This window comes from Mustelus asterias, chromosome 8 (genome assembly GCF_964213995.1).
Source record: "Mustelus asterias chromosome 8, sMusAst1.hap1.1, whole genome shotgun sequence".
NCBI classification, from domain to species: domain Eukaryota; kingdom Metazoa; phylum Chordata; class Chondrichthyes; order Carcharhiniformes; family Triakidae; genus Mustelus; species Mustelus asterias.
The window spans coordinates 116,707,203-116,831,502 of NC_135808.1; the positions used below are offsets into that span (position 1 = coordinate 116,707,203).

Genomic DNA, 124,300 nt, shown 5'->3' on the forward strand with positions numbered 1-124,300 from the left:
CCAACCTTCTGTCGATCAGGCAATGAGATGTATTTTGCTGCTTCTGCTGATGGATTCTCATCTTCCAACAGGCTGATTGTAGCAAGGTGATAATTTTGGCGTTTCCATTGCATTCCTTCTTTGGATAAGCTTTGAAGAATGTCATTTGTGTGATCACACTTTCCACTGCCAGGTTTATACGAATATGTACTCATTCCCTCCCTAGCCAAGTCAAGTGTTGGCTGCAAAGGATATATCGTAAGATACCTTATTGATAAAACTGCATCAGAATTATCAGAATTCTGAACGCTTTTACTGTTGATTTGTTTGTCGATAGGACTGCCCCTTACATAACTGCCAATTTCATTTTTCTTATATGTTGCACTGCCACCTCTGACTTTGTTCAACATCCTTGAATGAGCACTTTTTTTACATACTGTTCCTTTGACTCGGAATGGATTTTCTTTCCAGCTAGTCTTCTCTTCACTGCAGGCTTCCAAACATTTATTTTTCCTTTCAATTCTTGAATAGTTGGGTGGTATCCTGTTCAATTTGTGCATAAGTTGTTTTGTTGTCGGCAATTCACAAACCTGGCCAGGTTTTTTACAGGAATTGTTGTTGCAATGCTCACCACACTCCAACATCGCTAACCTTGACTGAATGACTTGCGCCTGATCTTTCAGTACCTGATCTTTCAAATGATTGCCAGGTAGCCCATAGCTTGGCATGGATAAGACATGCTTTGCACACTTGGTGTTGGAACCGGTTGCATTTTGAATATTACTGTTTTGCTGTCCATTTGAATGTTTTCCTATTGACAGTGCAGATGTGCAAGCCCCGGATAATGATTCGGTTGTATTCGGAGAATCAGATGTGCATCCTCCGGATAATGATTCGGTTGTATTCGGAGAATCAGATGTGCATCCTCCGGATAATGATTCGGTTGTATTCGGAGAATCAGATGTGCATCCTCTGGATAATGATTCGGTTGTATTCGGAGAATCAGATGTGCAAGCCCCGGATAATGATTCGGTTGTATTCGGAGAATTATTAACCTTGTCCAGATCTTTGGCTGCAACTTGCTGCAAAGGAGAACTCTCACCTTCTGGGATACTCAACTGCTCTGCATTCTTACACGATGTAAGTCCTTTATTGGAACCAGGAGTAGGATTTAACAAGTGTGATGAAATAATAATTGTTTCCTCATCGAGGTTTTTGCATTTCAAATGGACACGTGGTTGACATAGTTGCAGTTGGCAATAACCTAAACAGGAAACAAATATTATATAAATGTAGGAAAATTAATATTTTATCTTTAAGGAGGCAAAACATCCCCTGACACTTCACAGGGAACAAGACGCAAAAGTCTGAGATGACGCATGAACCGACTCAAGAACAGCTTCTTCTCTGCTGCCATCAGACTTTTGAATGGACTTACCTGGCATTAAGTTGACCTTTCTCTACACCTTAGAGTCTGTGACACTACATTCTGCACTCTCTCCTTTTCTTCTCCCCTATGTACTCTATGAACGGTATACTTTGTAGAAGAAACAACACTTTTCATTGCATACTAATACATGTGACAATGTTAAATCAAATCAAATCAAAAGGAGAAACATATATCAAACTGTGATTAAATAAATTGAAAGGCGACCAAAAGAAAGTACTTTGAAATGTGCAAAGGCAGTTTTGAAGGATCGATAGGTCTATGGGGGGATTTATAAGCAAACAACTGCAATTAAGATTTTTCTCGGGATGTGTATGGAATCATTCCAGGTTGTCAAATGCAGGGCAAGTAGAGGTCGATTGCAGGGCAAGATATTTTCAGAGGAGTTTGGGTGAATCGGATGAAGGTTAGTAAAGAAAGTCTTGGATAAAACAAATCTGAAGGTTCTGATGCCGATGGAGGTGGACTCCTTGCTATTAGACAGTAAAAGTGGCATGGTGTCACAGTGGTTAGCACTGCTGCCTCACAGCGCCAGGGACCTTGGTTCAATTCCCGGCTTGGGTTACTGTCTGTGAGGAGTCTCCCTGTGTCTGCGTGGGTTTCCTCCGGGTGCTCCGGTTTCCTCCCACAGTCCAAAAGCAGTGCAGGTTAGGTGCATTAGCCATGCTGAATTCTCCCTCAGTGTACCCGAACAGTTGCCGGAGGGTGGCAACTAGGGGATTTTCACAGTCACTTCATTGCAGTGTTAATGTAAGCCTACTTGTGACACTAATAAATTAAAATAAACTTTAAACAGTTCCACAAGCACTGGCAGCCTCCAATGTCTTGCACTAGTTCCCCTCATTCAAGTGTGAATCTTGGCAGTCAGTGTTGTCAGGTGTTCTGACAGGAGGGGAGGTGGCATCAAACCCAATCCTCTCCCCACCGGTGGCCACGCATAAGGATTACCAGCAAGTGTTCAAGACCAGGAATCCTGGCTATTTTCCAATCTCAAAGTTGGAGCATTGAGGTGAATTGTAGAGCTCCTGCTGTGAAGCCCTCCTACTGTCACCCTTCTTGAATCCAGCTAAATGCAGGCTGATTCGAGATCAAAGTTAGGACTTTCCTGGTTTACATTGTGCAGCTACCTACAAGATAAAAATCACCGAGCTCTTGGGAAAGATTATAATTACTGTAATTATGAAAGACTCCCTGTGAGTCATGTAAGTTATTGCTATTCCCAAATAACCTTCAGGTTGTTTTCTATTAGCCGTGACTCTCATTGGGTGCAGCTGTAAGATCTTCATTTAGAAATAAACAGTTTGATTCAAGTTGCACAAGCATTCTTTGGAAATGCACAAAATTTGATATTCAAGACCAGGGCTGGGATTGATTTTCACATATCTTAACAGATATAAACTGCATTAATCAACAGGAATAGTCAAGAATGCCTCTTTTTAGAGTATCTATGTGAATGCAAAAATATGAAACTTATTTTTTAATATTGATCAATTATAAAAATGTAAACTATGCCCTCTGATTTTACTAATAAAGCTAACAATCTCTTTGAATAGGAACGAATGTCAAAACATTAGGTAGGACAATGGGGCCCACTTTTTGTATGAATCGTTAGTTACATTAGTGAATTTGATATACATGGGTTAGAAATAGCTTGATTCATTTCCAACACGTCAGTCAGTTTTTCAACTAAATTGAATTAAAAGTCGCCAACAGTCCTGCCCTTTCTAATAACGTTACATTGTGGTTGGAGACATTGACAGCAGTTCAGCAATCATCAAACTCAGCTGAAGGATCTGTCTTTTTCATTGGTCCCTATTTCATTTTGACATATTGCTGCACAGTGAATTTAGACAATCTTGTCAGAGTCCTGAAGTTACTAAACTTAAGGTCAGACTAAAGACAAACATGAAAGTATATACACCTCTGTGTGGAATCCAGTTCCAATCTATTATGTTTTAGGTGGAGACAAAACATGAAGCAGTGCCCATTTCAAGCTGTTTTCTAAATTGATCCTAGCCTGAGGCACAATCTCAGGTGAAAGGGACGATCCTTTGAAACAGAGATGAGGAGGAATTTCTTCAGCCAGAGAGTGGTGAATCTGTGGAACTCTTTGCCGCAGAAGGCTGTGAAAGTCAGGTCATTGAGTGTCTTTAAGATAGAGATAGATAGGTTCTTGATTAATAAGGGGATTATGGGTTATGGGGAAAAGGCAGGAGAATGGGGATGAGTAAAATATCAGCCATGATTGAATGGCAGAGCAGACTCGATGGGCCGAATGGCCTAATTCTACTTCTATGCCTTATGGTCTTATGGTCTATGGTCTAATTCAACGCACAATGGAAATTTAATACAGTCAAAGCGGTAAGCTAATGGAATTCAAACCAAAGTTCTCTAAACTTTGAAAGGAAAGGTGAGAGTTAAGAAACGGAAGATGGAACTTTCACATATCCAGAAGCAGTTCACAGATGTTCACACTGCTAGCCTCAGCACTTTGTAAACTTCAACTCACCTGCGTCTTGTCCCACACCAAGTCCGACTCACCTCTCTCCAGAATTGCTGTTGACTACTTGTGCTCCCACTCTTCAAATGCTTCCAATTAGAGTCATAGAGGTTTGTGGCCATGGAAACAGGCCCTTTGGCCCAACTTGTCCATGCCACCCAGTTTTTATCACTAAGTTAGCCCCAAGTGCCCATGTTTGGCCCATATCCCTCCATACCCATCTTACCCATGTAACTGTCTAAATGTTTTTTAAAAGACAAAATTGTACCCACCTCTACTACTGCCTCAGGCATCTCGTTCCAGACACTCATCACCCTCTGAGTGAAAAAATTGCCCATCTGGACCCTTTTGTATCTTTCCCTTATTTCTCACCTTTTGTATCTTTCCCCTATTTCTCACCTTCTCACAGTTTGCCTACCGCCGTAACATGTCCACAGCAGACGCCATTTCCCTGGCCCTGCACTCAACCCTGGAACACCTCGATTACAAGGGCACCTATGTCAGACTCCTATTTATTGACTACAGCTCAGCCTTCAACACTATTATTCCCACGAAACTCATCTCCAAACTCCATGGCCTGGGCCTCAGCACCTCCCTCTGCGACTGGATCCTGAACTTTCTAACTCACAAACCACAATCAGTAAGGATTGGCAACAACACCTCCTCCACGATCGTCCTCAACACCCGTGCCCCACAAGGCTGCGTTCTCAGCCCCCTACTCTCCTCCTTATACACCGATGACTTGCGGCCAAATTCCCCTCCAATTCGATTTTCAAGTTTGCTGAAGACATCACCGTAGGGGGGGTCGGATCTCAAACAATGACGAGTCAGAGTACAAGAATGAGATAGAGAATCTGGTGAACTGGTGTGGCAACAATAATCTCTTCCTCAATGTCAACAAAACGAAGGAGATTGTCATCGACTTCAGGAAGCGTAAAGAAGAACATGCCCCTGTCTACATCAATGGGGATGAAGTAGAAAGGGTCGAGAGCTGCAAGTTTTTAGGTGTCCAGATCACCAACAACCTGTCCTGGTCCCCCCCATGCTGACACTATAGTTAAGAAAACTCACCAACGCTTCTACTTTCTCAGAAGACTAAGGAAATTTGGCATGTCAGCTACGACTCTCACCAACTTTCTGGTTGTATCACAGTTGGTATGGGGCTTCTGCTCTGCCCAAGACCGCAAGGATCTACAAAAGATCATGAATGTAGCCCAATCCATCACGCAAACCAGCCTCCCATCCATTGACTCTGTCTACACTTCCCGCTGCCTCGGCAAAGCACCCAGCATAATTAAGGACCCCATGCACCCCGGACATTCTCTTTTCCACCTTCTTCCTTCGGGAAAAAATACAAAAGTCTGAGGTCACATACCAACCGACTCAAGAACAGCTTCTTCCCTGCTGCTGTCAGACTTTTGAATGGACTTACCTCACATTAAGTTGACCTTTCTCTACACCCTAGCTATGACTGTAACGCTACATTCTGCAATCTCTCGTTTCCTTCTCTATGAACAGTATGTTTTGTCTCTATAACGTGCAAGAAACAATACTTCACTGTATGATAATGTGACAATAATAAATCAAATCAAATCAAATCAAATCACCTTCCTGCTTAAGTTCCTTGTTGGCCTTTCCCCTTCCTATCATCACAACCCGAACCAAATCTATAGCCCCTATTAAATTCCATCTTTTTGTAACACTGGTCCCTTGTCCATCCTTCACAGACTTTCCCCCCTTCCATCACCGGCAGCCTTTAGCTAGTTAGAGCCTACACTGGAAATCTAGGGAGTTATGTACAATTTTGTTGTAATAGGACGATTTAACCACTGAAAATGTATCTGCTGCTCAACAATTAACAAAAGAACTAACTATAAAATTCCCTTATTAATCTTTGCTGTACCACCAAGACCACTAGTAAGATTGCTGATTCAGTGGTCAGGATCCTTTAACTAAAGAGGCATGATAAGGTGATTCTCTCGATTACTGGGGTTCAATTTGCAGGTACAGCAAATTGCCTTCGAAGCCAGATTCCAGCAAATCTGAAACCAGCGGGGAGGTGGTGGCTTAGTGGTATTGTTGCTGGACTAGTAATTCAGAGACCCAGGGTAATGCTCTGGGGATCCAGGTTCAAATCCCACCATGGCAGATGGTGAGCTTTGAATTCAATAAGAATCTGGGATTAAAAGTCCAATGATGACAATGAAACCATTGTCAATTGTCATAAAAACCCATCCGGTTCACTTGATATTAACTGGTTTCTGTGGCTATGACTCATCTTTCATTCTCTCACCCTGCAGTGTAAATATCTCCCACTTTCTATGCCTTTTAGCTTTGACAAAGGGTCATCTGGACTCGAAACGTCAGCTCTTTTCTCTCCCTACAGATGCTGCCAGACCTGTGAGACTTTCCAGCATTTTCTCTTTTGGTCTCATCTGGTTCACTAATGTCCTTTAAGGAAGGAAATCTGCCATCTTTACCCAGTCTGGCCTACATGTGACTCCAGACCCACAGCAATGTGGTTGGCCTTTAAATGCCCTCAGGGATGGGCAATAAATGCTTGCCCAGCCAGCAATACCCACATCCCATGAACGAATAGGGCAGCATGATGACATAGTGGCGAGCACTGCTGCCTCACAACGCCAGGTTTGATTCCCGGCTTGGGTCACTGTCTGCGTGGAGTTTGCACATTCTCCCCGTGTCTGCGTGGGTTTCCTCCTGGTGCTCCGGTTTCCTCCCACAGTCCAAAAGATGTGCGGATTAGGTGGATTGGCCATGCTAAATTGCCCCTTACTGTCAGGGGCACTAGCTAGGGTAAATGCATGGGGTTACGGGGATAGGGCCTGGGTGGGATTGTGATCGGTGCAGACCCGATGGGCCAAATGGCCTCCTTCTGCACTGTAGGATTCTATGAACATTTAAAAAAATCAAAGCATAATGTTTTGTTTGTAAACTCCAATCTGAGGAGACAGGAAAAAATGGCTCCCTTCATTAAACAATACATTGGGAAATATTACACAAAGGTCAAAAGGTAAAATATAAATAAAAGAATGAGAGAGGAGCAGAACTGGAAACAAGGAAAGATGGAATATTGAAAATAATTTGTTTAATTTTTAATATTTTGTTTATTCACATTTTTTCTAAAATATGATTGATATTAAGGTGACAGAGAAACAATTTTGTTTCACAGTGTGGAAGTTGAGAATTTTTTTGAAAGAAATCGGTTGAGCCACAAACGTTGTCATCTCACTCCTGGCAGTCAAATGGTTAATTATTGCAAAGGGTTTGCAAACTGCTTTGCTACTTTGCTTCATTAAATCTCACTGCTGGTGATGGTGGGACCTTGGCAACAATGATTTGTTAGACAGGTTTCCCGACTTTCAGTCAGGACACACACAGGAGTTTTATGAGATGGTAAAGCTGGAGTGGGGGGTGGGGCGGGGGGGGGGGGGAGGAGAGAGAGAGAGAGAGAGCATGGATTAGATGTCGTCACAAGGTCAGTTGCCCTCAACCCGAGGCAAAGCTGATAGCATTTCGCATGCAGTCCCAGACTGACAGAGGAGAGACAGAAGGTCATTTTAACTACTTTCCAATGAAAATGTCATGCCAACTATCCAAAAATTCCACGCTTTTTACACCAGACAATAGACTCGAAATGGGGTGGGAGATGTTGAACCCGAGATTGCTGGCAGGCCTTGGAAAATTCAAGCACCCCCGGGTGCAATGATTCTTTTCCGCTCACGCACCATAACATAGGACTAAGTACTGACAGTAACAGGACAACAGAAAATCCTGGCTAAATGGTGCAGCATGGTGGCATAGTGGTTAGCACTGCTGCTTCACAGCACCAAGGACCGGGGTTCGATTCCCGGCTTGGGTCACTGTCTGTGTGGAGTTTGCACGTTCCCCCTGTGTCTGCGTGGGTTTGCTCCTGTTTCATTCCACAGTCTGAAAGACATGCTGGTTAGGTGTATTGGCCATGCTAAATTCTCCCTCAGTGTACCTGAGTCGCCGGAGTGTGGCGACTAGGGGATTTTCACAGTAACTTCATTGCAGTGTTAATGGAAATCTACTTGTGACGCTAATAAAAAAATAAATAGATCTTCACATAAACTGTCACCTTGGCTCAACTGGCATTACTCCCCTCTCAATCAGGTGTTTACTGGGTTGAAGTCATGTCTCCAAGGACTTAAGCATCTATTCCAGGAACCTATCTCAGTGTAGGATTGAGGATGTGCTGTATTTTTGGAGATTGTGACCTCAATATTAACAGTCTTTCCCCAAACATTCCATCACCCAAAACGTGCGGGAGAGGGATTTTCCGGTTTTGGGATGTGAGAGGCTGGAAAATCCCACCCCTGGAGTGAAACATTTTGTCCTCACATAAATGCCAAAATAGCCAATAGTTGGGGTCTAGTCTAACTTCATAATATACCTTGGGGTTTTTGATCAGTACCGTCACAAAGCCATGAAGATGACTAGTCCTCTGCCTCGGTTAAACTCGGTTTGTTCTCACTGGAACGATGAAGGTTGAGGGGGCGACCTGATAGAGGTTTACAAGGTTATGAATGGCATGGACAGTGTGGATAGTCAGATGCTCTTTCCTAGGGCAGAAAAGTCAAGTACCAGGAGACATAGGGTTAAGGTGCATGGGGAAAAGTTTAGAGGAGATGTGCAAGGCAAGTTTTTTTACATAGAGGGTGGTGAATGTCTGGAATGCGCTGCCCGGGGAGATGGTGGGAGCGGGTATGATAGCGGCATCTAGATGAATACATGAATAGGATGGGAATGGAAGGATATGGACTCCGTAAGTGCATACGGTTTTAGTTTAGGCAGGCATCATGATTGGTGCAGGCTTGGAGGGCCGAAGGGCCTGTTCCTGTGCTGTACTGTTCTTTGTTGTTCTTCTAATCATTGGTTGATGCTGTTCCCAAGCTTCCTGCTGCTGGTCTCTCCTCCTGCCCATTGGCCATGTGGTCCAGTTGGTGGGTGGGAAAGTCATTCATAGAGGATAAAGGGATCTCATCGTCAAGTTTGGCAACATCTCAGTGCCCTCAGACTGCCAGGTTTTTCAGACATTCTACATCCTCTCCTTCCTCCACATAAAGAATTCAGGCTCACTGGCTTTCAGATAAGATGCTAAACCAAGGACTCTCTTTATACGCGGAATAGAAGTCAACACCATGGGGCTGGATTTTACAGCCTAGCTTGTCCTGAGACCTTCCCATGCTCCGCCCCTCGTCCACTCCAATTCCCGTGGCAGCCGAGCCGGTAAAAATCCGGCCCATTTGTTACCAATGTAAACTGAGAAAAGTCAAACAGAGAGATATACACCTCAAGAAGCACCAACAAAGAACAGATTAACTGTTGATTCTCAAAGCACACATTGCTTCATTCATATCTTAAAATCTGTTCTTGGGATGTAGCGACACTGGCAAAGCCACATTGAGTGTCAGAGTTTCTTACCCAGCCCCCCTCCCCCACCCTGTCCCTGTAACCGCACACATTTAGCATGGCTAATCCATCTAACCTACACTAAGGGGCAATTTAGCAATAAAGATCATAAAATATAGAGCAGAATTCGGCCATTTGGCCCATTGAGTCTGCTCCATCATTCAATTATGGTTGATAAGTTTCTCAATCTCATTCTCCCACCTTTCCCCCGTAACCCTTGATCCCTTTACCAATCAAGAACCTATCTATCACTGTCTTGAATATACTCAAGGATCTGGCCTCCAGAGCCTTCTGTGGCAATGAATTCCATAGATTCATCACCTTCTGGCTGAAGAAATTCCTCCCCACTTTGGTTCTAAAGGGACATCCCTTTACTCTGAGGCTGTGCCCTCGGATGCTAGTCTCTCCTACTAATGGAAACATCTTCCCCGCATCCACTCTATCCAGGCCTTTCATTATTCTGTAAGTTTCAATGGGATTCCCCCTCATCCTTCTAAACTCCATCGAGTACAGACCCAGAGTCCTCAGACACTCCTCGTACGTCAAGCTTTTCCTCTCCAATTCATCTAACCTTCACATCTTGGGACACCAAGGGGCAATTTAGCATGGCCGATTCACCTAACCTGCACATCTTTGTTATTGAGCTGCTTGAGTGGTGAATTCAAAAAGGTACAAAAACTAGCATCAGGGCACTTTATCTGAATGCTTGTAGCATTCGAAACAAGGTAAATGAGTTGACGGCACAAATCAGTGTGAACGATATGATTTGGTGGCCATTACAGAGACATGGTTGCAGGATGGTCACGACTGGGAGTTAAATATCCAGGGGTATCAGACTGTTCGGAGGGACTGACAGGAAGGTAAGGGAGGTGGTGTAGCTCTGATATTTAAGGATCAGGGCGGTAGTGAGAGATGATATAGGTTCTATGGAAAAAATGGTTGAATCCATTTGGGTGGAAATTAGAAATAGTAAGGAGAAAAAGTCACTGATAGGCGTAGTCTAGAGGCCACCAAATAATCACATAATGGTGGGGCGAGAAATAAACAAAGAAATAACTGATGCATATAAAAATGGTACAGCAGTTATCATGGGGGATTTTAATCTACATATCAATTGATCAAACCAGATCAGTCAAGGCAGCCTTGAGGAGTTCATAGAATGTATCCGCGATAGCTTCCTTGAACAGTATGTAATGGAACCGACAAGGGAGCAAGCTATCCTAGATCTGGTCTTGTGTAATGAGACAGGAATAATTAATGATCTTGCAGTTAGGGATCCTCTCGGAAGAAGCGATCACAGTATGGTTGAATTTAAAATACAGATGGAGCGTGAGAAGGTAAAATCTAATACCAGTGTCTTGTGCTTGAACAAAGGAAACTACAAAGGGATGAGGGAGCATTGGCTAAGGTAGACTGGGAGCAAAAACTTTATGGTGGGACAACTGAGGAACAGTGGAGGACTTTCAAAGTGATCTTTCACAGTGCTCAGCAAAAGTATATACCAGTGATAAGGAAAGACTGTAGAAAAAGAGATGAAGAGCCATGGATATCGAAGGAAATAAAGGAGGGTATCAAATTGAAAGAAAAGGCATACAAAGTGGCAAAGATTAGTGGGAAACTAGAGGATTGGGAATTCTTTAAAGGTCAGCAGAAAGCCACGAAAAAAGCAATAAAGAAAAGTAAGATGGATTATGAGAGTAAACTAGCTCAGAATATAAAAACAGATAGCAAAAGTTTCGACAAATATATAAAATGAAAAAGAGTGGCTAAAGTAAACATTGGTCCTTTAGAGGATGAGAAGGGGGATGTAATAACTGGAAATGAGAAAATGGCTGAGGCTTTGAACAGGTATTTTGTGTCGGTCTTCACAGTGGAAGACACAAATAATATGCCAAAAATTGATGACAGGAAGGCTATGGCAGGTAAGAACCTAGAAACTATCATTATCACGAAAGAGGTAGCGTTGGGCAAGCTAATGGTGCTAAAGGTAGACAAGTCTCCTGGTCCTGATGGAATGCATCCCAGGGTACTAAAAGAGATGGTGCGAGAAATAACAAATGCACTAGTGGTAATTTACCAAAATGTGCTGGACTCTGGGTGGTTCCCGCAGATTGGAAAACAGCAAACGTGACGCCACTGTTTAAAAAAGAAGGTAGACAAAAGGCGGGTATCTATAGACCGGTTAGTTTAACTGCTGTAGTAGGGAAAATGCTTGAATCTATCATCAAGGAAGAAATAACAAGACATCTGGATATAAATTGTCCCATTGGTAAGACGCAGCATGGGTTGATGAAGGGAGGGTTATGTTTGACTAATTTGGTGGAATTCTTTGAGAACATTACATATGCAGTGGACAATGGGGAACCTGTGGATGTGGTGTATCTGGATTTCCAGAACGCATTTGACAAGGTGCCGCACCAAAGACTGCTACATAAGATAAAGGTGCACAGTGTTACGGGTAATGTATTAGCATGGATAGAGGATTGGCTAACTAACAGAAAGCAAAGAGTGGGGGTAAATGGGTGTTTTTTTGGTTGACGATCAGTGACTAGTGAGTGGTGTGCCTCAGGGATCAGTGTTGGGACCGCAATTGTTTACAATTTACATAGATGATTTGGAGTTGGGGACCAAGTGTAGTATGTCAAAATTCACAGATGACACTAAAATGAGTGGCAGAGCAAAGTGTGCAGAGGATGCTGAAAGTCTGCAAAGGGATATAGATAATCTAAGTGAGTGGGCGAGGGTCTGGCAGATGGAGTACAATGTTGATAAATGTGAGGTCATCCATTTTGGTGGGAATAACAGCAAAATGGACTATTATTTAAATGGTAAAAAATTGCAGCATGCTGCTGTGCAGAGGGACCTGGGTGTCCTTGTGCAAGAATCACAAGGAGTTGGTTTTCTGGTGCAGCAGGTAATTAAGAAGGCAAATGGAATTTTGTCCTTCATTACGAGAGGGGTAGAGTTTAAAAACAGCGAGGTTATGTTGCAGCTGTATAAGGTGCTGGTGAGGCCACACCTGGAGTACTGTGTACAGTTTTGGTCTCCTTACTTGAGAAAGGATATACTGGCACTGGAGCGGGTGTAGGGGAGATTCACCAGGTTGATTCCGGAGTTGAGAGGGTTGGCTTATGAGGAGAGACTGAGTAGACTGAGGCTATACTCATTGGAATTCAGAAGAATGAGGAGAGATCTTCTAGAAACATATAAGATTATGAAAGGAATAGATAAGATAGAAGCAAGGAAGTTGTTCCCACTGGCAGGTGAAACTAGAACTTGGGGGCATGGCCTCAAAAAAAGGGGAAGCAGATTTAGGACTGAGTTGAGGAGGAACTTCTTCACACAAAGAGTTGTGAATCTGTGGAATTCCCTGCCCAGTGAAGCAGTTGAGGCTACCTCATTGAATGTTTTTAAGGCAAGGATCGATAAATTTTTGAACAGTAAAGGAATTAAGGGTTATGGGGAGTGGGCGGGTAAGTGGAGCTGAGTCCGATAAAAGATCAGCCATGATCTTATTGAATGGTGGAGCAGGCTTGAGGGGCCAGATGGCCGACTCCTGCTCCTCGTTCTTATGTTCTAATTCTTATGGCTCCACCCAGCCAAGTGAAGAAAAGAACAATCCAGCATTTACAAAGCACATTTCACAACCTCACAATGTCCCTCGGATAGTCAAAGCAATGTTTGCCTGCATAATAACAGTGATAGTAACCAAGAACACAAGATTCCAGCAGGAATTAGTATCTGTAGGGCAACCAATCGGATTACTTACTTTTAACTAGCTATTAACACACAACGGCATATTATTTCAGACAAGAATCTACCTCCTGCATGTAACACAACAATTAGACAAGTGTTTCCTTGGTGCTTGTATTGGCAGCTGAGCCAAACAGAAAACATTTGCTGCCTATGATTAGCAGATATAATTCCACTTCATCAACACCAGTGACAAGTAAAACAGTTGATAAAGTGATGCTGATGGGTTGGCCAAATGCTGCCCTTCTGCATCCTCTCCTATCCAGGGGCTTCTGCTGTTGGAAAGGGTAAAGAAGTTCAGCCAAAGCTAATATGATTTAGAAATCAGACTGGCAATTGTTTTCTTCTCATTGGCAGAGCAAAGCCAGCAGTTCTGAACAGACCCATAACTACACCATAGCTCATGCCACTTTAGTACATCTCTGAGAGAAATTAATTTTTAAAAAGCAAAAGATGTAATTTTGCCCACTCTGTAGGGTCATCACCTATTACTCAAATGGAAGCGCTCACATACCAGATGCATATTTCCAATCTTATTTACTTCTCGGGGAACAATGGGGGAAATCTTACCAAAAAGAAATAGGCAGAATGTTGATTCTGGAGAGAAAACTGGCACATTAGAGAAACATGATGTTTTTTTCTTCAGATCTTACAAGACTCTGCCTAAAAAGGTCAAGGGGGTGTGTTTCACACCATCATACAGGGGGGCTGGGCCTCAACACGCCAGCAAAGCCCAGCTGCACTCTGATTGGGGTGCCATCTTTAAAGGGTGCACCAATCATAACAAGAATAAACCTCCCTCCCCACACAATCCACCACGGTGGTCTCAGGGACAACCCACCACACCCCGATTGCAGTTGGCACTTCCTCCCCCTCCCCTCCACCGACTTCCTCTCGATCATTGGCCCCTTCTCCCTCCCTCCCCGCCTTGTCCATAGTTGGGCTCGGCACACAACCTCCTCCCCACCCACTCCCCCCCCCCACCCCTCAAAATGGCCATCACCAGCATGCTCTCCTCCTCTATCCGCTTCCAGCCCACAACCAAATCCGAATGAATCCCTCCAACTTCCCCCATGAGGCTTCACTGGGGCCCACTCCTTGGCACAGGTTGGCACTGCGGGGAATCCTGGACAGACTGCTCGCTAATGACATGCCAATGTATTAAAATTAGTTTTCTGCAGTCCCGCAGCGTGTTTCATGCCACTCCACCGGCAAGGGGGCTGGAAGACCGGAATTCGGATGCTCGCTGACGCAAATCGCGCTATCCAGATTTTGAGGACACGCCACTATTCCTGCAGACGGAGAGTGGGGGCTCAAAATAGCCCCCAAATTTCATGGCAATGTTGAAATGACTCCCATTGGAGCCTGTGCTTCTGTGCCACATAAAGATCCTGAGAGGGCCTGACAGAGTGAAAGAATGCTCCCCTTTCCGAGAGGGACCAAAGCTAAGGGACACATTTTAAAAATAAGGGGTTCTCCATTTAAGATAGAGATGAGGAGAATTTATTTTTCTCTCAGAGGGTTATAAGCCTGTGGATCTCTCTTCAATTCAGAGTAGCAGAGGTGGGGGCCATTGAGTATTTTAAAGGCAGAGAGACCAACAAGGGAATCAAAGGGTACTGGGGATAGAGGGGATAGTGGCATTGAGATCACAATCAGACCAACAATTATCTTACTGAGTAGCGGAGCAGGCTCAAAGGGCCAAATGTCATATTCCTGCTCCCAATTCGTATGTTCATAAAAATTTCAAAAACTGTGTAGTAATCCAGTTGATCCAAAGATGACTGTAACCCCTAATATCTAACAAAAACCTATCGATCATAGCTCAGGATAGATAGTCCTAGCCTCAACATAATTGGAGAGGGCACAGTAACTTGAAATTTCCATGAGCCTTTTTGTGAAGAAGTGATTCCTGGCATGGTCTAGCTTGAATTTTAAATATGTCCCTTTGGTCTGGACTCCCCTATCAAAGAAAATCGTTTATCATTACCTACCTTATCAACCTACCACTGATTGCATTAAACACCTTGATTAGACTGTCCCTTAATCAATGCAAGTCAGTGCAATCTGGCCTCCTTATTTAACACTTTTAGCCCCAATGTCATTCTGATGAGTTTGTTCTGCATCCCATCCAAGGTCAATATATTCGTGCCAAGGTGCAGCATCCACACTGAGCGTAGTACGCAAAATAGAGCCTTAACTAGAGTTTGGTACAGCTCAAACATAACAGCCACCCTTTCTATCCCTGTTTGCTTTGTTTGATCTCCTTAACAGTAACAAGCAGTAGGGCATGAAGGAATATTAGGGAAGAATTTTCCGAAGAATGCTATCATTCAATCACCCCTCACAGAGAATCCATACCCATCTATTAGAGGATTAACTCTAATTGAGGCATTTGAACCCTGCTGCCAAAACAAATCACCTCGTAGATGAAATTTAAAGGGTAAACACACCAGGCTGATTTTCAGGTCGTAATCCAATCAAAACTGGCTAAGAATTCTTGTACAAATGGCCAAAATAGTACAAAACAACTTGTATTTTTCTAACATCTCTCACATCCTCAAAATATTTCAAAATGCTTCACAGTCAATGAAATACTTTTGAAAGGAGGTCACTGTTGTTTTGTTGGTGGCCATTATCCACACAGCAAGGTCACATTCAAGTAAGTGACCAGTTCATTGGTTCTGATGGTGTGGGGTTGAGAAATCACTGCTGGCCTGTCATGAAGAGAACTCCAGGGCTCCACATTGGACAGAGTCATGGGGCCAAATTATATGGGGCGCTGGATTCCCCACTACCTCCAGCTAAAACGATAGGGAAGAGCCTGCCATGGGGAGCAACAGCTGCCCCTGAGGCTATCGCAAGCCTCACCTCGGAGAGCTGACAGGCAATTAGAGGCCGGTACCTCTCCACTACCAACAACTCCAATGGTTTTGGTGGCCATTTCCAATACTACATACTGTGGGTGGCATGGTGGCACAGTCGTTAGCACTGCTGCCTCATAGCACCAGGGCCCAGGTTCAATTCCGGCCTTGGATGACTGTCTGTGTGACGTTTGCACATTCTCCTTGTGTCTGTGTGGGTTTCCTCCGGGTGCTCTGGTTTCCTCCCACAGTCCAAAGATGCATGGGTTAGGTTGATTGGCCATGATAAATTGCCCCTTAGTATCAGGTGGATTAGCAGGGTAAATATGTGGGGTTGTGGGGATAGGGCCTGGGTTGGATTGTTGTCGGTATGGAGGCCAAATGGTCTCCTTCTGCATTGTAGGGATTCTATGATTTTATGATACACTCATGGCTCAAGAAGGCGAGTGGCCTTGACAGGTCCCAGTGACGAACGTGGGAGGGGGAGGCAGGGGGAAACTTGGGGGTAGTTCCTTCGTAACTCCCAGGGGCCCATTAAGAAGGGACATCCTGCCCCCAAACACTAGCAGCCCATGCAAGGAGACTTGCCAGGCTGGGTACTTGAAGTAGGCCTCTACTGTCGCTGTGATTGGAGGTGGGGGGTGTTGAGGCTCTTAAGTGAATATTAATTGTCCACTTAAGTGACTCAATTGGCTCACTGGTGGGCCGGCCACCCGATGCCATCTCCACCGCTGGTATAATTGTGCTAGGAACAGGGGGACGGAGGGTGGGTAGGAGGCAGGCCCTGGATTTGATGTGCCCCCCTGTCTTCAAACCCACCAACTGGAGTGTGTATAATCCAGCCCACGGGATCTCTTCCATCCACATAAGCAATTAGGTAGCACCTCTGTAATATCACCATATCTGGCGATGCTGCACTTCTTCAATGCTGAAGTGTCAACTAGATTGTGTGCTCAAGTATTAGAGTGGAGCTTGAAATGATAACCTTAGGACCCAGAGAGAAGAGTGAGTCAAGTTGATAAAATACAACAGAATTTCCAGGTCAACTCATTTCCAAGATATCTCTCATACAGAGTTGGACATTCTCCAGGAGGTTGCCACATGGTGGGGCCAAAAATGTTATACAGTTGGAATGAAAAAAGGGATCAGGGGACACGGGGAAAGGGTGGGGAGATGGATTTGAGACCAGGGAGAGATCAGCCATGATCTGATTGAATGGTGGAACAGGCTCCAAGGGCTGAAGTTGCTTACGTCTGCTCCTAATTTCTATGTTCTGGTGACACGAAAATGCAGAATATTCAATCCTACCTTCATCATTGGCATAGTCATTCACTTCCCATCGATTGTAAGAGATAGGTTTGATGTCCCACCTGTAGAAAAATATTTAAAGTAAAGTGATCAATGGTAACAAAACGTAAAAAGGGCTGCTGATTTATTATCAGCCAATTATGGCCGGAATTCTCCCATCCTGCTCGCCACTGGAATTTTAGCGGGTGGGTTGCGGAGAATGTGGAACACCATTGAATGTCGGGCGGGAATTTCCGGCTTTTAGAGCAACGCAGCCAGAGAATTCTGCCCTATGTGTTACTAGTAGGGATCAACTTTAACCTGCCACCTTTAAAGGAGAGTGTGGCTTATAGCACAGGATTCAGAATTTTACCAGGTGATTGGTGACAGGATGGTAGGCTGGACGGGCTGCAACATAGTGGGGAAAGCTCTCAGCAGGGAACAGGCCCGACAACTTTCTGCCATCATGCCATTTTGCCAGCAGCCAGAAAGATAGTAGACAGTCCGTCTGCCAGGAACCCAAATGAGCCAATTAAGTTATTTATTTATTTATTAGTGTCACAAATAAGCTTACATCAACACTGTAATTAAGTTACTGTGACTGTGAAACTGCCACACACCGGCACCTGTTCGGGGAACACTGAGGGAGAATTTAGCATGGCCAATGCACCTAATCAGCACGTCTTTCGGACTTTGGGAGGAAACCGGAGCACCCGGAGGAAACCCATGCAGACTCGGGGAGAACATGCAGACCCCGCACAGACAGTGACCCAAGCAGGGAATCGAACCCGGGTCCCTGGCACTGTGAGGCAGAACAAAGCACTGTTATATCCACTGTTAGCAGCAGTGCTAGCCACTGTGCCACCATGCTGCCTGTGTGCCATTGTGCCGCCGTGCCCACTCATGGGAAGTGGTCAATTAAGGACCGCTTCCCACTTCACCAGGCATTTTCTACACATCGGGTAGGCCCAATGTAGTGTGCAGAAACCACCCAGTGAAACCTAACAAACTCCCAGTGGGCCCCTACATTTTGGGCATTCCAGGCAGAAACAGCCACCTCCACGGCAACACCACCACCGGTCCATCAATATAACGCCCCTCTCCCACATTTACCAGTGCCCGGCTGTCTGGTCCTGGAGCATCAATAACCCACTTACCCATCTTCAAAGGTGCCCAGAAATTTTACAACTGCTGTCTCAGCAACGGCCACCATTAACGGTGATTAGGTTGCGTCTGCCTTTTGATTGGGATGGCAGTTCTTGGAAACGGGATTTCTGCATTTAATTGGGACAAAGGCCCAGAGCAATGACTCTTAATTGGCCTTTGCAATGAATAGGCCTTCAAGTCCTGCTGCATGTCTACTGCTTTCAGCTCGGTGGCAGGTGTATTGGTTTCCTGCCTCAGTCCAAAGATGTGCAGGTTTGGTAGATTAGCCATGCTAAATTGCCCTATAGCGTCCCAAGAAGTGTTGGTAAATGTTACGGGGATAAGGCAGGGGATGGGCCTGGGTAAGGTGCTCTTTCAGAGAGTCGGTGCAGACTCGACGGCCCAAATGGCCTCCTTCTGCACTGTAAGAATTCTATAAGATTATATTGGAATTCTATGGAAAGAGGAGATGACCTGATTGAGATGTTTAATATTCAGAATGGGTTAGATAGAGGAGACGTGGAGGGAAAGGGTGGAACTTTACCATCCTCTTGGCAACAGGCCTGGAGGAGATAAAATTGCAGGGTACATGTTGGGGCGGAACGCCAATGTCTTCATACTGCCAGGAAATCCGGAATTCTCGGGCAGTGGGCTCGGGATGGCACAGGATGCCAGAAATTGAGGTTGCTAAGCCGTCAATTGACAGCAAGTTGAAGTGGATTTAAATTTTTTTCCCTGGAGTGCACAGGTTCCATGGCATATCAGTTAGCCATGAGGTGAGAGCTCAGTGGCATCAAGTATTGTTGCATCGCCAAACAGGCAGGCTGAGGTTCAGATCAGCAAAGGATTGCAGAGTGTGACCCCATATCGGAGGGCATGAAAGGGTCACTTCCAGATCCACAACATCTAATTCAGGAAGCATTCAGAGTTTAAGAGGAGAGGAGAAGGGTGGAAAAGAGACAGTGATAGGTCCAGTCACATGGATCCTCACAAGAGTATGAAGAGGCACAGACAAGGAGGGTAACATAGCATCATGACTGCCAGCTGATGTTCACAAAGTGTGCAATCCAGCTGAAAAGGTTTTGAGAGGTTTAGCTTGGTTGAGGTGCCAGAACACCAAAGTCTCTGAACACCGTATCTCTCCAGGCAGATTGTAGCAAACTAGTGTGGCTACTGGGGGAGGAATTGGTGTCGATGGGAAGTGATGGTTACTCATTGCCTGTGGCAATGAGGGCTCAACTTTTACACCTCAGTCTTGTACCAAGGATCATCAGGAGACATCTGTGGGACCACCCCGTCAACCAATTACTGCATCATACAGTGACAAGGTACCATATGGTAGGTTGTTGAATACAGGAGTTGGGACGTCTTGTTGAAGTTATACAAGACATTGGTAAGGCCACACTTGAAGTATTGTGTACAGTTCTGATCACCTTATTATAGAAAGGATATTATTAAAGTAGAAAGAGTGCAGTAAAGATTTACTAGGATGCTACCGGGACTTGATGGTTTGAGTTATAAGGAGAGGCTGGATAGACTGGGACCTTTTTTCTCTGGCATGTAGGAGGCTTAGAGGTGACCTTATAGAGGTCTAGAAAATAATGAAGGGCTTAGACAAGGTAGATAGTCAACATCTTTTCCTGAAGATAGAGGAATCTAAAACTAGAGGGCATAAGTTTAAGGTGAGAGGAGAGAGATACAAAAGGGATCAGAGGGGCAATTTTTTCACACAAAGGGTGGTGAATGTCTGGAACGGGCTGCCAGAGGTAGTTGTAGAGGTGGGTATAATTTTGTCTTTTAAAAAGCATTTAGACAGTTACATGGGTAAGATGGGTATAGATAGATATGGGCCAAACACAGGCAATTGGGACTAACTTAGTGGTAGAAACTAGGCGGCATGGACAAGTTGGGCTGAAGGGTCTATTTCCATGGTGTTTCCATGCAAGTCAGCACGGTAGCACAGTGGTTAGCACTGTTGTTTCACAGCGCCAAGGACTTGGGTTCGATTCCCGGCTTGGGCCACTGTCTGTGTGGAGTTTGCATGTTCTCCCCGCATCTGCATGGGTTTCCTCCAGGTGCTCTGGTTTCCTCCCACATTCTGAAAGACACGCTGGTTAGATGCATTGACCCGAACAGATGCCAGACTGTGGCGACTCGGGGAATTTCACAGTAACTTCATTTTAATGTAAGCCTTACTTGTGACTAATAAATAAACTTCATTACTTTTATTATTAAACCTCTATGGCTCTATGCCTGGAGATATTTGGGGGAACTCCTACCATATGGGCCGATGGGCCGAATGGCCTCCTTCTGCACTGTAGGGTTTCTATGATTTCTATGATATGCCCATCCAGGGTCTGACATATCATGCTTATCTTCACAACCTGACATTCCTGAGGGGGAGCACTCAGGAGCACCCAGGAGCACTCCCCGTCACAATGGATGTCTCAGCACTCGACACCAGCATCCCCCACAACAATGGCTTTGCTGCAACTGCCTCAGTACTCAACGCTGACAACTGCCAATCTCCACTTGCAAAAATCTCACTAACTGTCCTGGCTGGAGACAATACACATCTCTTTAATCTGTGCTTAACCCTCTCTCCACTCACATTGTCTGTACCTTTAAGACTTGATTACCTGTAAAGACTCGTGTTCCAACCATTATTTTGTAAATTGAGTTTGTGTCTTTATATGCCCTGTTTGTGAACAGAACTCCCACTTACCTGATGAAGGAGCAGCACTCCGAAAGCTAGTGGCTTGTGCTACCAAATAAACCTGTTGGACTTTAACCTGGTGTTGTGAGACTTCTTACTATGTTTACCCCAGTCCAACGCCGTCATCTCCACATCATTCCTGAGGGGAGCAGTGTTGGAGAATGATGACCACATTTGGAGAAGGGTCAAGACCAAGTAACCAATGGAAACACACCTGTGGGTCTGATGTCAATAGTCATTGACATGCTTGCCAGAGAGATACATGACTCATTCATAAGGATACATTTCTCCCAAAAGGCCATTAAAATCCCTGGAGACAATTTAGTCTTCTCCCTGAGGTCATCTCGATGGCCTTTCATTAGACACCATTACCATCTCAGTGATCACATTGTTACAACATCAGCCTCATTTTGGACACATCTATTCAAACCTTCCATCTCGAGACCTCAACATCTGCTGTATAAGTGAACAAATGAACCACTGTAGGATGCATCACAAGATCCTTAAATTTGCACAAACTTGGGGGATATATGTAAATGTTGTCAAGTGATCAGACACCATGCTCCCCTGGTACCCACAGTTAATTTAGAGGCAGGCTGCTGTTCAATGCTGCTGGGATGCATGAGATGGGCACAGAGATGGCACTTGGCTGCCTGAGCCAGGGAAATTCACAGCTGTCTGCATCTGCGCAGGGGCTGCCTCTGTCATCAAGGTTGCATGCAGTGTTCATGCCATCATTAAGCATCTACCAAGAAATCAAAGCATGCCTTGAAATGAGTTCTGGAAAGCCTCAGGCAGTTACTCCTTGACCTTTAAGGGCCACCTGCCCTTTCCTGCTAAGATGAAATGGTTATATGTCTTGCAACAAGTTCAGGCACCTCAGGCCATTTTGCCTACCCATCACTCAACACAACCCGTGGATAAGACAATACTTTGGAGATTGAGGTGTGACTCCTGCAACTACTGTATGGTTTGCTACATTTGGCTCTCCATTGGTTACCATGAGGATAGCCACTCTCTTAATGGTGCTTAAACGCCAGAGACATTGTACCACTCATGGCATGGAGTCCTCCATCGTACAGCATGGCAGCACACAGACTCTGGTATTTCTGGCAGATGTCCACAGGTTTTATGGTGCTCCAGCTAATGTTGCTTCGTTGATGATCCAAAGGTTCACCTTTTGTGCAAAGCTGAGAATTGCTATACTCATCCTCAGCCCTCTGATGGGGAATAGCCATTGCTGTCACTACCTCCGTTACCTGCTCATGCATGTCTATGCTCAGCTCACCAGCTGATGCCACTTGCACTGTAGTGATGATCTGTCCAAGGCCATGCCCTCTACTCATTTCTCCATGACTTGTGGTCTTGCGCTTTCATCTTTGCTTATAATGACCACCCATTCATTGTAAAGTGAGTAATATGACCAGAATAAGATCACACGAAGTGGTTTTCTGTTGCCATCCCCTTGAGTGCTGAAATGGATAGTAAGTCCACTTCCTGAAAGATTGTTCATCTTTAAGTAGCTATTGTCCCTTAAGAATTCAGTCATCATCATCAAAATTCACTAGTTCCCCTGTTGGCCATGGCTCATAACCCTGAGCAAGGCACCTTTACCTGGATCTGTTTGAAGTGCAACTCAATGGCCTATCGACGTGAGAATATCTGCACTGGTGCAGGGTGCATTAGAATGATGTGACGCTCTCTCCTCAGATGGTGGGTCCTTCGCTGAGGTCTCTGTTAAACCAAAGCATTTGGCTTGCCCTCATCTACTATTGGGGCAGATAAGAATGATGTTCACATATAGCATTTTCAGCCAACTTCTGCTGTCTGTCCTTGACCTGGTGCTCCCTATGATCATCAAAGGCCATAGGTCAGAAAATTTGATGCCTGCATCCATCAGATTGCTCACTCTCTATGGGCTCCACACTCACCTTGCCCTTGGTAACAACCCAAGCTATATCCATCGTCTCTTCCATTAGCAGTAGATACCTCCAGTTCTCCATTCCCTAATATTTTGAGCACGCTTCTTTTGCAAGCATGTACATACAGTGATTCTTCTTGTCTCAAAGCCCAGCTGCACTCATCAGTCTATACCCAGTTCCTTGTCCAGGAACGTGCTATTGGGAGGTCTGCTGCAAGTAACCCTTTAATCCTGGCAACATAGTGATCGCCTTTTGATTGACTGTGGGTCTTCAGTGTGAGTCAAAATTTAACCAGGCCTTTGCCAATGGACTGGAAGGCAAGTAGGTTGGCAAAAATGGCATAGGAAGGTGAATAGTTGAGGGTCTACCCAACATCTTCCTGTTACCATGTCAGTTTGCCATCAGCAAGAAAGTTAGCAAGGATGCCACCCACTGGGAGCCCAATAGAACCACCTGTGTCCAAATAAGATGTCCCACCTCTGTGGGCATTTGTCTGAGCAAGTTTGGGAGAGTGGGTACGATGGCAGGTCAGGCTACGTACGGATAACCATTCAGTTAAATACAAGAGCTATTGGGGGTGAGGAGTGGGGGCTCCTTTTTGGGCCACCCAATTAACAGCTGAGGTATCCACGTACCTTGGCAACAATGGTAGGTGCCATGGCAATGCCGTCACCTATACTTTACGACCCCCTCCAATCATCAGAGCCTGTCTGTCTGACCCTGCTGACCTCCAATCCCATTTATCCCTCTTCAAATGAGGCACCCTTGGTAACCACCTTCTTCCGTCAGAAAAGAGATACAAAAGTCTGAGGTCACGTTACCAACCGACTCAAGAACAGCTTCTTCCCTGCTTTTGAATGGACCTACCTTGCATTTAGTTGATCTTTCTCTACACCCTAGCTATGATTGTAACACTACATTCAGCACTCTCTCGTTTCCTTCTCTATGAATGATATGCTTTGTCTGTATAGCGCGCAAGAAACAATACTTTTCACTATGTTAATACATGTAACAATAATAAATCAAATCAAATCAAATCAACCCTCTTCACACACTGCAATCTTAGCGATGGCCACCGATTGCTAACAGCAGTGTTGCTGAACTGCTGACTCTCTGGGCTGGCAACACATGGGAGATGGGCTGCTTTACTTATTCGGGATGGGAGCACTGCTCGTGGTCACATTATTTCGCCACTTCTGCGAATATACCTCCTGGGTCCCACTTTCAGTTGAAGAGTAGTCTTTTGGACCCACAGGCAGGATTACAATCATTGTGGAAAGAATTCAGCCCTGCATCTCACTGTGGGTGCTGATCCCTTTTCATGCCTAAAGCATGGATAAGCCATCTATCTGGCTTCACATCTCATGGGCACTATGCAGGATTGCAGGTTTGCTATTATGAATGCCATTCACCTTGCCAGGTTATAGCTGAAATGCTTCCAGCACTGCAGGCATGTTTGTGCAACAACCTCGGAGCTATGGACTTCCGCAGCCACCCCAGCCATGCCTTCTTTATGAGGCTCGCTGGCCTCCTCCTCCCATATACTAGGAAGAACACTTCTCTCTCTCTGTACCCTTGCTGCCTGCAGGAACATCTCCAGGGCAGTGTCACTAAATATCGCAACCAGCCTTACTCTGACTCCAATCATTGCTGCACAGCTTTCATGAACAGCACCCCTTCCAATGCTCTCTATAATTGTGTTCAGCCTGTCCAATGAATCCCTCCAATGCAGAAAGACGTCATTTGGCCCATTGAGTGTGCACCAACTCGCCCAAAGTGCATTGCACCTAGGCCCTCCCCTCCACCTTATCCCTGTAATCCCACACATTTACCATGGCTAATCCACCCAATCCCTTGACACTAATGGGCAATTTAGCATGGCCAATCAACCTCACCCGCACAGCTTAGAGTATGTGAGGAAACCGGAGCACCCAGAAGAAACCTACGCAGACACGGGGAGAATGTGCAAATTCCACACAGACAGTCACCCGAGGCTGGAATTGAACCTGGGTCCCGTATTTCAATAAAGTGCCACCCTTTGGACAGAACTTCCTGCCACCTTCCAGCTGTAATTGGCTGCAAATAGGAAAAACCCCACGGATGTCCTGCCACCTTTACAATCCGATTGGACCTCAGCTCTGGAACTTCTTCCCAATTGGGAAAAGTCTGCCCATTGTTTCCACTTATGAGAGAATCCAACAAAATATCTATAATATAATCCAATAAAAATATATACTGTATAAACATCCAACAAAATATAGAACATAATAATATAATGCAATACGATATAGAATGTGAGAGAATCTAATAAAATATCATCCAATATAACATGTAATATGTGGGAACTTGTTGGCAGAAATACACAATAGTTACTAAGCCAATCTAATAAGGATGATAATTCCTGTATCCAAAGAGTGGTTAAAATGTGCATAAGTGGTTGAAGGAAGTAATTAAAATGTTTTCCAAAGGAAACTAGGTGAGTAAATGGATAGAAAAAGGACTGGAAAAATATGCTGAAAAGCTGATGTGAGGTAGATGAGGAGGAGGCTCATAGATGCTGACTAGTTGGGCCGAATGGTCAGTTTCTGTGCTGTACATTGCAAATGTAGTTATATGAAAATTTTTACACTTTCCTCTCGAATATTTAAGCCAGAAATCTACATTTCAACCATGGAAGTTCTATTTTAGTTCATTTCTGGTGTACAAACTAAATTCCACTTTGTGTGCTTTCTACGGAAGTTCCGAAGGAGCTGAATTGGACCCATGTGGTCTAAGTGGTCACTCTCCATCAGAGAAAACTATTGGAATCACATTTTCACAAATGGTATCCAGATCCCATTTTTTTTCTATTCATTCTTGAGACACGGGCACCGCTGGCTGGTCAGCATTTATCGCCCATCCCTAGTCACCCTTGTTCAAAGGGCAGTTGAGAGTCAACCACATTGCTGTGGCTCTGGAGTCACACGGAGACCAGACCAGATAAGGATGGCAGATTTCCAACAATGGACAATGATTTCATGGCCATCAGTAGATCACCAGGTATTTTTCATTGAATTCAAATTCCACCATCTGCCGTGGCGGGATTCGAACACAGGTCCCCAGAACATTAGTTGAGTTTCTGGATTAATAGCCTAGCGATATTACCACTAGGCTATCTAATCTACACTGTTAATGTTTATGATTAAATTACCATACACTTTTAGAACTTTTAGTGGATAACTGGGTTAATTATTCAACAATTTTACTCACGTTGATAATCGTCATTATTTCGTTAAAGTCTGATTCTCTTTTCAACTGTTGCTGTAAATGTGCTTGTTTGCAAACCCCTGGATATCTACTGCAATGGAGATAACACATTCCTAATAAAAGTGATTTGCACCTTGGCATCAATACGCCTATGAACTAAGATGGGACGCTCGCTAACTCACTCAGTACAAGCCAAATAAACCGCTTACAAAATTCTGTCAGTGACAATCAATGGCTTCACACCCAGTTTTACACTGCAGTTTGAGGAGCCAAGCTAGACCAGTATTACAAAAAGAAAGCTTGTATATGTTAATATGTGTTTGGGGGTGAAACAAACCTCAGCCAACAATTCAAAATGACTAACCCTGTCTACTTGTCACTGTTCAAATCTATAAACCAGTAAATAGCTCACTCCAGCTCAGCCTCAGTTACCAGTTGCTCCTGCCCCATAGTGAAAGCAGAGTCCCAGTACCTGCGAGTTCTGGTCTTCCCATTCACTTGCTGCCGATTCGCCCTCATTGCGCCCCTCTCGTCTCCTAAAACCTGATCTGACGGATGTGGGTGCACTGCGGGGTTTTTCGTTTTGCCGTGTTTCCTGTTACCCGGTTGAATGGGGAATTACAAGAGGGAGTAACCACAGACTTTTCTTGCTGCCCTTCCACCAACCGCGCTGATTGACGGCAGGTAGAAGTGCTACTCACCTATTTAAGTAGTGGGTCTCTCTGGGTTGGGGAGGGACAGGGCCAGTGTTGAAAGTAGATTGACATTAAATTTGTATTTACTTTAGAAAAATCAAATTAGCTTGAGACAAACTTCCTGGAGCGAATCTCACTTAATCCATAGTGTTACCCCACCCCGGGACCCATTTTCTACTCACAAAGAGTATTAATAATTGGCACATAATTTTGGGGGCATAGTGTGCCCTGTTAGACTTTTCCCCTTGGTGTTCAGGTAAGATCATGTCTGCATTTGTAAATTACTGGACGTGCGGGGGTGTGGCGATGAAGAGTGAGACCAACATTGCAACCATTGTGCCAAAGATAATAAAAATGAAAACATATAGTCTAAAATTCTCCGAGAACAATTTACTAACTGGAGGAACAGTTAGTGACAATTTCACCTGTTCTCTTTTCAGGTCTCCCAGGTTTAGTGAGATTGCAGGAACTTAAATCCTGTCAGTAAAAGGGGTGCTACACCACGAATTACAAGCCCAAACTTTTAGCACATGTTGAATATGTTCTTAAAGCACACATCCAACAATTCCCTGAAACCAAGAGGGAGACTGACCATGAGCTCCTGATTTGCAAATGGATTGGCACCAATCATCCAACCATTTGAGAAAATGCTGGAAAATCTCAGCAGGTCTGGCAGCATCTATAAGGAGAGAAAAGAGCTGACATTTCGAGTCCAGATCACCCTTTGTCAAAGCTTTGTCAGCTTTGACAAAGGGTCATCTGGACTCGAAATGTCTGCTCTTTTCTCTCCTTATAGATGCTGCCAGACCTGCTGAGATTTTCCAGCATTTTCTCTTTTGACTTCAGATTCCAGCATCCACAGTAATTTGCTTTTATCCAACCATTTGATTTTGATTTGATTTATTATTGTCACATGTCTTGGGATATAGCGAAAAGTATTGTTTCTTGAGCGCTATACAGACAAAGCATACTGTTCATAGAATACATAGGGGAGAAGGTAAGGAGGGGGTGCAGAATGTAGTGTTACAGTCATAGCTAGGGTTTTGAGAAAGATCAACCTCATATAAGGTTTCAAAAGTCTGATGGCAGCAGGGAAGAAGCTGTTCTTGAGTTGGTTGGTATGGGATCTCAGACTTTTGTATCTTATTCCCAACAGAAGAAGGTGGAAGAGAGTAGTGGGGTGTGTGGGGTCCTTGATTATGCTGGCTGCTTTTCTGAGGTAGTAGAAGTGTAGATGGAGTCAATGGATGGGAGGCTGGTTTACGTGATAGACTGGGCTTTACTCATGACCCTTTGTAGTTTCTTGCGGTCTTGGGCAGAGCAGCAGCAATACCAAGCTGTGATACAACTAGAGATGATGCTTTCTATGGTACATTGTAAAAATTGGTGAGAGTCATAACAGACAAGCTGAATTTCCTTTGCCTCCTGAGAAATTAGAGACATTGATGGGCTTTCTTAACTACAGCGTCAGTGTGGAAGGACCAGGACAGGTTGTTGGTGATCTGCACACCTAGAAACTTGAAGTTCTTGACCATTTCCAGTTCATTCTTGTTGGTGTGGACAGGGGCATGTCCTCCACTTCGCTTCCTGAAGTCGATGGTTATCTCCTTCGTTTTACTGACATTGAGGGAGAGATTATTGTCATTGGACCATGTTGTCGGTAAAATAATACCTCTGAGACTGTGAGTGAGTCAAAGTACAGTGGCTTTATTGCAAAAGCTTTTGGCAGAAGTCCAGTTCCTAAAGCGGTTCACCAGACTTCTCCCCGAACACAAATAAGAGTAGATTTTTATACATCCCAGTTCCCGCCCCGAGTGACGTCCGCAGTTCTCCAAGATGTCTGTCATGGTTCGTCCTCCATCATGTAGTTATTGCTGCCGCAGCGGTTTTGTCCTTTGCGTAGTCCGTGTAATCGTAGCTGTCTCAAGCGACTGTCTCTGTTCTGTTCCTCTATTGTCGCAATATTATTCCTCTTTAGTGATTAGCCGTTATCGCACCTCGACACCTGTGGTTTGTTTAGCCAGCATACAAGGTTAAAGCTTGCACAAACAAGTTAACTGGCATACAAGGTTACAGGGGTGCACAAATCTTTAAGTATTACAAAGTTCATTAACCCGTTCCCTTCTTCAGACCATAATTTGTGACAATTCCATCTTTCTTCTTCACCACATATTGCTGAACTTCTTAGACTTTAGTAACAGTATGCACCTTTAACATACCATTATAGTGCCTACCAATTTCTGACTCAATATAAACACCAGAGAACTTCAGCTGAGGAGGCTCCTCTCCCTCCCCCACTGTGATTAACAGGACCTTCAACTACATCTGACCCATTTCCCACACTTCTGCCCTCACTCATTCCTGTCTTTCCCAGGATCATGATAAGGTTCCCCTTATCCTCACTGCCTTCGTTGTCAAAGGATATCCCCCACTATATCCGCCAACTCCAGCACGATGCCACCACCAAACACATCTTCTCCTCGTCACCCCTGTCAGTGGACTATTCCCTCCCGGTCCACTCCTCCATCATTCCCAACACCCAGTGCCGGATTTAGACTTAGTGAGGCCCTAAGCTATATAAAGCTTGGAGGCCCCTTGTTAAAAAGTTACACCAAAAAGTCTCACAAAGGTGCGTACCAAAACAGGACCTTGGGTCGCCACAAAAAAATTGAAAACATAATTATGCCTTTTAATTATTTAATAGCAAGGTATTTAAAGTGAAAAATACAAATTATTTTCAAATGAATGCATTTACTGATTACATATTTATCATTTGGCTGGCTTGATCTCTCTCATAGATTTTGGTAATTTTGGTAATTTTTTGAGTTGCTCTTCAAGCTGGTGCTATCTTTTTCTTTTCTGGTATCCGCTCTTAAATGTTCTCTTCATTGTAAACCTTCTGAAATTTTGTGAGGCCCCTGCGGATTGTGAGGCCCTAAGCTGTAGCTTTTTTAGGTTATGCTTAAATCCGACACTGCCAACACCTCATCTTTTTCCTACAGCACCTACCCATGCAATTGCAGGAAGTGTAACAGTCACCCCCCCTACCTCCTCCCTCCAAGACCATCCAAGACCCCCAAACATTCCTTGCAGGTGAAGCAGTGATTCACTTGCACTTCTTTCAATTTAGTCTACTGTACTTACTGCTCATAATGCAGTCTCCGCTGCAGTGGGGAGACCAAAAGCAGGCTGGGTGATCACTTTGCATAACACCATTGCTCAATCTGCAAGCATGACTCCAACCTTCCTGTCGCTTGCCATTCGGATTCACCATCTTTCTGTCGTGCTCACACTTCTGGCCTCAGCCTGTTACAACGTTCCAGTGAAGTCCAATGCAAGCTGCAGGAACAGCACCTCATCTTCCAGTTAGACACTTGACAGCCTTCTGAACTCAAAATGGAGCCTCAACAACGTCAGACCATGAACTCTAGCCTCCAATTTAAATTTAATTCCCCACTTCCTCCCAGAAATGCCAGGCTATATCTTGTTGTCTTAATTTTGCTTTCAGACAACGCTGACCCTTTTTCTGTCATTAACACATTCTGCTACTTTGCTTCCAGACAGTGCCGGCCTTTATTCTGCTACTGACACCTACTCTGAACCAAAGTTTTAATCCTTACTATCGTTACCACACGCCTTGTCTTGTGCTCCATGACATCTTTGTCTTTTAATCAGTTCTGCCCTCTAAACTATGCCCAACTTTCTACCTTGCTCCAACAAAAACAGCATCGGTGGAGGGAGAATAGAGTAAGAAGTCTCACAACACCAGGTTAAACACCAGGCGGGATGGGAAAATTCCCCCCGAAATGTTAACTCTGTTTTTCTCTCCACAGATGCTGACAGGCGTGCTGAGTTTTTCCAACATTTTATATTCTTATTTCAATTTAACTCAGCCTGATTAGGGAATTCAGAAGAAATCACTGTTCAGAAGGGGTTAACTGTATGGCAAAGCCTTCAAGTTTCGACTGTAATATGTGTTTAAACCTGCTTAGGGAATGATGGTATGGTCAGTGATCCATGCAAGTGCAGTAACAATAACCAGAAGGGTGTGATGACATCTATTTGAAGGGTTTTTTCTATTATTTGGAGCACATAGAATATTGTTCACTTTAGTCTTTTCCCATAGTTTTCTGAGCACAAAGTCAACCTTAAATATAGTCCATGGATTTTATTTTTTTAAACATATTTTCAAATTTATTTTTAATAATGTAAAGAACTCGCAGAATAAAACAGAAAATGTCAGAAACGCTCAGTAGTTTGTGCAGAATCTGTGGAAAGAGAAATAGGTTTCAGATTTGATGAGCTTTCTCATCATAACCAAAAGATGTACAGAGATGAATAGCTTTTAAGCAGGTTAGTCTATATTCTCCGCCAGTTCTGACGAAAGGTCAGCAACCTGGGGTGGCACGGTGGTACATGTGCGGGTTAGGTGCATTGACCATGCTAAATTGCCTCTTAGTATCCTGGGATGCATAGGTTAGAGGGATTAGCAGGGTAAATATGTGGGGTTGCAGGGATAGGGCTTGGATGGGATTGTTGTCGGTGCAGACTAGTTGGGCTGAATGGCCTCCTTCTGCATTGTAGGGTTTCTATGATTCTATGATTCTAACCTGAAACAGTAATGCTTCTCTCTCTGCGGATGCTGCCTGATCAGATGGGTGCTTGCAGCCTTTTCTGTTTTTATTTCAGATTTCTGGCATCCACAGTAATTTGTTTATGCTAAAGAGCTTGATTTGTGGTGTACAGGCAGAGACGTTTAGAGAGGAGGTTCCAGAAAGTAGGATCCCACAACCACGGGCGAGGCCAGCTCCCCGATATTGCATCTTACTTATCCTCTAATGTGCTGTGTGCCATTACCAAACCTAGCTTCATGGGAATTTGCAAAATTCATGTAACTCGCCCAATAGTAAGATGTTCCCTGTACTCATAGCCTACAGTACAAGTGGTGCTGCCAGGGCAGTGCGGGGGATTGACTAATGAGTTATGGTTTCCTTAAACGCTATCTATTTCCTTAAAATGCTGCTGTGCCAACAGTTTGTTCAGGTGAATATCAAGAAAGGCAACAATGAGGGGAAAAGGCTGGATTGCACCTCTTGAGCCTACTTAGTTAAAAGTGAGGGAGATGATGGCATAGTGCTATTGTCATTGGACTAGTAGTAATCCAGAGACCCAGGGTAATGCTCTGGGAGAGCAGGTTCGAATCGCAGCACAGCAGATGGTGAAATTTGGATTCAGTAAAAATCTGGAATGACAAGTCTAATGGTGATCATGAATCATAGAATCCTACAGTGTAGAAGGAGGCCATTCAGCCCATCGAGTCTGCACCAACAACAATCCCACTCAGGCCCTATCCCATAACCCAATGCATTTACCCTGCAAATCCCCCTGACACTAAGGGGCAATTTAGCATGGCCAATCCACCTAACCCACACATCTTTGGACTGTGGAAGGAAACCGGAGCACCCGGAGGAAACCCACACAGACACGGGGAGAACGTGCAAACTCCACACAGACAGTGGCCCAAGCCAGGAATCGAACCTGGGTCCCTGGTGCTGTGAGGCAGCAGTGCTAACCACTGTGCCACCATGCCACCCCATTGTGGATTGCTGTAAAAACTCATCTGGTTCGCAAGTGTTCTTTAGGGAAGGAAGTCTGCCATCCTTACCAGCGTGGTCGCAATGTGGTTGACTCTTAACTGCCCTATGAAATGGCCGAGCAATCAACTCATTTTAAGGGCAATTCAGGATGGGCAACAAATGCTAGCCTTGCCAGTGACACCCACATCCTATGGAAGAATGAAGTCTAACTTGATGAGCTCCGACCCATCAGTAGCCAAAGCTTTGGAGATCTAGATCAGCCTTCACTCGTTCAAATATTAAAATGTTTTAGCGTGTGCATATATGCTGCCTCTCAGGTACATCTTCACAATTATTAGAGGAAACACGGAGTACTGTTTCAGAAAATGGAATGACCAGGGTAAGAAATATCGAGGACAAGTGCTCCACAATCCTTCAGGCAAATAAAAGTGAATCAACTGAAGTTCTGTTGCATCACAAAATCTGATTGTGGTTAAAGCTATTTAAAAGCTGTATAAATAAAAGTGCGTGGATGGAGTGGCAGCCCGTGGACAGTAGTGAATATACTGTGTGTTTTCATTCTAATCTCCACATGTACGGAAGATGGGTTTTGCATTGCCTAGTTCAGGCACTAAAATGGAAAAGTCATCCAGAAAGCCTGGCCTAAGACTCCATAGGGATAATGTTAACTTTGGACAGTGATACAAAATGTGCACCATCAAACTGACTAAACATTATGACGCTAACCCTTAACTCCTGAATAGCTGAGAGCTATTATTAAGATTATGAAACTAGATTTCCAGGACTGTATTTAGAACATAGAACATAGAACAGTACAGCACAGAACAGGCCCTTCGGCCCACGATGTTGTGCCGAGCTTTATCTGAAACCAAGATCAAGCTATCCCACTCCCTATCATCCTGGTGTGCTCCATGTGCCTATCCAATAACCGCTTAAATGTTCCTAAAGTGTCTGACTCCACGATCACTGCAGGCAGTCCATTCCACACCCCAGCCACTCTCTGCGTAAAGAACCTACCTCTGATATCCTTCCTGTATCTCCCACCACGAACCCTATAGTTATGCCCCCTTGTAATAGCTCCATCCACCCGAGGAAATAGTCTTTGAACGTTCACTCTATCTATCCCCTTCATCATTTTATAAACCTCTATTAAGTCTCCTCTCAGCCTCCTCCGCTCCAGAGAGAACAGCCCTAGCTCCCTCAACCTTTCCTCATAAGACCTACCCTCCAAACCAGGCAGCATCCTGGTAAATCTCCTCTGCACTCTTTCCAGCGCTTCCACATCCTTCTTATAGTGAGGTGACCAGAACTGCACACAATATTCCAAATGTGGTCTCACCAAGGTCCTGTACAGTTGCAGCATAACCCCACGGCTCTTAAACTCCAACCCCCTGTTAATAAAAGCTAACATACTATAGGCCTTCTTCACAGCTCTATCCACTTGAGTGGCAACCTTTAGAGATCTGTGGATATGGACCCCAAGATCTCTCTGTTCCTCCACAGTCTTCAGAACCCTACCTTTGACCCTGTAATCCACATTTAAATTAGTCCTACCAAAATGAATCACATCACATTTATCAGGGTTAAACTCCATTTGCCATTTTTCAGCCCAACTTTGCATCCTATCTATGTCTCTTTGCAGCCTACAACAGCCCTCCAAGTCATCCACTACTCCACCAATCTTGGTGTCATCAGCAAATTTATTGATCCACCCTTCAGCCCCCTCCTCTAAGTCATTAATAAAAATCACAAAGAGCAGAGGACCAAGCACTGATCCCTGCGGCACTCCGCTAGCAACCTGCCTCCAATCCGAAAATTTTCCATCTACCACCACCCGCTGTCTTCGATCAGACAGCCAGTTACCTATCCAATCGGCCAACTTTCCCTCTATCCCACACCTCCTCACTTTCATCATAAGCCGACCATGGGGGACCTTATCAAACGCCTTACTAAAATCCATGTATATGACATCAACTGCCCTACCTTCATCAACACACTTAGTTACCTCCTCAAAAAATTCTATCAAATTTGTGAGGCACGACTTGCCCTTCACGAATCCGTGCTGACTATCCCGGATTAATCCGCATCTTTCTAAATGGTCGTAAATCCCATCTCTAAGGACCTTTTCCATCAATTTACCAACCACCGAAGTAAGACTAACCGGTCTATAATTACCAGGGTCATTTCTATTCCCTTTCTTAAACAGAGGAACAACATTCGCCATTCTCCAGTCCTCTGGCACCATCCCCGTGGACAGCGAGGACCCAAAGATCAAAGCCAAAGGCTCTGCAATCTCATCCCTTGCCTCCCAAAGAATCCTAGGATACATTTCATCAGGCCCAGGGAACTTATCGACCTTCAGTTTATTCAAAACCGCCAGGACATCCTCCCTCCGAACATCTATTTGCTCCAGCCTATTAGCCTGTAACACCTTCTCTTCCTCAAAAACATGGCCCCTCTCCTTGGTGAACACTGAAGAAAAGTATTCATTCATCACCTCGCCTATCTCTACTGACTCCATACACAAGTTCCCACTATTGTCCTTGACCGGCCCTAACCTCACCCTGATCATTCTTTTATTCCTCACATAAGAGTAAAAAGCCTTGGGGTTTTCCTTGATCCGACCCGCCAAGGACTTCTCGTGTCCCCTCCTAGCTCTCCTAAGCCCCTTTTTCAGCTCATTCCTTGCTAACTTGTAACCCTCAATCGAGCCATCTGAACCTTGTTTCCTCATCCCTACATTAGCTTCCCTCTTCCTTTTCACAAGACATTCCACCTCTTTCGTGAACCATGGTTCCCTCACTTGGCCATTTCCTCCCTGCCTGACAGGGACATACCTATCAAGGACACCCAGTATTTGTTCCTTGAAAAAGTTCCACTTTTCATTAGTTCCTTTCTCTGACAGTTTCTGTTCCCAACTTATGCCCCCTAATTCTTGCCTAATCGCATCATAATTACCTCTCCCCCAATTGTAAACCTTGCCCTGCCATATGGCCCTATCCCTCTCCATTGCAATAACAAAAGACACCGAATTGTGGTCACTATCTCCAAAGTGCTCTCCCACAACCAAATCTAACACTTGGCCCGGTTCATTTCCCAGTACCAAATCCAATGTGGCCTCACCTCTTGTCGGCCTATCCACATATTGTGTCAGGAAACCCTTCTGCACACACTGCACAAAAACTGCCCCATCCGAACTATTTGACCTACAAAGGTTCCAATCAATATTTGGAAAGTTAAAGTCCCCCATGACAACTACCCTGTGACCCCCACACATATCCATAATCTGCTTAGCAATTTCTTCCTGAACATCTCTATCACTATTTGGCGGCCTATAGTAAACTCCTAACAACGTGACCGCTCCTTTCCTATTTCTAACCTCAGCCCATATTACCTCAGTGTGCAGATCCCCCTCGAAGTGCCTTTCTGCAGCCGTTAAACTATCCTTGATTAACAATGCCACTCCTCCACCTCTTTTATCAGCTTCCCTACACTTAGTGAAACATCTATACCCCGGAACGTCCAACAACCATTCCTGTCCTTGTTCTACCCACGTCTCCGTAATGGCCACAACATCGTAGTCCTCCGGTTAAATCATTTTATCATTTCAAATCATTTTGATTAGAGTCGACAGATACTGTGGCACAGTGATTAGCACTGCCTCCTCACGGCGCCAGGGACCTGGATTCAATTTCAGCCTTGGGTGACTGTCTGTGTGGAGTTTGCACATTCTCCCCGTGTCTGCATGGGTTTCCTCTAGGTGCTCTGGTTTCCTCCCACAGTCCAAAGATGTGCAGGTTAGGTTGATTAGCCATGCCTCTTAGTGCCAGGGGGATTAGCAGGGTAAATACAGTGTTATAGGGCCTGGATGGGATTGTTGTCAGTGCAGGCTCAATGGGCCAAATGGCTTTCTTCTGCACTGTAGGGATTCTATGATGCACGCTAAAAGAAGTAGATACAGAGTCAATTTACAACACTACAACTATTAAGTTTTCCAATAGAGTTAAGAGGTTTCCACTTGTTGGGGAGTTATAAATATAACTCACTAATAAATCCAATAAGGCATTCAGGCGAAATTGAGAGTGATGAGAATATGGAAATCACCACAAGAATGTTGAGGCAAATTGCGTAGGTTATTTATAAGAAAGCTAGATATGTCTGGGGGAAAATGGAATACAAGGAGATGTTGATAAGGGCAGGCAAAGCAAAGTGGAAGGAGGCTGATGTGGAACATAAATAGCAACATAAACATATGAGACCAAATAGCCCGTTTGTCTGGTGTAAGATTTGATGTAATGTTTGTTGGGTAAGAATAATGATCAAAAACAGATAAATGGAAATGAGGTACAGATGAACTGTGATCAGCAGAGCAGCTTTGAGTGTTGAAGGGCCTACTCCAGTTCCTATTGACTGGTGTTACGGTCCCAATTGGTGTTATAACTGGATGGAAAGATCCCAGAATGGAACCCTGGCTAAAAAGACTGTTTACCTCTTGTGCAAAACATGGAGGAAGAGAGTCGCAGGATCATTAATTAGTTTTAATAGCAAGCAAAAAAAATTAAAAATAAAAAGTTGGACTGAGAAACAATATACCTTTATCTCCCCCAGTCAAGATAAAGATAAAAGCAAAATACTGCAGGTGCTGGAATCTGAAACAAAAACAGAAAATGCTGGAAAGTCTCAGCAGGTCTAGCAGCATCTTTGAGGGGAGAATGGAGCCAATGTTTCAAGTCGAGATGACCCTTATGTTGGCTCTATTCTCACTCCACAGATGCTGTCAGACTTGCTGAGATTTTCCAGAATTTTCTGTTTTTGTAGTCAAGATAAAGAAATCCTGAAGAGGGAGTTGAAAATCCTGGATGCTGGAATTCTTTTTTAAAAGTGGAGCAGAAGCTTTGTTTAAAAGAGTCATTTGGAAAACCTGGACTGGAATTTGGAATGCGAATTGCTGATGGAAAGCAGTGTTGTGAAAGAAAACTTTAAAGCGTGTTTTTTGGGAGTCAAGTTTGGAGACTTTCATGTGACAATTATCTGGAGGGATTCTGAGGAGAAATCCACAGACCATAACTTGGCTTCAGAGTGGAGTGTGTGTTTTGACACAGCCAATCTGTGTGTTTAAAGGGACTTTGTGTTACTGAGACTATTGTAGATTTAGTGAGAAATCTCACAACACCAGGCTAAAGTCCAACAGGTTTATTTGCAGTCACGGATTTTTGGAGTCCTGCTGAAAGCTCGTGACTCCAAATAAACCTGTTGTGAGACTAATAAATGTGCCCACCCCAGTCCAACGCCGGCACCTCATTGTAGATTTAGATAGTGTAATGTCTGTGTTAACCTTAAAGTCAGTGTGCATTTATGAACATTATCTTTATCTTGACTGGGGGAGATAAAGGTATATTGTTTCTTAGTCCAACTTTTTATGTTTAATTTTTTTTGCATCTGCAGTATTTTGCTTTTATCTTTATCTTGACTGTTGTACAAACTGTTCACAATTGCTTTAATAATTGATTCCCAGAATCTATGGAAATGTCATAAACTTTTGATTTACCTCTGAAGTCTGCTTTTGCACATTAACTCAGGTTAGTGCAACTGTCTCTTTCTCTCATAGCACTTTGTCTCCTTTCTCTTGAATTTCCCTCTGATTAATATCTTGGTCTCTGTTCTCCTAACTTCAGTCTTCTCAAGACATTCTCTCTGTCCCAATTTCCTGGTTATCAGGGCTGTATCTGTTTTTTTGGGGGGGAAGTTTGCCTCTTTCCAGCTGCCTTGTCCTGTCCTGCTTCTCTTGGCAGAGTTGAGAGATGTTCACTCCATGGTCCTGTTTCCAACAGTCCTGGCTTCCAGTTAAACTATGACCAAAAGGTCTTCCTATCTTAAAAAGCCCCCAGTTGCTAAGCAACAACTGTTAGTTCTGCCAGCTTCTGTTTATTCTTCAAATTGTAAACCTCTCAAAGCACAATAGAAGCACAGTTTGAATTGAACCAACCCCCACACATACAAACACCTTTGTCCAGCATGAATCTAACTGTAGGCTTTACCCTTCCCTACACGGAAACAATAAATTAAACCGACTTAAAACTCTTCCGTATTTCTAATGTTTTTCAATACAAATATAAATCCTTTAAAACTGCCATTGTTTTGCTAACACTGGGTCATTTCATGCAGTAATGGGCTCCTTCAACTCATAACTGATTTTTAAAAACCTACAGTTTTAGCTGTGTTGAAATGTCTTTAGGTATTGAGAAAGCAGGCTGAGTCATCAAAATTTATCCTAATTTGAAACCCAATGTAGGAAAGCTCAGTGTAATAATTTTGAGTAAGTCCAATTTCTTACATGTGATTCCTGGTGTTTGGAGGACTGCAAATCCAAGAATTTACAGGTAAATCAGCAACAACAACCTATATTTATATGGCGCCTTCAGTATAATAAAACATCCTAAGATTGTCACAGGGCATTATAAAACAAAGTATGACACTGAGCCAAGTGAGATGTTAAGTCAAATGGTTAAAATCTAGATTAAAGAGGTAGATTTAAGAAGTGCCTCAAAGGATGAAAGCAAGGTAATAAAGCTTTTTGTATCCATTCATGGGACATGGGCATTGCTGGTGAGTTGCACAATGGCACAGTGATTAGCACTGCTGCCTCACAGCTCCTGGGACCTGGGTTCGATTCCCAGCTTGGGTCACTGTCTGTGTGGAGTTTGCACGTTCTCCTCGTGTCTGCGTGGGTTTCCTCCAGGTGCTCCAGTTTCCTCCCACAGTCCAAAGATGTGCGGGTTAAGTTGATTGGCCATGATAAATTCCTCCTTAGTGTCTTGGGATGCGTAGGTTAAAGGGATTAGTGAGGTAAATATGTGGGGTTACGGGGATAGGGCCTTGGTGGGATTGTTGTCAGTGCAGATTCGATGGGCTGAATAGCCTCCTTCTGCACTGTAGGGTTTCTATGATTTATTGCCCATCCCTAGTTGCCCTTGTTCAGAAGACAGCTGAGAGTCAACCACATTGCTGTGGCTCTGGAGTCACATGTAGGCCAGACCAGCTAAGGATGGCAGATTTCCTTCCCTAAAGGACATTAGTGAACCAGATGGTTTCATGGTCATCAGGAGATTCTTAATCCCTGATATTGTTTTTATTGAAATCAAATTCCACCATCTGCCGTGGCGGGATTCGAACCCGGTTCCCCAGAACATTCGCTTGATAGTCTAGCGCTAATACCACTAGGCCATCACCACCCCTTGAAGTGAAGGGTATCGGGAGAAAATTCTAAAGCTTACGAACCAGCCAACTAAAGGTGTGGCCAAATCAAATTACATGGAATTGCAAGATCATTACTGTGTTTTGGAAATGGAATTTCTGATGATGTCTCTTTTTGTCTTGAAAACAATAAATTTGTAGGTCTGACACGGTGTAATTCAAGCAATGTTATGTGCTATTTTAAAATCAATGTTGTGTCTATCCTTCCAACTCACTAACATTCTCGCTTAGAATGATGTTTTCCCCATAAATCAACTGCTCAAACTAATTCAAGCATTCATTAACTTACATTTTTCCATTTTGTCCATATAAAATCCACATCCCATAACCATTTTTGTGCATTTCTTGATCACTTTACGGGCTATTTCTTGAGCCATGCCTTGTATTTCAGTGAAAGTTTAGCACTTTTATTCTCAGTAATTGCAAATGTTTCTGGACAACAGCAAAGTTCTGTCGAATTGACATTTTAAAAACGTTGGTGGACTTTTTAATTACGATTTTCTTCAAACTTTTAACATTCGGAAATTGGATTGTGTGCTGCTTTTGTTCCAGACAACCGCTGACTCATTCACATAAATAAGCCCATGGGACAAATGATGTGCAAGTACTAACCAATATAATTCATTACCAGAAAACAGCTATGTCGTGACTGTTTCCATCCATCGGTCATAAAAAGCAAAGTGACACGGAGATAAACCATGGATTTGTATGCGCAATCAAAAAAGAAAACCTGAACAAGTAAAGACAAAAATAAGCTTAATTTTCCTCCATCAAATTGATGGTTTCAATATACTTTGAACAATATTGAGAATTTGTACTTTAAATCCCTAGTCACACTGGAATACATTGTGGAATACATTGTGCCAGCATTGATCGAAAATTGCAAGCCTCGGTACGTGTGTAAAACTTCCAAGACAACAATAAAAATGAGTTGCCATAGCAACAAGGAACAAAAATCTGCACTCACATGTGCTATGCCCCTTAAGTTGCTGGAGCTTAGCCTTGGTATCTAATTGACTGCAGCATAGTTTATGGTAATTATTGCTCTTAGAATTTACACTATTGAGATTTTTTATCCAGATTTCTTTAAATAATGTTTTAATTATATTTGACTTCTAACATAAGCCTTCTTTATAACACAGCTATTGTCATGTTACGCAGCAGGATAATCTGTTTACCAGTGTAACTCTGTAGCTAACCCCTGGAAGAAGGTCAGGACAGCGGGATTGTACATTTCTCTGCCCAAAAGAGAAAATGCTGGAAAATCTCAACAGGTCTGGCAGGATCTGTAAGAGGGGAAAAGAGCTGACGTTTCGAGTCCAGGTGACACTTTGTCAAAGCTAAAAGGCATAGATGGTGGGAAATATTTATACTGCAGGGTGAGGGAATGAAAGATGAGGCATAGCCACAGAAAGGAGGGGAAAAGCTGTTAATAGCAGTCCATAGAGAGAATGAAAGGTGTGAATGGCCAAACAGCCGAGGAGCTGAAATCAGAGGGTAAGCTGTGACAGATAAAGACGTGGCATGGTGGGGGGGAGGGGGCGGTGGGGGGGAGATAAAATTGAGAAAAAGGGGGAATGGGAAAGCAAAGAAGATAAAAAGGTAAGGAAAGGGGGGATAAAATAGGGGAAAAGAGTGGGGGGAAATAAAAATAAAGAAAAACAGTAAAGAAATAAAAGGTAGAGAACAGTTAAAAATTAAATGAAATGGAAACAAAGGGGTTGAGGTGGGGTGGGGTTAATCATCTGAAGTTGTCGAATTCAATGTTGAGACTGGAAGGCTCTGTACATTTCTCTGTGAACTGTTTTTATTCAATTCTTCATGTCCATCTGCCATATTTGAGCCCTTTATTCACCTCAGCTTTTTTCTACCCTGCTCACTTCTCTTTAAAAAAATTGCAGTACTACCAATCCCTCAAACCCCACTGCATGTCTATCACTGGGATGTTCTCTCCATGTTTCTTCTTCATTCTCTTATAAGCCATTCGTCACCCTCAGTGATTTCAATCTTCATCTCATCTCTTCTTGATCTCTCTCCTCTGAATCCCATCCAGGCGAAACTTCTCCTTCCATACAAACTCTCTTCTTCATATTCACAGCTACCTCTCCTGTGCCCTTTAGTCCCACAGTCTCAATCACTGACAGGGTCATCATGACATCTTCCTTAATTTGTTTACAATTCACATTCAATCCCTTTGCACTCATCCCTGAAAATAACCTTTCGCCAAGTTCCTTACAACTGCACCATGAAACTCCTATCTTTCTTTTGCCTTCCATTCATGTTATTTACTTATTAATTTTCTCAGCCATTCTATCACTTTCACTCTTGATGCCTTTCTCACGAGTAAAACTTCTACTCTCTTCATCCCAGCCATTTGCCCTTGTAAGTTAACTATTGTCTTCAGCTCCTGTAACAAACTCAGTACCTTTGTCATTGGTTCCTCCCCCTCCCCAGCCACTGTCCCAAGCTGAACCTAATTGCTTTCAGGCTTAGGACTCCAGTTAACCATGAGCCCAGTTTCGGACCCCCACTGTTGTCCTTTACAAAGATGCCTCCTCTTATCTCTCTCTGTTCAGCCTCTGACCCCATCTCAACAGATCTGCTGTTGCAACTCCTATCCTTGCTCCTATCACCTCCACACTTGAGTCTTCCTGTGCTCTTCTGGATGGTCCCCATCTTCCATCATCTGTTCCCCATCCAAAAGTCTTTCACCTGTATCCTGTGCCCATTACCAAGCACCCTTGCTCTGGCTGATTTACATCCGAGTCTTAGTTCATAGAACTTTAGAATTCCTATAGTGCAGAAGGAGGGCAGTCAGCCCATCGAGCCTGCACCGACAACATTCCTACCCAGGTCCTATCCCGTAACCCCATGTAGTTACCCTGCTAATCTCCCTAACACTAATGGGGAATATAGCATGGCCAATCAACCTAACCAGCACATCTTTGGACTGTGGGAGGAAACCGGAGCACCCAGAGGAAACCCATGCAGACACGGGGAGAATGTGCAAACTCCACACAGACAGTCACCCGAGGCTGGAACTGAACCTGTGAGGCAGCAGTGCTAGCCACTGTGCCACCACTTAGTTGCCCAATGTTTCAAATTTAAAGGCCATTAAATCACTTCATCACTTTAGTTTTGTCTATCTCTGTTATGTATCCAGCTCTGCAATCCCTCTACTCCAGTTTTATTCCTGAGACTCTGGCATCTTGTATGTGCACCATAGGTAGCCATGCCTTCAGCTGCCTGAATACTACGCTCAGAAAATCCTTGCTTAAACCACACCACCTTTCCATCTCCCTCTCCTCATTTAGTCCAAAAGACATGCAGGTTAGGTGCATTGGCCATGCTAAATTCTCCCTCAATGTACCCGAACAGAATGCCAAAGTGTGGCGACCAGGGGATTTTCACAGCAACTTCATTGCAGTATTAATGTAAGTCTACTTGTGACGCTAACAAAATAAACTTTATAAACTCTAAACTTAATACCCTACTTAAAACATGCAACTTTAAACAACTTTTGCCTCTACATCCATTTCTGTTCTATTTACACCTCAGTAGGGCACATTGGGCTATTTTCCTTATTGATGGAGTTATACAAAGGCAAGTTGTTTTCTTTGAAATGAATTAAATCAGACACAATTCTACTTCATTTGTTCAACATCTTGCCATGATTGCATATCTGAATCTGAGACTCAAGAGGCTCATAGCACCTTGGATGATTGTGAAAATATTGGGACTTTAACATCATAACTGGGACAAATGAAATTTTAGTGAATTGGCAATAGCTTTTGCAGATTTCTACACGCTGGGATGTAACTTGTTATATCATGAAAATAATGGAAAATTTAAATGGGAAATATAAATGTTTCCCTCAATGAAGATAATATAAGACTTGGTGGTCTGGAAAAATTAAGAGTGATTGATGAGAAAAAAAGTTTATTTATTAGTGTCACAAGTAGGCTTACACTGCAATGAAGTTACTATGAAAATCTCCTGTCGCTACATTTTGGTGCCTGTTCGGGTACACGGAGGGAGAATTTAGCACGGCCAATACACCTAACCAGCACGGCTTTCAGACTGTGGGAGGAAACCGGAGCACCCGGAGGAAACCCACGCAGACACCGGGAGACTCCGCACAGTCAGTGACCCAGGTCGGGAATCGAACCCAACTTCCTGGCGCTGTGAGGCAGCAGTGCTAACCATTGTGCCACCCTAAAAGGCAGCACATGAGATGAAACTTCAAAAAATGAGGCAGATATCACACACACCATTGCAGACTATTTGTTCTGTTTTATGAAGAGTGGAGTTGCCATGTTAAATCAATCAGTTTAGTATGATTGTTGAAGGAAATCCTCATGAACTTGTATAAGTAAATGCAAATTAAATATTAATACTTAGCAAGGTTTTAAATTCTGACTAGTAACATTAAAATAAACTTTGTTGGTTTCCTTATGGGGTGTCCAGAGGCAAATGGTTTTTTAAAGTTTGTAAATGACATCTTAAAATAAGCAATATATAAAAAAAACTTGTATGTCACATTCTTTATTGCTGGTCATATTAATAACATTTAACAATTACCAACCCCCATAATCTTATATTGATCGTGACAAGTAATGAACAGGCCACTATAATGCATGGAATAAGTACTCACTTAAAAGTGCCATCAAATCTTGGTGTTGCAGAGCTGTGATCAATAAAGTTAACAGACTGCTGAACTACATTGCAAAATCAGCGTCCAGAAGGGCATTATGCCAAGGGTGTAGCGCTCTGGGCAGGCTGCAATCAGTGCTACTCTCTGAAGCATAAAGGAAAGGTTGATGCCTTGACATTAGTGCAAAGGCCTCATCATTGACTCTCATGGCTGAAGAACTGGGTTATGTGCAAATAAAACTCAGATTCTTCAGCCTTAAAAAGAGCAATGAGAGGGCACTTTACTGGGATTTCTAAGGTCCAAGATAGAATAGAAGAACATAATTCTAAGTGGTATTGCATTAACGTATGACAAGGAGGCAATGATACCATCATGTAAAAGGGCAGGTTCAGGTCGAATGTTGGGAAGCACTACATCCAAAGAAAAACTGAATCTGGACTTGTCTCTTTGATAATGTATTGGAGGTATCGCTTCTCGGCCTTTTGGCTAAGATAAGTGTAGTTATGCGGATGCTGCACTTGGTAGTGGCCATTGGGTTGCATTTAAGCTTCATTTTCATATGAAGCAATTTTTAAAAGCGGTATCTCGGCCTTTTGGCTAAGATGCAAATGAGATCAAGCCTTGGGGGGGGGGGGGGGCGGGGGGAGACGTTTGCCTACTCCAATCAGCTTGGTTCATGTAGATCAGGCCCAAGACAGGGTAGAGGATTGCATGCCCTGTCTTGTCAGCCTGGATCGGAAATGTCTCAACTTGTTGGGACTCTGAATTGAACTTGATTTGATTGAATTAGAAAAGTATATTAAAAAAAATTGGAGGTCTAACTTTTGATATTGTTCAAGAGGCAATGGACTTCATTCAAAAAGCAGTTGGATGCGCCATAATGGTATGGCCACAGTTATGTTTGGAAGGCTGAACTAAGTGTGATAAATGATCTCCCTAATCTATATTTATCTTTGTGTGATCTTATAACTTTCAAAAACAAAACCTACAGTTCCTGAAATTTCCTTGGGCGTGCTGGTAGAGCAAAGGTTAATTTCTAATCAGTAATTCTGCTGGATTTTAAAATCATGCTTTGAGCTAGGAACAAGTAGTATAAAGTCATTATTTATGCAGCAATATATAAACCTCATCACTGCGTTCAAGGTGTTTGAGGAGAAAACACCATTTTCACAAAAATACTTTCTTCAAAGAGACATTGGGTTAAAATGCTTGTACGATTTACAAAGTGTTCTATTCCCAGTTCTGAATCCAATTGTTTGTGAATAGCCCTTTATTTCTACATAGTGCGTGGGAGTTCTGTCCTGCCAGTCGAACATTTCAATTGCAGATGGTGTCAGTGAAGTGCAGCAGAAGAACATGTAAATAACAATTTGCATATTCATATTGTAGCACAAGGAATCATTAGCATCTGAGTGGGGGGGGGAGGTGGGGGAACATTGTCAGATTACAAGCAATTGCTTGGTGATACAGAACTGGAACATTGCTAAAAAGAGACATGGTGCTAAAGCTTTCTGACTTGAAATCTTCCGAATGTATCACAGCTTGGTATGGCTCCTGCTCTGTCCAAGACCACACGAAACTACAAAGATTTATTATTGTCACAGGTATTAGTATGCAGTGAAAAAGTATTATTTCTTGCATGCTATACAGACAAAGCATATCGTTTATAGAGGAGGGCAGAATGTAGTGTTACAGTCATAGCTAGGGTGAAAGGGTTGTGAACGAAGGCTAGTCCAGAAAAGCTGATAAGCAGAGCTGAGTGGGTGAGTTGGATAGCCTAAACGGTGGTTTTCTAAATTTCCATACTCTGCAAAAATTAACAGTGAGCATGCTTTAGACACATTCATTGTGGTTTCATAGTGTTCTTACTACGGGCGACACTGTGGTACAGTAGTTAGCACTGCTGCCTCACAGCTCCAGAGACCTGGGTTCGATTTCCGGCTTGGGTCATTGTGTGGAGTTTGCGCCCTCTCCTCGTGGGTTTCCTCCGGGTGCTCTGGTTTCCTCCCAGTCCAAAGGTGTGCGGGTTAGGTGCATTGACCATGCTAAATTGCCCCTTAGTGTCCCAGGATGTGTAGGTTAGAGGGATTAGCGGGGTTAATATGTTGGGTTGCAGGAATAGGGCCTGGGTGGGATTGTTGTCGGTGCGGACTCAATGGGCTGAATGGCCTTCTTCTGCACTGTAGGGTTTCTATCAATTATTCAGTATCAAAGTGCTAACTTTGACAGGAAAACTGGTGATAATGAAGTGGCCGCTCCCTTTACATCCAACTTTGCTTTCCACGTCCGCCATGAAACCGATTTGAAAAACCAGCTTGCTTGAACCACTGCAGTCCACGTGATGCAGGCACACCCAGTTTGTTAGAGATTGCAGCCCATGTGTATACAACCATGGTGTTGTTAGGAAGAAAGTTCAAGGGTTTGGACCCAGTGTGGCAAAGGGACGGTGATATAGCTCCAAGTCATGGTGTGGTGTGTGGCTTGGAGGGGAACTTACAGGACGTGTTTATTGCAAGGGGAATGAAATATGAATGTGAGGAAGCTTTAATGCAGCTGAAAAGGTTCTTGGTGAGATCACATTTAGGATACAGTTTAGGTCTCCTAATTTGAAAAAAGGATACAATGTTAGAAACAACTCAAAAGGTTCACTTGACTCATTCCTGGGATGAAGAAAGATTGAACAAGTTTGGTCTATACCCATTGGAGTTTAAAAGAATGAGGAGTGATCTTATGAGAGGCTGTCCTTACCTAGTAACCATTTGACCCTTTAAGCTTGCCCCACAATGCGAAAAGATCATGGCTGATCTAGTTCTGCTCTCAACTCCACTTTCCTGTCGAACCCCCCCCCACTCAACGTGGTGGCACAGTGGCATACAATCAGGAGGGAATTGCCCTGGCTGCCCTCAATATCAATTCTGGATCCCATGAAGTCGCATGGAATCAGGTCAAACATGGATAAGGAAACTGCCAGCTGATTATCACATACTGCCTCCCTCTCTCCCTGACCTGCCAATGAATCATGTTAAACAACACTTGGAGAAAGCAGTTGCAAGGGCACAGAATGTACTCTGGGAGGGGACTCAATGTCCATCATCAAGAGTGGCTTGGTTGTATCACTACTAACTGAACTAGCCAAATCCAAAGGGACATAAATGCTAGACTGGGTCTGCAGCAGGTGGGGAAGGAACCAACGAGAGAGAAAAAACATACTTGACCTCATCCTACCCAGTCTACCTGCTGCAGATCCATTTGTGCTTGACAGTCCTGTCTTCACAGATTCCCTGCAGTGCAGAAGGAGGCCATTCGGCCCATCAAGTCCGCACCGACTACAATCCCACCCAGGCCCTATTCCCGTAACCCCACGTATTCACCCTGCCAATCCCCCTGATATTAGTGTCAATTTAGCACGGCCAAACCACCTAACCCGCACATCTCTGGACTGTGGGAGGAAACCAGAGCACCTGGAAGAAACCCACGCAGACATGGGGAGAACGTGCAAACTCCACACAGACAGTGACCCAAGCCAGGAATTGAACCCGGATCCCTGGAGCTGTGAGGCAGCAGTGCTAACCACTGTGCCACCGTACTGTCCATAATGGACACCCACCATCGTTTGTGCGGCATTACCACCATGCTAAATGGAATAGACTTTGAACAGACTTAGCAGCTCAATCCATGAGGCTATGTGGGCCATCAGCAGTAGAACTGTACTCAGTTACAATCTGTAACCTTATGGACGGATATACCTTATGGTCCTGTATCTCCCTCCATTCCACCAAGGGATCAATCCTGGTTCAACAAAGAGTGCAGGAGGGCACATTAGGAGTTAAAAGAAATTTCTTCACTCATAGGTTTGTAAATCCTTGAACTCCCCCACCCCAGAGCGTTATGGATACTCCATCTTTGGGTTTATTTAATGATGGGATAGACAGGTTTTGGGGTCTCAATGAATCAATGGAGTGGTCAGGAAAGTGGAGTTGAAGTCCAAGATTATGTTGAATGGCAGAGTAGACTCAAAGGGCCATATGGTCCACTCCTGCTCAGTTCTTATGTCATTGATTAGTGAAATAATTCAGAGCAACATGATACTAGTTTGATTGTTATAGATCTTTATTTTTCAATTACTGTTTCTCCACATTATAAATGGCATTCTCATGCAATGCCTACATTTTCAAACAAGCATTTAACAGAATTCAATACTGTACATTAAGGTAAATACATTCAAATTGAGTCATGCATATTACTAATCAGGAAAGTGTTTTATTCGAAACCTAGCATCCATTAACTTTACTTGGAAGAAAACAAGTTTATAAATTACATTTAAAGTAGTTCACTTTCACTTACTGGTTTCCAACAAAATATCAAATTAGACAGTAAGTTTAGGTTTAATATTTTGAAATTGTGATTGTACTTTTTGTTAACAAGCATTTAAAAATCCCATACTTAAATTTAAGAGAGCAAAGTTACTTTGTCGAAAAATAATTTGAACACTATTTTTAAAAATTGGTTTATTTCCAGCAATCAGCAATAAAAATACGAAACCTTTCTCTGCAATTCAAAAGAACAGTAAATTTTTGGTGCTCATTTGGTCCAGTATGTCAGTTAAGTACATTTTGTTTTAGCCCACGATATTTTAAAATACTCCTGGAAATTACAGACCTAAGTGCTTTATGCACAGAACCTGGTCGAAGAAATGCTGCTTGTGGATGCACGTCAAATTTCCATGATGTGCTTAATCACAATGTTCTTTAAAAGCCAAATACCACATTTCTTTCATCAATGGCTTAGTTATTGAGGATTAAGTAAACATGCACTTTTATCACCAAATAATGCATGTTATTACCCTCAAAAAGGCACAAGCTATCAAGGAAAAGAGTAGAAATAATAGTGATAATATACAACAATTTTAAGAACCCCAGATATTTAGTTTCTAAAAGTAACATTTGCATAAAAGAATGTATAATGCAAAAAATTATGGATTTTACACAAATGGGCTGTAGCTCTTAGATACAAGGCAATACACTCTTACCAGTTGAATACACTGACACATTAAAATAAATTGTGGGTGGAATTGGTCTTTGGCGTTCGCAGAAAATGCAAGTTAAGTCAATGGAAAAGAAACTGGGTGGGTGTAAAACATACATGAGAGAAGAATTATACGGCCCTTCAAATCTGCCCTGCCATTTGATAAAATCATGGCTTCTAAGCCACCTTTCTGCCTGATCCCCTTACAACCCAAAACGATGTCTCAGCCATGAACACACACATCAAATGGCATTCACAGCCCTCTGCAATAGAATTCTAAAGATTCACATTCTCCAACTTAGTGAAGAATTTCCTCCCATCTCAGTCTGAAACGACTGACCCATTATTCTGACTCTATGCTCCCTAGTTCCAGACTCTCCAGCCTGCTGCTGATCAATTAATGGCTGTTTTGCATGACTGCCAGAGCCCAATTTCGATCCAAATGTGTCTTCATTTCAAATAAAGCAGCAAAAATAAGAAAAATATATTCAGTGGAACAATTTATTGGCATGTTACTGCACTGATGTGACGCCACACTGTTGGCACCCAAAACGTCCAACAGAATTCCCCAACCAGGGGGAAGATGGGAAGAGAAAAGGAATGTTCTTTTATAAAATTGTTATTCTAATAAGACACGATTTATTTAAGGCAGTTATTTCGTTTAAGTAAACATCCTTTCATTTGTGATAAACGATTATTTCAGAAACATTCATTTGCATTCATAGCTGATTTTTGCAAAGGCATCAACTTAAACATTACCTGAAGTTTAAAATTGGATAATTCTATTGGTCTGCTTTTTCTTTGGATCGCAGTGTTCAAGTCATCAAAATAATTAACAAATGCAAAAAGGGTAAATAAAGTTGTTCCATCAAAAGGTTTAAAAAGATTAAAGAGTCCAGTATTTTTCCTTAAATGCACATACGCACGTTCGAGTAATACTTATAAGCAGCGGCTTAGCTGAGTTCCAGATTTGTTTCTATGTGTTTTCTTTAGCATCCTTGTCTGCTTTAATCTCAGTCTGTTGAGAGGCCAGGAAAGATTCCCATGTAGCTAGGCACTAAAACACAAAAGCAATCTGTTTAAAAATATAGAATTAATAGCCTCAAAGAAAAATTATAGATGCCAGCAACCTGAAAGAAAATCAACAAATGCTGCCATCAGCTCGGTTAAGGACTATGGAGACACCATAGTGGGATAGCGTTTCAGGTGTGTGGACCCTAAATCATCACTCGCAAAGTGATCGCATCTGAAATGTAAACTGACCCATTCTCTCCACAGACCCTAACTGACCTATAGAATCTAAGATTAATCAGTTATCAGATCCACTGTAAAAAAAAAAATCATACTTTAAAAGTAGGAAAGATGCTGTTACATTAAACCAGTTTTACATATACTCAGACGAGAAGTCAATATAAATCCAGTCCTGAAATCAAGCAGGATTGGAGAGCGCAATATTTAAATGCTCATTCCTATTTTTAAATCATACATTTCACCTTCATTTATATATTCCCATTATTATAGATGCATTCAATGGAAAGTTACATCAACTCCATAATAATGATGTTGATAAGATGTGAAGCAAGATGGGAGTGGACTCATGGATCATAAATGCCAGCAGAGACCAGTCAGCTGAATCATACTTTTCTCTGCTTCATAATCTGTTTAAAGGTAGAAACTGCCACAATGAAGTGGCAGTGCCATAATTACACCCTTCCACCAATGGTGACATTACACCACCTCCACTTGAACTCACTTCTATTCCCTTCTCTCTTAAACCCACTTCTTTGACCAACCATTTGATCACCCTTCATTACCTCACACGTCGTGGCTCAGCCAGCTTATCTTTATGCTCACTCTTTCAAAGTACCTTGAGAGATGTTTTTATGTTAAATGCATTACATAAATGGAAGTTGGTACTGTATGTTTTATGTAGCACTTTAAGATGAAGAACCAGAGAAAAGCACACAATAAGTAAACAATGATTCTCTTTCCTATGAACTTAGTTGCTTCTCCAGAACTACGATGGCGATATTTATTGAACTTAGGTGTTTCAGGACTTTTATTCAATAATGAACAAAAAAATGACGACAACTTGTATATAAAAGACAAAGAGGAGAATTTTGCTATTCCCAATCAAACTTCACTATTAATCATCAAAACTACTATATAGTATATATCCAGGCACTACAGCGCATAGGATTTATCTAAAAATGTAATAATTAAACCCTCAAAACAACTGCATTTTCATTCTTCTTGGGAAACTATTTTCTATCACTTTTTGTCAATGAAATATAATTTGTACTTAAATTTTTTAAGGTCAGTGTATTGCTCTTTATGTAATTGTTAGAAAGCTTCGGGTTAATGCTCTTTTGTAATATAAATATCAGATCTTACTTTGCTGCTATCCTGAATTCCAAACCTATAGTCACCGCCATCAGAAGCATCGCAAGTGACCCACTGTCATGTCCAAGTCAGAACCTTGCTCATTCTAATTTTAAACTTTTCTCTTACTGCACAATTTTTCATGACATTAGACATCTTCTAGAGTGCAATTTAATGCGTTTAAAAATGTTCACCTTGAATTCTAATTATGGCCTGCAGCTAATGACATTTGCTGAAGTTTGCTTGATATTTGCTCGAACATTTGATTACTGCAATGATTGCTGTAAGATTTCCAATCTTTGACAGAAAATGGAATGCTGCACAACCACTTTAATTGTATTGAACATAGAACATAGAAAGCCACAGCACAAACAGGCCCTTCGGCCCACAAGTTGCGCCGATCACATCCCCACCTCTAGGCCTATCTATAGCCCTCAATCCCATTAAATCCCATGTACTCATCCAGAAGTCTCTTAAAAGACCCCAACGAGTTTGCCTCCACCACCACCGACGTCAGCCGATTCCACTCACCCACCACCCTCTGAGTGAAAAACTTACCCCTGACATCTCCTCTGTACCTACCCCCCAGCACCTTAAACCTGTGTCCTCTCGTAGCAACCATTTCAGCCCTTGGAAATAGCCTCTGAGAGTCTACCCTATCCAGACCTCTCAACATCTTGTAAACCTCTATCAGGTCACCTCTCATCCTTCGTCTCTCCAGGGAGAAGAGACCAAGCTCCCTCAACCTATCCTCATAAGGCATGCCCCCCAATCCAGGCAACATCCTTGTAAATCTCCTCTGCACCCTTTCAATGGCTTCAACATCTTTCCTGTAATGAGGTGACCAGAACTGCGCGCAGTACTCCAAGTGGGGTCTAACCAGGGTCCTATAAAGCTGCAGCATTATCTCCCAACTCCTAAACTCAATCCCTCGATTAATGAAGGCCAGTACGCCGTACGCCTTCTTGACCGCATCCTCCACCTGCGAGGCCGATTTAAGAGTCCTATGGACCCGGACCCCAAGGTCCTTCTGATCCTCTACACTGCTAAGAATGGTACCCTTCATATTATACTGCTGCTTCATCCCATTGGATCTACCAAAATGGATCACCACACACTTATCCGGGTTGAAGTCCATCTGCCACTTCTCCGCCCAGTCTTGCATTCTATCTATGTCTCGCTGCAACTTCTGACATCCCTCCAAACTATCCACAACACCACCTACCTTGGTGTCGTCAGCAAACTTACCAACCCATCCCTCCACTTCCTCATCCAGGTCATTTATGAAAATGACAAACAGCAAGGGTCCCAGAACAGATCCCTGGGGCACTCCACTGGTCACTGACCTCCATGCAGAGAAAGACCCCTCCACAGCCACTCTCTGCCTTCTGCAGGCAAGCCAGTTCTGGATCCACAAGGCAACAGCCCCTTGGATCCCATGCCCTCTCACTTTCTCAAGAAGTGAGAGGGCATGAGCACAGCTAATTCCTCTCAATCTTTAGGAGGCTGTCCTAATTCAGCATTCAGTGAGCACCCAACCTGAACTAAGGGGCGAAGGAGGGCTAGAATATCTGGTGCATCTGTAACTCCTGAAACTAACAGCAAGTTAAAGCCATGGTGTTTTTGAGGGGGAAAAACATGTATGTTCTAACAAGTAGAATATGCTAATTGTTGATGCCATAATAATATAACAGTAACAGTGCTGACGTCCTTGGATTAGGACTTGAACCCAGTGTTCCAGCTCCGGACAGCCATCGCTAACAAATGCAAACAGTAACAGCCACGAACAAACAACTTCATGATCACAGCTGTACAATTGGTGTTTTAGGAATTGGGTTGGGGGGGGGGGGGGTCCCATTTGAAAGTGCAGAGTACCCATCCCACTTGAATGTAATGATGCATTCACAGTTGAAAAAGTCAATCTACAAAACCTGGCAGTGGATGAGAAAAAAAAGTTGCCAGCCTGGAAAAAATCTGCCAAGTCAAGGCTGTCCAACATTTGCTATACAAAACAGACGAGCAAAGTATGGACGACAGAGCATTTACTCTACACCAACTGGCTGATTAGATTAATTCTATAAATCTTTCATAACTTCATAAATATGCCTATGGTATAGCACAGCAAACATGATAGTTACCAGTTAAGATTGGAACTGATATTGATATTGTCATTTGTCAGCTATAGCTGTCTGGAGCTGGAACACTGGGTTCAAGTCCTAATCCAAGGACGTCAGCACAAAGTCTAAGTTGCCACTCTAATGCAGTGCTGAGGCAATAATGTTGAGATGTTAAAGCAAGGCCCCAGATCTACTCTCAGGTGGACGAAAAAGACCCTGTGGCTTTCAAAGAACAGCAGCAGAGTTATCCTTTGTTTCCTGGTAAATTGTTATCCCTCAACCAACACAAACAGATTATCTGGTCACTTATCACAGTACTGTCATTGTGGACAAATAGGCAGTCATATTTCCCAAATTTTAAAGTGACGATGTTTCAGAAGTATTTAGTTGCCGATAAAATGTTTTGGGACACCTGGAGGTTGTGGAAGGTGCTGTAGAAATGAAATTTGAAGTTTTAAAGGTCAGCCCAGAGATCAATCCAGAAAATCTAGGTGAATGACTGTTTGATTTACTTGCATGTGTTGAAATGCAGAATGGACACAAGGGTATCAGTGAAGATTGTTTCAAACTTCCAGTTAGTACCTCAGCACTATTCCATGTGCTGAATGCCCCAAATGAAAGTAGGGGACAAACCGGAATGGGAGGACAGCTGTGTAATATGCAGCCCTCAAGTTACTTAAAAATGGCCATTCAAAACCACGGAGGTTGAGAATGCACAGGGAGTGAGAGATGGTGAAATAGCGATGGAGGCACTGCCTCCTCGGGGCTACATATGCAGCATTCAAAATAAGGGTAGGTCAGTGGATAGAACTACTCAGTTCTCCACTGCATCTAAACATCATTTCAAAACAATCCAACATAACAGGCAGTGCAAGTTCCAGCTTACACTATTACTGTCAAGCAATGAGTAATGCACTACTAAGGCTAGAAACATGATCAACATACTAAGCAATGGGAAAATAAATACTTCCAATAAAATTTAGGACCGATCTAAACACCATCAACTGTAGGAGGACTGGAATTTTGATTCCATTACACGTGTGCACATCATTATTACTTCTAAGGTCTCAAAGAGTCTTCAAAGTGGTTGTGGACAAAACCTGCTCAACAACAGCCACCACCCCCCCTCCCACAATCACCCTCACTCTGTAGTCACATCAATTTTCAAGCATTAAAATGGGGTCAGGTAGGCAGGATGTAACAAGTGAAGTGCCATAGCATAATGCTCATGTTTCATTAAAAAAACTCCATGCATACGTAACAGTAAAAATATATTTTGGGGGCATTTTTCTCTTGATTTATTTATTATTCTTCACTCATTACCAAACTGTATTTTGCCAGTTCTAAGGAGAAGAATCTGAATGTAAAAGTTTCTTACCCTTTCAAAATAATTAATATTATTTTCAGCTGCATTTTGGAAAGCAGATTGCAAGTCATTCCGCATGTTGATAGACCACCTTTCCCAATCCGCTTTCAAATCGCTATTGGCACATTCTACTTTATCCTCAAGTTGCCCAATATCCGCCTGAAGCTAAAATAAAGTTAGTCACATTAATATGCAAGTTAATGTTAGCAAATGCTAAACAAAAGTGCAGGAACATGAATTATTAGTGAATAGATAGGTGATGACCAGAATCGAGATGTTCTGATACTGTTCATCAAGGTTTCAGGTGTTCAAAAATACACTTAAAAATGATGTAATATTTAGCGCTACAAAAATACACAGAACTAGGTGTGGCCAAACGGCCACCTAAAATGGTGATTTACAGAGCACGCTGGGATAATTGGACAAGCACTGAAACAGCAGACTGCAGCTTAAAAGACAGATAAACAGGCTGCAACTCGGATGACTGAATAAACAGGAAATAGGCCATCCCAAAGACAATGGACATTTTCTGGTCAAATCCATTACCTTAACCCCTTATTTGGGAGGGAGGTATGTGACCGACGTGCCTCCAGCACTTACAGGCATGGCCGTTGGGTACCAAATAAACTTGTTGGACTTTAACTTGGTGTTGTTGTGTACACACCCAGAGATTGGTGTGGCAGCACCTGATTGGACTGTTATCGGTCAGGATGATCAAGTCCTGATCGATTGATTGACAAGAATCAGGAGACCGCCCTAAAAGGACACAAAAACCAAGGAGGGATAAAAGGTGCTGTACAACAGAAGAAGCTCTCTCTCTCTGACCCCACGAACGAGCTACAACACCGGTGACCATTGCCAGCGACAACACAACACAGGAGAGCCACCACAACCGAGAAGGAAGGAAGACCAGACCAAAGGACCAGACTACGCAGAGGACGACCGAGACCAGCGCACAGATAAAAGCCAATATCTACTTGGGTACCTCACGCAAAGTCAAGTCAAGGTCTTGTATTGGACTTGAACTCTCGTATTTTCTGTAAAGATAACTTATTGTTGGTTGGGTGGGTGATTATTGATTGTGTGTCTTAAATAAATATTGATTGAACTAACCCGACGTCTACGCACAGTTATTTATCCACCGTATAAGGGCTAAAACCAGTGGCGGATTAACCATTAGGCTGAGTAGGCTTAAGCCTAGGGGCCCGGAAGGGAGGGGGGGCCCCCAGAGCAAAAAAAAATTGGTTTAACCCTTTTAAGGGTGAATTAAGGACGACTTTGACTTGGCCTTTGTGGAAGAGCGCGTCCACTTTCAGAAGTACATTCAAGGACAATCCGATGATGATGTCACTGTCACTGGGATGTATCGAGCTCTGGCAAGAGATCGACAGCACGAGGTGTATCCAAATACATACATTTGCTTTAGAATTTATCTGTCCTTAATGATCACTAACTGTTCAGGTGAGCGTTCATTTTCGGCACTGAAGAGGATCAAAATCTATTTGCGCTCAACAACGAGCGATGAGAAACTTAGTCATCTGGCACTCATGCACATTGAATCAGACATGCTTCGATCTGTTGATTTACATGCTGTTATTGACACTTTTGTAAACCAAAAAACACGGAAGCTTTTTAAAGTACAAATGTAAAGAAAATGAAAAATAAATGAATAGAAGGGCTGTAATTGATTCATATAACTTTATGATAGTATACATGGGTGGCGCGGTAGCACAGTGGTTAGCACTGCTGCTTCACAGCTCCAGGAACCTGGGCTCGATTCCCTGCTTGGGTCACTGTCTGTGTGGAGTTTGCTCATTCTCCTCGTGTCTGCGTGGGTTTCCTCCCACAGTCCAAAGATGTGCGAGTTAGGTTGATTGGCCGTGCTAAAATTGCCCTTAGTGTTCTGGGATGCTTAGGTTAGAGGGATTAGTGGGTAAATATGTAGGGATATGGGGGTAGGGCCTGGGTGGGATTGTGGTCGGTGCAGACCCGATGGGCCGAATGGCCTCTTTCTGTGCTGTAGGGTTTCTAAGATTCTTCTAAGATGTAGTACATTATACATAGTACAACGATATAAGTTATCGAACGTCACTTTATTCTATTCAAAGAAGGGTGGGGCAGGGACAAGGTCAGGGGGCCTTACTAAAGCTCAGCCTCGGGGTCCGGGTGGTAGTTAATCCGCCACTGGTTAAAACAGACTGTGCGGCAGGCACAACATACGCAAGAACTTCTTTCCAGAAGTGTCGGCTGTTTGTAAGGCAGTATGTTGTGAACCTACAATATATTCCCCAAAATTTACTAATTGAATTACACAAAGGGAGGACAATAGTGATCAACTCAGAAATTAATAAAATCACATATACATTCATGTGTTTGCCTTTATGCCCATCACGTGCGCAACAGCTGCAGTAAACTGAAAATGACATGTTCGTTATTGTTGCCTGACAGAATGGCTATAATTAAATCGGCTCAGCAAATCAATGACCAAAAGAGAAAATGCTGGAAAATCTCAGCAGGTCTGGCATCATCTGCAAGGAGAAAAGAGCTGACATTTCAAGTCCAGATGACCCCTTGTCAAAGCTAAAAGGCATAGAAAGTGGGAGATATTTATACTGCAGGGTGAGGGAATGAAAGATGAGTCATAGCCACAAAAACCAGGGGAAAAGGCGGCTAATGGCAGTGCATAGAGAGAATAAAGGGGGTGAATAGCCAAATGGCAGCGAATCTAAAATCAGAGGGTAAGCTGTGACAGATGAAGGTGTGTGTGTGTGCGTGTGGGGGGGGGGGGGGGGGGGGGGGAGGAGAGAAGGGGAAACAAAGGGGGAGAAAAGGTAAGGAAAGGGGGATAAGTGGGTGGCACAGTGGTTAGCACTGCTGCTTCACAGCGCCAGGGACCCGGGTTCGATTCCCAGCTTGGGTCATTGCCTGTGTGGAGTTTGCATGTTCTCTGTGTCTGCGCAGGTTTCCTCCAGGTGCTCTGGCTTCCTCCCAGTCTGAAAGACGTGCCGATTAGGTGCATAAACCCAAACAGGCGCCGAAGTGTGACGACTAGGGGAATTTCACAGTAACGTCATTGCAGTGTTAATGAAAGCCTTACTTGTGACTAATAAATAAATACTTTACTTTAAAGTAGGGGGAAAGAGTGGGGGAGGAAAGAAGAAAGAAAGACAATAAAGAAATAAAAGGTAGGGAACAGTAAAAAATTAAATAAAAATGAAAACAAAGGGGTCGAGGTGGGGTAGAGCTAATATCTGAAGTTGTTGAATTCGATGTTGAGACCGGAAGGATGTAAAGTGCCTAACTGGAAGATAAAATGCTGTTCCTCCAGTTTGCGAATCAATGTGAGCAAATCAATGAAATTCTTCTCATAACTAAGAAATCTCAAGACAAGGTGAATTTAACATATTTAGAATATATTTTTGTACTTAGCAAATATACAAAATTAATTTGTCCCCTACCAATAATTTTTTGACTGCTTTATTAGAGACATTCAAAATGTCACCAGTTAAGTTTTGAAGCATACTCCATATGCATTCAAGAGCAGGAATCAACAATCTTCCAAGGTTCCCCTGTCATTTCCTCCAACTTGTTCTGCTAGGAATTTTGGCAAACTCAAAGTCAGATGAATCGGAATCCATTTCTAAAGTCTGTTTCATATGTTGACATTTTAACTTGACTCAGTAAATCCAAATGCCAAAGTTCTACCAAGACTTCCATGCTACTCCCACTAATACAAATGACCAGATTGATAGTACATAGCTTTATGTAAATACATGAATGTGCTTCTTGACTCCAATTATTAATGTGTCTTTCAGGAAAAAAGACCCCAACTAAACCAATGGGTAATTAAAATATAGAAGGTAACTCTCCCTTGTTCCAGGCGACACAAAGCTAATTTCAGTGGTTATCGCTTGGTGCAATATTCCTTTTGAAACTAAGATGATAGCGATTTGAAGCATAGTAATATATGTGCTTTTAGCAAATACTGCTGTCTTTAATTTCTGTAGTAAGAGTTTTAACAACACCAGGTTAAAGTCCAACAGGTTTATTTGGTAGCAAATGCCATTAGCTTTCGCAGCGCTGCTCCTTCGTCAGATGAAGTGGAAATCTGCTCTCAAACAGGGCACAGAGACACAAAATCAAGTTACAGAATACTGATTAGAATGCGAATCTCTACAGCCAACCAGGTCTATAATTTCTGTAAGCAGCCCAAGTGCCTTGCCAAAACAATGGTTCAGATGTAAGCCGTCAGAAACTTGTCAATTTAAGCGCAAATTGTTAAACTTATATTGAGATTGAACAATTGAATAAAAATATCAGATCCACTTTCCACAGGCTTGGTCTGCCTTATCCGATTGAAGTTCTCCAAATGCAAAGTTCTCTCCTATCTAATTTCACTATCCAAACTCATATGACTTGGAGAAGGCTCACAATAGTGCAAGTGTGCTCATTCCGCCTCTAGTATGTACTTCATGCCACACTGGTTAAGTGATATCTGAAACAAACATTATGCCCATTGTCTATGTAAACTGTGGGGCCTGAGGCAAAGGGCAGGGAAGGTGGTTGCTGCTGATGCTGGTGACTAATGTCTATTTCAGGATCTGTTCAAACACCGCAACACAGCAAAGTGCCATGCATACTGAAATCAGTTTTCCCAGGGAAACAGCAGCTAAACCAACAGATGTTTCAATGCCCTGCTGATTTCAAAGTCTTGCACATCTCCTTCAGGTAAATTGCATGTATTGCTTGTGAGCATGGCCTCTTGCGTAGCAGTGGATTTGACGATTAGGACCACTCAAGATGTGATTTTGCTAAAAAGTGAAAAGGAGGACCCAGATCAAACATGCATGGTACCAATTGTGTAATTTAGACTATATTAAGTTTTTCAGGTTCTGTATTTTTACCTCAAATCACTGACACTCTCATTTTATTACTCAATAGATGCACACATGCTGGACCCATTATACTTTGCAACCAACTCCCATTGCGAGCAAAGATCCAAAATGGCAGGTTGGTGTGGGAATGGAAATGGGCCTTTTAACATTTTTATTATTTTTTTCATGGGATGTGGGAGACATTGGTTGGGCCAGCATTTGTTGCCCATCCCTAACTTCCCTTGATGTGGAGATGCCGGTGTTGGACTGAGGTGGGCACAGATTCATTCACCTGATGAAGGAGCAGCGCTCTGAAAGCTCGTGATTCCAAATAAACCTGTTTGACTTTAACCTGGTGTTGTGAGACTTATTAATTTCCCTTGAAGTGAGTGGCTAGCTAGGCCATTTAAGATTTAACCACATTTGGAGTCACATGCAGGCCAAACCGGGTAAGGACAACAGATCTCCTTCCCTGAAGGACATTAGCATTTATGACAATCAACTATGGTTTCATGGTCATCATTAGACTTTTAATTCCAGATTTGAATTCAAATGTCACCATCTGTCATGGTGGAATTTGAACCCGAGTCCTTAGAGTACTGCCAGTCCAGCGACAATACCACTATGCCAATGCCTCCCCACAGTCATTATTAGGCTTTTTCATGATCATCTTTGGGCTTTTATTTAATTCAAATTTCACTATCTGCTGTGGTGGGATTTAAATCCAGGTCCCCAGAGCATTACCCCAAGTTACTAGTCCAGTGACAACACCACTATGTGCCCCCCCCCCGCCCCCCCCAAAGCACTGATCATAATCAGCAATCAATTTTAGACATTGACTTGTATTAGAATGAACTGAAAGCACTAGAGATGTGTAATTAGGAAAAAGATTCTATGCACAGATCAGTCAGCATCAAAAACAACGAAGATAGGATTCCTATCAGCCACAACATCCGTCTCTGAATCAGAGTACTTTTGAATTAATTAGTTAATTAATCAGTTATTTTGGAATTAATTACTAAATTTCATTGAAACACTTATAAAAAGATGTTAAAGTAACAAGTTTCTTACATAAGATAGGAAATTGAGGGATATGGACCGAGTAAGAGCAGAAGGTTTTTTTTAGTTTAGTTAGTGCATCATGATTAGCACGGGCGTGGAGGGTTAAAGGACCTGGTTCTGTGCTGTATTTTTCTTTGTTCTTCGTATAAATTGGCGAAGCAATCATTTTATTCTTGACTGCTAGATACTAATGGTACAATAGTGCATGACAAAGGAGGGACAACATTTACCACCCAATCTCACTTGTGATTACATTTTGATTGGGGTACTGAAATAGGAAGCTCGGCTACCTGACCTGCTAGAAACAGGCTGGCATTTCGTTAGAACTCAAATATTGGGTTTCCAGTATGACATTAAGAACCTGGTGCAATTTCAAAATATTTTGAAATGGGCAGTGTACACACATCATACACACTGGTACTTGATACTAAGCAATCTAACCAGTGATCCTCAAGCGGCTGCTGCAGACCACAAAGAAATCATTTCAAAAAGCTTGTATGTGATTTTTATGGAGTCAGGTACAGTAAATACTACTGGCAGCTCACCAATTATGCCCATTGCCAACATTAGCGATTACTAAATCTTCAAAAGTACAGTACTTTTGAGACACTGAGGTTGTCAAAGATCTTATGTAATCACAATTCTTTTTATATTTCAATAATATTAACCAAGGCTCCTTTGAAAACATTTTTTAAACCTGCAACCCCTTCCCATCCAGAAGGATAAGGGCAACTTGGGAACAGCACAGCCTGCAAGTTCCCCAAGTACTCACTATCAAAATTTGGAACCATATACCTATTCCTTCACTGTTGCTGTGTCAAAATCTTGCAAACCGCCCTAATGGCTCTGTGGGTGCACCAACACCATATGAATGCCTGCAATTCAAGAAGGCAGCTCATTACAAATTCTCATGAGCAATTAGGGATTGGCAATAAATGCTGGCCTTGCAAATGATACGCATCCCAACAACTAGTAACAAAATGAAAATGTTTCCAGGTCTCTGGAAACTTCTGTTAAGCAAGCCACAAGCTCACTCCACTGCCTCCCATCCAACAGATGTGGTCACATGATCATGTACCAGACCATTCACGTGAACAAGATCAGACAATAGAGCTAATCATGTAATCCATTTTAATGTGGGCTAACTATGTTCAAATACACAATATACTGCAGTTAAAATATGCACAGATGCACAGGACAGGGGTGGTGTGGCAAAATAATGTTGAAACAGGTTATGAAATCTGCATACATTTAGCTACAGAGCTCAGTCATTCCATCCTTTGGGGATGCAGCCCACCAAACATTTGTGTTCCCAAGGAAGAAAGGAAACATCTGAGAGCAGTCACCTTTGTTTGTCTCCCAGCATTGAATGAAAACAGCATTTTGCAGAGAGAGAGAGAGAGACCAACCCATCTCTCCAGCATGCATGGTATGTGGCAGGAAACCTGCTTTTATTTAATAAAAAATGGGAATACAGTTACTAAAGCTGCAGCTCCCACTTTTAACAGAGTGTGCTATAATAATTTTACCTTACTGCATTACAAAAATATAAACCAGTGTAACAGTCTTGGAATCAAAGCGTTCCTGTACTTGGGCAGGCAAAATTCCATTACAATATTTGGTATTTTGGTTAGAGTGCCATCTATTGATGATTAGCAATATTGGACAGTAGCGTTCTCACAAAACTGTCAATCAGAAAGCACCCACACCCATGCATCTTATTAAATAACTCGCAGGTGGGCATGCATTTATACAGCTCCTTCCACAAGCACAGGATGTTCTAAAGCACTTCTCAGCCAATGAATTACTCTTGATATACAGTCACTGTTGTAACGGAGAAAATGCAGCAACCAACCTGCAAACTCCCACAAATAGCAGTGTGATAGTGACCAGATAATGTTTTGAATGTTAACTGAGGGATAATTGCTGGTCAGGACACCATGGATAACTTTCCTTCTCAAAATAGTATCATGGGATCCTTTATGTCTACCCGAGGTGGTAGTCAGCATCTCAGTTAAACATCTCACCCAGGAGATAGCTCCTCTGACAGCAGTACTCCCTCCCTGTACTGCAGTGCAGTGTGAGCCTTGATTTTTAAGTTCAAGTCCAGATGTGATAATTGAACCGACAACCTTCAAAGGGAAGTAGCAAGAATTCTACCAAGTGAGCAAATACTGACACACAGCAGTTCACTGGCAATAGGGCAAATGAATGTTGGTTAAGGGTCATTTTAAAATATTTAATTTACACATTAAGAATAAAATTAAAACTAATTGGTTCACATGCAGGTGAGAAGAATTCAATTATCGAAGTATAAGCATTAAATTCTTGAAATAGATGTAAAATAAAAGCTGTGAAACTGGTTTGGTAAGGAAGAGCTTTCAGTAAGTATAGAAATAGGGCAAAATACAAGCACATGAACCAGACAAAGCAAACAACATAAAATTTTATGTGCTGTTAAGATTTTGACAATAGTATAATATGTCTATGGGTTTTGTATAGGGTGGACTAATGTTCATGAACTTTTAAGTTAGCTGCTTTTAAAATGGTCAGACAGAATTTCTGTTAGACAATTAACAGTCAATGTAATTGGGAAACAGGAAAGTAATTGTGAGAAGCTACACTTGATGAATTTATGGTTCCAATGGTGCCACCAGGTCTGAATACAAGGGCTTTTCAGCTTTGATGGAATATTTAACGTCATTGAACTTATGACACCTTGTATTTAAACAAATCATGCATTGATCTGTACCAGTAGGAAACCTTTGTTTCCTGATGTGATGATAGGAAGTGGTTTTTATCTGTTGATTTTAATAGCTTTATTGTAGGGTTTGGTTAAAATATATTGACAAAGAGAATGTGACCTTGTTTTTGACTGGTATCAAAAAGAAACCCGTCATTTATTTGTAATGGAATGTAATCTGCTTGGTCTGAGGAAGTAAGTGATTGAGCTGTGACCCTTAAAGCAAGGGTTGCAAAGGTGGGATGACACGAGATGATTTGCATTGTAACCCAATAGAAGGGTGATTTGGACCATTCCCAAAAAAGGAAGTGAAGCGAGGTGTGGAGATAAAAGTTGAATTTGTATTCTTGTTGGCACAGCTTTTACTATCACTTCAATGGTATATTTCTCCTGAGACTTGGTTCATCATTACTTCTGAGACTGAATGGACTTTGGTTGTTCTGTCGGCATTCAAGAATCCTGGCCCCTTGAGGATAGAATATCCAGGCTGCCCTCACTGCTTAAGTATATTTACATTTTACTGAAAGAAATTCTGCTTAATTCATAAATATTAGTCATTTTCACCCTTGTAGGTCAAACACAATGGAAGACCCTAGTATTAGAAATTAAAAATTCAGGACCTTCTTAATTAGAAGAGTTTTATACCTCAAAATCCTGAAACAGTGCACAGATCAAGTAAACACCAAGAGAAACAACTATAGCTCACAAGCTGAACTCGATTTTCTTATATCTCTGTTTCTAATAAAACAATTTTGAAGCACTACTTTTTGTTGTAAAGCATTTTGCAAATTTCACAAAAATGGCATGCATTTTGCAATCAGCAGCAAAGTTCTTTGTGGGCTACTGGAACAGAGACTAGCTGAAATCTGGCATTGAATTCAGCACACGCATTCTGCATAGAACCTGTGAGAGGGATAAGAAACATCGAGGCTCTTCAACCAGATTGAAGAATCCTCATAGACACAAAGCAATCTAGAAAATATAAGCAGGAAAGCAAACTGAAGATTATGAAATATAGAATTGAGATAGAGAGAGATAAGATAGAAAAGGAAAAAGGTTTTTAAAAAAATCTCCAACACAAATTAACTTCTAAAGAAATGAGACTCCACACTTGTAAAATTAAAGATACAAGGCCAAATGGGTGGTTTGGCAATCAAGGATGCTTACGCCATTAAAAATTCACTAATTCCTGAATGAAATTAAGAATGGTGGGTAGTACTGCAACTTCACACCACTGCATTTCAGTGCTGAGTCCATTGGCAAGGATTGTTGCAACGCACCCGATGGAGCAGCAATATATCACTGACAACAACTTCCACATTGTGTTTAACTGCGTATGTGTACTATAGAAGCTGCAGTCTGATTTACTCCACCGTTATTAACAATACAAATAATTAATTAACAATAAATAATGTACAACCAAGAGCAGTTGACAAGGATGATACATCACTTTGGGGGCTTTGTACAAATTTGCAATCCTAACTAGGGCTCAGAGCCAGTGACAACTCAATCCAGTCCAGCCTCATCACCAGACACAGGCTCCTGGCATCATCTGAACCTGAAGGAAGTCACATCCAATTAAAGTTTCCACTTTTACTTTGAGTGTTATTAATTTCAGAGTGCAAAATCCCACTCGGAGGTGCAGTTTGTTGAGGATTCCACGCTATCATCCCATACTGAAATCACTTGCAAATGGTTTTTCCCAGGCCTGCAAGGAATCTGGACTGACAATCAGCATCAGAAAGAACAAAGTTATGGGCCAGGATGTAGAGATTCCACCTTCCATCAGCATCGATAACCTCTCTCTGGATACTGTCGACAGCTTCACTTAGCTTGGATCAATAATTACCAGCAACCTGTACTTTGGTGTTGAAAGCAGCTCCAGAATTGCCAAGATCACAGTTGTCACGGCATAGCTGAGGTGGCGAGTGTGGGCCAATAGCAAACTCACCAAAAATACAAAGTTCTGCAACGACTACACTCGTGTTCTTAGCACCTTCCACTACAGTAGCAAAGATGGACAACTTGCACCAAGAAAAGCAGCTCAACAGCCTCAGATGCACATTGGGCATCTCCTGGTGAACAGAATGCTGTGCTATATATGAAAGCACATCAGCATGTAGGGAATCCAGCACCTTATTTTTTCTCAAATCAGCAGCGACTCTGTTGTCTGGGTCAAGTGTGTCAAATGGACAATGGCTGGGCTGCTTTCCCGAGGAAATGCTCTATGGTGAGCAGCACGATATCTGTGATACACAGTTATCTGTAGGTGAATCCTCACGTTGAATATGAGTCAGTGAATGGGGAGTACCAGCAGTCAGGACGGGGAAGGAAAAAGAAAACAAAAGAATCGACCAGATGGCAGAAAAGAGAGCCCGCTGAAAAGAAGAAAATGGACCTAAGGCCAACGCTATTCATCTGTGCTGGTTGTGGAAGAGATTGGCACTCTCAAATCAGCCTCTACAGCCACATCAACCTCTACAGCCACAACAGACAATGTTCAATCCAGAAGTCACATACGCTAGGCCACAGTCCATCATCTTTCTGGGTGGACAGGTATTGATACTACCACTTGTTCATCATACCCTACTCTAATCCACTAAATAAACAGTGTCATGTTGTAAGGTTTTGTATGCAATCATGTGTTGAACAGAGGCTGATCCACAATATTATTTCCCCTGTAATTGAGATGTAACATTTTTAATTTAAAGACAGGTTTTGTGATTTCCCTTCTGAAAAGGTTCTCCCTTCAACAATTTATTTGAAACATATGGGTGAGCATTTCTGTGGGTGATAATTAGATAAGTAGGGTGCCTAAAGAGACATTACAAATCCTTTTCTCGCATAATGGGCATGACATTGCATTTAAGGTTTCTTATGTGATAAATAATGAATTTAACAAGGGGCTGTGACACATATGGGAAGTAAGCTCATTCAGATTCAATAGGATTTAAAATTTAGATCATGTAGTCTATTTAAAATCCGCAATCACTTTTAATTACTGGAGTCATGCGTGGTACCAGTACATTAAAAACAAATTTAAGGTTAAAAAATATTTGAGGTGCCAGGTGATTTAGTTTATTTATTGCAGTTTTTCAGATACAGCAATCTGTTCACATAGGTTGGGATTTTACCATTGTGTTGTGCCCGTTTACAGGCGCGACGCGGTCGTAAAGAAGGGCATAAAGCGATCAGCACCGGTTTTTGTGACCAGCACCATTTTACGGCAATAGGATTTCACGCACGGTCAGCCTCTCGCTGGAAATGGGAGAGAGGCAGGTTAATTTATTGAAATTTATTTAAATAAGCATTTCATTGTCATTAGCGAGCCTGGCGCTCAATCGTCCAGGTTTGCCTGCCTTTATGACCTCTCCGGGAATAGGTTCTTGCCGGCGAGGAACATACATGCTCCCCATTGGCCTCACTGGTGGAACCGGAGGCCATTGAGGCCCCCCAGGGAGGTCGAGGACAAGGGGGAAGATGCCGCTTGGGCAATGCCAGACTGGCAGTGCCAGGAAGCCCACTGCCACTCTGCAGCGATCGGTGGGGGAGGGAGGGGGTCCGCAATTGGTCTGGGCGGCAGGTTGGTAGAGGCTGCATCTACAGCTGTGGATCCTGCAATTGTTGGGGGGTAAGCTGCTGCAGGCAGCCTGCACTAGCAGGGGCCTGACAGCTCTCTCTTTTCTGTCAGACCCCTGCTACTGCTAATGCGCATGTGCACCATCAGAGGCCTACACATGCGCACTACCTCCCTCTGTAGGCTTTCAGGTGCATTGAGCCCACCCACAGGCTTCTGCCGCAAGCAACAGGCTCACTCAGAATTTTGCAGCCATAGTGCATCTGGGGGGGGCGCTAAAACACACCCACAAAACAGATTCACTTTGCAAGGAGTAACAGGAATACAGAGTACTGGGCTAATGGTAAGATACTTGGTAGTGTGGATGAACAGAGGGATCTGGGTGTCCATGTGCATAGATCCCTGAAAGTTAGCACCCAGGTTGATAGGGTTGTCAAGAAGGCGTACAGTGCGTTAGCTTTTATTGGAAGAGGGATTGAGTTTCGGAGCCAGGAGGTCATGCTGCAACTGCTACAAAACTCTGGTGTGGCCACATTTGGAGTATTGCGTACAGTTCTGGTCGCCGCATTATAGGAAAGATGTGGAAGTGTTGGAAAGGGTGCAGAGGAGATTTACCAGGATGTTGCCTGGTATGGTGGGAAAATCGTATGAGGAAAGGCTGAGGGGCTTGAGGTTGTTTTCGTTAGAGAGAAGAAGGTTAAGAGGTGACTTAATAGAGGCATACAAGATGATCAGAGGATTAGATAGGGTGGACAGTGAGAGCATTTTTCCTCGGATGGTGATGGCTAGCACAAGGGGACATAGCTTTAAATTGAGGGGTGAGAGATATAAGACAGATGTTAGAGGTAGGTTCTTTACTCATAGTAAGGGGGTGGAATGCCCTGCCTGCAGCAATAGTGGACTCATCAACATTAAGAGCATTCAAATGGTTATTGGATAAACATATGGATGATATTGGAATAGTGTAGATTAGGGGGGCTTTAGATTGGTTCCATTGGTCGGCGCAACATCGAGGGCCGAAGGGCCTGTACTGCGCTGTAATGTTCTATGTTCTAGATCTGGAACTCTCCCAGTTCCACGCCCGCCCAGCTTTCAGACTAAAAATGGTAAAATACCGCCCATAATGTTTTTGTTCTCTTACTTCAGATTAACCAGACAGAAAAGTGTTCTAAACTGCTCTCACTGTGAACCTTACAGTAATTCGATGCCCGATAACTACAACACCATTGATTCGCTGCAGCGTATTTAGTTCAAAATGCCTAGGAAAATACAGATGAACTCACCTGCTCAATAGTGAGTTTTATGGTGTATATTGCCAATCTCAACATACAAGAAGATACATAACCTTGAACCTCTCCCTCAATATGTTTACCTTTAACTTTTTAAAACAAACTTTTGACTCAGAAATGTTGGATTGAGTTGTTACTTCACCTGGGGCTTTTGTGAAATAGCATGATTCTGTTGAAGTCAAATCAGAATTTTGTTTTTAGTTTCGTGAACAGATGTAGCTTGGCTGGCAAAGACATAATTTGTCTATCCCTAATTGCTGTTGAAATGGTAGTGATGGGCTGCGTTCTTAATACAACTGAGTGTCTTACTAGGCCATTTCATAGAGTCAACCACGGTGCTGAAAGACAGGACATACAGGACAGACCAGACAAGGACAGCTGATTTCCTTCTCTAAAGGACATTAAGTGAGCCAGGTGCTTTATTTTCAAATGACAATCCAGCAGTTTCAGCGTCATCAAAACTGCTGATAGATTTTTAACCTAGATTTATTTAATTAATTGAATTGCTGCTGTGGTAGAATATGAACTTGAGTCTCTGGATTATTAGTTCAGCAACATAACACTATCCTACCATACCCCCATTTCATAATGAGGGACTTGGGAATGGTTTGAATTTCTATTTAGCACTTAGGATATGAGAGTACACAGCAAAACTTATTCAAAATTGACTCCACAATTGAATTTGATCTTTCAAGAAGGTTTGTACAAATCAATACCAATACCATTTTTTGTTGTGGAGATACTGCTATTGTCAATGGAGCAACCATTCAGGTTTTCTTCATGTGCTAGTTTTTTTTTTGCAGGAGGAGGGAGTGGGAAAGAGTGCAAACGTTTTTCACAATATCTTAAATTTCAATCTCTCTCCATAACTAGTGAGCTTTAAAAAAGAACGAGCAGATTATAACTTTTGCATTTACCCCACACAATATTTAATGAACAGAAAGACAACGCAAAATCCAGTTTCAAGAATTCATTAATACATTCAACTTTCAAGATTGGAGCTGTCAAATTTAGTCAGGAAAACAGTTCCTGCATGGGTTAAGTATGACTCAGCTTGTAGTTTTGTTAAGCACGTACAGTAGTGGCTTTAAAAATATCTTAGCCGAAATAGATTAATGTTCAAAAGGCAGCATAAATATTTGAAGTAGATAATTAGGTACTGAAAAGTTTCTCATGTAAGATGGATGTGGCAGTTTTAAAAAGTTGGAAACATGTTTTCATCGAAATTGAGCAACAAATACAAAAGCATACATTTTCAGATCATCTGCACTAGACACATACAACGATCTGCTATTTTGTGTCAGTTTTTTCTGACAGGAAGTTATAAGAGTCAAGCTTTATGTCCTTGGAGCTTCTGCACTTCAGCATCACATGGCACAATGTTCTTGACCTTACAAACATTATTGGCCCTGAGCTTCCAGGAATGCCATAAATTGCAGCTCCATGCCACAATCACGTACATGCGCACTTTGAACTTATTCCAAAATTTCCTTGAAAAGGAATTTGCATATATCACAGTCACGTGCAATGGCAAATCAGGGACCTCAGCAGCGCAGCAAATGGCTTCCTCTCTTTCATTAACGAAGCAGATTGTGGCAAGACCTGAGCCATGAATTCTGAATTTCAAATCCATTCGATAATTGAATTTGATCACTTTAGTATCTGACTACGTACACATTCAGTTGCTATATTCAGCTCTCCAGAAACATTTTTCTACATTACAGGTTTATGCTTTTATAATATTTTAAAAAGATTACATTAGTAATTCAAGCTGCTTAAAAAGACTCTGATTAAACAACAAGAGGGAGGAAAAGATTGTACCTTGTTTTGTTGGTTTCTTGATGGTGGGAAGGAGACAAAAAGGTACAAGGGGAGGCAATGGCAAAAAGGTACAAAGGGAGGGAATAGTGGTATTATTGCTAGACTACTAGTCCAGAAACTCAACTAATGTTCTGGGGACAGGAGTTCGAATCCCAACATGGCAGATGGTGGAATTTGAATTCAATAAAAAAAATCTGGAATTAAGGATCTACTAATGAAACCATTGTCGATTGTTGGAAAAACCCATCTGGTTCACTAATGTCCTTTAGGGAAGGAAATCTGCTGTTCTTACCTGGTCTGGCCTACATGTGACTAGAGAGCCACAGCAATGTGGTTGACTCTCAACTGCCCTCCAAGGGTAACTAGGGATGAGGAAGCCCGCGACGCCCATGTCCCACGATTGAATAGTAAAAAGAATTATGGGGCTTATGTTCCATATGCTCAGGGCACCTGAAATACTAAGTACCATACTGGGTGAAATGACATTTAGACATACCTGGAGCCCCTCCTTGACCAAACATCAGGTACCTTTCACATAATAATGTGTCATAACACCTGAAGGATTTCTCTCCAGAATTTGTCAGAGACTGAACCTGCTCTGGCAATGTTCTGCTGACATCAATAATGTTTGAATTGTAAAAGAAAAATTGTATATTCTAACAAAATCAGCCCGTCGTTGACACAAACAGAATGCCGTTGTCTCAAAGTAAAGCAATGGAATGCAGGTTGACTGCAGTATTTATTACTTACCTCCTCAATTTCATGATCAATCTTCTGCTGTTTCTGTTGTTTCATTTCCACTGTGTTTTTACCCAAGAAGGCACCGATCGTAAGGCTTAGATCAGAGTGTTCCAGCTGATAACAGTGGATGTAATACATTTTAATAGAAAATTGGAACATAGTTAACATTTGATTTTGGCACAAATTTGGATTAATCAATTACATATCCAATCTAAAAAAAATAACAGAAAAAAATCATGTTTTATACTCACCATTTCTCTATCAGCTTTCTTACTGGTTAAGGCATCAACTCTTAATTCATAATTTGCCTGAATGAGGTCTCTTCTCTTCAAAACAGACTGAGGAAAAAAGTGCTAGTCTACATAACTACATTTAAAATGCTGTATTATGGATACAGAAAGTTTTTAACTAGGTTCAGTAACATGTGGTTCACACATTGATAGTTCATAGTTTTATTCTACTCCTTCACATTTTGAGCTGCATTAAGAATCTAAAAAGATTAACTGCCAATACATCTAGTATCTTAATTACTTTTAAGGGTCAAAAGCTTAAGTGGCATGTACTTTCCAGGTTGTACATCCTGCACCAGAGTCTTGAGTCATAGTTTTACAGCACTAAAAAGAGACCCTTTGGCCCCTTGCATCTGTGCTAGCCATCAAGCACCTATCTACCTCGTTGAATATTTTAAAGGCAAAGATAGATAGATTTTTGAACAGTAAAGGAATTAAGTGTTTACGGTGAGCTGAGTAAGTGTAAGTGGAGCTGAGTCCATGAAAAGATCAGCCATAATCGTATTGAGTGGTGGAGCAGGCTCAAGGGGCCATATGGTATACTCCTGCTCCTAGTTCTTATGTTCTACCCCACCACTCTTTCAGGCAGTGAGTGCCAGATTCCCACCACTTCTGGGTGAAAAAGATTTACCTCAAATCCCCTATAAATCTCCTGCCCCTTACCTTAAATCTATGCTCCCTGGTTATTGACCCTCTACTAAAGGGGAAAGGTTCCTTCCTATCTAACCATGCCCCTCAATTTGGCCCCCCCTTAGACTTCTCTGCTCTAAGGAAAACAACCCCAACCTAATTAGTCACTCTTCACAGCTGAAATGCTCCAGCCCAGGCAACATCCTGGTGAATCTCCTCTGCCCTACCATTGCGCTTTCAGGGAATATACCTTCACTGTGCCCAAAGCATTTCTTTTTTGAAGGTAGCCCATTGCACAGTTACAGTTTTTCCCTCCAACCTTTCATTGTCTATCCTTGCCTCTTTGAAGTCAGCTCTCCCCCAGTTAATTTTTCTTCCTCTGTATTGCCCATTTTCTACCATCATCCTAAACCGTACGACACAATGATCACTGCCTAGTGACTGTAATTTCATACACATCAAGTTGATAGATATGATGCAAGGTATAAATTCTTAGAAAGCGGGATATAATACATTGTGTAATTGTACAAAATATACAGTCCAATAGCCTACAAATGCATTGAAGTAAATGCTTATGGAATTATGAAGTATTAGATTTTAAATTTTAATGTCACAGGCACAAACAGATAGAGGAAGAGGGCTCATAACCAAGGATCTGTACAGAAATGAACTCCAAATATGGCACACTAGTACAATGGTTGACAAACCCTAAAAACAACAAACATTTGATGGAAGTGTTCATAAGGTCAATCACTGACCAATGTACTGAACACCTCCAAAATATCCAGGGCCTGATAATCTTCATTCCAGAGTACTTAAGGAAGCGGCCTTGGAAATAGTAGAGCCACTGGTGGTAATTGTCCAAAATTCTTTGGACACTGCTCTGGTCCCTACAGATTGGTGGGTAGCTAATGCAAGCCCGCTGTTCAAAAAGGGAGGTAGAGAGAAAACAGGGAATTATAAACCAGCGAGCCCAATGTCAGTACTGGGGAAGTTGCTAGAGTCCATTATTGAGGATTTCATAGCTCAGCATTTGGAAAGCAGTGGTATAAATCAGACAAAGTCAACATGGATTTACAAAGGGGAAATCATGCTTAACGAATCTAATGGAATTCTTTGAGGATGTAACTAGTAGGGTTGACCAGGAAGAACAGGTGGGTGTGGTTTATTTAAAGTTTCAGAAGGCTTTCAACAAAGTCTCACATAGCAGAATACTATGTAAAGTTAAAGTGCATGGAATTATGGGTAATGTCTTGAGATGAATCAAAAGTTGGTGAGCAGATAGGAAGCAAAGAGTTGGCAAAAGTGGGTATTTTTCTGATTGGCAGGCAGTGGCCAGTGGGATGCTGCAGGGATCTGTGCTAGGAGCCTAACTGTTCATATTATATATTAATAATTTGGAAGAGGGAACTAAATGTATTATTCCCAAATTTGCAGATAAAACAAAGTTGGGTGGGAGGGCGAGCGGTGAGGATGCAGAAATTCTTCAGTGTGATTTAGACAGACTGAGTGAATGGCAGATGCAAGATAATGTGAATAAATGTGAGGTTATCCACTTTGGTAGCAAAAATAGGAATGGGTGTAAATTGAGAGAGATGGATACTCAGCAAGACCTTGGTGTCGTCGTGCATCAGTCGCTGAAAGTAAGTGTGCAGGTACAAGTGTGAGGAGAAATTTCTTCACCCAGAGAGTGGTGCATCTGTGGCATTCACTCCCACAGAATGTAATTGAGGCCAAAACATTGCGTGATATCAAGAAGAAATTAGACATTGCTCTTGGGGCGAAAGGAGTCAAGGAATATGGATGGGGAAGGCAGGATCAGGGTAGTGATTTTGATGACCAGCCATGATCAAAATGAATGGTGGAGCAGGCTCAAAGGGTTGAGTGGCCTACTCCTGCTTCGATGGAACACAAAATAACACATTACAACAGCTTTCTTCATTATTTTAAGAGTATTATTGACATATTGCTTAGTTGTTTAGATAAACGCACCGGAACATAATTTTTCCTCCTATATTTTTAATAGGAAATTAGGATTTGTACATTTCTAACCACAAATTAGATAAGTTAATGGAATAGGTATTTGTTATAAGTTAGGAAAAAGTTAGAAAATTTAAATTAACATATCATAGAATCCCTACAGTGCAGAAGGAGGCCATTCGGCCCATCGAGTCTGCACTGACCACAATCCCACCCAGGACCTATCCACATAACCCCACATATTTACCCTGCTAATCTCCCTGACACTAAGGGGCAATTTATCATGGCCAATCCACCTAACCTGCACGTCTTTGGACTGTGGGAGGAAACTGGAGCACCCGGAGAAAATCCACGCAGGCACAGGGAGAACGTGCAGACTCCACACAGACAGTGACCCAAACCAGGAATTAAACCCGTGTCCCTGGCACTGTGAGGCAGTAGTGCTAACCACTGCGCTGCCGTGCCACCCCCGGATATCAATCCGTACAGCTTTAAAATATGGAACTCGTGTCATATCTTGTATAATCATTTTTCCATAACATTTCTGCACTAGGCGTTAAGATGCAAAATTCAAAAAGCATAAATCCCAGTACTTTGTTAAATTATTTTTTATGGCAAAATTTGAATTATTATAGATGCCAATGCAATAAAATTTACTTAAAAAAAAATCCTAAAATAGATCGTTCTCAGCTCATCCTATTCAAACGAACTAACATGCAACTGGCAGAAGGAAATTGAGTCGCTAACCGTATTGTGGGTGTACTATCACCACAAGGACTGCAGCTGTTGAATAAGGTAGTCAATTATCATTCTGTCAAGGCAACTAGGGACGGATAAGAAATGTAGCCTTACCAGCATCACCCATATCCCAAGAACAAGAAGAAAGCCTGGGACTGTTTTAAACCTAAACACTACAGCATATTCTCGATTTAATTATCCGTTTGATAATGTTGAAGAATTATTTGCAATGAAATTTTCAAGTTATCTGCATTTTGCACAGCCAATGTCACCATAATTTGCAACCAATGTCCACACAATCAATTCTGTTAAATTCACTTCAAACTTCATGAACTGACACAACCCATATTATTTTCTTATACAATGCACGGATGCAGAATTTGAAAGGAAAATATAAATTGGAAAGCAGTATTCTGTTTCACAAATTTCAGCAGTTGTTCGTTCCAAAATACTACATATTTAATCTACAACCTTGGAACAGCACAAATAAATCCACTTAAATAAGCTTTGATTTGGCTACACTCGCTCTTATAATTTGATGACCTTGAGATTTAAATAAAAAAACCTACCTTGAGAGTTTCTGCACATAGAACATATTCATGCAATGCAGGAAGCAAATCCTCTGTGAGGCCCATTGTAAGTCCTTCAATGGCCTTGCAGCAGTTTTCAATTGAACTACCTACTCCTTTCAAAGGTTCAGCCAGCTCTTGTTCAGATTCAGACCACTGAGTATAAATGGGACCGTATTCCTTCATCTCAGCCAAGTGTTCTTTACCCCAAAAAATTAGAAAACATTTCAGTCTTTTCTTCTTAGCAACCTCAAAAAACAGATCAAAGAATCACAAACAAGAATTGAGAAAGTTTAAGGTGAGAGGGGAGAGATACAAAAGGGTCCAGAGGGGCAATTTTTTTCACACAGAGGATGGTGAGTGTCTGGAACAAGCTGCCAGAGGCAGTAGTAGAGGCGGGTACAATTTTGTCTTTTAGAAAACATTTAGACAGTTACATGTGTAAGATGGGTATAGAGGAATATGGGCCAAATGCGGGCAATTGGGAATTGGCAATTAGGGGTTTAAAGAAAAGGGGCGGCATGGACAAGTTGGGCCAAAGGGCCTGTTTCCATGCTGTAAACATCTATGACTCTATGCATACATCAAAAAAATACATACCTAATTGGATAGATTACTTCTGACAATAGGAGGGGAAAATTAGAATGAGATTTCCCAGCATTGCCAGAAATGGGCTATATATCAGGACTAAATGTGTGAAAGATATTAGATTTATTAATCTCTTCCCCGACCCACCTTCATAATTGTTTTTTCTGGGTAAAGTTTAAGGTTTTAAAGTTTATCTACTAGTGTCACAAGTAAGCTTACATTAGCACTACAATGAAGTTACTGTGAAAATCCCCAGTCGCCACACTCTGGCGCCTGTTTGGGTACATCGAGGGAGAATTTAGCATGGTCAATACACCTAACCAGCACGTCTTTCGGGCTGTGGGAGGAAACTCAGGCAGACACGGGGAGTACATGCAGACTGCACAGACAGTGACCCAAGCCGGAAATTGAACCTAGGTCCCTGGCCCTGTGAGGCAGCAGTGCTAACCACTGTGCCATCGTGCTGCCATAAGGTTTGTTTAAAAAAAGCTACACTTTCACTCTAAAAGGTAATTGACATCTGATTATATAATCAATTTTCCTCCAGAAGCTGAATTCCAGTTTAAGTCCAAACTTGTTCCTGCAGTTTTGAATTAGTGGAATAATTATGAAAGCCACTAGATCTCTTCTAGCATTAGGAGGCACAATAGAATTTGAGAACATAGAAACAAGTTGATGACAGTAATTCTATTCATTTTTCTGGAGATAAATTGGAATGGTACACTTAATTCTCTAGTCTGGAATGGCAGGGACAAAGGCATTGAGATTTTGGAATTGTGGAATTCAGAATAATGTTGGAATGCCTAATCACAAGTGCATGAACCCAATATAAATATGTACCTCAGGACATAAAACATTGACAAAACATTATAAAATAGTAAAAATGGTCCTATTCATCCAAATACTGCATTTTGCATGTTTTCACAGTACAGTCTCCTTACACTGGGTTCATCATAAACTGGCAGCTAGACCAAAATGTGGGGATGGAGGGGTGTGTGTGCACGCACATGTGTGTGCCTGTGTGAGAGAGAGACTGATTAAAAACATCTCTGCCATCCTCAAAAACCTTGAAACATACCATTGACAGCACCCTCCACAAACTCCACTTATCCTCCTACTGACACATCAGAGGCAATTGTACCTCACAAAGGGCATTAAAATAGTGCCCGCGAAAGCTCCAAAGATTTACCGCCATAATATTAACTTTGTTGCGATGCCATAAGTCTTTCCAGATTTTGGAAGTTCCAGATTTGATAGGTTATAGTGTATTACTTGTTTTTATGGCACTATATGTAGAGGGTGCCATGCGCAAAACTAATATCACATCTCTAGAAGCTTTGCTGGGGATGACTGGGACCTGGCAGTGTTTTCAAAGTTGTTCTGTGGCAACTAAAATGTGACATTAATTTTATATGATGCAGAAAATGTACCAAATAATTGATGGTAGGCCAGTAGAGGAAGCATTATACACCGCGTACTGAAAGATACCAGGCTCACTGATATGACACCAATTATTTGGACTGTTTTAAGCTGCTTGGTTAATATATTTATTTTGCACCCTCCTCACCTCCAAACTCTAAATTACGGATATTTAGATTATAAAATCAATTATAATCTAACACTTATGACGGTTCTGCCAATTTTTGCTCAAGATATTTGTTTAACCACCCCCCTCCCCCAGCCCCCCCATTTATTTAAGAAAGATTATTTTTTGTTCTCTTGATTCTAGAGTGGACTTTCATTTTTTAATGGAACTATCATGGGAGCACTGTCCAAGAAGAAATTTTCCACCATGACTAACACCTGAACAGGCCTTACTGCAATGTCCGAGATCAGTAGTAAATACCTTAGGACAACTGCTCTAGCCCAGTTCAATCATTAATCTATTCAACAATACAAGAAAAACACTCAGCCTTTATTTGCTAAGATAAAAGCAAATTACTGCAGATGCTGAAATCTGAAACAAAAACAGAAAATGCTGGAAAATCCCAGCAGGTCTGGCAGCATCTGAGAGAACAGAGCTAACATTTTGAGTCTGGATGACCCTTCGTTAGCTCTGATGAAGAGTCATCCAGACTTGAAACTTTAGCTCTGTTCTCTCTCCACAGATGCTGTTGGACCTGCAGAAATTTTCCAGCATTTTCTGTTTTTGTCTCAGTTATTACCTTATAGCTTCAACTATAACATTATCATGCCCCTTGGTTGTTTGTTAATTTTTTTTCCTCGTTCTTCAAAGCAAATTCTGGGTGCAGTAGTTTCATGGAATCGGTGAAAATTTAAACTCCCATAGTCAATCAATCTATCCATCCATCTCTTTCCCACACATACAAATTCTGTACCAGACTTAAAACTCCCCAATTCCTTCCTTTCTGGTGGTCATATAACTTGGGCTATATCTGGGCATCTTGGCTATCATAGCAGAGCGTATCCCAAACACATACTTAAAAAAACCCAAAATAAGATTAAGAGGGGCAGAGGTAAACAAATCGCTTCAGCAATTTGCATACTAGGTTTGACACTGCACTGAATTTACTCTGACATTACACCCAAGCAGTAAGAGACAAGTGCTCCCATTCTTACCTTGAGTGCATTCATAACACATTTGTGAAGGAGGGAAGTGGGTACATTCAACAAAATGATATTTTAAAAAACTGTTCATTCCACTACGAAATTGCACTTACTGCTAACCAATGACATGGTATTGGCTAGTTGCTTGGAGAGACTTCAAGCATTTGACTCTAAAAGTAGGATACATGGTAAAAACCTGGTTTCGAAAACGAAATGGACTTAAATAAGTCTTCTGAAAATACTGCCTTTATTTCAAACAAACTTCTGGAACAGTTCATGCAGCTGAGTTTTATGTACACTTCACTCTCCTCTCTGAAGGTAATTGTTACTATTTTACTAACCTAGGATCTAAAATGCCACATTTAACGTTAACAAAAAATAGCTTTATCAATTTTTATCTGTGAATGTTAACCCCACACTAATACATCAAACAATGCCACACAAACATTACATCACTCAAATTCAGCCAACTGGTCACTTAAAAGGATGGAATTGTTCCCATCACTGCTGCTGGTAGAGATGATCGAAATTGACAAAGTCCAACACATGCATGCAGCAAGACTGATTTGGGACATGTCACAGAATTATTTGCAGTGGGTCAGTTCAAGGCCAAGTTAATCATGCACTATTTCAATGCAATACAAATGCAATTTGTTGCTGGCATTGCGTACACATAAATTACAAGTAGCCATTTCATATTAAAAATCGAGGGAAAGCATAAGCAAACAAACCTTTATGATTACTGTTTAAGCTGCAGTAAAAGACTAACTGCAGTACTGACCTTTCAGTTCCTTTAAAATCCTTTGGCTGATTTTATCCAGCGTTCCCATTTTCTGACGGAAAACGTCCACGTAGTCACTCATGGCAATGAATTCGTCGGGTCGATTCTTAACACTTCTAACTGTGCTAGCAACAGCCCTGACTGTTTCTCCCATTTTACTGATGAATCCTGGACCAGGTTTCTTGTGAGATGTCAAATCCTGCATCAATATTTTTAAAACAGATAAAAGTGAATAACCCAAAAAGAAAATGATTATACTGCATATCAAGTATACCCGTAGTAATGCAATGGATGAAATGGGAATATATATATATATATAGTAGCAAGTAATTCAGCCCCTCAAGCCATTATGGCTAATCTATATTTTAATCCATCTGCCTCAACTCCATACCCTTTAATTCTTTTACCTAACAAACATCTATCACAATTTTTAAATTTTCAATTTACCTAGCCTCAACAGCTTTCTGGGGAGAATTCCAGATTTTGTAGAAAATAGGAGCAGGAATAGACCATTTGGCCCTTTAAGCCAGATCCGCCATTCAATATGATCATGGCTGATTCTCTATCACAACGCCCAGGATCTACCCATACCCCTTGACACCTTTAGAGTCTAGAAATCTATCTATTTCCTTCTTAAATATATTCAGTGACTTGGTCTTCAGTGGTAGAGAATTCCATAATTCATCACCCTCTGAGGGACATTGTTTCTCCTCATTTCAGTCCTAGAAGGCCTAACCCCATACTCTAAGACGGTGGCCCCTTGTTTTGGGCACCTGACTTGAGGAAAGATATTTAAAGGCTATGGAGAGCTTGCAGAAGAGATATCCTTTAACAGATCTTGGGTGACAGGTTTAGTTACGAGGAGACGCCAGCAACACTGGGGCTGTTTTTACAAGCAAATTGGGTGGCGGAGATCTGACAGGTGTCAAAAATATTGTGTCAGAGTTTCCTGACACAATATGTGGATAGGCCGACAAGAGGTGAGGCCACATTGGATTTGGTACTGGGAAATGAACCGGGCCAAGTGTTAGATTTGGTTGTGGGAGGGCACTTTGGAGATAGTGACCACAATTCGGTGTCTTTTGTTATTGTAATGGAGAGGGATAGGGCCGTACGGCAGGGCAAGGATTACAATTGGGGGAGAGGTAATTATGATGCGATTAGGCAAGAATTAGGGGGCATAAGATGGGAGCAGAAACTGTCAGGGAAAGGCACTAATGAAAAGTGGAACTTTTTCAAGGAACAAATACTGGGTGTCCTTGATAGGTATGTCCCTGTCAGGCAGGGAGGAAATGGCCGAGTGAGGGAACCATGGTTCACGAAAGAGGTGGAATGTCTTGTGAAAAGGAAGAGGGAAGCTTATGTAGGGATGAGGAAACAAGGTTCAGATGGCTCGATTGAGGGTTACAAGTTAGCAAGGAATGAGCTGAAAAAGGGGCTTAGGAGAGCTAGGAGGGGACATGAGAAGTCCTTGGCGGGTCGGATCAAGGAAAACCCCTCTTATGTGAGGAATAAAAGAACGACCAGGGTGAGGTTAGGGCCGGTCAAGGACAGTAGTGGGAACTTGTGTATGGAGTCAGTAGAGATAGGCGAGGTGATGAGTGAATACTTTTCTTCAGTGTTCACCAAGGAGAGGGGCCATGTTTTTGAGGGAGAGGAGGTGTTACAGGCTAATAGGCTGGAGGAAATAGATGTTCGGAGGGAGGATGTACTGGCAGTTTTGAATAAACTGAAGGTCGATAAGTCCCCTGGGCCTGATGAAATATATCCTAGGATTCTTTGGGAGGCAAGGGATGAGATTGCAGAGCCTTTGGCTTTGATCTTTGGGTCCTCACTGTCCACGGGGATGGTGACAGAGGACTGGAGAGTGGCGAATGTTGTTCCTCTGTTTAAGAAAGGGAATAGAAATGACCCTGGTAATTATAGACCGGTTAGCCTTACTTCGGTGGTTGGTAAATTGATGGGATTTACAACCATTTAGAAAGATGCGGATTAATCCGGGATAGTCAGCACGGATTCGTGAAGGGCAAGTCGTGCCTCACAAATTTGATTGAATTTTTTGAGGAGGTAACTAAGTGTTGATGAAGGTTGGGCAGTTGATGTCATATACATGGATTTTAGTAAGGCGTTTGATAAGGTCCCCCATGGTCGGCTTATGATGAAAGTAAGGAGGTGTGGGATAGAGGGAAAGTTGGCCGATTGGATAGGCTGATCGAAGACAGCGGATGGAAAATTTTCGGACTGAAGGCAGGTTGCTAGCGGAGTGCCACAGGGATCAGTGCTTGGTCCTTTGCTCTTTGTGATTTTTATTCATGACGTAGAGGAGGGGGCTGAAGGATGGATCAGTAAATTTGCTGATGACACCAAGATTGGTGGAGTAGTGGATGAGGTGGAGGGCTGTTGTAGGCTGCAAAGAGACATAGATAGGATGCAAAGCTGGGCTGAAAAATGGCAAATGGAGTTTAACCCTGATAAATGTGAGGTGATTCATTTTGGTAGGACTAATTTAAATGTGGATTACAGGGTCAAAGGTAGGGTTCTGAAGACTGTGGAGGAACAGAGAAATCTTGGGGTCCATATCCACAGATCTCTAAAGGTTGCCACTCAAGTGGATAGAGCTGTGAAGAAGGCCTAAAGTGTGTTAGCTTTATTAACAGGGGGTTGGAGTTTAAGAGCTGTGGGGTTATGCTGCAACTGTACAGGACCTTGGTGAGACCACATTTGGAATATTGTGTGCAGTTCTGGTCACCTCACTATAAGAAGGATGTGGAAGCGCTGGAAAGAGTGCAGAGGAGATTTACCAGGATGCTGCCTGGTTTGGAGGGTAGGTCTTATGAGGAAAGGTTGAGGGAGCTAGGGCTGTTCTCTCTCGAGCGGAGGAGGCTGAGGGAAGACTTAATAGAGGTTTATAAAATGATGAAGGGGATAGATAGAGTGAACGTTCAAAGACTATTTCCTCGGGTGGATGGAGCTATTACAAGGGGGCATAACTATAGGGTTCATATGGGAGATATAGGAAGGATATCGGAGGTAGGTTCTTTACGCAGAGAGTGGTTGGGGTGTGGAATGGACTGCCTGCAGTGATAGTGGAGTCAGACACTTTAGGAACATTTAAGCGGTTATTGGATAGGCACATGGAGCACACCAGGATGACAGGGAGTGGGATAGCTTGATCTTGGTTTCAGATAAAGCCCGGCACAACACCGTGGGCCGAAGGGCCTGTTCTGTGCTGTACTGTTCTATGACTGGGGAGAGGAGAAATTTCTTCATCCAGAGAGTAATGAATCTGTGGAATTCACTACTACATAAAGTAGCTGAGGCCAAAACACGTGATTTCAAGAAGGAATTAGATATAGCTCTTGGAGCTAAAGGGGTCAAGGGATATGATGGGGAAGGTGGGATCAGAGTATTGAATTCAATGATCAGCCATAATCATAATATCATAGAAACCCCACAAGGAGGCCATTTGGCCCATCGAGTCTGCACCGACAACAGTCCCACCCAGGCCCTATCCCCGTGAACCCACATATTTGCCTCGCTAATCCCTCTACCTCACATATCCCAGGACACTAAGGGGTAGTTTAGCATGGCCAATCCACCTAACCCGCACGTCTTTGGGCTGTGGGAGGAAACCAGAGCACCCGGAGGAAACCCACACAGAGACGGGGAGAACGTGCAAACTCCACACAGACAGTGACCCAAGCCGGGAATTGAACCCGGGTCCCTGGCCCTCTGTGAGGCAGCAGTGCTAACCACTGTGCTACCATGCCGCCCAAATGAATGGCTAAGCAGGCTCGAAAGGCTGAATGGCCTATTATTGCTTCTATTTCTATGTTTCTAAATATTTTTTTAAAAGAGAAACTTAAAAGCATATTGAAGAACCGATGATTGTGATTCTGAGGTCTTTGAGATTTGCTAAATGTACAGCTCTTTCAGAGTAAAAAAGACTATGCTGTAAAATCCTATTATTCATACAAAACAGAAATGTAAAAGCTATGGGCTGGAATTTTACCGCCCCGCCTGCCACGGGAATCATTCGCAACATGGTTCCCGAGTTGCTTTAATGCAAGTATGCGTTAAAGCACATAATTGCACATAGCTTACTTTTGTTCGTCTAATGGATATACATGAATAGATTTTACCCATGCCTGTACAGTTAGAAATATTTTGAAGTCCTCATTAAAAGACAGAGTAGGATGGTCAGCAATTCTGTTTAAAAATTTATGTAGTGCCTTCCGCCGCGTTGCTACGAAATCTTCATTAAAGCGTTCTACCATACCTCTCATGACAAATTTCTCTGGCAGTGGCTAAGCAAAAAGAGAAAATTAACATCGGTTACATTCACATTATAATATAGTACTCATCCACAATGAATTACAGCACCACAAAAGTTTAATTTTGAACTTCATTTCGTAATAAAATTACTAAATAGAGAAAACAATTCTTAAGAGTTTGCATGTAAAACACACACACACACACACACACTCTCTAAATGAATTTAGTTTATGGGAATGACTGCTATTTGTAGCAAAAATAGCTTGAGTGTAAGAAAGGATTCCAGTAGTAAAACTTTTAAAATAGTAATGGGTCTATAAAAATCAGTCCAAATGTTTTATATTAGTCATGCCCATGAAATAAGCAAAATATTCCAAGAGTATTCAAATGGTTATTTTGCTTGCTTGAAAAACAAAAACACTGCAAAGTTATGTTCATCTTGGTTGCAGAATAACATCCATGTTATGCTGGCATTGTGATCTCCTCAATGGTTTCAACCACAAGAGTAAAAATTGCATATGACACAAATAGTAAAGTTACCAGAGCAAAAATGCAAAAACAAAATCATGCTCCACACAATCAGACCGACATGCTAAGCACATTTCATAAACAAACCTGCTGGGCATTTCCATTGATGACAATTGGCGTACTAAGCTGGCAATAAATGATTGCTTTCCACTTCAGAATTCCTGCTCATGTTCAAGTATCACAAAGGTTTCAATGTCACAAAAACAGGAACTGAGAAAATAGGCAAAAACACACCTCTGATATCAGAGCGCAGAGCAAGGATTTAATTGGAGGTTGTTTTCTATGCTGGACCACGTACACAGGACCAGTACGCCGGTTCTGGCTGTTAAAATGTACATGTTCAGTAAATAATATACATTGTGATAACAAATTTCTATAAGTAAACACCCGGAAGGAAACTCAATGGATAAACAGATGATTTAAAAGGTTGAGTATTATAAACCAAATATTCAATTGCTGATTTGTTCTGCATTAGTGGATTTCAAACATACAGTGCTACAACTAGCCATGGCGTAGAAACAGCAATCAGGGCTCTCAGCCCTGCTCAGGGATGCTGTGCAGACCCCAGGATTAGGCTCAGCATGGTTGAACAGGTACGATGGAGTTTTGCTTGATCTTAGGAAATCGAGCCAACAAAAATCTCCATGAGACTATAGAAATTTGCTGGATTTGACAGGCCGATACTAATGACCTGTGGAACAGATCAAGCTGATCAGCCATGTGAACATTTTGTGACTCAAGTGGCCAAATTCAAGTCCTCCAGGGCACAAGGCCAGTTCAAAGCTTGAGCCTATTGGAAAAAAACTGCTCTGCGACTTGCCTGTGTATATGCTACTCTATGCTTTCATCTCTTTTTCTATTATCCTTATAGTACATCAATTACTTTATTTCACTGTTACTCTACTTACGTTCCATTTTTACTTATTTGTTTTTGTGTTTCTAAACTGTAGTTTCCATTAGTCTTTTTCTTGTTAATCTCATATTGCATCTACTTGAGTTTTCTTTTTCTCATTTGACTGCTTAGTTGCACTCCATCTTTTTGTTACTATCTTCTTGGGACCAGGTAACTTGGGCTAGCTGAAGCATACATTCAAAGAAAGCACAGTAGCACAAGACAAGTCAACATGTACATGCATTCTGAAAGCTGGCATGAATTTGAGCTAAACCATGTAGTGCAAGGATAAATACAATTGTATCATTGTCCAATATGGGGAAAGGCCAAGTCTGTTAATTTTGTGGGTGGCTGGGAAACATGTTAGGCAAACTGCAACATACGAAAGGAGGTTTGCACACAGCTTCATGACTTTTCTCGCAAATGATTATGTAATGCATGCATAACAAATTCAAAGTTTGCTTTCAAAGATAAACAGTGGGGTACATGCCAAACTATCACGGTCGCCCTCCTCCACAGAATCTGCGTACAGAAATCATGGGCCTGATTTTACCAAAACTTAAATCGCGGTAAAGTTGGGCGTCGGGCCTATACCGCGATCTGCACCTGATTCCGAGCAGATCGCGGCTTTATTGACACCCGATTCAGGCACGGGTCTGGCACGTGCCCGAATCAGGCGGCCCGGCGATTTAAATGCATTAGCATGCATTTAAATCGGCTTAATGAACCGCGCGTCCAACTCTACCGCCAAATCCCACTTTACCGTCTTCTGGCCCGATCCGCATCCACGCTGTAACCGACCTGCAAAATAAAAGTCTGAAGTCGCCGCTGCAGCCTCTGAAGAGCGGGGTCAGAGACTGCAACGGCTCTCTGACCCATGTCATCCTCTGGTCGGGGTGGGAGGAGGAGAGGGGGTGCGACGTCTCATCCCCTGGGTGGGGGGGTGGGAGGGGGGGGAGTGTGATGTATCATCCCCGGGGGGGGAGGAGGAGGAGGAGAGGGGGCGTGACCGATCATCCCCTGGGGGGAGTGGGAGGGGAGCGGGTGTGACCTATCATCCCCAGGAGGGGGGGGGGGGGGGGGGTGGAGGAGAGGGGGTGTGACTGATCATCCTCTGGTCGGGGGGGGGGGGGGGGGTTCCGCTGCCTGTCTGCGGCCGATCCCTCCTGGCACCATCACTGGTACACTACCAGCCACAGATTACTCTTCCCTGCAGGTGCGAGAGAGATGGCTGTGGCTGGTAGTGTACCAGTGATGGTGCCAGGAGGGATCGGCCGCAGACAGGCAGCGGAACCTCCCCGACCAGAGGATGATCGGTCACACACACCCCCCCCCCCACTTTCTGCTTTTTATTTCGCGCCCGGGTGCGCTGTCCGATTTTTTTTTAACTGTTCAGAGCTCCGATCGGCCCGCCAGTGCTAAGCCCCGCACACAGCGCGGATCGGGCCGGAGCCGGCAAAACGCATATGGGCGCGCTACAAGGAGGATTCCAGGCGCGGATCTATTTGACGCCCAGATCCGGCACTTAGACTCAAAATGGTAAAATTCCCCCCCCCCACCCCCCCGCCAAATCTGTATTTTTGTGATTTAATTAAATCAGATTTGACACTATAATGATCACTGAGATGTGTTTGATTCCTCCTTCTGGAAACTAACTGGTTAACGGGACAGTCCTGTGAAGAGACACTGGAGAAATTGGGTCTGTATTATTCATGGTTTCGAAGAAGTAGTGATCTCATTGAAACCTACAAAATACGAAAAAGAATAGAAGGGTAGATGCAGTCAAGGTTCCCGTGGTTGGGGAGTCTAGAACTGAGAATACAATTCCAAAATAAGGGAGAAGCCACTTATGACCAAGACGAAGAGATCTGTTTTTAAAACTCAGAGGGTTGTGAATCTTTGGAATGTGGAAGCTCAGTCATTGAGTATGTTGAGAACAGAGATTGACAGATTTCTAAATACCAACGACAAAGGGACATGGGGATAATGCAGGAAATCTGCGATGATCGTATTGAACAGCGGAGCAGGCTGGATTGGCCTACTCCTGCTCCTATGAATACTTGGAAAATATGACCTTTGGGATTTGATTGATCAAAAACCCAATTTTTTTAAACCAGAGATCTGATTTGTCATGTGTATGCTTCTCTACCCCACTGACACAAACTGTGACAGTACAATAATTTCAGTTTAAGAAAGAATTTATGTTCACCCAGTCAAGAACTTTAATACAAAAAGAACAAAATACTTCGAGAAGTGTTTTGAAAATACGTAAATATAAGCAAATCTACAATTTGGCAGAGAATTTCCCCAAACTTACAGGAACAATTAAAGTAGAATGTGCTTCTTCAAGTTTGTCCTTTAGCCACAAGAAATCTTGATAACGTCTACGAACTTCATACTCACAAGAGTCAAACTCACTTCGAGTGGTCTATAAAATAGATTGTATAAATTATATAGAACAGCACAAATTATTTTGAAATACACAAACAGGCTTTTTACATTACAAAGAGCATCCATTTATTCTGGTGGATATTTGGATATTGCAGAACAAACTGTTCAAAGGTTTACTTGGGCTGATTAGCTGAAGACTATCATGCTATACAGGGAATGTAATGAATTTATAGCGCACAAGATTATAAATAAGGCTTAACCAAATAATTAAATTTCAATTGTCAACAGTGAATAGAAAACTGGATTGAAACTGATTCAGCTATGTAAAGCAGGTAGTGATATAAAAATTGCTGGAAAACGATCTAATCCTGTTAATTCAAGTAAAATTACTTATCAAGTAATGAAATTAGCATTTTAAAGAAAGTATCAAATAGACAATCATTCAGTTCTTCCAATTTTTTTAAGTCTTCCCTGACCAACGATCGTCCTTTTCTCCATTTTGAAAATATTCTCTCTTCTAGAACAGCTGCATGTGGGGTAGATGCCCTCAACCATCTTATATTAATTAACCTTTTTTTTTACAAGCCTAGATAGTGAGTATCTGCTTACTATACAACGACACACTGGTTGCATCCTGTTGTGAATGTGGGTGGATATCAAATAACTAAAGTAAGAAGAGACACTCCATAAATATCCCAATATTCATCAATGGTAGAGCTTAGTACAGGTGTTCAAAATACAAGACATTTGCATTTGCAACCATCTTTAGTCAGAGGTGTGGAGTGGATTATCCATCTCAACCGCTTCGGAGATCCTTACCTAGAGAGATATTAATCTTTGGCCAATTCAGATCAATCCACATGATATCAAAAAGCAGCCTGGATATAACAAACGCTACGGCACTAACAACATCCCACTACAGCGCTGAAGATTATGTCTTGTAACTAGATCTGCCCTGTCAAGCTGTTCCAATACAGCTGCAACATTGGTATTTATCCAACAATTTAGAAAATATTCAGGTATGTCCTACCCACCAAAACCAAAAGCACTGGTTAGGCCCCATTTGGAGTACTGTGAGCAATTTTGGGCCCCACACCTCAGGAAGGACATACTGGCACTGGAGCGGGTCCAGCGGAGATTCACACGGATGATCCCGGGAATGGTAGGCCTGACATACGATGAACGTCTGAGGATCGTGGGATTGTATTCATTGGAGTTTAGGAGGTTGAGGGGAGATCTAATAGAAACTTACAAGATAATGAACGGCTTAAATAGGATGGACGTAGGGAAGTTGTTTCCATTAGCAGGGGAGATTAGGACGCGGGGGCACAGCCTTAGAATAAAAGGGAGTCACTTTAGAACAGAGATGAGGAGACATTTCTTCAGCCAGAGAGTGGTAGGTCTGTGGAATTCATTGCCACAGAGGGCTGTGGAGGCCGAGATGTTCAGCGTCTTCAAGACAGAAATTGATAAATTCTTGATTTCTCGAGGAATTAAGGGCTATGGGGAGAGAGCGGGTAAATGGAGTTGAAATCAACCATGATTGAATGGTGGAGTGGACTCGATGGGCCGAATGGCCTTACTTCCGCTCCTATGTCTTATGGTCTTATTAGTCATGGTAAATACGTGGGGTACGGATATTGGTTTTGTGTGTGTGTGTGTGTGTGGGGGGGAGGGGGGGGGAGAGTGGGCCAAGGTAAGATGTTCTGTCAGAGAGTCAGTGCAGACTCGATGGGCCAAATAACCTCATTCTGTGCTGTAGGGATTCGATGATTCTAGCTGAGTCCCAGCAGATAGGGGGAGTGACTGCTGTTGACAGCAAGATAGCATTTGACAAAGTTGAATCAAACAGCCCGAGTAAAATTGAAGTCAAATGGAATCAATGGGAAAACCCTCCACTGGTTGGAGTCATACCTAACACAAAGAAAGATTTTTGGGTTGTTGAAGGCTAATTATCTCATCTCTAGGACACCATGGCAGGAGTTCCTCTGGACAGTGTCCTATGCCAAGCAATGTTCAGCTGTTTCATCAATGATCTTCCCACCATCGTAAGTTCATAAATAACGACATGGTGGCACAGTGGCTAGCACTGCTGCCTCTCAGCTCCAGCGACTCGGATTCAATTTGGCCTCAGATCACTGTGTGTGGAGTTTGCACGTTCTCCCTGTGTTTGCGTGGGTTTCCTCCAGGTGCTCCGGTTTCCTCCCACAGTCCAAAGCTGTGCAGGTTCAGTGGATCGGACATGCTAAATTGTCCCGTTGTGTCCCAAGGTGTGTATGTTAGATGGATTAGCCATGGTAAATGTGGAATAGGGCAGGGAAGAGGGCCTGAGTAAGATACTTTGCCAGAGAATCAATGCAAATGCGATGGGCCAAATGGGTGCGATGATCCCCTCCAACCTTCTGCACTGTAGGGATTCTATCGATTATATTGGGATATTCACTTATAATTGTACATGGGTCATTCCATTCAAAACTCCTCGGATAATGAAGCAGTTCATGCTCGCATTCAGCACGACTGGAAAACATTTAGTGTTGGACTGAACAAGTGCCAAGTAAAATGGACAGGCAGCGACAATCGCCAACAAGAGAAATTTAGTTACCTCCCTTTGACATTCAACAGCATTACCATTCCAGAATTTTCCACCATCATCCTGGAATCACCACTAACCAGAAATGTCCCTGGACCACCCATGTAGATACTGTGACGACAACAGTAGATAAGAAGCTGGGAATTCTGTGGCATGTTACTCATCAACTGATTCTCCAAGCCTGTCCACCATTCACAAGGCACATGCATGGAGGGTGATATAATACTCTCCATTTGCCTGGATGAATGCAGCTCCAACAACACCCAAGAAGCTTAATATCATCCAAGATCAAGTAATTTGTTCAATGACACCAGATTCAACCACCTTAAAAGACTGCTTCCCTTCACTACTGCCTCATCTGCAACAACTCAAAGCTTCTTCAGCTCACCTTCTAAATTTACAACCTCTATCATCAAAAGGACAAGGTCAACAAGCATATGGGAACACCACCATTTCAGAGTTCAGAGTCACGCCTCTTGACTTGGAAATTGATCCTTTTTCGCAGCTGGGTCAAAATCCTGGAATCTCCAACTTAATGACACTCTGGAAATAGGAAAAACTACTCAGTCCGCAATGGATCAAGGAGGTGGCTCATCGTAAGCTTCTCAAAGATAAATGGGGATGAGCGATTGTTAATCAATGTGGGCATCACTGATAAGAAGAAAACAAAACCAGCATTACATTCAAGCTTGGTGTTGTTCTCAACAGACATTCACATTTTGGCTTTCAAGTGATAGGGAAAAGGGAACCTCGGTTGATGGTTCCGTCCCTAGCCCAGAAACCACAGAAGTCAATAAAAATATTCCAATTGCATTTTGATCTGAAGTCAGACTTGTTGAAAACGACAGCACAGAAACAGGCTATTCAGCCTATCAAATCTGTATTAGTTATTCTCACAAAAGTTACCTGGCCCAATTCAGCTCCTGCTCACTCCCAAACCTCTAACAGTGATATAACATACTTCAGTTAATTTCTAAATTTTGCAATTAAGCTGCTTAGCACAGTCCTCATGCAGCCTCAGTTACTCTAACAATCAACTCCTGTTTGGGTCCCACCATATCTCAGTAAAAACTCATTGTTGCACCTCCATTCACTGTGACTTTCCCAGCAGAGAAAAGAATCCTGCATAGTTTTCTCTATTTTCTCTTGACATTTTCAAATATTGTTAACTTCCAATAGTACTTTAATGAGAATTACGGCTATCACTATTAATAAAGCTCCCCATAATGTTGGCAAATTTCTATTGTTTTATTCTCAAGAAAAGCCAGTCTCAATGCCTGCGGTATTGTAGAGGAAAAAATACTGCTTTCTTTTCCACACAAGGGAACCACCAATTCTGATTTCTTGACAAAATACTGAATGTTAAAAATGATGCTCTCAGCAGTGAAAACAAAGTACTGGAAAAACTCTGCAGGTCTGGCAGCATCCGTGGAGAGAGAAATAAAGTTAACGGTTTGAGTGCAACACAACTCTTATTTGGAACTTCATCTTGCTCCCAGCAAGTCTGGCCCCAGCCACTGAGCTGAAAAAAACTGGTAGTCTGAAGGTAACCTGGATGGAAAATAATTTCTAATTTACTGCACATTAGGGAGTTATTGTAGATGCAATCTCTAATATGCTAGGAATTTTAATTAGAAAAGGCCATCATTTTAATTAAACATCAAAAATAAGAGTGATGGTAGTCATGCCATAAATTAGTTGTCTCCACTCCCAAACACCATTCCTTTTTTTCATAAATTAGGCACTTTTTGGGAAAATGTATTTTTCAAAAGTGTTCTGCCTTGCACATGCACTAATCACAGAAAATAACATTTTATTTGACACAAATCCTACTGGAGGGAAAATCTGGTATCACTAAATTAATCATTTTAAATGTTCTCCAATAACAGTGTATGAGCATTTAAACTGGTAAACTGAAGATAAAATTAATATTCTGTAACTGGGGGAAAAAAAATAAATCTTACAACCTGGAAACAATTGATGTGTGTGTGAAGCATGTTAGTTTATTTAGGATCTGAATTAAAAGCTGAAATCAGATGAAGAAGGAGCACATTTGCTGCTTAATTTTCATAAAGATTTTTAATTGGGTAAAGCCTTAATGAGAGTAGTCATTATTCCGTGCCTCTTAAGACTTAAAATTCTCCTAAGACTTAAAATTCAACACAAGTTTTAAAATTCAAGTTGCTTAAAAACTACACATTGAGGAAATTCGAATTGAAAATTTCTCACTAACGTTGTCTAAATTTCCATCCATTATTAAGTAAAGGAAGTTATCGAGTCACCCAACTTCTAAGACTAAAATTAGACTTTTAATTACAAAATTCAGGGAAATAACAAAACTGTTTTATATTGCACCCAAAGTTATTAACAGAAAATGTTTGATTACGTTCCATAGGCAGATATAAATTTGCAGTTCAACTGTTTACGTTAAGCAGCATCGATTTTAAGAATAAAAGTTTATACTACAAGGTCCTTTTGTTATGGTCTTGAATTGCAATCTTATCTTTTATTACCAAAACGTTGTCGATTTATTTTACTTTAAATCAATCTCATTAAAGTACAAGTGTGCTAGATTTAGTATTTGTGCTGGCTTGAGTGGTGGACAGCCAGAAAATCAACTCAATCTTTTAAAAATATGTTTGAATGTTACTTGAAGTTTTAACAGCTTTAAGCAAAGATTTAGTTATTTGTAAATTTTATACATGCAGCATCCACTAAAATCTGTTTTGCATCAAAGTAGCCCAGTTTACCAGTAAATAGCACTCAAATATAGCAGCTTGTTTCGTTACCAAGCACATTTACTTTACAACTCCATGAAGCAAAGCTAAAAGCCTGACGAACAATACTTTCCAGTGATCATCCTTCTTCAAAAAGTACCCAACAAAACAAAAATAAAAGACTGAGAAATAATAGAATAATTCAGATTTGGCAACATTTTCATGTCAGAAATAAAAAGCATGTTAGGCCATCATAAAATATACTGAAAATACCTTATGATGGGCTACATCAGGACATTTTTGATTCTATATCTGGCAATCTGGATTTTCGAGCATCACTACATTTTGCTAGGTTTCTTCCATCATTCACCATGACTTACCCTCAGTATTGTTTTACAACAAAATATTACCAAAATTATGTTGTCAGTTTTCTGAATTAAATATTGGAATCACATTCATCAGTAACTATTTTACCTTTGTGGTAATCCTGTAAGTGACATAAGTTTCGATTGCTGTGACGTGATTTTCTGGGTCATCGACTGCGACAAAAATATCTTTACCGTCAGGTTCATCTTCCAAAGTGTGCTGATTTATCATGGAAGATGGCGAAGTCTGCATGGAGATACTGAATGAACTTGCATCGGTGAAACTAGCATCCTGTTGGAAGATAGAAAAGGGATTGTTATTAGAATACATAGAATTTACATCATCTGATTTTAAGATATTACTGTTGTACACTCACTGAACAGATGTACTAATTTGTATTTTGTTATATTTTGAATAAAAGTACAATCCAGGAGTTGTGAAGTTTTGAATTGAATTTTACAAATTGAAATTGTCAAAAGAGTATAAAATGTAATCAAACTTCAAATATGACAACTGGCACAAAAAGTAAAATACCTGAGATGCTGGAAACCTGAGATAAAAAGAGAAAATGCTGGTAATACTCAGCAGGCCAAGCAGATGTGGCTTAACGTATGTGGCCTTACATCAGAACTCCTTCACCCGAGTATTAATTAAAAAATGACAAGTTTACAAGTATACAATTAAAAGGGTATTTACATTACTGATCACTAGCTAGGGTTTAGTTCACACAACAAAGCAACTTCCCAATATTCAAAGCATGCCAATGGTGGGGCATATTGTGAAGTGCCATTTTGGTAAATCTAACTGTCCAGTGGCAGAATTCTAATTGCAATGACCAAATACTGACATTTAACGGTGGATCTGTTCCTCGCTTGAAGTTGCTGCACCTTTCATAAGGGTAGTACCATTCACTTCACCATTACTTTGACAGCAAACAATTAAGGAATGCGAGCATTTTTTGAAAGCAGATCGTGTGCAACTAATCTGACTGAGCTTTCTAATTAAGTAACAGTGTGTGTTGGTGAAGGTAACGTGGTTAATGTGGTGTACATAGATATCAATGTGATTGCAGTGTATACGAACTCCCAAAAGGCATCTGAAGGATTGCCATGTAATACGCTTGTTAGCACTCATTGAATACAAGGGATGGTTGCAGCATGGACACAAAGTTGGTTGAGTGATAGGATGCAGTAGAAACTGTTGTTCTGGGAAAGATATGCCCCTAGAATCATTACCAGGACCATTGCTCTTCTGATGTACATTAATGTTTAGACCAGGGCACAATTACAAAATTTGTGAGCGGAGGGTAGTGTTAAACTTCAAGAGGACGTAGACAGGCTACTTGGAACAGCCGGATACATGACAGATGAAACTTAATGCAGAAAAATGCAAAGTGATATATTTTAATAGGAAGAACAAGGAGAGCAACATAAAATAAGGGCACAATTCTAAAGGGAATGAGAGAGCGGAGACAACAGGAAGCATATACGCACAAATCACTGAAGGCGGCAGGGAAAGCTGAGGAAGTGGTTAAAAGGGGAGCAGTATTTGTCCTTTTCTCATTCACCATTCTCTGACTGAGTAGATAAAAGCAATGAGATGGAGGAACCCAATTTGATACTGATTTTAGCTTGTAGCTACAGGAGAAGGTTGTAACAGCATAAGTCTACCTAATGAACTCAAAGACAGCACTTTTAAAAATGTTTTATTATTATTGTTTAGTATATCAACTGATAGCACCAGGATTCTTGGTCCACTGTCTAGTTCTGTAACTTCCTTTGATCCTTCCTTTAAATTTCAGACCTGTACATTTATCAGCAAGATTTCCCAAGTCTGTGATAGCTTGTAACCATTGAGGTTAACATTTATTTCAATATGATGTATAGTTACAGAAAACACACCACATTTACTTTCACCAGTACCACAGGCCCAAAAATAAGATAAATGCTTGGAGTCAAGGAAGATTCCATGCTTATGGGAAAAATATCCATCAGTATCTTTTCTGTTATCTAAACATCCTAAGTTCCAGATTTTTACTCCAGCATGAGAATTACAGTGGAACCCCTTGACTGTAAACTCTCAGGAAAACTCCTAAATTATGATCAAATTTAAATTCCTATGAAGCAACAAAGTCAAAGTTAGTCTGGTGCATAACAACCATTATTTACCATAAGTCGCGACATTTAAGTCAACTCATTGTATCAGGAAAACCCATTTATTCAGCTCAAAAAATCATGTTTTTGCATATATGACGTATAGGTTGACCCTTATTTTCTCACATTAGTCATCAGCCTCAGCTTTTCACCTCATAAATACATTTTTAAAAAACTTAGTATCTTATAAATGGGAGCAAGTACTCAAGCAGGCAATACAGTTTGTTGCGAAGATGTGCAAGAGGCATAAACACGCCCACACAGAACAGACGGCACATGTCAAAAGATGGAGAGAAATTAGTTTTCCAACAATACAAATGAAGTACGAAGCTGGTTTCAAGCTAAAAGTCATAACATTTGCTAATCTGTCAAATAACTGTGCTTCAGAGAGGAAGATTTCTTTTTCACATTCAAAGTGACGAACGCCCACACCCGTGGTTAAAAGTTTATACTTGGCAGATAACCCTGATTTTTGAAAGGGTTTTCAGGCTTGAAAGGTCAACTTATATGCCACAATTTATGGCATCTAAATTTCATACATCTTATAACATGGGCAAATACAGTATCAACATCATAAGTTTTTTGAAATGCTCAAGAGTTTATTACAACAATTCTTTCCTGCTCAAAACATTATAAGTAAATACAATATAGCATTAAAAATTAAAGAAAAATACTCATCTCCTGAAATTTCTTTTATTCTGCAAAGTACACTGATTTTTGTTCTGATGGAGATCTGGAGTCATTATGGTGTCATGAATTTCCAGTGCTTCGTTATCTTTTGGCTCAATGAGTCAGCACAATCTCTAATGGTGGGAATTTTCAGCTCTGGAACATCTTTATTTACTTCCTCTGCAGCTCTGTTTCTTTCAAAGAAGAAACAATTTCTGCATCAGTCATCTTTCTGCAGATGTCAAGGTCATCATCCATTGAAACTGAAGGACTGAATGCTGCCTCACTCAAACCTCTGGGAATCCTTTAATCAACCTACTCATCTCGTGTCTACTGTTTCACCACACACCTGCGTGTATAAGGTTAGGTCTCATTTTCCAGCAGCACAGGAATCGATTTGGTGCTTTGAAGCTTTCCATTGACAAGCTCATTAGCGCTAGCTTCCGAAAACCAGGATTTTCTGAGTCCTTTGGTGACTAAGCCACCTTAGCAGCACTTCATACACATCAGCCATCTTGCGTTTATGCCCATGTTTCTTTGCCTGGTTCTCAATTCTCAGTCTTCAAGATATCCAGTTTTCTTTCAGAATTTTGAAATACTAGATTCAGTAATGCCAAAATTCTGTTTGACTCAAACCACAACATTGTTTTGAGAAATGATGAGCGAATTCAACTTCCATTCCATCCTGCCAAACAATACTAATACACAGCTGGATATCAGATAAAACGATGATGAATAAAAACAATGAGATTGAGAGATGAATCCTCAAGTTCTAAAGTGGAAACTGCTGGGATTTCTATGTATCTATTGCATACAATCAAGAATGTACATCAGTAAATGTAACTACAATAACACAAACATTTCACAATTGGAAGGATACAAGTTAGCACCTGAATGACATATTTCTGCAGACTCACAAGTCATGCTGGCAACTTCCCCAGAGCCTTATTTGGCTGACTCTTTTAATAAACTTCACTAAATGGTCTGGTCTGCTCTGGAAAAACTGAGCATAGCAGTGGAATTGTCCAATCCACCATCCCAGCTCTAAGCTTGTTCTTCAGCTTTCTGTCCCTTTTAACAGTATTACACACAGCAACTTGTAAATGTGCCTTCTGTTCTTCCCCCTACTGAAGCATCTTTGTCTCTGGTGTCCATATCCTAAGTTCCCTCCTCCTGGTAGAGCTCCTAGACAAGGGGTCACCAGGCGACGTGGACCAATATTTCTTATTACCCAAGAAAATTGCAATTGATTCTTTTACAATTTATGTCCTTTTCAAACATTCTTAAACAATCACCGATTCCACAGCTATTCTAATCAAAAATGCTCCTTTCCAGGTCAAAGTCGTCACAATAACTACAACCAGAGTTAATCTCAGTTCAAGCAGCAGTTGAAGGTCAACAACTGTTCTTAGCACCCGTTGGCTGGATGGGAAAAAATACTAGCATGGTTCATAATGATCATTATACAGTGAATGTCCAATATCATGGTGGAAGAAGTGGGTTTTTAAAGGAGGATCTTAAAGCAGAATGGGAAAGTGGAATGGTTATGGGCTTAAGGAAGAAATTAGAGAGTGTTAAGCAGGACAAGGGGCAGATGCCAGTGGTGGGGAGAAGAGGAGCACCAATGGCCACAGTCAAAGGAACATAGTTTTTGGGAGGGGGTGATATGGACAGCTGGGTGAGATTGCAGACGTAAAGGAACGAGACTATGAAGCTGTCTAAAAAAACACACTCCTGAAAAAATGAGTTCCTAAATCTGTAACAGGGTTCTAAAGAATTAAAATTAAAATTACAGTAGCAGAGATACAGCATAGCTGAAGACTTTCCAGTCTAATCTAAAATGACAGATGAATCGACAAATCATTCATTCATCCACCTGACTCATATGGATTACAGGTTTAACATATAAAGACTCACTTTCAGTAGAGAGAGATAACTGTCCTAACGGCTCAAGAGAATTGTATGGAATTTAATTAAGAATCATTAGTAGAAATGAAAAGTAATTGACTTGTCATAACTTGAGCTAGGAAAATTAAAAGTAAAAAGTAAGCTCATCGCACAATGTCAGGGAATTGGTTGGAAATAGAATGAGTTGTTGGCTTAAACAGTTTTGCATCCATTTGTTCTATGGTCACATTCCATTTGGTAAAAATAGCTTTCATTTCCCCCCACTAAGCGCAAGGAAGAAATGTGGAGAAAGATGCCATATTTCCCACAATGCTTTGTGGCTAAAATTTAGTATAAGTGGTCTCTGTCTACATGCCCCTGTCTACATCACTAGGGATGAAGTAGAAAGGGTCGAGAGCTTCAAGTTTTTAGGTGTCTAGGTCACCAACAACCTGTCCTGCCCCCCCCCCCCCCCCCGCCCATGCCAACACTATAGTTAAGAAAGCCCACCAACGCCTCTACTTTCTCAGAAGACTAAGGAAATTTGCATGTCAGCTACGACTCTCACCAACTTTTACAGATGCACCATAGAAAGCATTCTTTCTGGTTGTATCACAGCTTGGTATGGCTCCTGCTCTGCCCAAGACCGCAAGGAACTACAAAAGGTCGAGAACGTAGCCCAATCCATCACGCAAACCAGCCTCCCATCCATTGACTCTGTCTACACTTTCCGCTGCCTCGGCAAAGCAGCCAGCATAATTAAGGATCCCACGCACCCCGGACATTCTCTCTTCCACCTTCCTCCTTCATTAAAAAGATACAAAAGTCTGAGGTCACATACCAACCGACTCAAGAACAGCTTCTTCCCTGCTGTTGTCAGACTTTTGAATGGACTTACCTTGCATTAAGTTGATCGTTCTCTGCACCCTAGCTACGACTGTAAGACTACATTCTGCACCCTCTTGTTTCCTTCTCTATGAACTGTATGTTTTGTCTGTATAGCGTGCAAGAAACAATACTTTTCACTGTATATTAATACATGTGACAATAATAAATCAAATCAAATCTCAGAATTTGTGAAACTGGCATTATGGGCACCTCACAAAAACTAGAATTCTTAGCAATTAGTGATTCATATAATGAGGAAAGAATTTTGAGGTCTGATTCCATGAAGTGGCAAAGCAATGGTAGCAAAACCTTCTGCCATGTTTTGTCCCATGTGCTGGAGAGTGCTATAAAATTTGATTTCAACGTGAGCAAAATTATGAGCAGCAAATTGGATCGACAACCTAAATATCAGCTATAAAAGTGAACTGTTAGCTTCACCTTATTTGTGCAGAAATGTCCATATCAATACAGTAATGAATGTTGTTGCAGTAAAATAAGTTTGGTGGTAATGGTAAAATTTAATACAGTACTCCACATCCACCCTGTCAATACCCCTCAGGGTCTTAAAGGTTTCGATCGAGTCGCTTCTTATTCTTGTAAACACAAACCTAACCTCTCCAACCTTTCCTCAAAATAACCCACCCATTCCTGGAGTTAGTCGAGTAAACCTTCCCTGAACTGCTTCTAATGCATTTACATATTTCCTTAAATAAGGAGACCAATACTGTACACACAGTACTCCAGATGTGGCCTCACCAGTGCCCTGTACAACTGAAGCACACCTCCTTACTTTTATAATCAATTCATCTCACAATAGATAACATTGTTAGCTTTTCTAATTACTTTCTGTATTTGTATACTAGCCTTTTGCACTAGGACCCTCTTTACCTGACGAGCTTTGCATTCACTCGCCATTTAGATAAGCTTTTTTATTCTTCCTGCCAAAATGCAAAATTTCACATTTGCCCATATTATAGTCCATTTGCCAGATCTTTGCCCATTCACTGAACCTATGTGCCTTTGTAGCCTCCTCTTCACAATTAAATTTCCTACCTATCTTTATCATCAGCAAATTTAGCAACCATATCTTCAGTCCTTTCATTCAAGTCATTTATATAAATTATAAAAAGTTGAGGCCACAGCACTGATCCCTGTGGCACACCACTCATCACATCCTGCCAACCAGAAAAAAAACACATTTATGGCAACCGTAATCCGTTAACTAACCAATCTTCAGTCCATACCAATATCTTACCCCCGATACCATGAGCTTTTACTTCTCGCAATACCTTATCAAATGCCTTCTGGAAATCTAAATACAGTACATCCACCGATTCCCCTTTATCCTCAGCATGTGGCTCCTCCAAAGAACTCCAATAAATTGGTTAAACATGATTTCCCTTTCATAAAACCGTGTTGATTCTGCCCAATTGCTTTGATTTTTTCCACGCGCTCTGCTATAACATTTTTAATAATGGCTTCTAATGTTTTCTCTATGACAAATGCTAGGCTAACTGGTCTGTAGTTTCCCACTTTCTGTCTCCATCCCTTTTTGAATAAAGGAGTTACATTTATTACCTTCCAATCTATGGAACCTTCCCCGAATCTAGGGAATTTTGGAGAATTAAAACCAATGCATCAACTATCTCATTATCCACTTGTTTCAAGGCCTGAGGGTGAAGTCTATCCAAACCTGGGGATTTGTCAGCCCACAGACCTGACAGGTTACTCAATACCACTTCCCTGATGGTTATATTTAGTTCCTCCCTCGCTTCCATTTCCTGAGTTGTAGCCATTTCTGGGATGTTACTTGTTTCCAATATGGTGAAGACGGATGCAAAATACCCGTTTAATTCATCCGCCAAAGCCCTACTTTCCATTATCCATTCTACAGATTCACTTTCTATAGGACCAACACTCAGTTTTTTAAAATATCTGGAGAAACTCTTACTATCTGTCTTTATATTACTAGCTAGCTTTCTCTCATATTATAGTTTTTCCCTCATTATCAATCTTTGTCATTCCTTGATGTTCTTTATATTCTTTCCAGTCTTCGGACCTGCCACTTGCCTTTGCACAAATATATGCCAATAATGTCCAACTTCTTCAGTTAACCACAGGCCCTCCCCATGGAATTTTTCTCTCTCATTGAATGTGTCTGTTCTATGTATTCTGAAATATCCCTTTAAATGTCTGCCACTGAACCTCCACTGATCTATCCCTTAAGCACATTTGCCAGTTCACTCCAGCTAGCTCCACTTTTGTGCTGTACATAATTGCTCTATTTAAGCTCGAAATACTAGTCTTATCCAGGAGCTCCCACATGCTACAGTGCAGCCTTGACATCACCTGTTTTGCTATCCTTAACGCGTTTTAAACAGTTACTTAATTAAAATTATTTATTTATGGTGCTTTTTATGTATTTTATTAACTTTACCATCAAGTTGTGTACTGTTTTAAACCTTAGGGATAGAGTAGAACTTATCAGATTCTCACCAAACAGCTAGCTCCTTTCCCTGTAGTATGGTAAGAATCAATTCTAAAGAATGAAAATGATAGAGAAAGCCAAGTGAAAATAATACCTCCTCCCCCTCTTCACCAAACAACCAAATTTCAAGCTTGCATTGTTCCTTGCTGAACTCTGCTTTCTTAGACCCCAACCCCTCCCCACCCAAATCATCCACATCATCCTACATTTCCCCCAAAGTTTCTGCCTTCATTCCTGGTTCATGGAGATGAGCATTGTGGTAGTTTCACCAATCTCCCTGACCATGTTCTCAGTCCTCGAAGGAAGCACAGGATTCATGTTCTCTCTCAAACTTGGTAGAATCATAAATTAACCATCACTGTATAGATTCTGAGATTGTTCCATTTTCAGCCTCTACACGACAAAATCACAGTAGTGATATTTCTCCCAAAACTTGGCTCTTACAATTCTGGTCATGAATCTACACTGATTCCTCTGGCTGCAGTTCTGGTAAATCATGCACTCGATGGCACTGATTATCATTTCTAGTTTGATTTGCACATTATTCATCCTCCTCCCTGCAGTCAAATTCATATGCTAAAAACATTTGTTTGCAAACTGTGGTCCATTGTTTAATTTATTAGTGACACAAGTAGGCTTATATTAACAATGCAATTAAGTTACCGTGAAAATCCCCTAGTCGCCACACTCCGGCGCCTATTCGGCTGCACCGAGGAAGAATTTAGCATGACCAATGCACCTAACCAGCAAATTTTTCGGACTGTGGGAGGAAACAGGAACACCCGGAGAAAACTCAGACACGGGGAGAACGTGCAGACTCCTCACAGACAGCCGGGAATCGAAACTGGGTCCCTGGCGCTGTGAGGCAGCAGTGCTAACCTGAAACAACTCGATCTGGAATGCCTTGTGTGGCAGTACTTACTTTTGGTAATTCAATGACAGCTTCTGAGGTGGAGCCATAAAAACATTTATGGAATAATAGTCCACAACTCTGAGGAATGTCTTCCACCTGAGCTCAAAAAGATCCATTCCTCAACCTTTCCACAGTCTGGATGGAAATGAGGTTACCATCAGTCATTCCCTTTGCTCCTGGCGATGGATTGCTCAGGTTATGTAGCTCAAAATCATTTCCTCTAATGATTTTGAGACTCCTAGCCACCAAACAGAATTTCACATTCTACCCAATGCTTTGTAATGCCTAGATGTCCTGGTTCATTCTCTGAAGAATCTTCAGTCTGAGGACCAGTCTCTCATCATAAATCAGCAAGTCATCCGCTGACACCGAGATGCCTTCATTGCTCAAAGTATTGCTTCAGGTGAGATTATTTCGAACATATTCTGGTCATCCATTGATTCGGCATTCCCGAATATAGCCGACAAGATTCCCAAATGCAGCCCATTCTTCAACTACTTTTTGTGCCATTAAATTTCATTCAGCCTCTGTGCTGTTGCTGATAGAAATGTTGTGATCAATGTGGCAAAGGACTCCACATCGTCAAAGAAATTTGTGTCTACCTGCTCAGGCTTTTCAGCTATGTGACCTTGTGTAGACGCTGCAGTGCCATTAGTGGTCAGACAGTGTAATTGCAGTGTGACATAGGAACTTATCAAAAAAGGAATTTTAAAAATGGAAGGACAAAATGCCTGACCTTGGAAATAAAGAATGAATTCTGTCTGCATGCTTTGTTTCTATTATTCCTAATCATTATTCCTGCTTCACTTCAAGGCTACAACTGATCGTGATTCTTAATGCCACGAGAGGTTAACTGGTTATACAGAAACTGATTTTGACATTGCAATTTGTGTTTTGTTTCTCATTACACGTTTGGTAACGACTTGGAGTAGAGAGCACTTCCATTTATTTTAACAACACTGATATCTCCTTTTATCATTGACGGTGTGGCAAATTGCCCAGCACTAAGTGCCATGTTCTCTCTGCACCATGGTCTAACTTTGGTGAAATAAAAATGTTGCACCCATTTCTCCATACTCTGTCTACACTAGGCCAATCAGTAAATCTTTCTTGTATAAAACACTGTATAACCCATCTCTTCAAAGCTTCGACTATTCACTCTTCTTGACAGCTTGCCATGCCAGCTCACTCCTCTTTACCACCTCTGCTGAGCGAAATGTAAGTGCGAAGCTGAATGTGAGATTATGGAAGGTGAAAGTTGAGAGGTTTGTCTTGAGGACACAGTTGCCAACAACGTTTAGAAGTGTTTGCGGTTTAACCAAAAGACATCCCAAACTGGCTTTAGCCAGTTAAACAGCCTTTCTTCCCCAGCTCCGTTTTTAAAAATATAACTAACATTTAAGTACTCAAACAAAATTTATAAAAACATTTTTGATATACCTATGATTTTTCTCCCAGGTTGCATTCAGGAGATTCAGTCCTGAAGATTTTTGTATATGATGAGCTAAGAGGTAGAAACCAAAAGTGAAATGTGGCATTGGAAAAATTAACAGTGGATGGGAAAGAGGTTGCAATCCTGGTAAGGCGGAGGTGAGGTGAAGAATTGAAAAGCTAGGAAATTGGTGGTGGGTAGAAGTCAGCGAGTGAAGTTTGAACAGTTTAGCGAAAAAAAAAAACTGGAAAGTCTCAAGAGGTTTAAAGGAATGTGGACTTTTACAAAAACATACTCAACTATCAGGAGCATAAAATAAATTTAAAAATTTTAAAGGGTTGTGAAGAAAGAGCAGGTTTAGCTACCCAGAGAAGGGCTGAATGGCCTCTTTCTGTGCTATATTAAAAATAATCCCGAACTTGACTGGCAAATGCAACTACAAGTGAGAGTTATGTAGTTTTTTTTTAGTGGAAAATTAAAAGAAACAAACACTTGAAAGTGACAGTCCTTCAAAAAATACACTGATGCAAGTTAAAAAGCAGCAGAATTCTGCTTAAATTGAGAAACAATGGGAGCAACACCAAAAAAAAATCAGAAGTCGAATGAGATAAAGAAACAAACTGCTGAGTGCCAGGATTCATATCTGTGCCAGCACTGCACATTCCACTTCAGCTTAGGCTCCGCTTTGTAAATTTTAGAGCAAGCATAGCAGCTAGAGATGATCAGAAGCAAGCAGAGTTCAATTCTTGAGGTGCATTTGAACGTTTCAAGCAGGATCGAGGTGAAAGTGAGAATTACATGCTGCTGGCGAGTGGTGAAAGGTAAAGAATGCTGCGTCTGCTCAAAGTAGAAAAATAATATATACTTTCCAAAGAAAAGGAATCAGCTAGACCAAAACTTAAAATATTTATACAATACAGACTGAATAGCCAGAAGCAATTGGAGCAGCAGCTTAATGGGCCAATTATAAATGCTGGAGTGGGGCCAAGTGGCTTGCATGTTGAGTTGGAGGAATGTTTCCCTTATCTATTATCTTCACACTGCTGATTCTTGTTCTCTCTCTCTCTCAATACATCAGCTTGGCTCACGTATGAATCAGAAGGTCAAAGGTTCAAGCCCTACTTCAGAATTTGAACAGTTCATTTAGACTGACACGACAGTGAGCTACTGGGAGTGCTGTATTATTGGCATTAACTGGATGAGATGGCCCAAGGACCAAACTACCTGTTCAGGTAGATTTCTAAGGCATTATAGGAGGAACAATTGGGTTCTCTCTCTCCATAAGGATGAATATTTAGAATTCAACCGACCTTACTTTAACAAAATAGCGATAACGTATTTCATTGCTGTTTTTGGAACCTTATTGTGCACAAACTGGCTCACAATTGCCCTAATAACAATAATTACAGAAAGATTAACTTTAAAACTAATTCCGTGGTTGTGAAGTAGTTTGGTATGTCCATAGAACCATAGAAACCGTACAGTGCAGAAAGAGGCCATTTGGCCCATCGAGTCTGCACCGACCACAATCCCACCCCCAGGCCCTACCCCCATATCCCTACATATTTACCCGCTAATCCCTCTAACCTACGCATCTCAGGACACTAAGGGGCAATTTTAGCATAGCCAATCAACCTAACCCGCACATCTTTGGACTGTGGGAGGAAACCGGAGCACCCGGAGGAAACCCACGCAGACATGAGGAGAATGTGTAAACTCCACACAGACAGTGATCCAAGCCGGGAATCGAACTCAGGTCCCTGGAGCTGTGAAGCAGCAGTGCTAACCACTGTGCTACTGTGCCGCCCACTTCAGTATGCTCCAGAGAATACAAATGTAAGCTATCGACTGTGAATCTACTATTAAAAAAATCTTTCACTAGGCCAGAAATGACAACTTTCAAGGACCTCAACACCATCCAGGAACAAGCAACCCACTTAATTGGCACCCCATCCACCACCTTAAACATTCAATTCCTCCATGCACACTAACAGCAATGTGTGCCATCTACAAAATGCACTGCAGCAACATGTCAAGGCTCCTCCCCATTCCCTTCCAAACATGCAGCCTCTACCCACTAGAAATACAAGGGCAGCAGACACATGGGAACACCACTATCTCCTCTACGAGCCACTCACTATCCTGACTTGAAATAATGGCTGAAATCTTCCATTCTTCATAGAAATCATAGAAACCCTACAGTGCAGAAGGAGGCCATTCGGCCCATCGAGTCTGCACCGACCACAATCCCACCCAGGCCCTACCCCCCACATATTTTACCCACTAATCCCCCTAACCTATGCATCCCAGGACTCTAAGGAGCAATTTTTTTAACCTGGCCAATCAACCTAACCCGCACATCTTTGGACTGTGATTTTTTGGCATTTTGGACTGAAATTCTTGTTATCAACACTGTAAAATCCTAGTATTAGGCTGGAACACCAAATTTTCTGTTCTCGTTCGAAGCGGGTCCTGCCACAGACGAGACTGGAAAATCCTGCCCTATATCATAGAATCCCTACAATGCAGAAGCAGGTTGTTCAGCCCATCAAGTCTGCACCAACTCTCCAACGGAGCGTCCTAAATCCTAACCCCACATATTTACCCCGCTAATTCTCCCCTCCCCAAACATCTTTGCTCACTAAGGGGCAATTTAACATGGCCAATCCACCTAACCTGCACATCTTTGGACTGTGGGGGGGGGAAACCGGAGCAACCAGAGGAAACCCATGCAGAGTACGTGCAAACTCCATGCAGACAGTTACCCAAGGCCGGAACCGAACCTAGGTCCCTGGCGCTGAGAGGCAGCAGAGCTAACCACTTTACCACGGTGCCGCCTATATATCACCATTCCTTCATTGTCTCTGGATCAAAAATCTGGAATTGTCTCTCTAAAAGCACGGTGGGTGCTACAGCACATGACTGTACCACCACCAGTTCAAGAATTGCTCCCCATCACCTTCTCCAGGGGGCAATTAGGGATGAGCAACAAGTGTTGGCCTCTCCAGCAATGGTCACATCCCAAAGACAAATTAAAAAATGATTCTTTCAATTTTATTGAGCCTAACAGCTGAAATAACACTGCATATTTCTACGGTCATGTACAAAAAAGATAATAATCTGATCAAAACAACAGCTCACTGTACTTTAAATTCACTGACGTTATTCAAATAAATAAAGATTAACCCACAGACCTTTTTAAAATGTTCTTACTAACTCAAAAATTCCACTGGCAAGGTTCATAAGCATGGGGCTGGTTTCACTACTTATTAATTGTACTTTGACTCTGCTCTTTCACACAAAGATGCCTATTTAATGTGTTACAACAGAATTTAGGGCAAATTAATTGGAAAGTATAATTTAAGCAGCAATCCATCTGTTACTATTTTGTAAGGCTGATTGCGGCAAACCATTTCAAAATTTAACATTCCAGTATTTTCTTTTTCATTTCCTGACCAATTACTTCTTTATATAATGAGGTGTGGGGCAGGTGTGACCTGCACAATAAGGACGGGTTGCACTTGAATCCCAGGGGGACCAATATCCTGGCGGGGAGGTTTGCTAAGGTTACTGGGGAGAGTTTAAACTAGAATGGTTGGGGGGTGGGAATCAAATGGAAGCAACTGGGAGAGAGGAGGTTAGCACACAAGTAGAGAAAGCTTGTCGACAGTGTGAGAGGGAGGATAGGCAGGTGATAGAGAAGGGGAGCGCTCAGACCGAAGGTTTGAGATGTGTCTATTTTAATGCAAGGAGTGTTGTGAACAAAGTGGATGAGCTTAGAGCGTGGATCACTACTTGGAAATATGATATGGTGGCCATTACAGAGACTTGGTTCACTCAGGGACAGGACTGGTTACTTCAAGTGCCGGGTTTCAGATGTTTCAGAAGGGACAGGGAGGGAGGCAAAAGAGATGGGGCAGTGGCACTGTTGATCAGAGATAGTGTCACGGCTGCAGAAAAGGTGGACACCATGGAGGGATTGTCTACAGAGTCTCTGTGGGTGGAGGTTACGAACAGGAAGGGGTCAATAACTTTACTGGGTGTTTTCTATAGGCCGCCCAATAGTAACAGAGATGTTGAGGAGCAGATAGGGAAACAGATCCTGGAAAGGTGTAATAATAACAGAATTGTCGTGATGGGAGATTTTAATTTCCCAAATATTGATTGGAATCTCCCTAGAGTAAGGGGTGTAGATGGGGAGGAGTTTGTTAGGTGTGTTCAGGAGGGTTTCTTGACACAGTATGTAGAGAAGCCTACAAGAGGAGAAGCTGTACTTGATTTAGTATTGGGAAATGAACCTGGGCAGGTGTCAGATCTTTCAGTAGGAGAGCATTTTGGAGATAGTGATCATAATTCTATCTCCTTTACAATAGCATTGGAGAGAGATAGGATCAGACAAGTTAGAAAAGTGTTTAATTGGAGTAAGGGGAATTATGAGGCTATCAGGCAGGAACTTGGAGGCTTAAATTGGAAAGAGGGTTTCTCAGGGAAATGTACGGAAGAAATGTGGCAAATTTTCAGGGAATATTTGTCTGGAGTTCTGCATAGCAACGTTCCAATGAGACAGGGAAGTTATGGTAGGTTACAGGAACCAGGGTGTACAAAGGCTGTAATGAATCTAGTCAAGAAGAAAAGAAAAGCTTACAAAAGGTTCAGGGAGCTAGGTAATGTTAGAGATCTTGAAGAGTATACGGCTAACAGAAAGGATCTTAAGAAGGAAATTAGGAGAGCCAGAAGGGGTCATGAGAAGGCCTTGGCAGGCAGGATTAAAGAAAACCCCAAGGCATTCTACTAGTATGTGAAGAGCAAGAGGATAAGACGTGAAAGAATAGGACCTATCAAGTGTGACGGTGGGAAAGTTTGTATGGAACCGGAAGAAATAGCAGAGGTACTTAATGAATACTTTACTTCAGTATTCACTATGGAAAAGGATCTTGGCGGTTGTAGTGCAGACTTGCAGCGGACTGAAAAGCTTGAGCATGTAGATATTAAGAAAGAGGATGTGTTGGAGCTTTTGAAAAGCATCAAGTTAGATAAGTCGCCAGGACCGGATGGGATGTACCCCAGGCTACTGTGGGAGGCGAAGGAGGAGATTGCTGAGTCTCTGGCGATGATCTTTGCATCATCAATGGAGACGGGAGAAATTCCGGAGGATTGCGGATGTTGTTCCCTTATTCAAGAAAGAGAGTAGAAATAGCCCTGGAAATTATAGACCAGTGAGTCTAACCTCAGTGGTTGGTAAGTTGATGGAGGTAAGTTGATGGAAAAGATCCTGAGAGGCAGGATTTATGAACATTTGGAGAGGTATAATATGATTAATAGTCAGCATGGCTTTGTCAAAGGCAGATCATGCCTTACAAACCTGATTGAATTTTTTGAGGATGTGACTAAACACATTGATGAAGGAAGAGCAGTAGATGAATTATATATGGACTTCAGCAAGGCATTTGATAAGGTGCCCCATGCAAGGCTTATTGAGAAAGTGAGGGGGCATGGGATCCAAGGGGACATTGCTTTGTGGATCCAGAACTGGCTTGCCCACAGAAGGCAAAGAGTGGTTACAGATGGGTCATATTCTGCATGGAGGTCGGTTACCAGTGGAGTGCCCCAGGGATCTGTTCTGGGACCCTTACTCTTTGTGATTTTTATAAATGACCTGGATGAGGAAGTGGAGGGATGGGTTGGTAAGTTTGCTGATGACACAAAGGTTGGAGGTGTTGTGGATAGTGTGGAGGGATGTCAGAAGTTGCAGCGAGACATTGATAGGATGCAAGACTGGGCGGAGAAGTGGCAGATGGAGTTCAACCCAGATAAGTGTGAGGTGGTTCATTTTGGCAGGTCAAATAGGATGGCGGAATATAATATTAATGGTAGGACTCTTGGCAGAGTGGAAGATCAGAAGGATCTTGGGGTCCGAGTTCATAGGACGCTCAAAGCAGCTGTGCAGGTTGAGGCTGTGGTTAAGGCAGCGTATGGTGTACTGGCCTCCATCAATCGAGGAATTGAGTTTAGGAGTCGTGAGATAATGTTGCAGCTATATAAGACCTTGGTCAGACCACACTTGGAATACTGTGCTCAGTTCTGGTCGCCTCATTACAGGAAGGATGTGGAAGCCATAGAAAGGGTGCAGAGGAGATTTACAAGGATGTTGCCTGGGTTGGGGAGCATGCCTTATGAGGATAGGTTGAGTGAGCTCGACCTTTTCTCCTTGGAGAGACGAAGGATGAGGGGTGACCTGATAGAGGTGTATAAGATGTTGAGAGGTATCGATCGAGTGGATAGTCAGAGGCTTTTTCCCAGGGCTGAAATGGTTGTCACAAGAGGACACAGGTTTAAAGTGCTGGGGAGTAGGTACAGAGGAGATGTCAGGGGTAAGTTTTTCACTCAGAGGGTGGTGGGTGCATGGAATGGGCTGCCGGCAACAGTGGTGGAGGCAGATTCGATAGAGTCTTTTAAGAGACTTTTAGATAAGTACATGGAACTTAGTAAGATAGAGGGTTATAGGTAAGCCTAGTAATCACTATGGTAGGGACAGGCTGAAGGGCCTGTATTGTGCTGTAGTTTTTCTATGTTTCTATGAATATAACAAATTAAAATCATCATGACTTTAAAATAATGACAAACCACACTTTGACCATGAATTACTTACTCAAACCTCTCTCTGGCCAACATCTACATCTATGACCAAAACAACCTGGAAAGAATAGGACACACAAAATCGCATTCAAACTTACAAGCTCTCTTTGACCTTGCCTTAAAAGCAGAAAACATTAAGAACAAATGCAGAAATCAAGAGTACCAATCTCTCTACAACATTCTGGATTATAGTTCATCAAAAGTTAAATTTCTTTTCAAACACGATACACCAACTAGAGTTGACAAAACAAATTCTTTCAAATGTAAAGCAATTTTAGCAATTGAAGCAGTTAGAAGCAAAAATCGTGTCATAAATGCTTCCCTATTGCAGAAAATTGAAGTACTATAAACATCACCAGTGTTAAGTATTGGTAACACATTAGTTAACAGGTAATGCTGTGAAATAATCTCACCTACAATATCTAGGCAGCACAGAAATTATTGGAAAAGATTCTGAGGGACAGAACTAATTTCCACTTGGGGAAGTAAAGATTAATCAAGCATAGTCAGCATGGTTATATCAGGGGGAGATCACCTCTAACAAATTTGACTGAATTTTTCAAGGCGGTGACTAGGTGTGTAGTGAGGGCAGTGCAGTTGATGTAGTCCACATAGACTTTAGTAAAACTTTTAACAAAGTCGGACATGGGAGACTGGTCAAGAAGGTAAGAGCCCATTGGATCCAGAACAAGTAGGATCCAAAATTTGCTTGGCTTATGGGTGTTGTTTTTGTGACTGTAAGCCTGTGTCCAGTGGTGTACTGCAGGTTCCCTTGCTGTTTGTAGTGTACCTTAACGATCTAGATTTGAAAGTAGGAGCTTTGATAAGTATGCAGGTGACATAAAAATTGGGGTGTGGTAAAAAGTGAGGAGAAAAGCCTTAGATTATAGGACAACACAGACAGGGTTGGTCAGATGGGCAGAACAGTGGCAAATGGAATTTAACCGTGAAAAGTGAGAGACAATGCATTTTGGAAGGAGTAACCAGGCAAGGGAACTCACAATGAATGGTAGGATGCTAGAATGTGCAGAGGACCTGGGGGTGCATGTCCATAGATCTCTGAAGGCAGCAGGACAGGAAGATAATATGGTTAAGACATATGGAAACTTGCATTTATTAGCCAAGGCATAGAATACAAGAGCATGGAAGTTATGATGGAGCTGTATAAAATGCCCGTGAGGCCACAGCTGGAGCACTGCATGGAGTTCTGGTCGCCACACTAGAAGGAGATTACTGCACTAGAGAGGATGTGTTACAACAGAATTTAGAGCAAATTAATTAGAAAATTAATTAATTAATCTAGTTGTACTAGAGGGGCTGTATGTGTACAGGAGTGTCCCCTGACTCTCCTGCACATACACAGCCCCTCTCTCCTATATAGATCCCCTTTTCCCCCAGGGCTCTCCTGTAAATAAATAAATCTATTTTGGTCCTGGAACAATCTATGAAATCCATACCAGGTAGGTTTACAAGGATCCACCCAAACACTTCTCAAATCCACATTTAAGCTTGACTCAGCACTGCAATTATACTCCAGGCAATTGTGAAGCTACCTCCTTCACATCATTTCTTGTAGAGCTGGGTTGTGCCTTGATTCCAAAGTGAAGTTTGAATTGCTGTTAAGTGAAAGTGTATTTACACCAATTTTTAAAATTCAATGGTAATACACCTTGAGGTATGGCAATGTCAGGTACATGAACTCAACTTTAGAAAACATTTACAAATACTTAAAAAAAAAACTGGTGCAAAGTGAAAGCACTGTATGACAACCTTGTTTACGGGTATGAAAATAGTTCCAAATATAACCTGGCTTGCCTAACTTGTTTTCAAGACAGGCCACGGGATTAAGTCATTGGATTATTTACTACATGCCCTGGCAATCACATAAAACAAACATCTCTACTTATGCTGTTAACATGTGTTTACAACGCTAAGCAAATCTGAACTGTGTAAACTTCATGGGGAAGGTGTGGAGGGGTTTCGACCCTCCTTTTTTCAAACCATTTCCCAAGAATGAAACAGATACCAGAGTTGGGGGGAGTCAGTCTGGACTTGAATCCACTCCCAAATACTGATGTCTAAGGTTTTCAAGCTTGTATATTAGTGTCACAAGTAGACTTAACACTGCAATGAAATTACTGTGAAAATCCCTTAGTCTCCACACTCCGGTGCCTGTTCAGGTACACTGAGGGAGAATTTAGCATGACCAATGCACCTAACCAGCACGTCTTTTGGACTGTGGGAGGAAACCGGAGCACCCGGAGGAAACTGATGCACATGGGGAGAACGTGCAAACTCCACACAGACAGTGACCCAAGCCAGGAATTGAACCCGGGAGCCTGGCACTGTGAGGCGGCAGTGTGAACCACTGTATCACCGTGGTTGATGTTTTAGCTTTAGGAACTCTATTTTTCTCTCTCCACAGATGCTGCCAGACCCTACTGAGTTTTACCAGCATTTTCTGTTTCGTTTCAGATTTACAGCATCTGCAGTATTTTGCTTTCATATTAGACATTGGGTGTTTCAGTGTTGACACCAACTCTCTACAAAAGGTCGTGAATGTAGCCCAATCCATCACGCAAACTAGCCTCCCATCCATTGACTCTGTCTACATTTCCCGCTGCCTCGGCAAAGCAGCCAGCATAATTAAGGACCCCATGCACCCCGGACATTTTCTCTTCCACCTTCTTCCTTTGGGAAAAAGATGTAAAAGTCTGAGGTCACATACCAACCGACTCAAAAACAGCTTCTTCCCTGTTGCTGTCAGACTTTTGAATAGACTTACCTTGCATTAAGTTGATCTTTCTCTACACCCTAGCTTTGACTGTAACACTACATTCTGCACTCGCTCATTTCCTTCTCTATGAACAGTATGTTTTGTCTGTATAGCGTGCAAGAAACAATACTTTCCACTGTATGTTAATACATGTGACAATAATAAATCAAATCTCTCCCCGACAGCCGGGAAAACTCTCAGCCCTTGATCTTCACTCGATACACCTTTATAATAGTGCACAGGCTGAAAAATAAACAACTGGGCGAGTTGTTTTCTTTGTTACAACAGAGATAATGAGAGCTTAAAACCAGTCTGGACAGAGAGTTTTGCTTCAGTGGAGAACTGAGAGAACGGAGTACATTGTCTGTACTCATCCGTTGACACTCTTGAGAGTGATGTGGAGATGCCAGCGTTGGACTGGGGTAAACACAGTAAGAAGTCTCACAACACCAGGTTAAAATCCAACGTTGGACTTTAACCTGGTGTTGTGAGACTTCTTACTACTCTTGAGTGTCAGGCTATGATCATGCCGCCTATGTATTCTGTGCCTGCGCGCTTCTCTCCGTTCACCTGACGAAGCAGCAGCGCTCCGAAAGCTTGTGGTTTCAAATAAACCTGTTGGACGATAACCTGGTGTGACCTCCCATCTTGAGAAAAAATAAATCACTGTTTCAGAATTGGGTGCATTGAGTTGCCAGAAGAGTTTACACACTTGGGGTACACCAGGTTTTTTATTCCCTCCGCCCTGTACCCAGCAGAGTTGGCTGGGTATGCGTGTCTGCGGTGCCCACACACACAACACAACTTTAACCACTTGAACTGGGAAGAGCCCCCCCCCGCCCGGGAGCAGCCCCTCACCTTACTGAACACCTCCAAGTCATCGTCCTCGTCGTCATCCTCGAAACCCAGCACGTCCTTGGAGAGAGGATGCGGAGCGGCCGCTCTGGCGGCTTTACAGCCGGCGGTGCCTGCGGCTTCCATCTTCCTTCCTCGCTGCGGACGGCCGCTGATGTGTCGATGCCCTGTCCTCCCCTCCCCCCAACCGCTCTCCCACACACCGCTCGCTGCTCACCACGCAGCAGCGGAAACGGCTCGAGCTCCGCCGGAACCAGGTTCAAATCGGAGCGCGCGGGTGGGGACCGTTACTGAGGGAGTGGTGGGAGGGAGGGAGGGAGGGAGGGAGTGGTGGGCGGGCGAAGGGGGTAGGGGTGGTGGGCGGGCGGGCGAAGGGGGTAGGGGTGGTGGGCGGGCGGGCGAAGGGGGTAGGGGTGGTGGGCGGGCGGGCGGGCGAAGGGGGTAGGGGTGGTGGGCGGGCGGGCGGGCGGGCGAAGGGGGTAGGGGTGGTGGGCGGGCGGGCGAAGGGGGTAGGGGTGGTGGGCGGGCGGGCGAAGGGGGTAGGGGTGGTGGGCGGGCGAAGGGGGTAGGGGTGGTGGGCGGGCGAAGGGGGTAGGGGTGGTGGGCGGGCGAAGGGGGTAGGGGTGGTGGGCGGGCGAAGGGGGTAGGGGTGGTGGGCGGGCGAAGGGGGTAGGGGTGGGCGGGCGGGCGAAGGGGGTAGGGGTGGCGGGCGAAGGGGGTAGGGGTGGCGGGCGAAGGGGGTAGGGGTGGTGGGCGGGCGAAAGGGGTAGGGGTGGTGGGCGGGCGAAGGGGGTAGGGGTGGGGGGCGGGCGAAGGGGGTAGGGGTGGGGGGCGGGCGAAGGGAGTAGGGGTGGGGGGCGGGCGAAGGGGGTAGGGGTGGGGGGCGGGAGAAGGGGTGGGGGGCGGGCGAAGGGGGTAGGGGTGGGGGGCGGGCGAAGGGGGTGGGGGGGAAAAGGGGGGTCGGGGGCAAAGGGGTGAGGGGTGAATGGGGTGGGGGTCCCCCCACCCCATTCGCCCCCCACCCCATTCGCCCCCCACCCCATTCGCCCCCCATCCCATTCGCCCCCCACCCCATTCGCCCCCCACCCCATTCGGCCCCCACCCCATTCGCCCCCCACCCCATTCGCCCCCCACCCCATTCGCCCCCACCCCATTCGCCCCCCACCCCATTCGCCCCCCACCCCATTCGCCCCCCACCCCATTCGCCCCCCACCCCATTAGCCCCCCACCCCATTAGCCCCCCACCCCATTAGCCCCCCACCTCATTCGCCCTCCACCCCCCACCCCATTCGCCCTCCACCCCCCACCCCATTCGCCCTCCACCCCCCACCCCATTCGCCCCCCACCCCATTCGCCCTCCACCCCCCACCCCATTCGCCCTCCACCCCCCACCCCATTCGCCCTCCACCCCCCACCCCATTCGCCCTCCACCCCCCACCCCCCACCCCATTCGCCCACCACCCCCCACCCCATTCGCCCACCACCCCCCACCCCATTCGCCCACCACCCCCCACCCCATTCGCCCTCCACCCCCCACCCCATTCGCCCTCCACCCCATTCGCCCTCCACCCCATTCGCCCCCCACCCCATTCGCCGCCCACCCCATTCGCCCCCCACCCCATTCGCCCCCCACCCCATTCGCCCCCCACCCCATTCGCCCCCCACCCCATTCGCCCCCCACCCCATTCGCCCCCCACCCCATTCGCCCCCCACCCCATTCGCCCCCCACCCCATTCGCCCCCCACCCCATTCGCCCCCCACCCCATTCGCCCCCCCCCATTCGCCCCCCCACCCCATTCGCCCCCCACCCCATTCGCCCCCCCACCCCATTCGCCCCCCACCCCATTCGCCCCCCCACCCCATTCGCCCCCCCACCCCATTCGCCCCCCACCCCATTCGCCCCCCACCACATTCGCCCCCCACCCCATTCGCCCCCCACCCCATTCGCCCCCCACCCCATTCGCCCCCCACCCCATTCGCCCTCCACCCCATTCGCCCTCCACCCCATTCGCCCTCCACACCCCACCCCATTCGCCCTCCACCCCCCACCCCATTCGCCCTCCACCCCCCACCCCATTCGCCCTCCACCCCCCACCCCATTCGCCCTCCACCCCCCACCCCATTCGCCCTCCACCCCCCACCCCATTCGCCCTCCACCCCCCACCCCATTCGCCCTCCACCCCCCACCCCATTCGCCCTCCACCCCCCACCCCATTCGCCCTCCACCCCCCACCCCATTCGCCCTCCACCCCCCACCCCATTCGCCCTCCACCCCCCACCCCATTCGCCCTCCACCCCCCACCCCATTCGCCCTCCACCCCCCACCCCATTCGCCCTCCACCCCCCACCCCATTCGCCCTCCAGCCCCCACCCCATTCGCCCTCCACCCCCCACCCTAGTCGCCCTCCACCCCCCACCCCAGTCGCCCTCCACCCCCCACCCCATTCGCCCCCCACCCCATTCGCCCTCCACCCCCCACCCCATTCGCCCTCCACCCCCCACCCCATTCGCCCTCCACCCCCCACCCCATTCGCCCTCCACCCCCCACCCCATTCGCCCTCCACCCCCCACCCCAGTCGCCCTCCACCCCCCACCCCAGTCGCCCTCCACCCCCCACCCCAGTCGCCCTCCACCCCCCACCCCAGTCGCCCTCCACCCCCCACCCCAGTCGCCCTCCACCCCCCACCCCAGTCGCCCTCCACCCCCACCCCAGTCGCCCTCCACCCCCCACCCCAGTCGCCCTCCACCCCCCACCCCATTCGCCCTCCACCCCCCACCCCATTCGCCCTCCACCCCCCACCCCATTCGCCCTCCACCCCCCACCCCATTCGCCCTCCACCCCCCACCCCATTCGCCCTCCACCCCCCACCCCATTCGCCCTCCACCCCCCACCCCATTCGCCCTCCACCCCCCACCCCATTCGCCCTCCACCCCCCACCCCATTCGCCCTCCACCCCCCACCCCATTCGCCCTCCACCCCCCACCCCATTCGCCCTCCACCCCCCACCCCATTCGCCCTCCACGCCCCACCCCATTCGCCCTCCACCCCCCACCGAATTCGCCCTCCACCCCCCCACCCCATTCGCCCTCCACCCCCACCCCATTCGCCCTCCACCCCCCACCGCACCCCCACCCCCTTTTGCCCCCCTTCCACCCCCACCTACTTAGCCCCCCACCCCCTTCCACCCCCACCCCCTTCCACCCCCACCCCCTTGGCCCCCACCCCCTTGGCCCCCCACCCCCTTGGCCCCCCACCCCTTGGCCCCCCACCCCCTTGGCCCCCCAACCCCTTGGCCCCCCAACCCCTTGGCCCCCCACCCCCTTGGCCCCCTCACCCCCTTCGACCCCACCGCCCCCTTCGCACAAAGGCCCATCACACCCACCCCCTTCGCCCCCCCCAACCCCTTCACCCCCCCAACCCCTTCACCCCCCCAAACCTTCGCCCCCCCACCCCCTTCGCCCCCCACCCCCTTCGCCCCCCCACCCCCTTCGCCCCCCCACCCCCTTCGCCCCCCCACCCCCTTCGCCCCCCCACCCCCTTCGCCCCCCACCCCCTTCACCCCCCCACCCCCTTCGCCCCCCCACCCCCTTCGCCCCCCCACCCCTTCGCCTCCCACCCCCTTTGCCCCCCACCCCCTTCGCCCCCCACCCCCTTCGCCCCACTTCGCCCCCCCACCCCCTTCGCCCCCCCACCCCCTTCGCCCCCCCACCCCCTTCGCCCCCCCACCCCCTTCGCCCCCCCACCCCCTTCGCCCCCCCACCCCCTTCGCCCCCCCCCTTCGCCCCCTTCGCCCCCCACCCCCTTCGCCCCCCCACCCCCTTCGCCCCCCCCACCCCCTTCGCCCCCCCCACCCCTTCGCCCCCCCCACCCCCTTCGCCCCCCCCCACCCCCTTCGCCCCCCCCCACCCCCTTCGCCCCCCCCACCCCCTTCGCCCCCCCCACCCCCTTCGCCTCTTCGCCACCCCCTTCCCCCCCCACCCCCTTCCCCCCCCACCCCCTTCGCCCCCCTTCGCCGCCCCCACCCCCTTCGCCCCCCCCACCCCCTTCGCCCCCCCACCCCCTTCGCCCCCCCACCCCCTTCGCCCCCCCACCCCCTTCGCCCTCCCACCCCCTTCGCCCTCCCACCCCCTTCGCCCTCCCACCCCCTTCGCCCCCACCCCCTTCGCCCCCCACCCCCTTCGCCCCCCACCCCCTTCGCCCCCCACCCCTTCGCCCCCCACCCCCTTCGCCCCCCACCCCCTTCGCCCCCCACCCCCTTCGCCCCCCACCCCCTTCGCCCCCCACCCCCTTCGACCCCCACCCCCTTCGACCCCCACCCCCTTTGCCCCCCCAGCCCCTTTGCCCCCCCACCCCCTTCGCCCCCCACCCCCTTCGGCCCCCAACTCCTTCGCCCCTCACCCCCTTCGCCCCTCACCCCCTTCGCCCCCCACGCCCTTCGCCCCCCACCCCCTTCGCCCCCCACCCCCTTCGCCCCCCAGCCCCATCGCCCCCCCACCCCCTACAATCCCAACCCCTTTGCATCGCACCCCCTCCCCCCCACCTCCTTTGTCCCCGAACCCCTTCGTCCACCACCCCCCTCGCCCCCCCCCCCCCCTTCGCCTCCCACCACCCACTTCGCCCAACCTCCTTCGCCCCACCCCCCTCGCCCCCCACCCTCTACGCCCCCAGCCCCTTCGCCCCCCCCACCCCCTTCACACCCCCTCCCCCTTCGCCCCCCACCCCCTTCGTCCCCCCACCCCCTTCGTCCCCAACGCCCCCCAACCCGTTCGCCCCCCCACGCCCCCCACCCCCTTCACCCACCCCACGCCCCCCACCCCCTTCACCCACCCCACGCCCCCCACCCGCTTCGCCCCCCCCACGCACCCCACCCCCTTCGTCCCCCGACGCCCCCCCACCCCCTTCGTCCCCCCACGCCCCCCACCCCCTTCGTCCCCCCACGCCCCCCCACCCCTTCGTCCCCCCACCCCCATTGTCCCCCATGCCCCCCACCCCCTTCGCCCCCCCATCCCCTTCGCACCCCATCCCCTTCGCCTCCCCACCCCCATCGCCTCCCCATCCCCCTGGCCCCCCCACCCTCTTCGTCCCCCCACCCTCTTCGTCCCCCCACCCTCTTCGTCCCCCCACCCTCTTCGTCCCCCCACCCTCTTCGTCCCCCCACAACCTTCGCCCCCCCACCCCCTTCACCACTCACCCCCCATCCCCTTCACCACCACCCCCTACCCCCACCCCCTTATCCCCCCACCCCCTTCTCCCCCCACCACCACCCCCTACCCCCACCCCCTTCACCCCCACCACCACCCCCTACCCCCACCCCCTTCGCCCCCCACCACCACCCCCTTCGCCCCCCACCACTACCCCCTTCGCCCCCCAACACCACCCCCTCGACCCCACCACCACCCCCTTCGCCCCGCACCACCACCCCCTACGCCCCCCACCACCACCCCCTACGCCCCCCACCACCACCCCCTACGCCCCCCACCACCACCCCTACGCCACCCACCACCACCCCCTACGCTCCTCACCACCACCCCCTTCGCCCCACCCCCTACCCTCTTCGCCCCCCCACCCCCTTCGCTCCACACCCCCACCCCCTTCGCCCCACACCACCCCCAACCCCTTCGCCCCCCACCCCTACCCCCTTCGCCCCCCCACCCCCTTCACCCCCCCACCCCCTTCAGCCCCCACCCCCACTCCCTTCGCCCCCCACTCCCTTCGCCCCCCACCCCCACTCCCTTCGCCCCCCACCCCCACTCCCTTCGCCCACCACCCCCACTCCCTTCGCCCCCCACCCCCACTCCCTTCGCCCCCCACCCCCACTCCCTTCGCCCCCCACCCCCTTCGCCCCACACCACCACCAACCCCCAACCCCTTCGCCCCCCACCACTACCCCCTTCGCCCCCCCACCCCCTTCACCCCCCACCCCCTTCAGCCCCCACCCCCACTCCCTTCGCCCCCACTCCCTTCGCCCCCCACCCCCACTCCCTTCGCCCCCCACCCCCACTCCCTTCGCCCCCCACTCCCTTCGCCCCCCACCCCCACTCCCTTCGCCCCCCACCCCCACTCCCATCGCCCCCCACCCCCACTCCCTTCGCCCCCCACCCCCACTCCCTTCGCCCCCCACCCCCACTCCCTTCGCCACCCACCCCCTTCGCCCGCCACCCCCACCCCCTTCGTCCCCACCCCCTTCGTCCCCACCCCCTTCGCCCCCCACCCCCTTGGCCCCCACCCCCTTGGCCCCCCACCCCCTTGGCCCCCCACCCCCTTGGCCCCCCACCCCCTTGGCCCCCCACCCCCTTGGCCCCCCACCCCCTTGGCCCCCACCCCCTTGGCCCCCCACCCCCTTGGCCCCCCACCCCCTTCGCCCCCCACCCCCTTCGCCCCCACCCCCTTCGTCCCCCCACACCCTTCGCCGCCCCCACCCCCTTCGCTGCCCCCACCCCCTTCGCCCCCCCACCCCACCCCCTTCGCCCACCCACCCGCTTCGCCCCCCACACCCCCTTTGCCCCCACCCCACCCCCTTTGCCCCCACCCCACCCCCTTGGCCCCCACCCCACCCCCTTGGCCCCCACCCCACGCCCTTGGCCCCTTCGCCCACCACCCCCTATCCCCTTCGCCCACCACCCCCTATCCCCTTCGCCCACACCCCCTTCGCCACCCCTCCACTCCCCACCCCTCCACTCCCCACCCCTCCACTCCCCACCCCTCCACTCCCCACCCCTCCACACCCCACCCCTCCACTCCCCGCCACACCCCTCCCCACCCCACCCCTTCCCGCCCCACCGCACCCCACCCCACCACTTCCCACCGCACCCCACCCCACCCCTTCCCACCCCACCCCTTCCCACCCCTCTCCTCTCCACCCCTCCCCTCCCACCCCTCCCTCCCACCCACCCCTCCCCTCCCACCCTCCACCCCACCCCTCCCCTCCCACCCCTCCCACCCTCCCCTTTCCTGCCCTCCCCTCCCCTCCCCTGCCCTCCCCTCCCCTCCCCTGCCCTCCCCTCCCCTCCCCTGCCCTCCCCTCCCCTCCCCTCCCTGCCCCTCCCCTCCCCTCCCCTGCCCTCCCCTCCCCTCCCCTCCCCTGCCCTCCCTCCCCTCCCCCTGCCCCCTGCCCTGCCCTGCCCTGCCCTGCCCTCCCCTCCCCTGCCCTGCCCTGCCTGCCCTGCCCTGCCCTGCCCTCCCTCCTCCCTCCCTGCCCTGCCCTGCCCTCCCCTCCCCTGCCCTCCCCTCCCCTCCTCCCCTCCCTCCCTCCCTCCCCTCCCCTCCCCCTCCCCTCCCTCCCCTCCCCTCCCTTCCCTCCCCTCCCTCCCTCCCCTCCCCTCCCCTCCCCTCCCCTCCCTCCCTTCCCCTCCCTCCCCTCCCCTCCCTTCCCTCCCCTCCCTTCCCCTCCCCTTCCCCTCCCCTCCCTTCCCTCCCCTCCCTTCCCCTCCCCTCCCCTCCCCTCCCTCCTCCCCTCCCTCCCTCCCCTCCCTTCCCTCCCTCCCCTCCCCTCCCATCCCTCCCTTCCCTCCCTCCCCTCCCTTCCCCTCCCCTTCCCCCTCCCCTCCCCTCCCTTCCCCTCCCTCCCTCCCCTCCCTCCCTTCCCTCCCCTCCCTTCCCCTCCCCTCCCTTCCCCTCCCTCCCTTCCCCTCCCCTCCCCTCCCCTCCCTTCCCCTCCCCTCCCTTCCCCTCCCCTCCCTTCCCCTCCCTCCCTCCCCTCCTTCCCCTCCCCCCTCCCCTCCCTTCCCCTCCCCTCCCTTCCCCTCCCCTCCCTTCCCCTCCCCTCCCTTCCCTCCCTCCCTTCCCCTCCCCTCCCTTCCCTCCCTTCCCCTCCCTCCCTTCCCCTCCCCTCCCTTCCCCTCCCTTCCCCTCCCCTCCCCTCCCCTCCCCTCCCTTCCCCTCCCCTGCCTTCCCCTCCACTCCCCTGCCTTCCCCTGCCTTCCCCTCCCCTCCCCTGCCTTCCCCTCCCCTCCCCTGCCTTCCCCTCCCCTCCCCTGCCTTCCCCTCCCCTCCCCTGCCTTCCCCTCCCCTCCCTGCCTTCCCCTCCCCTCCCCTGCCTTCCCCTCCCCTCCCTGCCCTTCCCTCCCCTCCTGCCTTCCCCTCCCCTCCCCTGCCTTCCCCTCCCCTCCCCTGCCTTCCCTCCCCTCCCCTGCCTTCCCCTCCCCTCCCCTGCCTTCCCCTCCCCTCCCCTGCCTTCCCCTCCCCTCCCCTGCCTTCCCCTCCCCTCCCCCTGCCTTCCCCTCCCCCGCCCTGCCTTCCCCTCCCCCGCCCTGCCTTCCCCTCCCCGCCCTGCCTTCCCCTCCCCCGCCCTGCCTTCCCTCCCCCGCCCTCCCTTCCCCTCCCCCGCCCTCCCTTCCCTCCCCCGCCCTCCCTTCCCCTCCCCCGCCCTCCCTTCCCCTCCCCCGCCCTCCCTTCCCCTCCCCGCCCTCCCTTCCCCTTCCCCGCCCTCCCTTCCCTTCCCCTCCCCCGCCCTCCCTTCCCCTTCCCTCCCCCGCCCTCCCTTCCCCTTCCCCTCCCCCGCCCTCCCTTCCCCTTCCCCCTCCCCCGCCCTCCCTTCCCCTCCCCCGCCCTCCCTTCCCCTCCCCCGCCCTCCCTTCCCCTCCCCCGCCCTCCCTTCCCCTCCCCCGCCCTCCCTTCCCCTCCCCCGCCCTCCCTTCCCCTCCCCCGCCCTCCCTTCCCCCTCCCCGCCCTCCCTTCCCCTCCCCCGCCCTCCCCTTCCCCCTCCCCCGCCCTCCCTTCCCCTCCCCCGCCCTCCCTTCCCCTCCCCCCGCCCTCCCTTCCCCTCCCCCCGCCCTCCCTTCCCCTCCCCCCGCCCTCCCTTCCCCTCCCCCGCCCTCCCTTCCCCTCCCCCGCCCTCCCTTCCCCTCCCCCCGCCCTCCCTTCCCCTCCCCCCGCCCTCCCTTCCCCTCCCCCCGCCCTCCCTTCCCCTCCCCCCGCCCTCCCCTTCCCCTCCCCCGCCCTCCCTTCCCCTCCCCCGCCCTCCCTTCCCCTCCCCCGCCCTCCCTTCCCCTCCCCCCGCCCTCCCTTCCCCTCCCCCCGCCCTCCCTTCCCCTCCCCCCGCCCTCCCTTCCCCTCCCCCCGCCCTCCCTTCCCCTCCCCCCGCCCTCCCTTCCCCTCCCCCCCGCCCTCCCTTCCCCTCCCCCCGCCCTCCCTTCCCCTCCCCCCGCCCTCCCTTCCCCTCCCCCCGCCCTCCCTTCCCCTCCCCCCGCCCTCCCTTCCCCTCCCCCCGCCCTCCCTTCCCCTCCCCCCGCCCTCCCTTCCCCTCCCCCCGCCCTCCCTTCCCCTCCCCCCGCCCTCCCTTCCCCTCCCCCCGCCCTCCCTTCCCCTCCCCCCGCCCTCCCTTCCCCTCCCCCCGCCCTCCCTTCCCCTCCCCCCGCCCTCCCTTCCCCTCCCCCCGCCCCTCCCTTCCCCTCCCCCCGCCCTCCCTTCCCCTCCCCCCGCCCTCCCTTCCCCTCCCCCCGCCCTCCCTTCCCCCTCCCCCCGCCCTCCCTTCCCCTCCCCCCGCCCTCCCTTCCCCTCCCCCCGCCCTCCCTTCCCCTCCCCCGCCCTCCCTTCCCCTCCCCCCGCCCTCCCTTCCCCTCCCCCCCTCCCTCCCCGCCCTCCCTTCCCCTCCCCCCGCCCTCCCTTCCCCTCCCCCCGCCCTCCCTTCCCCTCCCCCCGCCCTCCCTTCCCCTCCCCCCGCCCTCCCTTCCCCTCCCCCGCCCTCCCTTCCCCTCCCCCCGCCCTCCCTTCCCCTCCCCCCTCCCTCCCTTCCCCTCCCCCCGCCCTCCCTTCCCCTCCCCCCGCCCTCCCTTCCCCTCCCCCCGCCCTCCCTTCCCCTCCCCCGCCCTCCCTTCCCCCTCCCCCCGCCCTCCCTTCCCCTCCCCCCGCCCTCCCTTCCCCTCCCCCCGCCCTCCCTTCCCCTCCCCCCGCCCTCCCTTCCCCTCCCCCCGCCCTCCCTTCCCCTCCCCCCGCCCTCCCTTCCCCTCCCCCGCCCTCCCTTCCCCTCCCCCCGCCCTCCCTTCCCCTCCCCCCGCCCTCCCTTCCCTCCCCCCGCCCTCCCTTCCCCTCCCCCCGCCCTCCCTTCCCCTCCCCCCGCCCTCCCTTCCCCTCCCCCCGCCCTCCCTTCCCCTCCCCCCGCCCTCCCTTCCCCTCCCCCCGCCCTCCCTTCCCCCTCCCCCCGCCCTCCCTTCCCCTCCCCCCGCCCCTCCTTCCCCTCCCCCGCCCTCC

General features: G+C 44.9%; 1 protein-coding gene across 6 annotated transcripts; it reads right to left on the reverse strand.

Moving 5' to 3' along the window:
* Positions 1-48,602: 48,602 nt before the first annotated feature.
* Positions 48,603-114,339, reverse strand: snx7 (sorting nexin 7). Of its 6 annotated transcripts, none has more exons than XM_078218804.1 (10): positions 114,115-114,339; positions 93,523-93,705; positions 87,668-87,778; positions 83,804-83,962; positions 79,656-79,854; positions 75,719-75,918; positions 71,763-71,849; positions 71,521-71,625; positions 55,417-55,569; positions 48,603-50,596 (listed from the first exon to the last, which is right to left on the reverse strand). In XM_078218804.1, exons 1-10 carry the CDS (start codon positions 114,235-114,237, stop codon positions 50,516-50,518), a joined length of 1,401 nt encoding a protein of 466 aa, XP_078074930.1. In that variant the 5' UTR covers positions 114,238-114,339; the 3' UTR covers positions 48,603-50,515. The 6 variants fall into 6 exon arrangements, with proteins under 6 accessions (XP_078074930.1, XP_078074933.1, XP_078074929.1 ...); XM_078218807.1 differs by having other exon boundaries at positions 48,603-50,614; XM_078218803.1 differs by having other exon boundaries at positions 83,798-83,962.
* Positions 114,340-124,300: the final 9,961 nt, after the last annotated feature.

What these genes read in the sequence shown, in the direction of transcription:
- snx7 (XM_078218803.1), bottom strand. Translation starts at nt 114,237, where the DNA reads ATGGAAGCCGCAGGCACCGCCGGCTGTAAAGCCGCCAGAGCGGCCGCT. An exon ending in GATTTTAAAGGAACTGAAAG is followed by an intron (nt 75,919 to 79,655) that starts GTCAGTACTGCA and finishes TTTGGGGTAAAG; the next exon opens with AACACTTGGCTGAGATGAAG. An exon ending in TATGTGCAGAAACTCTCAAG is followed by an intron (nt 71,850 to 75,718) that starts GTAGGTTTTTTT and finishes TTTTTTCCTCAG; the next exon opens with TCTGTTTTGAAGAGAAGAGA.